Below are 144,179 nucleotides of genomic sequence, written 5' to 3'. Positions count from 1 at the left end.
CTGGTTCATCTAATTAATCAGCTAAGGGCGTCCCATTCCACCCTCATGGTTGCACTGTTAACCCGGGTGGTCACTCCATGAACAGGTCCTTACGGAGAGGTACTCAGGAAAATGGCCTGAGTCCCCTAAATTATCACAAGATCATCATCGGGATAACATCATCGTATCATAAATATTCACATCATGTTCATTGATTAAGTTAAAGCAATAGCGTAAGCTAACCATAGTAACCCAAAAGGTAATCAAGGAAAAGGTAAATACAAAGCTAGTCAATCCTTAGGTTTCGATTAAGTAATGCGGGACAGCGAATTATAAAGTAAGTATGACATAATAGGTCAGAGGACACTTGCCTTCACCAGGTTGTTGCTCAGGATGATCTTTGGCAACACACTCAGAAACCACGGGCTGCTCGTTGTCTAAATAAAGTGATCATACATTCAATACATTTGAATAACAACAAATGAACAATACACCAAACATAAGCAACCAAGTGGACACAAATTTGATAGGACATTATAAACTCAAAAGGTAAACCTAAGTGCTAGGGATCAATGTATTTTAGAAATTAATGATTCCCTGGACATTATGGATTACATAACTTAGATCTACTAATTTTAGTGACACACAAAAAATTATACCAGGGATCAATTCACACATGGCATATTATTAATCTCACAAAATTAAACATCAAAGTACCATTAGGGTTTCCTTTTTATTTATTTTATTAAACAAATAAATCATTACCTAAACTAACCTATAGTCTAGGTATAAACTTAAAGTGCACAGACTGTGGATGAACATAATTTATTTGAACTAAGAATATTCCTATGAACATTTTGCAATTTGAATCACTAAATTTGGAGTTCATATGAAAAAGATATGAAATAAACAAGTTTTGAAGTTTGAAATACAAAATTAAGTCCAAATATATGATTATTTAAAAGAGTAGGGGTCTGTTTATAATAGTCCAGGGGCCTGCGCGCAAAGCCTAGGGACGGCGGGTCCTATTACCCGAGAACTAAGGGTCCTTTTTACAAAACCGAAAACCAAAGGGGATCGGACAATCTTGACCGCTCGATCACAGATGAACGGCTAAGATTACATCTGCGGACGAGCGTGCGCGTGCGAACGAGCGAGCGCTAATAGGTGAGCCAGCGGTGTAAGCGACTGAGGAGGGAGGCGGGCTGACCAATCGGGCCCAGCACCATAGGGCGCAGGCGCTGACCGGTGGGGACCAGGGGCAGAGCGCGGTTGAGGGCGCGAATCCGAGCGGTCGGGTGCGAATCATACGGTTGGTATTAGATTAGGTTTGATTAGATCCGGGCCGCCTGATCTTAGACAGACGCCTGGGATCGAATCGGCCAGGTCCCTCGGCCGCCAGCGGTGGCACCACTCGCGTCCACAGTGGAGGCCCACCGGAGACGAGGGCGTGAGCGCGCTAGGGCCCGCTGGGACACCGGGAAGGGCTTGGGGAATTCAGGGGAGTGCGGCGAACTCGGCTCAGGGCATAGCACCGACACAATGGCGCTGGAGGGGGCGGTTCACAGCGAGGCGGCTCGGCGGTGGCGCAACACTACTCTGGCGAGCAATCGCGGATGACCGAGGGCAATCAAGGGGGAAATAGGGGCGGGGCTAGGTTGCTTACCTCGAGAGAAGACTCTGGGACCCTTGAATGGCGACAGGGACACGACAAGGGCTTGGGTCATCGTTGGCGGCTCTCCGGCTGCGCATGGGAAGCTCCAGCGAGCATGGGCAGAGGGAACCTGAGAGGGAGAGAGTAAATTGAGGCGCATCTCAAGTTGTGGGCACCGAGGCGAAAGGCATGATGAAGCCCACATGGTGACGGTGGAACGGGCGCGCGGGCACGGCGAGCGGTGGCGGTCTTCTGAGAGCTCTAAGAAGGAACGACATATGAGCGAAGGCGAGCTGGGGCGTATGCGAGTGGGGGAAATGGCAGAGCGAACGGAAGGGGGCTTGAGTAGGGGTTGGGCGCGTGGTGGTGGTCGGAATTCACGCGGACGTGGGCGCGGCCATGGCGGGTGCGCGGATTGGAAGTTAGAGGAGGGTGAGAGGGCTGACAAGCGGGGCCCGCCAGACAGTGGCTCAGGCACGCAGATGCGCGAAGGAACGCGCCGACAAGCGGGACCCAAGCGGCAGAGAGAGGGAGGGAGAGGGCGTGCGGGCGCGAAAACTACCGCTGACGGGTGGGCTCCACCGGTCAGACAGAGTGAACGCGCGCGTGAAGCTGGGCCGGCTTGGGCTAGCTGGGCTGAATTAGGATTTTCTATTTCCCTAGAATGTCTAATTGCTTTTCTATTTTATTTTCTCTAGGGTTTTCAATTCAAATTCAAACCAAGTTTCAAATTCAAACCAAGTCAAACATGTGCATCAATTCAAATAATATCTTGGACTCAACATGATGCATCAATTCATGACTTACATTGTTTTGACCAAATAAATAATTAACTCCTCTCTTAATTAACCTAATTCTAACCAAAAGGAAAAGAGAGAGAGAGAGACTAGAGAGATACAAGAGTAACATCTGAATTTGGTAGATATTTAGAAAGAAATTTTATACCCCCAAATCTAGGGGTTACACCATCCCCTTTCTCAAAAAAGTGTCGGCTCTTTTAACGGTGAAGCTAAAGCGTTTCAAATGAGTCAAACCAGCTTCTGATACCAATTAAAGGAAACAAGTGACGCCTAAGAGAGGGGGTGAATTAGGACTTCTAAAACTTTCACTAAACTAGGCCACAAATAAATCCCTAGAGAAAAAGCTATGCAAATAATCAAACTAAAATATGCAAACTAGATTTTGTCTAAGTGTTGCTATCTCTATCGCAATATCTAAATTCCAATCCTAAACAATATAAGTATAAAGACAAGATTGACACTTAAATGCTTAATATAAATGCGGAAGCTAAAGAGCAAGGTAGATATGCAAACTCTCGTGGATGACGTCGGTATTTTTACCTAGGTATCCAGAACCATGCAAGGTCCCGACTAATCCTTGTTGGTGCACCTACGCAAAGGGAAGCCCATGCGAGGGCCAAGCACCACGGTCGAGTAACTTCGTAGAGAGTCGTGGGACTTCTCCACGCACAAGTGGTGCTCCGCTTCCGGCTCCTCTTGGACGCTCCCTGTCGTCTCCACTATCGAGCTTCCGGCTGAAAACACCACGAGCCTCGTTCCCTCTGATACACGGTGGCAGCCGTGACACAAACGCGGTTGTCACGGTCTCGCAAGACTCTTGCCCCACTCAGTACAATTACAACGGCTCGTGCAAGAGCCGAGGGGTTGTGTGGTTTATCTAAACTCACTCAACTAACTAGGATTCACCTAGAGCAAGCGCTAAAGCGGTCTAACTAACCTAAGCACTTCGCAAAGCACCTACGCTAATCACCGAGTGATTCTATTAAGCACTTGGGTGTATAAGCACTTGGGAATGTCTACTATATGCCTTGGTATGTTGCTTCGGCTCCCACACCTTGAAATGGACGATTGGGTTGGTATTTATAGGCCCCAACCCTATTTCTAGCCGTTGGACAGAAAGCAGCAACTTTCTATCGACGGGCACACTGGACAGTCTGACGCCTGCCACGTCAGCCGACCGTTGGGTCTACAGCAGTCGACCGTTGGATCCAACTGTTGCCTGACTGTCCGGTGTACACCGGACAGTCCAGTGCTACAGCCCAAGGGCGCCTGTCTGCGGGCCCTTTTGCGCAGACTGTCCGGTTGTTCCATCGGACAGTTCGGTGCACACAGGATAGGCACTGTGCACTATCCGATGCGCCACCAGGCGTTGGCTGGCTGCCCTTTTCTTGGATTTCTTCGCTGATTCTTTTGTTCTTGAGTCTTGGACTTCTATGCTTCTTTTTATGTCTTCTTTTGAGGTGTTGCATCCTCATTGCCTTAGTCTAATCCTCTTCGCATCCTATAAACTACAAACATAAACACTAGCAAACACATTAGTCCACAGGTTGTGTTAATCATCAAACATCAAAACCTATTGAGCCAAATGGCCCAGGGTCCATTTTCCTTACACCATCCTTAATGCCAGGTCATCTTTCATTATAAAGCATGCTACGAGCAAATATAAATTTCTCATTTTCAAGTTCATGCTAGGCAATTTTAGCATCCAACTTAGCTATGTGATAATTTTGTTCTTTAATTAAAGCAATGTGATCACTAATGGCATCAACATCAATATCTCTACATCTAGTACAAATAGTAACATGCTCAACGGTAGATGTAGGGACATGGCAAGCATTCAATTCCTCAATCTTAGCAATTAATTTTAAATTCTCAGATTTAAGACAGGAAATTGAATCATTGCAAAATTTTAGCTCATTAGTCAAATTCTTCCATTTTTCCTTTTCATGAGCTAAGACCTTTTTAGCTTAACATATTTGTCATGTTCCTTAGTGAGCAACCCTTCTTGGCATTCTATGACATCATATTTTTTATTAATGGAGTTTAGTAATTCATTTATTTTCTTAATTAGGCTAGGGTTAAAGCCTTTGAAAAGCATAGACAAGTCTTCTTCATTATCACTAGAATCACCCTCATCATCGGAAGTAGTATATTTGGGGTGGTTCTAGGTTGTACCTTTCTTTTGCCCTCCTTGGCCATGAGACACTTGTGGCCGATGTTGGGGAAGAGAAGTCCCTTTTTGACGACAATGTTGGTGGCATATTTGTCGTTGTTGGATCTCTCATGGAGTCCCATTCTCTCACAACATGTGCCTCACCGCACTTCTTGTGATAGTACTTCTTCTTCTCCATCTTCTGCATTCCCTTCTTGTCCTCGTCCCTGTCACTATCACTTACATATAGACATTTAGCAATATAATGACCAAACTTACCACACTGATAGCAAACCCTATTGGAATAGGATTTTTGATCCTTTCCCTTTCTTTGCCGAAGGATTTGTCAGAAGCTTTTGATGATGAGGGTCATCTTCTCATTGTTGAGCTTGGAGGTGTCGATTTGAGGCTCTTTGCTTGGTGTGGTTTCCTCCTTCTTTTCTACCTTGCCTTGAATGCAACGAGTTGAGGCTCGGAGGTGGAGGTGGATCCTTGCTACAACTTTACAATGTGTTCGAAGTCTTTGACCATAAGCTCATAGCTCACAAACTTTCGAATCACCTCCTCGGGGGACATCTTTTTGTACCTTGGATTTTCACGGAATAGTTGCACTTGAGTAGGGTTACGAAAAACAAGTGACCTTAGGATAAGCTTGATGACTTCGTGGTCGTCCCACTTGGTGCTCCTAAGGTTGCGGACTTGGTTCACCATTGTCTTGAGTCGATTGTATATGGCTTGTGGCTCTTCTCCTTTTGTTGAGGGTGAACCGACCAAGTTCTTGCGGTAAATCGACCAGATTTATAAGAGATCAAGTATGCAAACCACCTGCCCCATAGTGATTATCTCACACTTAAGCCCATATAAACCCAGGGTATAGTGAAATCACGAAGGATCTCAAACTTTTCCTTCACAACCAAGATTGTAATGAATTGACATTCACTGCATGGAGTGTTACAACATTCCATAGAGTTTTCAACATAAATCGGAGTACGTAGAGTTATTACAATATAGGTGGCTCGTAGGCCCCAAATAACTCCAAGTAGCATTCACCGAAGTGATAAGTTTATCGGAAGCATTTATTTAACTAGCACCCACAACACCGGCGGTGTTTTGGAAATACTGTGCCAACATTAGGTATGTTAACCCACCAAAAGCATGAGACGAGAATGGGGAATCCCTGCCCTGGGCTTAGTCATCTCTCGTAGTCGGGTATAAGTAGTGCTCGCAGTACCTGTAGTACATCTGACCATCTGCAACAAATCATTGGGAATAGCACCCTGAGTACTGGAATGTACTCAGCTAGACTAACACGTCCAAAACTAGGAAATAAGAAAGTAAAAGACTTCAAGGTATATCTGGAGTTGGCTCTTTGATTTACAAGAGTAACAAGAGTTATGGAAGTTATTAACAACTTAAAGGGGATTATCGATTCATTACTCCATTTTAGCATGTCAGAATTAATACCTAATTTGCTGCAGACTAGGTTGTACCTGATTCTCTAAATATTCATTATCACATTTGTTGCATGTCTAATTATAGCTTTAGTGAAGAATCAAGTTAAGAGAGATTAATCAAAGTTATCACAACAAGCTCTCCCATCCCTTAAGCATAGTTTGGATTAACCCCATTTTATATCCTTATCATCAACTCATATGAAGTGTAGTTCTTACTACGATGAGATAACTCAAGTCAAGTGCTCACTATCCAGGAGCGATGGCGATTCAAATCGTTTACTAACCCGCTGGCGGGTACTCCTAACACAAATTCGTGAGATACAATCACCACTACACTCATTCTAGTAGCAGCCTTGCTGCACATCTCGGATTCCACAGGGGCCACCATACCCTGGAACCACCCGACTACCAGAGGGTTAGGGCATACCATCCACCATGGGTCATCTCGTCGTGTCCCCATCACTCCTCAACCACACCAGTAGGTGCACCGCAAGGTCGAATCTGGCTGGAATGGTGTTTTGGCTTCACGGTCGGAACGAATTATCCGGCCAGCTAAGTGTATAGGCATAAATTCAACATGACTCGAGGGACCACAACAGTACGGTCCTTAATAGACACAGGCGGGATCACTACGACCTACATGGCGCCCATAAGAGTCCGCCCGATCTCATCTTAAATCTTTATTTCCATCACGGATATTACCCAAAGATTTATCCCAATCAAGCATAAGAAATCACCTATATCTCGCAGGTGACAGGAAATCACCCGACTTCTACCGTCTAAGCAGGCCTAAGCATTTAAGTGTGCTTACTTTAAATAGGTGGCAAGGATAGGGTAAACAAGAATTCAAGGGTATATGCAGCAATTGGTTGCAATCAACTCCTATACCTAATGCAACAATATAGGTAGGCAGTGAATAAATTAAAGTATTGCTAATATAGGAAATTAGATGCCGGGGCTCGCCTTTCTCGAAGGAACTGGGTGGTGATTAGGACACTCCTGAGCTTTAGCTTCGGGTTCACCCTCTTCCACGAGAATTCCTGGCAGCTCCTCGATAATCCCCACTAGTTAGGGATGTTCCTAAAACATCCGACTTGTATCACAAATCTAATATTTTAGCGTAGATATACATAGAATTTAAAGTTAATTTCGGCAATATTATTAAGAATATTATGAAGTATATAAATAAATTTTTATATAATTTTTTATGTACATTATTTTCTCCCTACAACAAAAAAGGTGAAAAACATCTGAATCTGTATTCGGATAGACATCCAAATTTTATATGAATTATTTAAAAAGATATAGAATGAATTTAATGTTTATTTTTTGTGAAGTTTAATAGCCTCAAAGCTAAAAACAAGAATATAAATTTACATAGCAAATTCTATATGTTAGTTGTTGACAATCGAAGAAAGAAGACCAAAAAAATGACATCCGAATAAATATCCGGATCCATCCCTGCCACTGGTACTTCTTCATGCGATCCTGTATGATATATGGATACAGTATGAGGATACATGATGCTTCATGCAACAGGTGTATGATGCGTATGGGTGCATGTAATGTGTATGTATATTAAATTGATTTATTACATAAGGGTTTCTACAAGATAGTCTACATTATCCAAGAACATATAGTCTGTCTTTTAATGGTTGGTCCTGGCTATTACTTAAAGAATCCACACAACTTAATACAAGTTGTCTTATAATACATTTCGGATTACCTTACACCTGTAGGTGTAGACACACTAAGCAATATTCTTCATTTAGCCCCCCTTTTCTTTTTGAGGTTAGTTATTTCTTGATGAGAGGGATTTGTTCAAATTCTCACTATCTCAATAGTAATTAGCATCCTGAGTTATTTCAGACTAACTCACTATTGAACTAGAAGTTCGCGTAATTATTTAAACTTTTGCATACCATTTAGTTGGACTTATATTGAGACTACCACTCGATTACTTCAAAATTTATTACAAAAATTCTAGCATATAGTATTCCTCTACCATACTTTACCACAGAAATTTCAATGGTTTTGGACCAATGCTTTTGACTGCACAAAAATAACAAGAAATGGTGTAGAAATAATTTAAACTACTTTCCATTACTAAACCAGTCAAACAGTCAATGCCACATTTTTCCTATACCCTACTTGACCTAACATGTCATAAAAATTTAGACAGATATTTCCTCTATAAATCTTTTTCCATGGTTTTCTAAAGAAAGCAACATTTTCTGTATTTAATTCATTATCCAAAAATTTTCCACATGACTGCTGGTTCAATTTAATTACAGAGGTGATTGATGACACATAATTTGCTCACAAAAAGTTTCACAACAATATTATAGGTTTTGCTATTTATTTTCTAATTTCTAAGGAATGAGCAACTTAACCTTTTAATCCATAAACATAAGTTAATCAACTAAACATACCCCCAAATTATTTATCACAGGTAGACCATGATTAAGGGAACCTAATAAAAATTGTGCTCCTATTTTTCTAGCATCGGATTTATTTATTTTGTTACCTATAGAGAAACTCGGTTTTCATACTTAAATTCAAGCCGTGTACAAAAACATTCAAACCTTGACATGCAACATTTTTAAACTGTAGATCTCCCCCTGAGGAGTCCTACAAATATTACTTCACCATTTTTCGAGTTCAAAAACTCGAGTTATGGATTTTTCAAGGTTCTCTGCATTTTAAACCAAAAAGGAAAAAAGAAAACAGAAAAACCGCGTTGCATGTTAGCCCTCGGGTTCCAACTATCTGCAGACTGCTACCACAAGGTCCTCGGTCACCATGCACCGAGTCTATGATAGTTTACAGGAAAACCCTCAGGTTCTAGCCTATTCGAGCGCGAGGTCTGTCTTCTTCCTCAAAACAGAGAGAGAAAGGGAAGAACGCGCGGCTCAGATGATGGCTTACCGGCGGTGGAGATAGCTAGGCGAGGTGGCGAATAGGGGCGGTCAATGGTGCTTTCGGCTCGACGGTTCGTGGACGGAGGCGCTCGATCCATGCTCGTCACACAGGAACCGAAGCACGACAACGTCGACGGCGAAGCTCCGAAGTCCTTCGGCTAGGGAAAAGGCTATGAGGTTTGCGCACTTGATGACGAAGTGGTTGCGGCTTGGTTTGTGGACAACGGTGGTCAGTGGAGGCGTGGGCATGAGCTAGCTCGCGTTGGCCATGGCGGTCGACGTCGGGTGGAAGAAGATATGAGAGCGAGACAAGAGTAGAGGGAGGGAGTGAGAGCGCGATGGAGTGCCCGACCAAATGAAGCCAGGCGCGGCTGCTGCACTTGCCCACGCGCGAGGAGAAGGTGCGGCGTCCACGAGTCCACGCGAGCGACACATGGCAGTTGTTGTCTACTCGGTTTGCAGACGCAGTTGAGACAAAACGGGAGAATGAAATGTCGTCCAGCTCCACCAGTCTGCTCTCCTCTACCGGCTACAACTTTTCTATAGGTATTAGGGTGGTTTAGCTGCTAGATTTTGAATTACAAACCTCCAAACTTTGGTTTCTCAGCACTGCGCAAAACATTGGAAACTGACTGTCTAACTATGTCAAACTACTTCGAAAGTTTGCCAACTTTTTATAGGGTGTGCCCTAAGTAATTATCTAAAACTTTTGTAATTGGGGCAATGTGATTTGAAGATTATTTCTATTTGAACATGCTGGCGTTTGAAAAGAGGTACAAGATTAGAATTAGAAAAATCAAGGTTGTTCCCATTTCTTTAACCCATTTCCCAATCTTTCATTCTTGGTTAAGCTTCATTTATTTTGGGATTTGAATTCTTATAATTAATTTTTTTAGAAGTCAAATGCTTCCTAAGTTTTGGTTTTTAAGAGAATTTCATTTGTCAAGCACAACATTCACTAAATCACATCATCACATATAGTTTAAGAAATTATCATCATATGAACTCAAGAGTTGAAAGATCAACCATTACCAGTCTAAATTATCTAGGTGGATTTATTCACACACACTAACACTCCATAATAATCTATGGCTATGAAACCTAGGCCTCCTATTGGTTCAAGCAAGAGTTCACTTCACAACAATTAGTGACAGTTTAAGATTCTAATGTGGGTGGTGAAATGATTGATGATGCTTATGATAATGCTTTCATGATGCACATGTCATGTATGAGTATGCTAAACAACAGGGGTGTTACAGTTCTCCCTGGACTGTCTCCCTCTATGATCTTGGTGATGCGATCATCCACATGTGTTGTCTTGAGAACGTCCCAAATTTCCTTGGCGCTTTTCAACCCTTGCACCTTGTTGTATTACTTTCAACACATTGAAGTGAGAAGTATGGTTTCTTGTGAGTTGAAGCGCCGAATTTGGGTGGCTTCATTCGAATCATAGCCTTCTTCTCCAACCTGTGGACCTTGTGCACCAAACTCAACAATATCCCAAATACTTTCGTGGACTGATGTTAGATAGTTCCTCATTTTATCACTCCACATAGAATAGTCTTCAACATTAAAATGTGGTGGTTTGCCTAAGGGAACCAAAATGAGATTGACATGTCTAGAAATGAGAGGATAACGAAAAGTAATTTTGTTACTCTTTTTGCATTCTTGGTGCTTGGAGGAGGTTGACTCGGCGTCCGATGTCGATGGTGTGGAGGAGTCAGTCTCGTAGTAGACCACTTTCTTCATCCTCTTCTTCTTGTCATCTTTCTTCTTGTGCGACTTAGTGGAGCCGGCAAACTCTTCATTGTGCTCCTTGTGCTTGTCGCCGGATATCTTAATCTCCTTTGGCGACGTCTTGCCTTCGAGCGTTTCCCCGATAGGTATCTCCTCTTTATTGGCGTGTTCACTCGACATCACTTTGAGTTTTATACTCTAATGAAGTGCCAAGCTCTGATACCAATTGAAAGTCGCCTAGAGGGGGTGAATAGGTGAAACCTGAAAGTTATAAACTTGGAACACAAACTTCACCTGAGGTTAGCGTTAGAACGAGTAATAATGAAATCGGAGTGCGGAAGGGAAGTTCTTCTTGCTTAGAGTTGCCTAATTAATTGAGGATAACTTTGGGAGCCAACTCAAATTGATCGCATGAAAGAGAATTAGAGAGAGGGGAGAGGAAGAATCAAATCGCAAAGTAATGATCAACACAAATGAACACGAAGATTTGTTTCTTGAGGTTCGGTTTCTAAGAACCTACTCCATGTTGAGGAGGCCACGTAGGCTGGGTCTCTTTTAACCATTTCCCTCAAACTGTCACTTAGAACAGTTGAGTGCTTCTTAATTTCGAGGATCACTTAGACTCTACAAGGATCACCACACACTTAGGCCTCTCTTGCTAGCTTTACAAGTCAATGAAAGTTTAGAAGGAGGTGAAGAAAGCACGATCAAGAAACCAAGCAACAAAAAGCGACAAATGAAACATTAGCTCACACTCTCTAGAATCTCCAACAAGGAACTTAATCAATAATGAATACAATCACAATTGTTGCACTTGGAGGATCTTTGATGCTTGAGTGAGGCTTTGGAGTGAAGTCTAGCTCTTTGCAAAAATGTGGGAGTTGGAGTGCTTGGATGATTGAATGGAGTTGGTTGAGGTTGTATTTGAAAGGGAATTAGGCTTACACCTTTTTCCTAATTGATTTTGGTGGTTGAATTGCCCAGCACAAATAATTGGACTAACTAGTTTGCTCTAGTCTATAAGTTTTACAGGTGCCAAAGGTTCACAATAAGCCAATAAAAAGACCAAGAAAGAGTTCAAACAAAGAGAACAAAAGACAACCCAAAGGCACCCTGGTCTGGCGCACCGGACTGTCCGGTGTGCCACCGAACAGTGCCCGGTGCACCAGGGAACTCGACGCTGAACTTGCTACCTTCGGGAAAATGGGAGGCCGCTCCGCTACAATTCACCGGACTGTCCGGTGTGCCAGCGGAGCAACGGCTACTTCGCGCGCAACGGTCGAGTGCAACGCATTTAATGCGCGCCTGCGCGCGCAGAGGACACAGCACGCGCAGTTGGCGCATCGGACAGTCTACAGGACCTGTCCGGTGCACCACCGGACAGCCCAGAGGCCCCACCTGTCAGAGCTCCAACGGTCAGAACCCAACGACTGGCTGACGTGGCTGGCGCACCGGACTGTCCGGTGCGCCATGCGTCAACAGCCTTCCAACGGCCACATTTTGGTGGTTGGGGCTATAAATACCCCAACCACCCCACATTCAATGGCATCCAAGTTTTCCACCATCAACACATTACAAGAGCTATAGCATTCAATTCTAGACACAACCAAAGAGATCAAATCCTCTCCCAAGTCCGGAATCACTCCAAATCAAATAGTGACTAGAGAGAGCGACATTTGTGTTCATTTGAGCTCTTGCGCTTGGATTGCTTCTTTTCTTTCTCATTCTTCTTGTGATCAAACTCAATTGTAATCGAGGCAAGAGACACCAATTGTGTGGTGGTCCTTGCGGGAACTTTGTGTTCCGTTTGATTGAGAAGAGAAGCTCACTCGGTCTAAGTGACCGTTTGAGAGAGGGAAAGGGTTGAAAGAGATCCGGTCTTTGTGACCACCTCAACGGGGAGTAGGTTTGCAAGAACCGAACCTCGGTAAAACAAATCATCGTGTCTCATTCTTTATTTGCCCGCGATTTGTTTTCACCCTATCTCTCGGACTCGTTCATATTTCTAACGCTAACCCGGCTTGTAGTTGTGCTTAAGTTTATAAATTTCAGATTTGCCCTATTCACCCCCCCCCCCCCTCTAGGTGACTTTCAATTGGTATTAGAGCCCGATGCTTCATTAGAGCCTAACCGCTCGAAGTGATGTCGGGAGCATCCGCCAAGAGGGATCTCGGGACCGGCGACAAGTCCGCAAGCTCGGGGAGAACACACTCAAGGGAGTCCACCCACAAGCACAAGGAGGAATCCTCTTCCTCCATCAAGTCCCATCGAATGGGTTACAAGAAGAAGAAGATGAAGAAGGTGGTCTACTACGAGACCGACTCTTCGTCACCCTCCACCTCCGGCTCGGAATCGGCCTCCACTACTTCAAAGCGCCATGAGCGCAAGAAGTATAGTAAGATGCCCCTTCGCTATCCTCGCATTTCTAGACGCACTCCATTACTTTCTGTTCCATTAGGCAAACCACCTATGTTTGAAGGTGAAGATTATTCTATGTGGAGTGATAAAATGAGGCATCACCTAACCTCACTCCACAAAAGCATATGGGATATTGTTGAGTATGGAGTGCAGGTACCAAAGAAGGGAGATAAGGATTACGACTCGGAGGAGGTCGAACAAATCCATCACTTCAACTCCCAAGCCACAACTATACTCCTCGCCTCTCTAAGTCGAGAGGAGTATAATAAGGTGCAAGGGTTGAAGAGCGCAAAGGAGATTTGGGACGTGCTAAAGACCGCGCACGAAGGAGACGAGGTGACCAAGATCACCAAGCGGGAGACGATCGAGGGGGAGCTCGGTCGCTTCCGGCTTCGCCAAGGGGAGGAGCCACAAGAAATGTACAACCGGCTCAAGACCTTGGTAAACCAAGTGCGCAACCTCGGGAGCAAAAAATGGGATGACCATGAAATGGTTAAGGTTATTCTAAGATCACTCGTTTTCCTTAACCCTATGCAAGTTCAATTAATTCGTGGTAATCCTAGATATACACTAATGTCTCCCGAGGAAGTAATAGGAAACTTTGTGAGCTTTGAGTTGATGATCAAAGGCTCAAAGAAAATTATCGAGCACGACGGCACCTCCACGCCCGAAGCACAACCGGTCGCATTCAAGGCGACGGAGGAGAAGAAGGAGGAATCGACATCAAGTAGACTACCCATCGACGCCTCCAAGCTCGACAACGAGGAAATGGCGCTCATCATCAAGATCTTCCGCCAAATCCTCAAGCAAAGGAGGGGGAAGGATTACAAGCCCCGCTCCAAGAAAGTTTGCTACAAGTGTGGTAAGCCCGGTCATTTTATTGCAAAATGTCCACTATCTAGTGACAGTGACAGGGGCGACGACAAGAAGGGAAAGGGGAGAGAAAAGAAGAGGTACCACAAGAAGAGGGGCGGCGATGCTCATGTGTGCCGCGAGTGGAACTCCGACGAGAGCTCCTCCGACTCCTCCTCCGATGAGGACGCCGCCAACATCGCCGTCACCCAAGGGCTCCTCTTCCCCAATGTCGGCCACAAGTGCATCATGGCAAAGGACGGCAAAAGGAAGAAGGTAAAATCAAGATCCTCCACTAATATGCATCCTCTAGTGATGAAGACAATTCTAGTGAAAATGAGGAGGATAACTTGCGCACCCTTTTTGCCAATCTTAACATGCAACAAAAGGAAAAAATTAAATGAATTAATCAGTGCTATTCATGAGAAGGATGAACTCTTGGACACCCAAGAGGACTTCCTAATTAAGGAAAATAAGAAGCATGTTAAGGTTAAGAATGCTTATGCTCTAGAAGTAGAAAAATGTGAAAAATTATCTAGTGAGCTAAGCACTTGTAATGATATTATTGCCAACCTTAGAAATGAAAATGCTAAATTAATTGCTAAGGTTGATTCTAATGTTAGTGATGTTTCAATTCCCAATCTTAGAAATGATAATGTTAGTTTACTTGCTAAGATTGAAGAATTGAATATCTCTCTTGCTAGCCTTAGAAATGATAATGAAAAATTAATTGCTAAGGCTAAAGACTTAGATGTTTGCAATGCTTCCATTTCCAGTCTTAGAAGCGAAAATGACATTTTACATGCTAAGATTGTTGAACTAAAAACTTGCAAACCCTCTACATCTACCGTTGAGCATGTTTCCATTTGTACTAGATGTAGAGATATTAATGTTGATGCTATTCATGATCACCTAGCTTTAATTAAGAAACAAAATGATCACATAGCTCAACTTAATGCCAAAATTACTGAGCATGACTTAGAAAATGAAAATTTTAAATTTGCTAGAAGCATGCTCTATAGTGGGAGACGCCCTGGCATCAAGGATGGCATTGGCTTCCAAAAGGGAGACAATGTCAAACTTAATGCCCCTCCTAAAAGATTATCTAACTTTGTTAAGGGCAAGGCTCCCATGCCTCAGGATAACGAGGGTTACATTTTGTACCCTGCCGGTTATCCGGAGAGCAAAATTAGGAGAATTCATTCTAGGAAGTCTCACTCTAGCCCTAATCATGCTTTTATGTATAAGGGTGATACATCTAGTTCTAGGCAATCAACCCATGCTAGATTGCCTAAAAAGAAAACTCCTGCTGCATCAAATGATCATAACATTTCATTTAGAACTTTTGATGCATCTTATGTGCTAACCAACAAATCAGGCAAGGTAGTTGCCAAGTATGTTGGGGACAAACACAAGGGCACCAAGACTTGTGTTTGGGTACCCAAAGTTCTTGTATCTAATGTCAAAGGACCCAAAACCGTTTGGGTACATAAAATCAAGAACTAAATTTGTTTTGTAGGTTTATGCATCCGGGGGCTCAAGTTGGATCATCGATAGCGGGTGCACAAACCACATGACAGGGGAGAAGAAGATGTTCTCCTCCTACGAGAAAAATCAAGATCCCCAACGAGCTATCACATTCGGGGATGGAAATCAAGGTTTGGTCAAAGGATTGGGTAAAATTGCTATATCTCCTGACCACTCCATTTCCAATGTTTTTCTTGTAGATTCTTTAGATTATAACTTGCTTTCAGTTTCGCAATTATGTAAAATGGGCTACAACTATCTTTTTACAGATATAGGTGTTACTGTCTTTAGAAGAAGTGATGATTCAATAGCATTTAAAGGAGTGTTGGAGGGTCAGCTATACTTAGTAGATTTTGATAGAGCTGAACTCGGCACTTGCTTAATTGCTAAGACTAACATGGGCTGGCTCTGTCATCGCCGACTAGCACATGTTGGAATAAAGAATCTTCACAAGCTTCTAAAGGGAGAACACATTTTGGGACTAACAAATGTTCATTTTGAGAAAGACAGGGTTTGTAGCGCATGTCAGGCAGGGAAGCAAGTTGGTGTTCATCATCCACACAAGAACATCATGACGACCGATAGGCCACTCGAGCTCCTACACATGGACCTATTCGGCCTGATAGCTTACATAAGCATCGGCGGGAGTAAGTACTGTCTAGTTATTGTGGATGATTATTCTCGCTTCACTTGGGTGTTCTTTTTGCAGGAAAAATCTCATACCCAAGAAACCTTAAAGAGATTCTTGAGACGGGCTCAAAACAAGTTCGGCTTAAGGATCAAGAAAATTAGAAGCGACAACGGGACGGAGTTCAAGAACTATCAAATTGAAGGCTTCCTTGAGGAGGAGGGTATCAAGCATGAGTTCTCTTCTCCCTACACACCACAACAAAATGGTGTAGTGGAGAGGAAGAATCGAACTCTATTGGATATGGCAAGAACCATGCTTGATGAGTACAAGACTTCTGATCGATTTTGGGCCGAGGCGGTCAACACCGCTTGCTACGCCATCAACCGGTTATATCTACACCGAATCCTCAAGAAGACATCATACGGACTCCTAACCGGTAAAAAGCCCAATGTTTCATATTTTAGAGTCTTTGGTAGCAAATGCTTTATTCTTGTTAAAAGAGGTAGAAAATCCAAATTTGCTCCTAAGGCTGTAGAAGGCTTTTTACTAGGATATGATTCAAACACAAGGGCATATAGAGTCTTTAACAAGTCCTCTGGACTAGTTGAAGTTTCTTGTGACATTATGTTTGATGAGACTAACGGATCTCAAGTAGAGCAAGTTGATCTTGATGAGCTAGGTGATGAAGAGGCTCCATGTGTCGTGCTAAGGAACATGTCCATTGGGGATGTGTGTCCTAAGGAATCCGAAGAGCCTCCAAATGCACAAGATCAACCATCTTCCTCCATGCAAGCATCTCCACCAACTCAAGATGAGGATGAGGCTCAAAATGATGAAGGAGAAGATCAAGAAGTTGAGCCACCTCAAGAGGAGAGCAATGATCAAGGGGGAGATGCCTGTGATCAAGATGAGGAAGATGAACAAGTTCCAAGACCACCACACCCAAGAGTCCACCAAGCAATACAACGAGATCACCCCGTGAACACCATCCTCAGCGATATTCAAAAGGGGGTAACTACTCGATCTCGTGTTGCTCATTTTTGTGAACATTACTCTTTTGTTTCCTCTATTGAGCCACACAGGGTAGAGGAAGCACTTCAAGATTCAGATTGGGTGGTGGCGATGCAAGAGGAGCTCAACAACTTCACTAGGAATGAGGTATGGCATTTAGTTCCACGTCCTAACCAAAATGTTGTAGAAACCAAGTGGGTCTTCTGCAACAAACAAGATGAGCATGGTGTGGTGACAAGGAACAAAGCCCGACTTGTGGCCAAGGGGTATTCACAAGTCGAAGGTTTGGATTTCGGTGAAACCTATGCACCCGTAGCTAGGCTAGAATCAATTCGCATTTTACTTGCCTATGCTACTTACCATGGCTTTAAGCTTTACCAAATGGACGTGAAAAGTGCCTTCCTCAATGGACCAATCAAGGAGGAGGTCTATGTTGAGCAACCTCCCGGCTTTGAAGATAGTGAGTACCCTAATCATGTATATAAACTCTCTAAGGCGCTTTATGGGCTCAAGCAAGCTCCAAGAGCATGGTATGAATGCCTAAGAGATTTACTTATCACTAATGGCTTCAAAGTCGGAAAGGTCGATCCTACTTTATTTACTAAAACTCTTGACAATGATTTGTTTGTATGCCAAATTTATGTTGATGATATTATATTTGGGTCTACTAACGAATCTACATGTGAGGAATTTAGTAGGATCATGACACAAAAATTCGAGATGTCGATGATGGGGGAGTTGAAGTACTTCTTAGGATTTCAAGTGAAGCAACTCCAAGAGGGCACCTTCATTAGCCAAATGAAGTATATTCAAGACATTCTAAACAAGTTTGGGATAAAGGATGCCAAACCCATCAAGACACCCATGGGAACCAATGGGCATCTCGACCTCGACACGGGAGGTAAATCCGTCGATCAAAAGGTATATCGGTCGATGATAGGTTCTTTACTCTATTTATGTGCATCTCGACCGGATATTATGCTTTCCGTATGCATGTGTGCAAGATTCCAAGCCGACCCTAAGGAAGCTCAACTTACGGCCGTAAAACGAATCTTGAGATATTTAGTTTATACTCCTAAGTTTGGGCTTTGGTACCCTCGAGGATCCACATTTGATTTAATTGGTTATTCGGATGTCGATTGGGCAGGGTGTAAAATTAATAGAAAGAGCACATCGGGGACTTGCCAGGTCTTGGGAAGGTCTCTGGTGTCTTGGGCTTCAAAGAAGCAAAATTCTGTGGCTCTTTCTACCGCTGAAGCCGAGTATATTGCCACAGGCCATTGTTGCGCGCAATTACTTTGGATGCGGCAAACCCTTAGGGACTATGGTTACAAATTAACCAAAGTTCCTCTTCTATGTGATAATGAGAGTGCAATCTGCATGGCGGATAATCCCGTTGAGCACAGCCGCACTAAACACATAGCCATTCGGTATCATTTTCTAAGGGATCACCAACAAAAGGGGATATCGAGATTGCATATATTAACACTAAGGAACAATTAGCCGATATCTTTACCAAGCCACTGGATGAACAAACTTTTAACAAACTTAGGCATGAGCTAAATATTCTTGATTCTCGGAATTTCTTTTGATGTTTTGCACACATAGCTCTTTAATATACCTTTGATCATGTCTCTTTTATATGCTATGACTAATGTGTTTTCAAGTGTATTTCAAACCAAGTCATAGATTGAAAGGGAATTGGAGTCTTCGGCGAAGACAAAGGCTTCCACTCCACTCCATCAAATTACTCATCCTTCGCCGTCGCTCCGACAAACTCTCCAACTTTGGTATAATCTTCTCTCATATTTTGTTCGCCAAAGGGGGAGACAGTAGTTAAAAGGGCTTATATTTCACTCAAGTATCTGTTTTTGGCGATTCATGCCAAAGGGGGAGAAAGTATTAGCCCAAAGCAAAAGGACCGCACCACCACCAAATTTTCAAAATTTGAAGTTAAGAAAAGGTTTTGAAATGATGAATTTTTCAATTGGTATCCTATTTTTGATAGAATTTCAAATTGGTTCACCCTCTTCAAAAACTAACATCTAAAACCCTCTTGAACACTAAGAGGAGGATTTTATTGAGGGGGAGTTTTGTTTAGTCAAAGAAAAAGCATTTGAAACAGGGGGAGAAAATCTCAAATCTTGAAAATGCTTCTCAAAAATCTTATTCATTTACCTTTGACTATTTGCAAAAGGACCTTGAAAAGAATTTACAAAAGATTTTGCAAAAACAAAACATGTGGTGCAAGCATGGTCCAAAATGTTAAAAATAAAGAAACAATCCATGCATATCTTATGAAAATATTTATTGGTTCAATTCTAAGTAACCTTTGCACTTACATTATGCAAACTAGTTCAATTATGCACTTCCATACTTGCTTTGGTTTGTGTTGGCATCAATCACCAAAAAGGGGGAGATTGAAAGGGAATTAGGCTTACACCTTTTTCCCAATTGATTTTGGTGGTTGAATTGCCCAGCACAAATAATTGGACTAACTTGTTTGCTCTAGTCTATAAGTTTTACAGGTGCCAAAGGTTCACAATAAGCCAATAAAAAGACCAAAAAGGGTTCAAACAAAGAGAGAAAAAGACAACCCAAAGGCACCCTGGTCTAGCGCACCGGACAGTGTCCGGTGCACCACCGGACAGTGTCCGGTGCACCAGGGCACTCGACGCTGAACTTTCTTCCTTCGGGAAAATGGGAGGCCGCTCCGCTATAATTCACCAGACTGTCCGGTGTGCCAGCGGAGCAACGGCTACTTCGCGCGCAACAGTCGACTGCAACGCATTTAATGCGCGCCTGCGCGCGCAGAGGATAGAGCACGCGCAGTTGGCGCACCGGACAGTCTACAGGACCTATCCGGTGCACCACCGGACAGCCTAGAGGCCCCACCTGTCAGAGCTCCAACGGTCAGAACCCAACGGCTGGCTGACGTGGCTGGCGCACCGGACTGTCCGGTGCGCCATGCGTCAACAACCTTCCAGCGACCACATTTTGGTGGTTGGGGCTATAAATACCCCAACCACCCCACATTCAATGGCATCCAAGTTTTCCACCATCAACACATTACAAGAGCTATATCATTCAATTCTAGACACAACCAAAGAGATCAAATCCTCTCCCAAGTCCGGAATCACTCCAAATCAAATAGTGACTAGAGAGAGCGACATTTGTGTTCATTTGAGCTCTTGCGCTTGGATTGCTTCTTTTCTTTCTCATTCTTCTTGTGATCAAACTCAATTGTAATCGAGGCAAGAGACACCAATTATGTGGGGGTCCTTGCGGGAACTTTGTGTTCTGTTTGATTGAGAAGAGAAGTTCACTCGGTCTAAGTGACCGTTTGAGAGAGGGAAAGGGTTGAAAGAGACCCGGTCTTTGTGACCACCTCAACGGGGAGTAGGTTTGCAAGAACCGAACCTCGGTAAAACAAATCATCGTGTCTCATTCTTTATTTGCCCGCGATTTGTTTTCACCCTCTCTCTCGGACTCGTTCATATTTCTAACGCTAACCCGGCTTGTAGTTGTGCTTAAGTTTATAAATTTCAGATTCGCCCTATTCGCCCCCCTCTAGGCAACTTTCAGTATTTATAGCCACCAACCACTTCCTAGATTTTGCCATTCTTCTGCCAAGCGTGGACGGTCTGTGTCGTTCCACCAAACGGTCCACCCCTGTACATCAATGGTTGGATTTGCAATGGTCAGCAGTAACGACTATATCAACGACTATAAGCGCATTAAATGTGTCATCAGATGTCAAATAAACCTGTTGCGAACGGTGTGGTCATGCCCCCCGGACGGTCCACGTGGGCGCTATAAATCATTTACCGAACCCAGCACCTTCGGGTTTTCTTTCAACATGCGAACAATACGCGTCTGAGACTAGATGGTCCGCACATGGCGCCAAGCGGTGTTCATTTATCTTCCGGGCAGTCCGTAGTAGAAATGTGCATTTTGCACATTTCTTGTCTGAAGTCCATCGAGGTGTCGCAGACGGTCCACCGGAAGGGCCCGGGCAGTCCGAGAACATGTGTAATTTCCAAAAAGAGCTCCTATCAGGAATAATCTACGTTTTCCCAGATAGTCCGCTTAAGTGGCTTGGACGGTCCATGATGGGCTATTTTGAGGGTTGATTTTTCTTGAAGTATTTTTTGAGTTCCTGAAATCAACACTTAGCAAACTAGTTAGCTCAATTGGCTGTGATTTGTGTAAAGGACATATAAAATTACTCTGTTTTTGGTGCTTCATGCTAAAGGGGAGAAAGTATTAGGCCAAAGCAAAAGGACCACACCACCACCCTGTATAGAAAAAATAATCTTCCAAATTGGTACTATTGCATTTATAAAAAACTTCTTGACAACTAAGAGGAGCAAAACTTGTTTATGCCAAAGAGGAGAATTTATTCAGGGGGAGCTTTTATTGGCCAAAGCAAAAGCAATTGAAAAAGGGACATAATTCTTTAAAAACTTAGTATTGCTTTTGAAAATTTTATTCTTGTACTTTCAGCCAGATGCAAATGACGTTGAAATTATTTTATCAAACGTTTGCAAAAGTTAATGTATGTAAAAAAACTCATATTCAATTAGGACTTCTTTCATTTCAAAAACTTATGGACACTTCACCAATGGCAAACTAGTTACAATTTCATACTTTATATTTGCTTTGGTTAGTGTTGGCATCAATCACCAAACAAGGGGAAGATGGAAAGGGAAATGGCCTTAAACCATTTCTTGTAATGATTTTTGTGCTTGATGACCATCACAACCATTCAGACTAACTAGTTTGCCTAGTCTTTGATTCATAGGTTCATAAGTTCAACAATTTAAGTTTATAAGGCACAATCAGCTCAGATCCAACCAAATAGGGGTAAAACATGGAATAGATAAACTACCAATAATTCTACACTTTGGATAAGTTCTAAATTCCCCTAGGAAACCTTTGATACATCTAGAGAAGTTAGGAAGCTCAGAATCAACATCTCTCTATTTTGGAGCTTGTTTGAGCAAAAGAAGGAATACCAGTTAAAGAAATAAAATGTCCAAGATCCATTAGTTACACTAGTTGGAAAGCCACTAGATATATTTGTCTAAGTCATAGGATCTCTCTTAAAGTTCAAATCAAAGCAACTCGGAAAAGATAGTTCAAATATCAATGACAAGTCAGAAACTCAAGTTCTATAATCGCCAAGCACGGACCGTCTGAGGCCCTAGTGCGAACTGTCCAGGATAATGTAGATTATCCCAGACAGGAGCTCTTTTTGAAAATACCACTTGGCTTCGTACCATCTTGCCCCTTTCGACGGACCGTCCGCCACATCGCAATGACTTTGGATAGAAACTATAAACCATAGATTGTCCGGCTATAAATCGTGGACTGTCCGCCTATGTTAATTTCCTTCAACCTAAAGGTGACAAGTTGAGCAAAAGGATTTTTAGAGCTGGCGCGGACCGTTCAGGACCAAGGGCAGACCGTTGGTGTGTCATCACCGAGGGAAGACAGTCATTGATCTAGCTGTTCGGTTGTTATACATAACTGTTCTAGTGTTAGATCCGATTGTTGGAGGGTCGCAGACCATTTGGTCCCTAGTCGCAGACCGTCCGCGAGTGCACAGTTTGGAAGATGCGCCATAATGGCTATATGGATGGTTGCGGGCTATAAAAGCCACCCAACCATCCCATTCATATGATTCATTGATCCATATCATACACAAGAGTTGGGTATTCACTCCTATCTACTAGAGCAACACTTCTACACACATCAAAGCCTCACAAGTACCATAAAAGGGAGATCAAGCAAGAAAGCGCTACTCGTGTGTGTTTGGCAAAAGTGCCTTGTGATAATCATTGAGAGAAAGTACGTGCTACCTCTTGTGATCATTTTAGCGTGGAGTATTGACTCCCATTGATTTCTAAAGCTAGCAAGAGCCCCTTACCTTTGTGGTTGGTCTTGCAAAGACTTCGATCTTTTGTTGACAAAGAAGATGGAACACTCGTCGGTCTTGGTGATCGTCGGAGAGAGGGAAAGGGTTGAAAAGACCCATCCTTTGTGGACTCCTCAACGGGTATTAGGTTCTTGGTGAACAGAACCTTGGTAAAACAAATCACTCGTGCCTCTTGTGTTTATTGCTTGTGATTTGTTTGTCTTCTCCCTCTCTTAAGTTTCTTGTGCTATTCTTTGTTGATATTACATTGTGTTGCTTCAAGTTAAAGTTCTCATAAAGAAGCAATTCCTTGCAAGGAAGAAATGTGTGTTGATTTCCATCTTAACTACGTCTTTTTGCTTTATTCAACTTAGTACTATACTCCGATTATTGTTTATCTAGTTCTAACCGCTAACTGGGGATCAAGTGTTGTTTGAAGTTGACAATTTTAGGTTTCGCCTATTCACTCTCCCTCTATGCGACTATCAAATCTCATCTAATAACCTCTTGATGTATAAATTCGCCAAATGGTGTAACCTTTATTGAGCCATTGTTCATGTTGAATGGTTTTTTTGATAATTTTGGTACTAAAAACTTCTTTTGACAAATGCAACAATCATATACATAGTAAACAATATTGTATATGCAATGAAGACATTAGGTTAATAATCTACCTCTATGATTTGCTCGAAAATCTCAAATCAGAAAATACTCCATCCCGCAAAGTGAATTTTTAATCTTTAATTTTGAAATAAGATCGTTTACCTCAACATCAGATGAACCATCCTAAGAAAAAGTATCAGCAAATTTAATGCAACACTTTTCAAATTTATTATCATTTAATAACTTTAGGGTATTTAAGCTTAGTAAATGTAAAGGCCAAAAAATTGTATCAGCAAAAATATATAAAATAAATATAATTATTTTAGTGTTTTGGGCCTATGGAACCTTTGGAGATTATTTGATTTTCTTTCAATTGTGCATATTCAGTTAAGGGGATTATATTGGTCAAATAACAAATAAATAAATATAGAAATGTGCATTCCATGCTAGGCTCTTGTATTTCTGCATTTGTATTCAAATTTGTGAGACAAGTTTAAGTTTGAAAATTAGAATGTGAAAATAGAAAAGAAAAGAGAAGGGAAGGAAAAGAATATACACTATAGCAAGAAAAATAATATTAATGCAAATAGTAGAAGTTATACCCTCATTAGGGTTGTGTTTGATATTTAGAAATTTGAAGTTCAAACCAGAAATATAAACTTAGTTTGAATCCTTGAATTTGAAAATAAACTAGAAATAGAAAAAGCAAAAGAGAAAGGAAATCACTAGTATTGGGCCCCTAGAACCAAATTCAGCCCAACTTCGTATCAGCCCAGCGGCCTCACTCTCGCTGACCGGTGGGACCCGCAAGTCAGTTTCCTCGCGAGCGCCAGTCCCCTTTATCCCCCGCTGGCGCGTGGGACCCACCCTGGGCTACTGTTCCTCTTCCCCCAAACCCCCAAATACTTCGGCGCGGGCTGTTGCAGCCACCGCGGATCCAACTGGGGTTGTTGTCGCGCCCGTCCATAAAACCCTGGCCGCGGGATTGCCTCACCCTCCTACGCACCTCAACCAATCGGAAGCACCCTGGATTGGAGAGAAACCAAAGGGGGGACTGCCTAGATTATTGCCACCGCTTCGCGCACACATCCCGTCTGTGTCGTGCTCGGCCTTCGGGGGTCGTTGTGGGGGTTCGCCGGGGTACACCGGAGACAGTCGGGGCCTCTTCGCGCCGGGAACACCACTTGGGGCTTCGGAATTACTCGTCAAACCTCCGCTCCGCCGCAAGACCACCCTATGCCATAGACTGAGGTCTGCTCATCCCAAACCTCTGGTATGTTGTCTTTTCCGAATTCGCCTTTCTTGTGCCATTATCTAGCAACCGGTACAACGACGTTATGGGTTCTGAGGCGCTTGATCGAGGGACGCCGGCGATCCCCCACCGTGTAGGTACGAGCGCCGCTGCGCCTAGACATGCGGAGGTAGGTGACAGCGCGTGGGTCATGATCTGTGCGCGTACGACTGCGATTAGATGAGAGGATAACCTTTCGCGACAATGAATCATGACCGCAGATTGGTAGATCGGATGGTCCGGAATCGATACCGGTTCGATGAGTGGCTTGATGTAATCTGGGCCTTAGATCTGTGATCGGATGGCCCAGAGCTCACGCGCGTTGCCACCCGCGGCACTTTTTCGAAAGATACCCCGAGTTTTTGATAAATAAACCCGCCATCCCCTAGTATTGAAAGAGTATTAGACTATCTCCAGCAACGTCCCCTAAATTCTATCCCCTAAAAGAATATTTCTTGTCCTTTACAACACACTCTAAAAGATTTCGTTCTCTATATCTTCTCAGTCTCCAGCAACGTCCCATATATCTTATCCTCTATATTTTATAAACTATACTAATACAAATTATCAACTTCAAATATTGTATATTATATTAGCTAAGTGCAACGTTACCTCTAACAAGACGGTCATCGGATTCCAGCCAAGCAAATAAACTAGGCCGAGGGAGGAAATGGAATAAAAATCATCCGCCAGCAACAGCCGCTTGGGCGCCTCACTGCCACCATGGAATCGACTTCCTTCCTGTTTGCAGCAGCCGGCGTGGAGGAAGGGGCACCGTAGGACCAGTGGCCTCACCAACAGCGACAAGAAGCTGCCCGAAAGAGGGGCCAAGGTAGATAGCGGACGCACGAGAAGTCTCTAGGTTTAGCGTGTACGATCGTGGTCCTCTATTATATCGAATTATTTACCGAACGTTGCTGGACGCCGTAGCGGACGTATAAAGCGCTAAATATAGCGGACAACTCCATTTAGCGGACCTTGTTGAACATAGCCTTACACAGAGTCCCTGGAATTAACGAAAACAACCCTGACCTCTCTGGTAATTATGTAGGCAGTCCAGAATCATTGGGGAAATACAGAAATTAAATCAGAAAATGATTTTTAGTATAAAAATAATTACAGAAACTTGTTTAATTCATAAGTAATTCATTTTAACTCCTTTTTGATCCATTCCAGTTGCATTAATCTAACAATAATATTGTTTATCATCTAGTAACTTTGTATTACCATAAAATCTATGATTAAAATCTTGTACCTCCTTTGTTTTATAGTAACACCTAAACCTTTGGAAAATCATAACTTTATAGCCGTAACTCTGAATTTAGTGGTTCTTGGACCTAGGATCTCGATACGACGCGTAGAACATTATTATGCAGTTTGTTCTTATGTTTGGTGTGATATTAATTTTGCATATACCATGTTTGTTTGTATTGCTATGAGTATCATCGAGGTTACGAGTCACTTGAAGAGCAAGTTGGTACCTAGGAATCTCGAGCCTAAGGTAAGTTGTGCCCTTGATCACTTTTCTTTACATAATAATGTTCATGTTAATCACTGTGACATGCTCAGCTCAATTTGATGGGACCCAATAGGTTTCCCTAGCGTTGTTTATCCCTTACCTTGCAAACAGAAGCACCATTGGGTAGTTTTGCTATTGCTCTACTTGGTTTTGGTAAATTAATGTTATATTATGATCATGTTCCAGTTATACTGTTGTTTTAATTATTGTTTATGACAATATCATTATGTTAATTGGAACATGGAGCGACCACCCTGGAAAAAGAGTGCTACCACAAGGGTGGTATGGGACGCCCTTGGCTAACTAATTAGGAAAGCTAGTGGAAGACTACCTTACCTGAAAAGGCAACACAAAAAGGGGTTAAATGATAACACCCTTCGTCCTTCGAAGCATTATTTCCCTGAGGATATAACGATCTTCGGACGAAGGTCATGAAGGACATACCTTCATCATCACAACATGTATTAATGAAAGACGAAGCATATGAAACATGAGAAACAACATAGATAATTATATAACATCATCCATGTTGGGGGCCTTCGTCCTCCGAAGGTCCTCAAAAACATAATTTAACAATGTCTTCCAAGTATGGTTTATGGACAGGTATCTTCAGATTAATGATAAAAGCATACACGATGAGGAGCTTGGTCGTGACGAAGGTTGTCGTCGCTCCGAAGCTGTGCGAAAGGGAGCTTCGGCTAAATCACAGAAAAGGGAACCGACTTAAAAGGGAAAAGGTTGTTCAGTCCTCATAGATTTTTTTATAAGCCAATAGTAAATGTAAAGGGCATAATTGTAATTTCTCATAGGTTGTGTCTTGTGCCTATAAATAGATGAACAGTACCCCTGTACTGTTCATGCTGACTGGTACTTGCTTTTGCATCACGCTTGTACTTTTTGTCTTCTGTTAAGCCGAGGTACTTTTGTAATTCAATATTGTTTCTGTCTTTCCATGATAATATAATAAGAATGAATTAATAATGTTATATAATTGTTTATGTTGTCTCTTATATTTCATATGCTTCTTCTTGTATTAACTTATATTGCAATGATGAAGGTACGTCCTTCATGACCTTCGTCTGAAGATCATTATATCCTGAGGGGAATAATGCTTTGAAGGACGAAGGACATTAACATTTAATATCTTGTGTTGCCTTGTTCTTAATTCATAGTATTTGAGAACAAGTCCCCAACATTGGCGCCCACCTCCGGTGAACCCTTTTTCGACCACCTTCGGCAAGCACTGACCTTCGTCATGCCACCGAAGAAAGCTTCAGCGCCAGGGGCTGCCGCACTGCAGCCACTGGACCCGAACCAGGAGACCCTTTCTCTTCGACAGGCCCGAAGCCAGAAGAGGAAGGCCACTAGTCCAACACTCCAGGAGGAGGAGTTGGACCAAGAAATCAGAAACATGGAGATAATCCATCAGCAAGTGCAAAGGAAGAAGGAGAAGATGGCCCGACTGGCTGATCCTCAAAGGCAGATCGACGAAGCCACTGAAGAAGTACGCCATCTTGTTCAAGACGAATAAGATCGAAGGTCCCAACACAGGGAGCTTCATCAAGAAGGCTTGTTCAACGACGATGGATGGTATGATGATTTTAATCATGATACCTTTACTTTTGATGATGCTTCTCCCTTGGCAGCAGAACTGCAGGCTATTCCATGGCCCCCATCATACAAGCCACCTCAGCTTCCTATGTATGATGGGCATTCAGACCCGAAGCAGTTTTTGATGAGTTATGAAGCAACTATATCTTCATATGGAGGCAATGCAGCTGTCATGGCCAAGTCCTTCGTCATGGCAGTTCGGAATGTGACCCAAACATGGTATTCTTATCTTCGGCCAGGGACCATTACTTCATGGCAGAAGCTCAAGGATATGCTTTGACAAGTTTCCAAGGATTCCAGACGAAGCCAGTCACAGCTCAGGCCTTGTTTCAATGCACGCAAGATCATGAGGAGTACCTCCAGGCATATGTCCGAAGGTTCTTGCGTCTTAGAGCAAAAGCGCCTACAGTACCCAATGAAATTGTCATTGAAGCCATGATTAAGGGGCTTCGTCCAGGATCTACTGCTCAGTATTTCGCTAGAAAGCCCCCACAGACTCTGGAGAAGCATCTTCAGAAGATGGATGAGTACATCCGGGCTGACAATGACTTCCGCCAAAGAAGGGAGGAAGCATACAGGTTCTCTAAAATGACCAGGGGCTTCGGAGGAAGAATCCACCCGAGGCACGTCAGGTCAATTCACAACTCTACCCAGAGTGATGACAGAGGAAGTCAATAGCAGAGGCCGCAGTATTCTTCGCAAGCTTCGGGGCAGCAACAAAGCTCTTTTCGGCCGCCCGCTCCAAGAGGTAGAGGCGCCAGGGGCTTCGGAGGAAGATATGGGGACCAGCCCAGGAAGATCTACTGCCTATTTTGTGGTGAAGACAAGGGCCACAATACAAGAACGTGTCAAATCACCATCCAAAAGCAAAAAAAGATTGCAGAAGCCGAAGCATGGCAAAGTCAACCGAAGCAGGTTCTACACACTGCTTCGTGTCATTCACCCTACATACCAGAATATGTGGGTAATCATCCTGCAGCTTCTGTTGCTTTGGTTAGTCAGCCGCAAGTTTCTTGGCCACATCTTCCACCTCCGCCGCCACTACAGCCTGACTACTCACGAGGTCAGCAGCCAGAAGGGAGTCAACAGACCCATCAGCAGCGAGATTTCAGAGAGGGGTCCGAAGCTCGCACAGTTAATAGTACTGTGCCAGAATCGAAACACATATATTAAGAGATATCCTACCTTTGGCACAGTTTTACATTCGCTGTCGTTTTCTTTCTAATAAGGAACAATCAATGTAAACCTAGTTTGCTTGTTATTTTTTAATTTCCTGTACTAGCTTCGTTTATGTCAAAATGAAATATACCTTCATCACGGAATGCCGAAGCTACAAATAGATATTCCTTCAGGAATGCAGAGCTAAAAATCGCATGTGGTAGAGGAGTTGCGTATAGGGAGGTTCTCGGGTCGATCATGTTGTGATGGCTTTTTGGAAGAGGGATTCCTATATTGCCCTTCTCAGAAACCGTAGGGGGTTTTCGGAAGCTAGTGGAACTTTGTAAAGGCCTCGTAGTGGTACCCTGCCTCGTCTCCTCGGCAGAGATGAATGGGAAGTCGTGGTCCATTGGCAAATGGGTAAAACGACTTGTGAGTAAAGATGTGCAACCTCTGCAGAGTGTAAAACTGGTATATCAGCCGTGCTCACGGTCATGAGCACCTCGGACCCTCACATGAGTAATTTATGGAACTAAACTTAATTTGTCATATGCATTGCATTGTGGATGTTGATATTAATTTGATCTCTTACTTATTTGGGTTGGTATCTACTTATACTTAATAACTGCTAATAAAATTCTAACCAACTCTAAAAGCAATGCTCAGCTTTAATCATCTTCTTTGGTAAGCCTTACACTTCACATGAGCTCCCATCTTTGGTAAGTTCATGCACATTATTCCCCACAACTTGTTGAGCGGTGAACGTATGTGAGCTCACTCTTGCTGTACTCACATCCCCCCTCCCCGCAGATCAAGAACAGGTTCCACACGAGGAGGCACATGAAGGATGATGTGATGAGCTCGTGAGTGGTCTAGGCCGTCGTCTCCCAGTCAACTTTGGTTGCTGGATCGTTGTCTTCATATGATGTAATTATTTGTCTATTTTGTAGAGAACTCCGTTATGTATTATTGATGTGACATTCGTTTTTGTATCATGAGTCATCATATGTGTGAGACTTGATCCTAGCACACTTTGTGAAGTTCGCGGCTGGGTTTGGGACCCCTAAAATCCGAGTGTGACAGTAAAAATACAAATATACTATGTGTATAGTTGGGGTCTCATAGCTTCGGGGACCAGGGCGGTCACCCCTACCCCTCCTCTAGGGTCGGCCCTAATCAAGGAGCAGCGGGTAGCCAACATGCGACGACGTGCGGTGGTGGCCTTTTCTTTGACGTCGTTGGTGACAGCGATCAGGGCGACAAGCCGCTTCTTGAGGGTGTCAATGTCAGTGTTTAAAGGTGTGGAGGTTGGTGGCAAGGTGGTGCCCTTAGGAAGGTCAGTGACAGAAGGGGTGTGACAGCCCCTAGGTTTAGTGGAAGCGAGAAAAAAATTGGATCTAGGTTAATTACCGTGTTAGTGGGATTATTATCAAGGATTGATATATTTCATTGAACCTTATATAGAGTATATGACGTAGGAGATAAGACAACCACCATATACATATAACAGTCTAATGACACAACATATAGATTACCAAATATACTCTAACACATATGACAGTCTACAACTACATAATGTACTCTAATAATATTAGCAAATGAGTATGACTTTTAGCAATCTTATTGGATTGTGATGAGTATGATGATGTCCTCTCACATATAATTTTATGTTCCATGTAGAATTCGAGAAAAAAACCACTTGATGAATATTCTCCACCATGATTAAATCTTAATAATTTAGCCTCCATCTCGTGTTATTTTTCTACTTTCAACTTAATAGGTGTTAAAATAACACACCACTTTATTTTTTATTTTAATAAATACATGTAGCAATATCTAGTATAACCATCTATAATAATCATAATTTTTTTACTTCCTTTAATCAATTCATAGTTTATCTTGCATAAATTATAATGAACCAGTTGTAACAGCTCAAGTTCTATGCCTCCACAACCATGTGAAGTTTACGAGGTTCCTTAGATTGCACATATATGACACTTAAAATCTTTAACTAAATTAATTTTTAAGATTAAATTTATATTTACTAGCCACGATAAACAACTAGAATTAACATGATAAAGTTGTGAATGATAAATATTTGACTGATCCAAAATAACAACATCGTTCACTACCTTATTACACACATCATCATGCAAAGATAAGTGAAATAAGACTTTATAGTTGTAGCACTTTCTAATAAATATCATATATTTTAACAGCACATATTTATTTGATTCAAAAGTTAATTCTGTAACTATCTCTATGGAGTGGAGAGACGCTAACTAGATTCTTTTTATGAAGGAGACATGTTGTATGTTCTTCAATAACACTATCTTTTCTGAAGTGAACTTCAAGATGGCTATACTAACACTAAGAATATGTATATAGATCTGTTCCTCATCAACAATGCCCTAGTCTTATCGACCTGATAAAAAGAAAATAAGAAGCATCATCAGACATATTAATATTAGCCTTAGTGTGACAATGTATCCAACACTCATGTGAATAACATACTAAAGGAACATCAGTTAAACAATTACCATACTCAGATGCCCCTTCTTCAACCTCACAACAACCATGGTTGAAAACTTGTTGTCTTACTTAAATTTGCGGTTTGGACACACACCTTCCCAATGATCATCGCTCCCAAAAACAAATCAACCAACTTCTTTGTTCTCTTCTTTTTAAACATGATTGTTTACATAGGCTTTGGGTTATTCTCTTGCTTATTTCTTTTTCATCTTATCACTGTATGCAGTAGAGTTTTTCTTCTGCACCATATTGGCACTAGAAGACTCAAACTTCTTTTCCGTAGGTGCCTTTGCTCGGGTCCTCTCCTCAACAACAAGAGATCCAATAAACGCAACTATGCTAAACTCTTATCTCTTTTTATTTTAGAGAGAGAAAATTTTCGTCAAGAATGTGGCAACTTAGCGATAATACTACTAGCCATAAACTTATATAATTGGTCATACAACTACTTCATGATGTAGAACTCACTACGAGCATCAGAAATGTAGGAAACAATGACGCCTAAGAGGGGGTGAATTAGAACTCCTAAAAACTATCTCTAAACTAGGCCACAAATAAATCCCTAGAACAAAATGAAAGGGAAATGTGCCCTTGGGCCATTTTTAAGTGTTTTGGTGATTTAGTGTCCAACACAAGTGCCTAAGTGTCAAATGGTGGACAAAGTACAAATCAAGTAAAAAGGTATATTTCTCGGACTTAGTACATTGTTTTAGAGACTAATGTATTGTGTCTAAGTGCTGGAAACAGGAAAAGAACAATTGGAAATGTCTTGGCTCGAGCAGCCAAGACTCTGCTCAGTCTGGGAGCACCGGACTGTCCGGTGCGCCAGGCTGGCTCAGGCGAACTGGCCGCTCTCGGGAATAATTTAACGGCGTACGGCTATAATTCACTGGACTGTCTGGTGTGCACCGGACTGTCCGGTGAGCCAACGGTCGGCCGGGTCAATGGTCGGCTGCGTGATCCGCGCGAGACACATGGCCAAGCCAACGGTCGGGAGGGGGCACCGGACTGTCCGGTGTGCACCGGACAGTGTCCGGTGCGCCAACGGCTCCAAGGCGCCAATGGTCGACTTCGCCAGAGAAGGAAAGAAATCCGCACCGGATAGTGTCCGGTGGTGTACCGGACTGTCCGGTGCGCCAGGCGACAGAAGGCAAGAATTGCCTTCCCGAATTGCTCTCAACGGCTCCTAGCTGCCTTGGGGCTATAAAAGGGACCCCTAGGCGCATGAAGGAGTACACCAAGCATTCCTTGAGCACTCTTGATCACTCAGACTCCATTCTTGCGCACTTGTTCGACATTCTAGTGATTTGAGCTCTGTTCTAGTGTGCTAGTCTTTTGAGCTTAAGTCTGGGTCCTGTGTGTGCGTATTTGCTGTGATCTTTGTGTCTTGTGTGAGTTGCTAATTCCTCCCTTACTCCGTGCTTCTTTGTGAACATCTTTGTAAGGGCGAGAGGCTCCAAAGTGTGGAGATTCCTCGCAAGCGGGATATAGTAAAGCAAGCAAAACACCGTGGTATTCAAGTGGGTCTTTGGACCGCTTGAGAGGGGTTGATTGCAACCCTCGTCCATTGGGACGCCACAACGTGGAGTAGGCAAGCGTTGGTCTTGGCCGAACCACGGGATAAACCACTGTGCCATCTCTGTGATTGATCTCTTGTGGTTATTGTGTTTTGTTGAGACTCCTCTCTAAGCCACTTGGCATTATTGTGCTAACGCCTAATCAAGTTTTTGTGGATTAAGTTTCAAGTTTCACAGGATCACCTATTCACCCCCCCTCTAGGTGCTCTCGATTGGTATCAAGGCTGTTCTCTTCAAGAAAGGGACTAATCGCCCGAAGAGATGGATCCTAAGGGCAAGGGGATTGTGATCAATGACAAGGAGAAGGAGTCATTCGTCAACGAACCCAAGGATGACAAGCCTACCGACTCGGGCTCGGGCCACAAACGCAAAGATGGGAAGAAGAAGAAGACAAGACGCATCAAGGAGATCGTCTACTACGACGACAGCGATGAGTCCACTTCTTCCCACAAGGACAATGACGACAACGACTACGAGAGAAGGAAACCGGTTAATTCGAACTTTTCTTTCGACTACTCTCGTATTCCACAAAGTACAAATGCTCATTTGCTCTCCATTCCACTTGGCAAACCTCCTCACTTTGATGGAGAGGACTACAGATTTTGGAGCCACAAAATGTGTAGTCACCTGTTCTCTCTCCATCCGAGCATATGGGAGATTGTGGAAAGTGGAATGAAATTTGATAGCTCGGATAGTCCTATGTTTATCAATGAACAGATTCATAGAAATGCACAAGCTACTACTGTGTTGTTAGCCTCTTTGTGCAGGGACGAATATCATAAGGTGAGCGGCTTGGACAATGCCAAGCAGATCTGGGACACCCTCAGGATCTCACATGAGGGGAACGACGTCACCTTACTCACAAAAATGGAATTGGTGGGTGGCGAGCTTGGAAGATTCGCAATGATCAGGGGAGAGGAGCCAACCCAAACATACAACCGGCTCAAGACCCTCATCAACAAGATAAGGAGCTACGGAAGTACACGATGGACGGACCACGACGTTGTTCGTCTAATGCTAAGGTCCTTTACTGTACTTTATCCACATTTGGTGAACAATATCCGTGAAAATCCTAGGTACACCAAGATGTCGCCCGAAGAAGTTCTTGGGAAATTTGTAAGCGGACGAATGATGATCAAGGAGGCGAGATATGTCGACGACGCGTTGAACGGTCCAATTCATGGGCCTCAACCCATTGCTCTCAAGGCAACGAGAAGCAAGGAGGCGCTACCTAGCAAGGTGGCGCAAGTTGAGGCGGTCGGGCTCAATGATGAAGAAATGGCCCTTATCATCAAGCGCTTCAAGACGGTGCTAAAGGGTCGCAAGGGGCAGCCAAGCAAGACCAAGACCAAGGGGAAGCGCTCATGCTTCAAATGTGGTAAGGTTGGTCATTTTATCGCTAACTGCCCCGATAATGATAGTGACCAGGAACAGGGGAACAAGAGGGAGAAGAAGAAGAAGGCATACAAGAAGGCTAAGGGCGAGGCACACCTTGGCAAGGAATGGGACTCGGATTGTTCGCCATCCGACTCCGATAATGAAGGACTCGCCGCCACCGCCTTCAACAAATCATCCCTCTTCCCCAACGAGCGTCACACATGCCTTATGGCGAAGGAGAAGAAGGTATGTAATCAAAACAATGTCACTTATGATTCTTCTAGTGATGATGAGTCTAGTGATGAAGAAATAGATTACTCTAGTTTGTTCAAGGGATTGGATAGAACTAAAGTAGATAAGATTAATGAATTGATTGATGCCTTGAATGAAAAGGATAGACTCTTAGAAAAACAAGAGGACCTTTTATATGAAGAGCATGACAAATTTGTAGAGGCACAAAAATCTTATGCTTTAGAAGTTAAAAGAAATGAAATGCTTTCTTGTGAACATCTTCTTGCCATGAGACAATTTCTAGCTTAAGGAGCATGAATGATGGTTTGAATGCTAAGTTAGAAATAGCTAGTAAATCTAACTCTTGTGTAGAACATGTTATGATTTGCAAGAGGTGTAAAGATTTTGACATTGATGCTTGTAGTGAACACCTAGCTTCAATTTCCAAATTGAATGATGAATTGGCTAGTCTTAATGCCCAGCAAGAATGAATTTGACAAGCTAAAATTTGCAAGGGATGCCTACACGATTGGTAGACATCCCTCAATTAAGGATGGACTTGGCTTCAAGAGGGAAGCCAAGGACTTAACAAGCCATAAGGCTCCCATCTCCGCCAAGGAGAAAGGGAAGGCTCCTATGGCTAGTAATGCTAAAAAGAACCATGCGTTTAAGTACCATGATAGAAGACAGTCGTATAGGAGTTGTAATGATTATGATGCCTTTGACTCTCATGCCATGTTTGCTACTAGTTCTTCCTATATGCATGGTAGAGATATGTCTAGGAGATATTTTGTTCATAGGCCTAGGAGAAATGTTGTTAATGTTCCTAGGAAAGTTAATGAACCTTCTACAATATATCATGCTTTAAATGCCTCCTTTGCTATTTGTAGAAAGGATAGGAAGATAGTTGCTAGAAAATTAGGGGCAAAATACAAGGGAGACAAAACTTGCATTTGGGTCCCTAAGACAATTGTGACTAACCTTGTAGGACCCAACAAGAGTTGGGTACCTAAAACCCAAGCCTAAATTTGCCTTGCAGGTTTATGCATCCGGGGGTTCAAGCTGGATTATCGACAGCGGATGCACAAACCACATGACGGGGGAGAAGAAGATGTTTACCTCCTACGTCAAGAACAAGGATCCCCAAGATTCAATCATATTCGGTGATGGGAATCAAGGCAAGGTGAAAGGCTTAGGCAAAATTGCAATATCAAATGAGCACTCTATATCTAATGTGTTTTTAGTTGAGTCTCTTGGATATAATTTGTTATCTGTTAGTCAATTATGCAATATGGGATATAATTGTCTATTCACAAATGTAGATGTGTCTGTCTTTAGAAGAAGTGATGGTTCACTAGCTTTTAAGGGTGTATTAGACGACAAACTTTACTTAGTTGATTTTGCAAAAGAGGAGGCCGGTCTAGATGCATGCTTAATTGCTAAGACTAGCATGGGCTGGCTGTGGCATCGCCGCTTAGCACATGTGGGGATGAAGAACCTTCACAAGCTTCTAAAGGGAGAACACATGATAGGTTTAACTAATGTGCAATTCGAAAAAGATAGACCTTGTGCAGCTTGTCAAGCAGGCAAACAGGTGGGAAGCTCTCATCACACCAAAAATGTGATGACCACATCAAGACCTTTGGAGATGCTTCACATGGACCTCTTCGGACCCGTCGCCTATCTAAGTATAGGAGGAAGTAAGTATGGTCTTGTTATAGTTGATGACTTTTCCCGCTTCACTTGGGTATTCTTTTTGCAGGATAAATCTGAAACCCAAGGGACCCTCAAGCGCTTCCTAAGGAGAGCTCAAAACAAGTTTGAACTCAAGGTGAAAAAGATAAGGAGCGACAATGGGTCCGAGTTCAAGAACCTTCAAGTGGAGGAGTACCTTGAGGAGGAAGGGATCAAGCATGAGTTCTCCGCTCCCTACACACCACAGCAAAATGGTGTGGTAGAGAGGAAGAACAGGACGCTTATAGACATGGCGAGGACGATGCTTGGAGAGTTCAAGACCCCCAAGCGCTTTTGGTCGGAAGCCGTGAACACGGCTTGCCATGCCATCAACAGGGTCTACCTTCATCGCCTCCTTAAGAAGACGTCGTATGAGCTACTAACCGGTAACAAACCCAATGTTTCGTATTTTCGAGTTTTTGGGAGTAAATGCTACATTCTAGTGAAGAAGGGTAGGAATTCCAAATTTGCTCCCAAAGCCGTAGAAGGGTTTTTGTTAGGTTATGACTCAAATACAAAGGCGTATAGAGTCTTCAACAAATCATCGGGTTTGGTTGAAGTCTCTAGCGACATTGTATTTGATGAGACTAATGGCTCTCCAAGAGAGCAAGTTGTTGATTGTGATGATGTAGATGAAGAAGAAGTTCCAACGGCCGCAATACGCACCATGGCGATTGGAGATGTGTGGCCACAGGAACAAGATGAGCAAGATCAACCTTCTTCCTCAACAATGGTGCAACCCCCAACTCAAGATGATGAACAAGAGGCGTGAGATCAAGGGGGAGCACAAGATGATCATGTAATGGAGGAAGAAGCACAACCGGCACCTCTGAGAGCACCTAGAGGGGGGGTGAATAGGTGATCCTATAAAACTTTAAACTTAAGCCACAAAACTTGGTTAGACGTTAGCACAGTAATCGCCAAGTGGCTAGAGAGAAGTCTTAGCAAAACACAATAACCACAAGAGAACAATCACAGAGATGACATAGTGGTTTATCCCGTGGTTCGGCCAAGGCCAACGCTTGCCTACTCCACGTTGTGGCGTCCCAACGGACGAGGGTTGCAATCAACCCCTCTCAAGCGGTCCAAAGACCCACTTGAATACCACGATATTTTGCTTTGCTTTTCTTAATCCCGTTTGCGAGGAATCTCCACAACTTGGAGCCTCTCGCCCTTACACTTGAGGTTCATAAAGAAGCACGGAGCAAGGGAGGGATTAGCAACTCACACAAGTCACAAAGATCACAGCAAATACGCACACACAAGACCCAGACTTGAGCTCAAGAGACTAGCACACTAGAACGGAGCTCAAATCACTAGAATGTCGAACAAGTGCGCAGGAATGGAGTGTGAGTGATCAAGAGTGCTCAAAGGATGCTTGGTTATCTCCTCCATGCGCCTAGGGGTCCCTTTTATAGCCCCAAGGCAGCTAGGAGCCGTTGAGAGCAATCTGGGAAGGCAATTCTTGCCTTCTGTCGTCTGGCGCACCGGACAGTCCGGTGCACACCGGACAGTGTCCGGTGCCCGATTTCTTTCCTTAACCGGCGCAGCCGACCGTTGGCAGCCAGAGAGCCGTTGGCGCACCGGACAGTCCGGTGCCCCCTTCTAGCCGTTGGCTCGGCCACGTGTCCCGCGCAGATCGCGCGGCCGACCGTTGGCCCGGCCGACCGTTGGCTCACCGGACAGTCCGGTGCACACCGGACAGTCCGGTGAATTATAGCCGAACGTCGCCGGTGAATTCCCGAGAGCGGCCAGTTCGCTCGAGCCAGCCTGGCGCACCGGACACTGTCCGGTGCACCACCGGACAGTCCGGTGCTCCCAGACTGAGCAGACTTTGGCTGATCAAAGCCATCTCATTTCCAATTCGATTTTTCATGTTTCCAGCACTTAGACACAATACATTAGTCTCAAACAATGTACTAAGTCTGAGAAACATACCTTTATCCTTGATTTGTACTTTGTTCACCGTTTTATACTTAGGCACTTGTGTTGGACACTAAATCACCAAAATACTTAGAAATGGCCCAAGGGCACATTTCCCTTTCAATCTCCCCCTTTTTGGTGATTTATGCCAACACAATATAAAGCAAGTAGAACAAATACAAAATCAATTCAAATAAGAACTCAAATTGTTTTGATTCAAATTTGACATATATGGATCATTCTTTGCCACCACTTGGTTTGTTTTTGCAAATCAAACTCAAATTTCTATCTCTAAGTCAAACACACATGTTAAGACATAAAGAGAGTTATTCCAAGAGAAATTGATTCAAGATTTCAAAAACTCCCCTTTTTCCCATAATCAACACTTCTCCCCACAAGAAGCCAACTATTGACAAGAGAGACAATAAAAGAGTTTTGACAAACCAAAAGCTCTATTCTACTATTTTCAAAATCTCTCAAGTGGTAGCTGATCCATTTATTGCTTTGGCCTTTATTTTCTCCCCCTTTGGCATCAAGCACCAAAACGGGATTAATCTTGGCCCAGAACCCCATTGCCTCACCAAAATCTTCAATAAGAATACAAAGGCAATAAGAGTACATGAGATGAACTTGGAATAAGTTACCCTCTCATCGGAGTGCAGTGGAAGTCTTTCATGGTCCAAGTCCATCTTTTCCCTTTCAAACCTCCTTTGAGACTAAAACAAGCAAACTCACGCACATGGTTAGTATCAAAGGGTCAAGTTGTAGCACAGCTCCCCCTAAATATGTGCATCACTTGCAAAAAGGACTTGTGAGGTCCGGGGAGTGTTTGTACAACTTGAGCACCATAAGTAAGCAACGAAATGCATAAGGAACATGATCAAGGGCATAAACACATGTATACTATAAATCAATCCAAGTTCCGCGAATCTAAGACATTTAGCTCACTGCGCAACTTGCAAAAGGTCTGCTCATCTAGAGGCTTGGTAAAGATATCGGCTAGCTGGTTCTCGGAGCTAACATGAAACACTTCGATATCTCCCTTTTGCTGGTGATCTCTCAAAAAGTGATGTCGGATGTCTATGTGCTTTGTGCGGCTGTTTTCAACAGGATTTTCTGCCATGCGGATAGCACTCTCATTATCACATAGGAGTGGGACTTTGCTCAGATTGTAGCCAAAGTCCCTGAGAGTTTGCCTCATCCAAAGTAGTTGCGCGCAACACTGTCCTGCGGCAACATACTCGGCCTCAGCGGTGGATAGGGCAACGGAAGTTTGTTTCTTAGAACTCCATGACACCAGGGACCTTCCTAAGAATTGGCACGTCCCCGATGTACTCTTCCTATCGACCTTACATCCAGCATAGTCGGAGTCTGAATATCCAATCAAGTCAAAGGTAGACCCCTTTGGATACTAGATCCCGAAACAAGGCGTAGCAACTAAATATCTAAGGATTCGCTTCACTGCCACTAAGTGACACTCCTTAGGATCGGATTGAAATCTAGCACACATGCATACGCTAAGCATAATATCCGGTCTACTAGCACATAAGTAAAGTAATGACCCTATCATTGACCGGTATGCCTTTTGATCAACAGACTTACCTCCTTTGTTGAGGTCGGTTTGTCCGTCGGTCCCCATCGGAGTCTTTGCGGGCTTGGCATCCTTCATCCCAAACCTCTTTAGCAAGTCTTGCGTGTACTTTGTTTGGGAGATGAAGGTGCCGTCCTTGAGTTGCTTCACTTGGAACCCAAGGAAGTAGTTCAACTTGCCCATCATTGACATCTCGAATTTCTGCGTCATCACCCTGCTAAACTCTTCACAAGACTTTTGGTTAGTAGAGCCAAATATTATGTCATCGACATAAATTTGGCACACAAACAAATCACCATCACATGTCTTAGTGAAAAGAGTTGGATCGGCTTTCCCAACCTTGAAAGCATTAGCAATTAAGAAATCTCTTAGGCATTCATACCATGCTCTTGGGGCTTGCTTAAGTCCATAGAGCGCCTTAGAGAGCTTACACACGTGGTCGGGGTACCGTTCATCCTCGAAGCCAGGGGGTTGCTCCACGTACACCTCCTCCTTGATTGGCCCATTGAGGAAAGCGCTCTTCACATCCATTTGGAACAACCTGAAAGAATGGTGAGCGGCATATGCTAGCAATATACGAATGGAATCTAGCCTAGCTACAGGAGCAAAAGTCTCCTCAAAGTCCAAACCTGCGACTTGGGCATAACCTTTTGCCACAAGTCGAGCCTTGTTCCTTGTCACCACTCCGTGCTCGTCTTGTTTGTTGCGGAACACCCATTTGGTTCCCACAACATTTTGCTTAGGACGAGGCACCAGCGTCCAAACTTCATTCCTCTTGAAGTTGTTGAGCTCCTCTTGCATGGCCAACACCCAGTCCGGATCTAGCAAAGCCTCTTCTACCCTGAAAGGCTCAATAGAAGAGACAAAGGAGTAATGCTCACAAAAATTAACTAATCGAGATCGAGTAGTTACTCCCTTGCTAATATGTAACGCCCTGAATTTGGGGGTAGAATTTTTTCTTCTTTTCTCTCACCAAATTCGGGCGTTACTCTCTCTTCTCTTTCCCCGTTTGCTCCTTCTTCCCAATTTCAAACCAGTATAGCGGCAGGTGTCCGTGTCATGTATAAACCAAAACCTAAGTGTCATGGGTGTTGCATCATGCCGAAGCACATTTCTTTGTCTGATGTTGTGTGTTCGTCTCGTTCCGTTCCGGATTTCGGTTCGCGATTTAAGTCCGTTTTGTGGTCGCGCTCGTCGTGGGTTTTCGATCCGCGAAGTGGCCCGGCCCAGCCCAACCTAGTCCAGCCCGGCCCGCCCCGGCCTGCGCGCCCCTGGCGCCCAACCCCCCCCCATGCGCCCCCCCTCCTCTCCCTCTCTCTCATTTGGATCTCCCGCGCAACAACCTCTCCTCTCCCTCTTCCACCCCTCTCTCCCTGTGGTGCCCTAGGATTTGGAGACGGCGATCACCGGATTTTGGACCCCGAGGTGAGCTCCCCTCCCCTTCTCCTCTCTCTCTCCCTCTCCCTCCTCTTCTTCCCCCCGCGCGCGCCCTCCCTCTCCTCCTGCCCACGCGCGACCCCGTCTCCGCCCCTGCCCCGGCGGCGCGGCCCCCGCTCGGCCCCTCGGCGCGGCGGCGTGGCCCCCGCCCGGCCTCCTCGGCGCGGCGGCGTGGCCCCCGCCCGGCCTCCTCGGCGCGGCGGCGCGGCCCCCGCTCGGCCCCTCGGCGCGGCGGCGCGGCCCCTGCCCGCCCCTCCCCGCGGCGGCGCTCGGCCCTCCCCGCTCGGCCCCCCGCCCGGCCTCCCTCCCCGGCGGCGCTCGGCCCCCCCGCCCGGCCTCCCTCCCCGCGGCGGCGCTCGGCCTCCCCGCTCGGCCCTCCCCGCTCGGCCCCTCCCCCTCCCTCCCCGGCGGCGCTCGGCCCCGCCCCATCCTCCCCGGCGGCGCTCGGCCCCCGCTCCGGCCTCCCCGGCGGCGCTCGGCCCCCGCCCGGCCTCCCTCGCGGCGGCGCTCGGCCCCCGCCCGGCCTCCCCTCGCGGCGGCGCCCGCCCCTGCCCCGGCCCCTGCGCGTGGCGCTCGCCCGCCCCGCCCCTCGGCCCGGCCGGCCATGGTGGCTCGGCGCCCTCCCGCGGCGCGGCGAGCCCCGCTCGCCCGCGCGCCTCCGCCCCCGGCTTGGCGGCCCCTGGCCAGTTCAACCGCCCTGGCCCCAGCCCGGTCGCCCGTTCCCCCGTCCCGGCCTCGCCCGACCGTATCTTCGCTCGCCCGCGCTCGCGGTGATTATTCGTTAATTAGCGTGCTGCGTCGCGCGCTTCGCCGCGTGACGGATTTGTCTAAATTCAGATTCTATCTTGTGTTGCGTCGTGCGCTTCGTCGCGCGACGATCCATTTTTGTTTCAGGTTGTTTAAGGTGTAACGCCGCGTGTGTATTCACGCGACGTTCCACTTTGGACTCAGTTTAGTCGACGTATGTCGTCGTGCGCTTCGTCGCTCGACACTTAACGTCTCCTCGTAACTAAGGCGAAGTGTCTTGCTGCGTGCTCGGTCGCGCGACGAGTCGTTAACTTCTTAATTTGTTTTAGAGAGCTTTGTCGCGCGTCTCGCTGCGCGACCATCCTTTTATTTATCTCCACCTGCTTATAATAATTAGACATGAAACATGACTTTACTTTACGCTAAACATAGTGTCTACATTAAATTTCATTCCATTAAGCGAGTGGTTAATTTATAATCATGTAACGTGATCGTTTCTCGACTGTCTTTTCCTCTTTCTCTCTTAACCGTACTCGCGAGCCCGCGTGGAACGTCTGTTTACTTATTGCATTCTATTGTATGGTGTACTGTTCTTTTGTATTAAATGTGTGGATGTATGTATGTTTGCAATCGCATAGAGAACGATCCGGTTGAAGAGCCCGAGGAACTCGTAGGAGAAGCCCCTGAGCAGCAGTCGGTTGGTGGAGGCAAGTGTCCCTTGACCTATCTATGTCCTATTCATTATTTAATTCACCTCCCGCTTTACACATTTATGCCTAAGGTTTGACTAGCTTTTGTTATCCATGTCCTTGTTTACCTATCTGGGTTGGATTATTACTGTTTAGCTTTATGCTATTGCTTAACTCTAATCAATGAACATGATGAGAATATCTATGATACGCTGTTTTCCCTTCTCTTATTATGATGTTGTACTTGTGGTCACCAAGGGGGCTCGAGCGGTTTCTCGAGTGCCTCTCCGTAAGGACCTGTTCTATGGATGACCGCCCGGGAAAACAGTGCAACCATGAGGGTGGAATGGGATGCCCTTAGCTGAATAATTAGAGGATCCGGGGTGTAGTTCACTTAGCCGTCGTGCCGTCAATGGGGCTCGGTGTATGCGGCTCGCTCTGCCAAGGTTGATTTGTCCCTTGGGGAGGAGTGCGGTACATTTAGGAAACCTAACGGGTGGCTACAGCCCCGGGGAATCTTTGTAAAGGCTACGTAGTGATGCCCTGCTGGGTCACCTTGGTAGTGATCAATGGAGAGTCATGATCTCCGGGCAGAATGGGAATCACGGCTTGTGGGTAAAGTGCACAACCTCTGCAGAGTGTTTGAAAAACTGATATATCAGCCGTGCTCGCGGTTATGAGCGGCCAAGGGAGCTCCAGTGATTAGTGGTACTTGATCAGAGATACTTTGGTACATGTGGTTATGAGATTGATGGTTTTGGTTATGACTATGGTGCTGGTAAGTGGTATTCTTTCCGTTTGGAAAGGGTACATCGGGTTAATAACTTGGGTTAATGCTAAAACTTGGCTTTCTACTAGTAAATAATAATCTGACCAACTAAAAGCAACTGCTTGACTTATCCCCACATAAAGCTAGTCCACTACAGCCAAACAGGATACTTGCTGAGTATGTTGATGTGTACTCACCCTTGCTCTACACACCAAACCCCCCCAGGTTGTCAGCATTGCAACCACTGCTCAGGCGAAGATGAAGCTGTGGAAGGAGACTTCCAGGAGTTCCAAGGCTACGACGAGTTCTAGGTGTGGGTTAGCGGCAACCCCCAGTCGGCTGCCTGTGAAGGCCGCAGTTATCTACGTTTCTTTTCCGCACTTTGATTTATTGTAAGAACTATATGGACGTCTCAGACGTACGATGTAATCGACTATTATTTCCCTTTTAATACTATTTTGAGCACTGTGTGATGATGTCCATATTATGTAACTGCTGTGTACGTGAATAACTGATCCTGGCACGTACATGGTTCGCATTCGGTTTGCCTTCTAAAACCGGGTGTGACATAATATCACCCAGAATTTGATCGACGAGATGATCCCTTTGAATCATCGCTCGAACTTGGGTTGGAGGTGCCGGTTGCGCTTCTTCCTCCATCACATGATCATCTTGTGCTCCCCCTTGATCACATGCCTCCTGTTGATGAACCTGTTCATCGTCTTGAGTTGGGGAATGCACCATAGTTGAGGAAGAAGGTTGATCTCGCTCATTTTGTTCCTGTGGTCGTACATCACCAATCGCCATGGTTCGTATAGCGGCCGTCGGAATATCTTCTTCATCTACATCATCACAATCAACAACTTGCTCTCTTGGAGAGCCATTAGTCTCATCAAATACAACGTCGCTAGAGACTTCAACCAAACCCGATGATTTGTTGAAGACTCTATACGCCTTTGTATTTGAATCATAACCTAACAAAAACCCTTCTACAGCTTTGGGAGCAAACTTAGAATTTCTACCCTTCTTCACTAGAATGTAACATTTGCTCCCAAATACACGAAAGTACGATACATTGGGTTTGTTACCGGTTAGCAGCTCATACAACGTCTTCTTGAGGAGGCGATGAAGGTAGACCCTGTTGATGGCGTGGCAAGCCGTGTTTACGGCTTTCGACCAAAAGCACTCGGGGGTCTTGAACTCTCCAAGCATCGTCCTCGCCATATCGATGAGCGTCATGTTCTTCCTCTCTACCACACCATTTTGCTGTGGTGTGTAGGGAGCGGAGAACTCGTGCTTGATCCCTTCCTCCTCAAGGTACTCCTCCACTTGAAGGTTCTTAAACTCGGACCCATTGTCGCTCCTTATCTTTTTCACCTTTAGCTCAAACTCGTTTTGAGCTGTCCTTAGGAAGCGCTTGAGGGTCCCTTGGGTTTCAGATTTATCCTGCAAAAAGAATACCCAAGTGAAGCGAGAAAAGTCATCAACAATAACTAGTCCATACTTACTTCCTCCTATGCTTAGATAGGCGACGGGTCCGAAGAGGTCCATATGTAGCAGCTCCAGGGGTCTTGATGTGGTCATCACATTCTTGATGTGATGCGCTCCTCCCACTTGTTTACCTGCCTGACAAGCTGCACAAGGTCTATCTTTTTCGAATTGCACGTTAGTCAAACCTATCACGTGTTCTCCCTTTAGAAGCTTGTGAAGGTTTTTCATCCCTACATGTGCTAAGCGACGATGCCACAGCCAGCCCATGCTAGTCTTAGCTATTAAGCATGCATCTAGACCGGCCTCCTCTTTTGCAAAATCAACTAAATAAAGTTTGCCGTCTAATACACCCTTAAAAGCTAATGAACCATCACTTCTTCTAAAGACAGACACATCTACATTTGTAAATAGACAATTATATCCCATATTACATAGTTGACTAACAGATAGCAGATTATATCCAAGGGACTCAACTAAAAATACATTAGAGATAGAGTGCTCATTTGAAATTGCAATCTTGCCTAAACCTTTCACCTTGCCTTGATTCCCATCACCAAATATGATTGAATCTTAGGAATCCTTGTTCTTGACGTAGGAGGTGAACATCTTCTTCTCCCCCGTCATATGGTTTGTGCATTCGCTGTCGATAATCCAACTTGAACCTCCGGATGCATAAACCTGCAAGGCAAATTTAGGCTTGGGACTTAGGTACCCAACTCTTGTTGGGTCCTACAAGGTTAGTCAAAATTGTCTTAGGGACCCAAATGCAAGTTTTATCACCCTTGCATTTTGTCCCTAATTTCCTAGCAACTATTTTCCTATCCTTTCTACAAATAGCAAAGGAAGCATTTAACGCATGATAAATTGTAGAAGGATCATCCATAACTTTCCTAGAAACATGAACAGTATTCTTTCTAGGCACATGATGAACATATCTCCTAGACATATCTCTATCATGCATATAAGAAGAACTAGAAGCAAACATAGCATGTGAAACATAAGCATGTGAATCATAACTTCTATAGTCATTTCTAGCATGTCTCCTATTATGATATATAAAAGCATGGTTCTTTTTAGTACTACTTGCCATAGGAGCCTTCCCTTTCTCCTTGGCGGTGATGGGAACCTTATGGCTTGTTAAGTTCTTGGCTTCCCTCTTGAAACCAAGTCCATCCTTAATTGAGGGGTGTCTACCAATCGTGTAGGCATCCCTTGCAAATTTTAGCTTATCAAATTCACTTTTGCTAGTCTTAAGTTGAGCATTAAGACTGGCCAATTCATTATTAAGTTTGCAAAATTGAAACTAGGTGTTCACTACAAGCATCAATGTCAAAATCTTTACACCTATTACAAGTTGCAACAATTTCTACACAAGATGTTGATTTACTAGCTATTTCTAACTTAGCATTCAAATCATCATTAATACTCCTTAAGTTAGAAATTGTCTCATGGCAAGAAGATAATTCACAAGAAAGCATTTCATTTCTTTTAACTTCTAGAGCATGAGATTTTTGTGCTTCTACAAATTTGTCATGTTCTTCATACAACAAATCCTCTTGCTTTTCTAAAAGCCTATTCTTATCATTCAAGGCATCAATCAATTCATTAATTTTATCTACCTTGGTTCTATCTAGGCCCTTAAATAGACATGAATAATCTATTTCATCCTCATCACTAGATTCGTCCTCACTTGAAGAAGCATAAGTAGAGTTTCGAGTACATACCTTCTTCTCCCTTGCCATAAGGCATGTGTGACGCTCATTGGGGAAGAGGGATGACTTGTTGAAAGCGGTGGCGGCGAGTCCTTCATTGTCGGAGTCGGAAGAGGAGCAATCCGAATCCCACTCCTTGCCTAGATGCGCCTCGCCCTTTGCCTTGTTATAGTTCTTCTTCTTCTCCCTCTTGTTCCCTTGATCCTGATCACTATCATTGTCGGGACAGTTAGCAATAAAATGACCAAGCTTACCACATTTGAAGCATGAGCGCTTCCCCTTTGTCTTGGTCTTGCTTGGCTGCCCCTTGCGACCTTTTAGCGCCGTCTTGAATCTCTTGATGATGAGAGCCATCTCTTCATCATTAAGTCCGGCAGCCTCAATTTGTGCCACCTTGCTAGGTAGCGTCTCCTTGCTTCTTGTTGCCTTGAGAGCAAGAGGTTGAGGCTCATTGATTGGACCATTCAATGCGTCGTCCACGTATCTTGCTTCCTTGATCATCATTCGCCCGCTCACGAACTTTCCAAGTATCTCCTCGGGCGTCATCTTGGTGTACCTAGGATTCTCACGAATATTGTTTACAAGATGAGGATCAAGGACAGTAAAAGACCTTAGCATTAGGCGGACGACGTCATGGTCCGTCCATCGCGTGCTTCCATAGCTTCTTATCTTGTTGACAAGGGTCTTGAGCCGGTTGTACGTTTGGGTTGGCTCTTCTCCCCTTATCATAGCGAATCTCCCGAGTTCGCCTTCCACCAACTCCATCTTGGTGAGCATTGTGACATCATTCCCCTCATGAGAGATCTTGAGGGTGTCCCAAATTTGCTTGGCGTTATCCAAGCCGCTCACTTTGTGATATTCATTCCAGCACAATGAAGCTAGAAGAACAGTAGTAGCTTGTGCATTCTTATGAATTTGCTCATTAATGAACATGGGACTATCTGTACTATCAAAGTGCATTCCACTCTCTACAATCTCCCATATACTAGGATGGAGAGAGAACAAGTGACTACGCATTTTGTGACTCCAAAATCCGTAGTCCTCTCCATCAAAATGAGGAGGTTTACCAAGTGGAATAGATAGTAAGTGAGCATTTGTACTTTGAGGAATACGAGAGTAATCAAAAGAAAAGTTTGAATTGACCGTTTTCTTTTTCTCGTAGTCGTCGTCGTCCTTTTGGGAAGAGGAAGATTCGTCACTGTCATAGTAGACGATCTCCTTGATGCGCCTTGTCTTCTTCTTCTTCCCGTCTTTGCGCTTGTGGCTCGAGCCCGAGTCGGTAGGCTTGTCATCCTTCGGCTCGTTGAAGATAGACTCCTCGTTGTTGTTGACCACCATCCCCTTTCCCTTAGGATCCATCTCTTTGGGCAATTAGTCCCTTCTTGAAGAGAACGGCTCTGATACCAATTGAGAGCACCTAGAGGGGGGGTGAATAGGTGATCCTATAAAACTTTAAACTTAAGGCACAAAACTTGGTTAGACGTTAGCACAGTAATCGCCAAGTGGCTAGAGAGAAGTCTTAGCAAAACACAATAACCACAAGAGAACAATCACAGAGATGACACAGTGGTTTATCCCGTGGTTCGGCCAAGGCCAACGCTTGCCTACTCCACGTTGTGGCGTCCCAACGGACGAGGGTTGCAATCAACCCCTCTCAAGCGGTCCAAAGACCCACTTGAATACCACGGTATTTTGCTTTGCTTTTCTTAATCCCGTTTGCGAGGAATCTCCACAACTTGGAGCCTCTCGCCCTTACACTTGAGGTTCACAAAGAAGCACGGAGCAAGGGAGGGATTAGCAACTCACACAAGTCACAAAGATCACAGCAAATACGCACACACAAGACCCAGACTTGAGCTCAAGAGACTAGCACACTAGAACGGAGCTCAAATCACTAGAATGTCGAACAAGTGCGCAGGAATGGAGTGTGAGTGATCAAGAGTGCTCAAAGGATGCTTGGTTATCTCCTCCATGAGCCTAGGGGTCCCTTTTATAGCCCCAAGGCAGCTAGGAGCCGTTGAGAGCAATCTGGGAAGGCAATTCTTGCCTTCTGTTGTTTGGCGCATCGGACAGTCCGGTGCACACCGGACAGTGTCCGGTGCCTGATTTCTTTCCTTAACCGGCGCAGCTGACCGTTGGCAGCCAGAGAGCCGTTGGCGCATCGGACATGTCCGGTGCACACCGGACAGTCCGGTGCCCCCTTCTAGCCGTTGGCTCGGCCACGTGTCCCGCGCAGATCGCGCGGCCGACCGTTGGCCCGGCCGATCGTTGGCTCACCGGACAGTCCGGTGCACACCGGACAGTCCGGTGAATTATAGCCGAACGTCGCCGGTGAATTCCCGAGAGCGGCCAGTTCGCTCGAGCCAGCTTGGCGCACCGGACACTGTCCGGTGCACCACCGGACAGTCCGGTGCTCCCAGACTGAGCAGACTTTGGCTGATCAAAGCTATCTCATTTCCAATTCGATTTTTCCTGTTTCCAGCACTTAGACACAATAAATTAGTCTCTAAAACAATGTACTAAGTCTGAGAAACATACCTTTATCCTTGATTTGTACTTTGTTCACCATTTTATACTTAGGCACTTGTGTTGGACACTAAATCACCAAAATACTTAGAAATGGCCCAAGGGCACATTTCCCTTTCAACCTCCAACCCAAGTTCGAGCAATGATTCAAAGGGATCATCCCGTCGACCAAATTTTGGGTGATATTAGCAAGGGAGTAACTACTCGATCTCAATTAGTTAACTTTTGTGAGCATTACTCCTTTGTCTCTTCTATTGAGCCTTTCAGGGTAGAAGAGGCCTTGCTAGATCCGGGCTGGGTGTTGGCCATGCAGGAGGAGCTCAACAACTTCAAAAGAAATGAAGTTTGGACACTGGTGCCTCGTCCCAAACAAAATGTTGTGGGAACCAAGTGGGTGTTCCGCAACAAACAAGACGAGCACGGGGTGGTGACAAGGGACAAGGCACGACTTGTGGCAAAAGGTTATGCCCATATCGCAGGTTTGGACTTTGAGGAGACTTTTGCTCCTGTGGCTAGGCTAGAGTTCATTCGTATCTTGCTAGCATATGCCGCTCACCATTCTTTCAGGTTGTTCCAAATGGATGTGAAGAGCGCTTTCCTCAACGGGCCAATCAAGGAGGAGGTGTACGTAGAGCAACCCCCTGGCTTCGAGGATGAACGGTACCCCGACCACGTGTGTAAGCTCTCTAAGGCGCTCTATGGACTTAAGCAAGCCCCAAGAGCATGGTATGAATGCCTTAGAGACTTTTTAATTGCTAATGCTTTCAAGGTTGGGAAAGCCGATCCAACTCTTTTTACTAAGACTTGTGATGGTGATCATTTTGTGTGCCAAATTTATGTTGATGACATAATATTTGGTTCTACTAACCAAAAGTCTTGTGAAGAGTTTAGCAGGGTGATGACTCAGAAATTCGAGATGTCGATGATGGGCGAGTTAAGCTACTTCCTTGGGTTCTAAGTGAGGCAACTCAAGGATGGAACCTTCATCTCCCAAACAAAGTACACCCAAGATTTGATCAAGCGGTTTGGATGAAGGACGCCAAGCCCGCAAAGACTCCGATGGGAAACGACGGACACACCGACCTCAACAAAGGAGGTAAGTCCGTTGATCAAAAAGCATACCGGTCTATGATAGAGTCTTTACTTTATTTATGTGCTAGTAGACCGGATATTATGCTTAGCGTATGCATGTGTGCTAGATTTCAATCCGATCCTAAGGAGTGTCACTTAGTGGCTGTGAAGCGAATTCTTAGATATTTAGTCGCTACGCCTTGTTTTGGGATCTGGTATCCAAAGGGGTCTACCTTTGTCTTGATTGGATATTCAGACTCCGACTATGCTGGATGTAAGGTCGATAGGAAGAGTACATCGGGGATGTGCCAATTCTTAGGAAGGTCCCGGGTGTCATGGAGCTCTAAGAAACAAACTTCCGTTGCCCTATCCACTGCTGAGGCCGAGTACGTTGCCGCAGGACAGTGTTGCGCGCAACTACTTTGGATGAGGCAAACTCTCAGGGACTTTGGCTACAATTTGAGCAAAGTCCCACTCCTATGTGATAATGAGAGTGCTATCCGCATGGCGGATAATCCTGTTGAACACAGCCGCACAAAACACATAGACATCCGGCATCACTTTTTGAGAGACCACCAGCAAAAGGGAGATATCGAAGTGTTCCATGTTAGCTCCAAGAACCAGCTAGCCGATATCTTTACCAAGCCTTTAGATGAGCAGACCTTTTGCAAGTTGTGTAGTGAGCTAAATGTCTTAGATTCGCGGAACCTGGATTGAATTATAGCATACTTGTGTTTATGCCTTTGATCATGTTCCTTATGCATTTTGTTGCTTATTTATGGTGCTCAAGTTGTACTAACACTCCCCGGACCTCACAAGTCTGTTGCAAAGTGATGCACATATTTAGGGGGAGATGTGTTACAACTTGACCCTTTGAGACTAACCATGTGCTTGAGTTTGCTTGATTTAGTCTCGAAGGAGGATTGAAAGGGAAAAGGTGGACTTGGACCATGCAAGTCTTCCACTGCACTCCGATGAAAGAGTAATTTATTCCAAGTTCATCTTTGTACTCTTATTGCCTTTTTACTCTTAGTTGAAGATTTTGGTGAGGCAATGGGGTTACAGGGCCAAAATTGATCCTGTTTTGGTGCTTGATGCCAAAGGGGGAGAAAATAAGGCCAAAGCAATAAATGGATCAGCTACCACTTGTGAATTTTGAAAATAGTAGAGTTAGAGTTTTTGTTTGTCAAAATACTCTTATTGTCAAAAGTTGGTCTCTTGTGGGGAGAAGGTTTAATTATGGCAAAAAGGGGGAGTTTTTGAAATCGTTGATCAATTTCTCTGGGAACAACTCTTGCTATGTCTCAACAAGTGTTTTTGATTTAGAGATAGGAATTTGAGGTTGATTTGCAAAAACAAACCAAGTGGTGGCAAAGAATGATCCATATATGCCAAATTTGAGTTCTTATTTGAATTGATTTTGCACTTGATCTACTTGCTTTATGTTGTGTTGGCATAAATCACCAAAAAGGGGGAGATTGAAAGGGAAATGTGCCCTTGGGCCATTTCTAAGTGTTTTGGTGATTTAGTGTCCAACACAAGTGCCTAAGTGTCAAATGGTGGACAAAGTACAAATCAAGTAAAAAGGTATGTTTCTCGGACTTAGTACATTGTTTTAGAGACTAATGTATTGTGTCTAAGTGCTGTAAACAGGAAAAGAACAATTGGAAATGTCTTGGCTCGAGCAGCCAAGACTCTGCTCAGTCTGGGAGCACCGGACAGTCCGGTGGTGCACCGGACAGTGTCCGGTGCGCCAGGCTGGCTCAGGCGAACTGGTCGCTCTCGGGAAGAATTTAACAGCGTACGGCTATAATTCACCGGACTGTCCGGTGTGCACCGGACTGTCCGGTGAGCCAACGGTCGGCCGGGCCAACGGTCGGCTGCGCGATCCGCGCGAGACACGTGGCCAAGCCAACGGTCGGGAGGGGGCACCGGACTGTCCAGTGTGCACCGGACAGTGTCCGGTGCGCCAACGGCTCCAAGGCACCAACGGTCGGCTTCGCCAGAGAAGGAAAGAAATCCGCACCGGACAGTGTTCGGTGGTGCACCGGACTGTCTGGTGCGCCAGGCGACAGAAGGCAAGAATTGCCTTCCCGGATTGCTCTCAACGGCTCCTAGCTGCCTTGGGGCTATAAAAGGGACCCCTAGGCGCATGAAGTAGTACACCAAGCATTCCTTGAGCACTCTTGAGCACTCACACTCCATTCTTGCGCACTTGTTCGACATTCTAGTGATTTGAGCTCCGTTCTAGTGTGCTAGTCTTTTGAGCTTAAGTCTGGGTCCTGTGTGTGCGTATTTGCTGTGATCTTTGTGTCTTGTGTGAGTTGCTAATTCCTCCCTTACTCCGTGCTTCTTTGTGAACATCTTTGTAAGGGCGAGAGGCTCCAAAGTGTGGAGATTCCTCGCAAGCGGGATATAGTAAAGCAAGCAAAACACCGTGGTATTCAAGTGGGTCTTTGGACCGCTTGAGAGGGGTTGATTGCAACCCTCGTCTGTTGGGACGCCACAACGTGGAGTAGGCAAGCGTTGGTCTTGGCCGAACCACGAGATAAACCACTGTGCCATCTCTGTGATTGATCTCTTGTGGTTATTGTGTTTTGTTGAGACTCCTCTCTAAGCCACTTGGCATTATTGTGCTAACGCCTAATCAAGTTTTTGTGGATTAAGTTTCAAGTTTCACAGGATCACCTATTCACCCCCCCTCTAGGTGCTCTCACAAAACCTATGTAAACAAGCAATCTAGAATGTGCAAGCTAGGTTTTGTCTAAGTGTTGCTATCTCTACCGCAAAACCTAAGTTCCAATCCTAAATATTGTAACTAGAAAGGAGAGTTTGAAACTTAAGTACTTAATGTAAATGCGGAAGGTAAAGAGCAAGGGTAGAGATACAAACTCCCATGAATGACGCCGATATTTTTACTAAGGTATCTAGAACCACGCATGGTCCTGACTAATCCTTGTTGGTGCCCCTACATAAAGGGTAGCCCATGCGAGGGCCAAGCACCATGATCGAGTAACTACGTAGAAAGCCACAGGCCTTTTCCACGTGCAAGTGGTGCTCCGCTTCCGGCTCCTCTCGAACGCTCCCCGCCGTCTCCACTATCGAGCTTCCAGCCGAAAAGCCATGGGCCTCATTCCCTCCGGTATACGACAGCTGTCGTGACACAAACACGGTTGTCACGGTCTCGCAAGACTCTCGCCCCACTTGGTACAATTATAACGGCTCACACAAGAGCCGAGGGGTTTTATGGGTTTTCTAAACTCACTCAACTAACTAGGAATCACCTATAGCAAGCGCATAAGCAGTCTAACTAACCTAAGCACTTCGCAAAGCACCTACGCTAATCACCGAGTGATTCTATTAAGCACTTGGGTGTTTGAGCACATGGAAATGTCTATGACATGTGTTGGTATGTTGTTTGGGCTTCCACGCCTCCAAATGCCCGGTTGGAGGGGTATAAATAGCCTCCCCCTCAATTATAGCCATTGGACAGAAAGCAGTATGTTTCTATCGTCTGGTGCACCGGCAGTCCGGTGCACACCAGACATGTCCGGTACCCTGGCCACGTCAACCGATCGTTGAGGTCTGTAGCAGTCGACCATTGGTAAAGTTGTAGTTGACCGTTGGTCAGATTGTCCGGTGCACACTGGACAGTCCGCTGCTACAGCACCCGTGAGTCTAGTTTGCGGACCTCTTTACGCAGACTGTCCGGTGCGCCACCAGAGTGCTGGCTGACTGCCCACTTCTTGGATTTCTTCACTATTTTCTTTAGCTTCTTTTAATCTTGAGTCTTGGACTTCTATACATATTTTAGGTCTTCTTTTTAGATGTTGCATCCTTAGAGCCTGAGTCCAATCCTCTTCACATCATGTGAACTATAAACATAAACACTAGCAACTACATTAGTCCACAAGTTATGTTGATCATCAAACACCAAAATCATTTAGTCAAATGGGCCGAGGTCTATTTTCCTTATAATCTCCCCCTTTTGTGATTGATGACAACACAACCAAAGCAAGCAAATAAAACAAATATTTTGATGAATTTATGCAATCTACTTGCTAGGATGCATGAATGTCCCCACTATGTGAGATTATAGACTTAAGCCTCCCCCTAACTCCATAATCCACAAACTTCCTATTTTAGACCAAAAACACTTGAAGAACCAAACCACTTGTAAGTTCTAGATTTTAAAATTTTAAATTGGGTGGTGTTTGGTGTTTGATATATTTTGAATTGCTTTGGTCCCTAAAACTTCTCTCCCTTTAGAATCAAACACCAAAAACGAAGACATTAAAAGCATATAGGAAGCAACTAAAAGACTTGCCCTCTAAAAGATTTACCACTTGTAGCTCTAAAAGATTACCCCCCTAAAAGAGTGTTCTCCCCCTTTGAAAGAATATTCTCCCCCTTTCTATGAAGGAAGACATACTCCCCCTGTTGGATATCCTCTACTTAGGAAAAGCATATGAGAAAGAGAGGGACAGGACATGATTAAATATACTAACTCCCCCTATGCACATGTAAAAGATATATTTTAACAACATATGCATTTTATGGCAACATGGGAAGCATAACATATGAAATATAGTCTAATCAAAATTTAGAGAAGACATGTAAATGATACCGATAGTGGAATGACACCACTTGCGGAAATACTTGTAGATTTGCAGTGGAAGCTTATTGTCCTTCTCCTGGGGACTCCATTTTCCTTCAATGAGACTACTATACATAATAAACTTGAAAACCAGTATTAGTCTCAAAGACTTAGATTATGTAGTAACCTCCCCCTGAAAGTGTGCATACAAGTTTTGAATACTTGTAGGAGTCATGCACTTTGATTTTGAGATCAAGAGGGGCAAATTATCCATAATCCGAGCTTTGGCACATATCAAACAAGATGACACCACATGGAAAATAGATACACTTGTAGAATATAAACTTTTGAAGCAAAGCATTTATGTCATCTACTTAGGAATGTTAAATAAGCTATGTGCCATGCTTAGTTACCATTTTAAACCATGTAGGTTTGCTCAAGAATATGAATTGAAAATGAGCATTCCTACCATATGATTGATCTAGTATGCATGCAACTCTAATGAAAAGTAAATACAACATGTAAAACTAGGCATGTATGGTAAAACTAGATACAAGAAAATAGATACGCATATCTAAAAACAAGGAAATGCAACAAATCTAGTTACCTTAGTCATGGGTGGGGAATTTGGGTCCAGAATTTTCACTAACCCACTTGGAAATAAACTTGATTCGATGTGATGCATCCCATGATATACATCCCAATTTTGCCAAGTCTCCAAATTCCCCGCAGTTCTTCGAACTTCTCACTTCCCTCTTGGGATCTAAACCTTCTTAGTGCTTTTCATGGTTGAGATAATCTTATTTGGCACCCGGATGCGTTTGGTCCCCTTTCCTTTGTTGGCTTGCTTGTTGGCCTTGACTGCTATCACCTTTCCATTCTTTTTCTTCTTAATCAAATATGGTGTAGCAGCCCTTTTATCCACCTTGTTGATGTAGGTGTCGGAGATTTTGCTTGTTGGCTTTTTCTTTTGCTTTTCCCCGGTCTTCACCTTGCATTGGTAAGACTTGTGGCATTCCTTGTGGCATAGCCTACAAACCACAGTTTCTCCCTCTACAGGCTTGTTCACTCCCACAGTGGTGTTATCCTGTGGAGGTTGGCTTTGTTTGGCTTTGCCTTTCTTGTCATGCAAAGCCTTGCCTAGGCAAGCCACCTCTTGCCTTAATTGCTCATTCTCTATTGCAATCTCATCTGAACATGTTTCTATAACAACATTTCTAACAAGAACTTGATTGCAGGGATTAGAATCATCAATTAAATCAAAGCAAGAAGTAGAAGCATATTTCTTAATAGTTTTAGGAATTTAGCTAAAGATGCTCCTAGGGTGCTACCGATGCTCTCTAGCTTACTAGTTAGCTCATTATTATGTATGCTAAGAATTTTCATTTTCTCTAGCAAGTTTTTAATGGCTTCTTGAGAGCTAGCTAACTTAGCCTTAAGTTTTTCGTTCTTTTTGACAAGGCTATAATCGGTACTTGAGGATGGAGCATTAGACTCTAATTGCTCAATTTTAGTTGTTAGCTCACAATTCAAATTTGCTAATGTTTCAAAATTTTCTAGCAAACATTAACAATCATTTTGAGGGTTAATCAACTTATTCTTTAAAGTTTTAAGTTGAGCCTTTTTTAGTGCAAACATCCTCAAAAACTTAACGACATGTGTAAGTTCATCTATGGAGGGCTTTCCCTCGCCATCACACTATTATCACTATCATCGCTAGAGGATGGAATAGTCGTTTTACCTCTCGCCATAAGGCATTTGTGAGATGACCGTGAAGAGCGTGATGATGAGCGGTGGCTGCGAGTCCTTGGAAATTAGTTGATTAACCCATTAGATTAATCTTCGCTTGAATCATCCCAATTCTTGACACTTGTGAGTGCCTTGCCTTTGCTCCTCCTCTTTGTGGGTGCAACCATATTTGGACAGTTGTACGTGAAGTGGCCCTTCTCCCCTCATGTGAATCATCCTCTCTTCATTTGTCTTTTCCTATCAATGTTAAAGAGAAGATCCTCGACCCGTAGGGGCACACCCATTAGATTAATCTTGCGAATTATCCCCATTACCTTTCCGCCACGTCGGACTGTTTCTTCATCCTCGGAGGATGATATTGAGGCTTGATCATCTTCATCATCATCGTCATCATCTTCTTCTTCCTCCTCTTCTTCACTTGAGCTTGGAGCCTTCTTCTTGCCTCTCATTTTTTTGTTATCACATGTAAAAGCATATGCCTTTGAAGAAGTTGGCTCCTCTCCTTGACCCATTTCCCGTGACATCTCAAATGCCTCAATCTTTCGAATCACAATCGTCGGGTCATTTGGCTCAAGTCCTCAAGGTTGTGAAAGATGGTGATGATGCTTCCATACCTTTGTTGTGGTAGGAGGGAGATGATCTTCCTCACAATGTCGGCATCACCTAGCTTATTAATTCCACTAGAGTTGAGCTCATTAATCACAAGATTTAAGCAGGAATACATGTCTCTAACAAGCTCATTTTCTTTCATAGCAAAGGAATTATACTCATTTAAAACTAGGTAATGTTTTTGCTCACAGACATTAGATGTGCCATCATGGAGCTCATGCAATTTTAGCCAATCTCATTAGCAGTTTTCAAGGTAAATACTTGATTAAAAATTTCCATGCTAAGAGATTCATACAAGCAATTTTTTGGCTCTAGCATTTAAATGAATTTCTTTTTCGTCACTGTGGTGAGCTTATCGGGATTCTTCGGTGGTTTCATCCCATCGCGAGTGACTCTCCAAACACCTAGATCAACCGCTTCTAGGTAACAAGCCATTCTAGAACTATAATATAGGAAGTTAGTGCCGTCGAAGTGTGGTGGCCTATGGGTATCCATCCCCTTTCTCTAAAAAGCGTCGACTCGATTAGCAGTGAAGATAAACATTTCAAATAAGCCAAAGAAGGCTTTGATACTACTTGTAGGAAACAGTGACGCCTAAAAGGGAGCGGGGTGAATTAGGACTTCTAAAAACTATCTCTATACTAGGCCACAGAAAAATACCAAAAACAAAACCTATACAAATAAACAATCTAAAATGTGCAAATTAGGTTTCGTCTAAGTGTTGCTATGTCTACCGCAAAACCTAAGTTCCAATCCTAATCATTCTAACTAGAAAGGAGAGATTGAAACTTAAGTACTTAATGTAAATGTGGAAGGTAAAGAGTAAGGGTAGAGATGCAAACTCCCGTGGATGACGCTAGTATTTTTACCGAGGTATCCGGAACCACTCAAGGTCCTGACTAATCCTCGTTGGTGCCCCTACATAAAGGGTAGCCCACGCGAGGGCCAAGCACCACGATCGAGTAACTCCGTAGAGAGCCACGGGCCTTCTCCATGCGCAAGTGGTGCCCCGCCGTCTCCACTATCGAGCTTCCAGCCGAAACGTCGCGGGCCCCATTCCCTCCGGTACACGGTGGTGGTCGTGACACAAACATGGTTGTCACGGCCTCGCAAGACTCTCGCCCCACTCAATACAATTACAACAGCTCACACAAAAGCCAAGGAGTTTTGTGGGTTTTTCCAAACACACTTAACTAACTAGGAATCACCTAAAGCAAGTGCATAAGCGGTCTAACCAATCTAAGCACTTCGCAAAGCAGCTACGCTAATCACCAAGTGATTCTATTAAGCACTTGGGTGTTTGAGCACTTGAAAATGTCTATGACATGTGTTGATATGTTGCTTGGGCTCCCAGACCTTCAAATGGCCAGTTGGAGGGGTATAAATAACCTCCCCCTCAATTATAGCCGTTGGACAGAAAGCTGGTTGTTTCTGTCGTCGCGCACCGTACATGTCCGATGTCCTAGCCACGTCAGCCAACCATTGAGGTCATAGCAATCGACCGTTGATAAAGTTGTAGCCGATCGTTGGCCAGACTGTCCGATGCTACAGCACCCGAGAGTCCAGTTTGCAGACTTCTCTGCGCAGACTGTCCAGTGCACACCAGACATGTCTAGTGCGCCATCAAAGTGTTGGCTGACTACTCACTTCTTAGATTTCTTCACTATTTTTTGGTCTTGAGTCTTGGACTTCTACGCATCTTTTAGGTCTTCTTTTAAGGTGTTGCATCATCGGAGCCTCAGTCCAATTCTCTTCGCATCCTATGAACTATAAACATAAACACTTGCAACTACAATTAATCTATAGGTTATATTGATCATCTAACACCAAAATCATTTAGTCAAATAGACCAAGGTCCATTTTCATTACAAGAAACACCAAACTTTGCCTCAAGTGCATCACATCGTGTTTTGCTAGTTGTGTGGTGTATAGCATCTAAGTCCACATTTTTTAGCAAAAGCGTTAATCAGGCTGCCTCAAAATAGGTTACCAGCAACCTCAAGCGCTTTCCCCTCATGAGCATAAAAGCATTCGGGTTTTCCTTAAGGCTTGATAGCAGCTCATAGCCATCATCCACATGATCATCTTACCACTTTCTCATATTTTATCCCATCAAATGCACATGTTTTCAACGCATCAACAAAACCACTAATAGAAAATTGCATACCATGATGTTTTTTTGGATCGTCAAGAAATTAGGTATTTTTATGTTTAACTTGACCCAATCAATAGTGAATTTGTAACAACACATGTACACGTGTGAACTATAATTAATCGCTGCATTGACAACCATAATAAACATGCTGGCGGTTAAAACAAGAACACCTTATTGAATTTAGAAACAATAAAATTAGAGATATACCCAGTGGAGTGACTCATGATCAACACACCAACGGCTCCATACGTTTATCATAGCCATGCTATTTATCACTTTGCATGTAGAACAAGTATAATAAGATGATATAGATAGACTATGTGAAAGGGCCTCTAACCGAGTTTGTTATGTGAAAAGGCTCGTTGTGGACTATTAAACTTACTCTAAGCACGAGTCCATGTCAACGAAATGTAGGCAGGAAGTAGCATCTGCGGAATTACTGTCCCAGTGTTTCTGTACACCAAACGTGGGCCTGAAGGCGGTCAAAATTGATGCACAGCTCTATGCAGAGATCGGTTACGGCTCAAGAGCACTACCACACCTCGGTTCTTTGTACAACGTGCACGCCTATTTACCATGGTCCATGGTACGCCTTATTAGCAGGTGGCAGAAGGCGAGCCCTTTTATCACCTGTCCGGCTGCCCGCTTATTCGTTGCCCCTGTTTTCGATGAAGCTCAGTAGAAACCCGCTGACGATCCTCCGGGCTATGGGGTTGGGTATGTGCCGGCACAGCCGGCCATCTACATAGGCGACCATGCCCGAGACGGCAAACCTCCCGACAGTCCACAGCCTATTCCGCTTACACAGGACGCCACCAGATGCGGGCGAGTCGCCTTCGACCTCCTCTCCGGTCGGTTTCTTCACTCTCGACATGACTCCAGCGATGGCCTTGCTGGCTTCCCGGTGCAGCACACGCACAGCGAAGCTCACAAAAAGGTGCTCGCAGAGGGTGAGCACCGTTGGGGCAATCCTCCATTCCTGCAAGCAGTTATAAGATCGATTACACCCTCACAACACGAGGCACCTTAGTCAAGGTACCCGTCGTATAGCTAGCTCTGAAAACAGAACTTACAGGTTCATTTCGCAGATGGCGCATCGGTCGAACTGTGGAAGAATCGCCTTTCAACAGTGCCTTGCTCACAAGAAAGCTTTTGACGTTGTCCACGATTTCGTTTATCAGGGCGCTATTTGGTGGTAGATTCTTCAGTATAACCTGGAAGAGGAAGTGCGGTATCAGATTGTTCAGACAGCCACAGTATTTCTAGGTGAAAACATGCATTGAGGCCACATAAAGGAAAGCAAATTGATATGAGGAAGTTACCTGGTCATCAATCACCCTGACACGGAGGTATTCTTGCTTATACATGACATCCAACATAGCCTGCAGGTACCCTTCAATGTATAGCTGAACAATGGCACAGGGCATGTTATAGATTTGAAGCGGTAACATCATTCGGATAAAATTCGGAGTGAGTAAAAGATGGGGAGAACCTCATCAAGTCCAGGGCTATGATCAAGTTTGATCTTTCTGTCAGGACCTCCCTCCATTATAGCCTGCCCTAAGACAGATGGCTCCATCGCCAACCTCAACATGCCCTGGTGGAAACCAGTAACCTATATACAAAAAGAGGGGAAAATGCTTCATAATGTTTTAATGCAAAGAGGAAGTCATTTCACCTACACCTAGTCTAACTGCACGTGTATGTTTAAAATAAGGAAACCAAAAAAAAAAGGAAAAGTGGCATGAACTCATCAATTAAAACAGGAGTAATACCATGCCATTCAAACCATTTGTTTCCGCTCCTCTAACAACACTATCTGAAATTTCTGTGACAGCAGCAAAGAGAGCGTTCGAACTTGCAGTTTTAACCTACAGAAGACCCAGCATTATATTGACCCGTTGGAAGAAAATATTGATGGTATGTTTCGGAAGCTCACAGTTTTCCCGAGATCACCAAGGTACCGTTTTGTTCCAGAAAAACCACCCGACTTCATGTTCTTGCTTATAAATTTAAACATGCCTGCATAATCCAGAAATAAGTAAAACAAACAGTTCAAATCTATAACAGAGAAAAGAAGTCCCTATTTTTAGATGCAACCTGATAACCGATCATCCATAGCCATAATACCACAGTAGTTCAAATAACACAACATCAATGAACACACTAATAACTATTGTACAATTATCATAGTGAACATCTTCCAAACTACAAGACCAGAGCTCCAATGGAGTATTTTTCCTAACAGTCAATAACCATGGAGTATTCCTACAAATATTTGAACATATATTTATTGTTTACCTATGGTAAGGCCAGGGACGTTGAGCGATCCATCAGAAGGGTCGAAGAAGACATCAAGAACAGATGAAGCAGAGTCATCAAAAATTGAGGCAAAAGATGGAGGAAGCAATTTGCTTCCCTTTGTTACATAAATTGCCCTTAATACATACCTATTGATTACTTGAATGTTATTCATTAGTTTGGGATATCAAGATTCACCAGATGACAATGTAATAAATGGGAAAGGTGTACCATACCATGAGTAGTGCTGAGCGCATTTTAGAAGTAGCTCACGAAATGTAACTAAAGCATGATTTAGGAGAACCCCATTGAGCTCCACAGCTGAGTTGCTAATTTCAGGCACCTGAAAATGAAGAGGTAAGAGATGAAACTGTGATGTGAAGTAAAGAAAGAGGTCCTTTTATGATAAAAAAGGGTCCACTTTAATAATAGATGAAATATGCTTTTAAATATACCTTTATAACACTATGAAGTAGTGCCCTCAGAGCCTCTTGAGCAGAACTATATGTTGTGCGTCGGCCACCAGGCCGAAAGCTTGCTATGATCTTTACATTATTAAATTTCATAAAAAACCCAATCAGTATTTCAAACTTAACACTATATGAAATAATTACAAATGTGAAACAAAACGAGAGCAAGGAACCTTAATTGGATGTACTTCAAAACGTCTGAAATAAAATTGTGTGCTTGTCGTGCCTGAAGGTGCAAGAGATGCTCTCCAAAATGGTACTAGCTTCATTAACGTTTCCTCATCAATCTTAAGATCAACAGGCTGTTCATATCGTCATTAGATAATTTATTATTCTTGTGATATTGCACTAGTTAACAATGTCCAAACCAGCAAGCCTAAGAACATACTGTTGTAGATGTTAGCAAGGAGCAAGCACGCCATTTAAGTTACCTGTAGGATGATGGCACAATACTGTATTTGTTTGACACTGGAGTCAGTTGAATTCAGTACAAAGATCATACGAAGAATATTTTCATCGAGAGTAGCATCCTGAAGCTTGTTCCTCCTAAGAATTGTCCCAATTGAAGCCCCTTCCCATTTTTCATCCACATTCAATGACTGCAGTTGTTTTGGGGAAAAATGCTTCATTATTTACATACTACCAAAACTGCTCATGCATTGCAATGGCTTTCAACAGAGAAAACAATTACATGTACAAATGATTGAACATGTAAATAATTGTTAATGCATGCAAATTATATAAGACAGTAAGCAAGTTCCTAATAATCAGCCTCAGTGGTGGTGACGACATGGCAGCAGGTACACTGTCATCATGAACTCCAATGTGTAAATAAAAAATAAGTCCAAAACTGCAAATTTCGTTCCAGCCAATAATCTAGTTACATGCATTTTTGCACTGAAACACAAAATTGCAGAGGGACCAATACTTACATGAATTGCAACAGATACTTGCTTGAATCTATTTGTGACAACTGAATCAGAAGAAACATGCTGAAGTCTTGCTGCTAAAATTGTAGATGGCAATTGGACATTTTCCCCATTCTTCAACAAGGTGAACACGAAAAGAAAATGATATTTGAGACTGAATTTGACTTGCAAGTATGAATAGATTACTGGCACAATTCATTAAAAAACGGTCTCATGCTTAGGCCTGGTGGAAGTCAAAAGGAACAAACCTGGTCCTTGTCAAGAAGATGAATACACACATAAGAAATTCTGAACTGTATATTTGCTATTGGCCATTGAATTTTCTCAATTTTGGGATTATCTGCATGTTCACAAATTCGTAAAACTCTTGTTAAACCATCGGCATACACTTCGTAGCCAATTTTGAACACTCTCAAGCCAAATGATTCATCAAATCTCTGTTTTCTCGAATTGAGTCCACCACTGAATGAGAAATCCAGATTAAGCCTGCTATTTTGGCGCATCTTCAAAAATGGCTTCCATGGGCTGATTTTATCTATTTTAATTTCACGCAATGCAGGTGTATCTGGAGAAGATCAATCATAATATTATGTGTTAAAAACTATGATTAAAAAACCATAGCAAAGATGAAAAAGGACTAATGTGTTAGACAGGGACAGTGAAGTTGTTATGTACGGCCAGGCCTATAATAGGCGCAACAGGGCCTTAGGATAGGGCCCAAGGCCCATAGTTCATACTTATCTAGATAGCTTAGTTCATACTTATCTAGATAGCTAGCTTTCTTATAAATACTTGTAAGACACCTTGGGATTGTTCAAGCAGAAACAAGATTGTTTCCGGCTTCCTTTAGGGAGTCGGAATTTCCACCAGTTCTAGCCCTAGCCGCCACTCCTAGACCTAGCCGGCCGCCCCTGTGGGCTGCGCCGTCAACTACGGCGCCGGCTCGGCGTTCGTCGCGCTTCAAGCCTCGACCTCCAATCTCCCACCGCTATAACCTACAATCAGTAAGGTTAGAGGATTTGGTACATAACAGAAGTTAAGAGCAAATCTAGACCTAGCTAGAGCCTTGAATGTAGTTGGCTCTGCTTCCTAATGCTTAGGGCAGCTGTGGGGAGGGTAAGTCTAAGTGCTCTATAGACGGTTTTTTGTATTCTTGTTTTCTGACCTCCATGAGGTTCTTGTATCTGGGTCTTCTTTAGACCTTTGTTTTCTTCTTAATATATAATGAGGTGTAGTTCTCATGCGCTTTTCGAGAAAAAAAGTTAAGAGCAAAAGGTCATGTGAATAAGCAGGAGGCATCTCACCAAAAATATCTTCCTAACTATACACACAGCTTTTTTTTCTCGAACGCGCAGGAGAGCTGCGCATCATTATATTAAGAGAGAGAGAGGTCCGAAATGGACCACAATACAATGCCCAAACAAGGCAAAAAGAACACAGGAAAAAAAAGACTAGAACCCTAATACAAACAGGGAAAAAACTCTATTCTTATCTCATGCTATAATAGGATGACCTCAGCTGTCACAGCATTAAGCGCTAGAAATAGTCTTGACTCTAGAAAAGGCAGCTGGGAGACCAAAGCTTTCAAGTTGCTTTGCACCAGCCCTACTCAACACTCCACTTCGTCCATAAGCAGTCTTTGAATGGTGCTCAAGGAACTAAATCGGTTTGCACCAGCCCTAACTATACACACAACAACTGAATCGGTGTTGCAAACCACTGATGTGGCATGTGGCCAAATTAGTTTTTTTATAAAAGTTTACAACTTTAAATAGCGTGAGGGGTAGTTCAAGCTCACGTGTGAACTGTGAAGTACCCACTTATATTTCAAATTACCCCTCACTGTACCCCCTTTGTTCCAAATTACTCTAAGTGCATAGCAAAAAATATTATATCCAGAAAAGACAAAATGTCTTATAATTTGGAATAGAGGGAGTAGTTATTATCTAGACTCTAGAGTGGGCTGTTTTCTTCAATGTATATACACATGATTGTATACCTTTCTGATTTGGGGTATTGCAAGGGATTGACTTGCATGTTAGCGTATTGTGTGTCATCACTGTATATACCCAGCTATATCTTAATATATCTCCTACCCAATTAGGGTTAGGGTTTTCTCTCAAACCACTACTCTAACATGGTATCACGCTGGCCCCTCTCTCGGCCACGGCTGCCTGTACCTCTTAACCATCCCTAGCCCAGCCTCCCGCTCCTCCACCCCCATCCACGGCCAATCTCCCGGACGTTGACGCCGTCCAGCACCCCCCCCCGAAATGCACCGCGCTGCAAACGATGGCGCCCCTCCACCGCCGGCAGCCCTGCCTCCGTCCCCGCCGCTCCTGCCACAACCTCTGCCCCTGTAGCAGGCGACCGATACGCCCGAGGCCGAGGGCACTGGTGGCGAGCCCTACCGTGCTCGCGGTGCAACAGTCGGGAGATAAAGTTCTGCTACTTCAACAACTACAGCGAGCAGGCAGCCGCGCCACCTATGCCCACCCAGTCTGTTCTCGACCATCCCTGCGCTCGGTGTAATCCCCCACGCATATGCGCCCGTGGCCGGCGAACTCGCGCTCGACCCGCCTTTTGTCGCATGCGCCACTCAGTCGCGCGGCGACCTCCCGCTCGTCGGCACTTGCCCAGGCCCTGGCCGCGCCGCCTGTTGGACCCAAGCTCGTGAGCTTTTGCCCTTCATGGCCTCCGAACCAGTTTTTATTCCCACCGGCGGTTGCCACTACCGACACGCGCAGTGGCAGGTCGAGGCCCCCGCTTCCCACTGGTGCTCTACAGAATGTATCACTACTCGCCGACCCAAATGTCGAAGGCCTGCTATCCTAACCACCTCCATCACCACTCCCCACAAACTTGCGCCCTGATCCAGTCACAACCTTTTCCTCGAGTACCTCCTCTGATCACAACAAGTACCAGTGCCTCGATCTTCTCACCCACCGCATCATTATCTCTCATCATGTTGTTTTCAATGAGGATGTTTTCCCCCTTGCTGACCCTCTCCACCGCCCGACCTCAATTCCCTCCTTGATGTCAATCCCGTCGACATTCCTCCTCTTTCCCTACCCCCGATCCCGGCGCCCGTGCCACACGCGGCCGCGTCGCCTCCGACCATGCCACACGCAGCCGCGTCGCCTCCGACCGTGCCACGCGCGGCCCCGTCGCCGCCGATTGCGCCACATACTCTAACATTGCAAATCGTACAAACCATTCAAGCCAACAAATTAACCTCCAGCCAATAAAGCACATCCTGCCTAGCAAACAAATCAATATCGACTTTGATGATGAAGGAAATAGTAAATACCTAAGTTAGAGACATGTTAACAATATAATATTGAAAAGTAATGTTGTTTTGTCATGCTTTTCCAGTTTCATTGGTTTTGTAATTGGAATAAGTCTACATAACCCCCTAACCTTTAGTATGTGGTCTACTTCACCCGCTCACCTTTAAAACCGGTTGTTTAACCCCCCAGCTTTGCAAAAACAGACAAATAACCCCCTAGGCAGTTTTAGTTGGTGGTTTTGATGACGTAGCGCTAATTTAAGTGGCAACAATTTTATCTTTTCAGTTCTATCATCTAATAGTTATCAGCTTAATTACTCATGTGGTCATCATCAACCTTCACGCACTCAGTTCGAGGGAGTCCCGAGCGAGGACTTTCTGACCCCGCCGACGACTACGAATCCCCCGCACCCGACGCGTCGGACATCATCAACCTTCACGCTCAGGTGGTCGGACTCCCCAAGATCTGGTCCCTCGTCTCGGTCGTCCTTGCCCCCTGACTCGGCCCAGTACACCCGCTGACAAGACCAGGTCCTACTGACCCTTCACCGCTCTACGTCCTCGATGACCACGTCCTCACCGACGCTGCTGCGCCGACGCAGTCCTAGTGTCGGATGGACAACATGGTACTATCCTCGAACCTCAACACCCTCATTGTCGAGTTATAGGATGTCGTCCACGAGCGGGGGGGGCTTTTTCTCCAGGCCTAGGTTGCTATCGAGGCTCGGTTCCTCGACAATCATCAGGTCCAGATTCTACACTTGGACCCTGCTTTTCGCCAGCTCGTCCAGGGGGATCTCTCTGTCACGAAGTACTGTCGGCAGATGAAGACCATGGCGGACACTCTCCGTGACCTCGGCTCCCCGGTCACGGTCGAGACTCTCGTTGTCAACCTCCTCCTCAGCCCCAGCCCCTATTACGCACACCTACAGGCTATTCTCACGTGGGTCACCCTATTCCCTTCCTTCGCCAGGGTCAGCGATGATCTCCTGCTCGAGGAGCTCACCCCAACGCCGCGACATCCCTCTATAGTGGCCACTTGGGGGGGCACCCCCTCGTCCCCACCGTCCTTTGCGCTCCTTGCTAGCACCCGACTCCGGAGGTGGTCGCCACCGTCGCCAGGGCGGTCGTGGTCGCGGTGGTGGCCCAAGTGGTCCATCGTCGGCCCGGGGAGGTGGCTCGTGGCCTTCCTACTACAACCCAACGACCGACACCAGTTCCATGTGGATCGGGCCGTCAGCAGGTACTCTGTCGTCCCCTGCCACACCACTGCCGGCCTTCTACGCTGCCCCGCCTCCATCGGCGCTACCGCCACACTCGGCTCCACCTCAACACCAGTCGGGTCACCTGCTTCTCCTGGCCTCCCTGTTGCGTCCTCGTGGGGCCCTTGAGGTGCCGGGTGGGACTCTTGTTGGCTCAGCACGATGACACTGGTGCCGCCCACCTCGGTCACTGTCTGGGTGGCTGACTCTGGTGCCTCGTATCACACCACCCCTGACGTCGGTACCCTATCCTCCACCCATCCTCCCCACCCCTCCTTTATCATCATCGGCGATGGGTCGGTTCTCCCCGCCACCTCAGTGGGTGATGTCATTCCCCGACCCCTTCCGCCTCAAGAACGTCCTTGTTGCTCCCAATATTATTCAGAGTTTTTTTTTTCTGTTTATCAATTTATCATTGATAGCTCTTGTTTTATGGAGTTTGACCCCTTTGGTTTGACTATGAAGGATCTTGCTACCAGGACCCTTCTCGCTCGTTGTGGCAACTCTGGGCCGCTATACACGCTTTGCATGCCTGCCTCCTCTTTCACAACCTCCGCCCCACATGCCCTGACCGCTAATACCTCATCTATCACTCGGCACCGCCGCCTTGGCCACCCTAGGCTTGATGTGATGTCTAAGTTGTCTAGCAGTTCTGTCATCTCCTGTCTCAGTGCTCTTTTGAGCATCTTTGTCATGCTTGTCAGCTAGGTCGACATCTTAGGCTTCCTTTTCCCACATCTTCTAGAGCGGCAGACAATTTTGATTTAGTTCACTGTGATGTTTGGACATCCCCTGTTCTCAGCATTTCTGGCTATAAATATTACTTGCTCATTATGGATGATTTCTCTCATTTTTTGTGGACTTTTCCCTTACGGTTGAAGTTTGATACGTTTCCTATGCTCTCTCACATCTTCGCTTTGGTTTCCACTAAGTTTGATCGCATCATCCGGAGTGTCCAGTGTGACAACAGGCGAGAGTTTTGAGAATTCCACGTCCCATGACTTCTTTCTTTCTCAGGGCGTTCAGCTGAGGATGTCGTGCCCCTACACTTCTTAGAACGGTAGGGCGGGCTGAGAGCATGCTTCGCACCACGAACAGTGCCATGCGCTCCATGATGTTCCAGGCCTCCCTTCCCGCTTGCTAATGGGCTAGCCACTGCCACCTATTTGCTCAACTGCCTCCCTAACAAGGCGGTTCGTCACCCCTAGGGATGGCAATTTGACCCGTAGATTTGGATATCTGTTAGATATCCGACCTGACGAAGCCAAGTATGGATACACACGGATTAGGATATTACCTTCCACCCGCGGGTTATCCGTTAGATATCCAAAATCGACACATAGTGTAGTTCTTTGGTCTAGCTAATATTACATAGCAAAGAATAAACCCTAACACCATGAACCCCACGCCCAACGCTCCCAATTCCCCACTATTGGCCACCCCATCTAGCCTTGCTGGCTTGCTGCGTTGTGCCCCATGGCCCCTTCCAAGTCCCATAGGCAGCAGCATCGCTGGCGGCTGGCCCTTCAAAGCTCTAGTGCCCCTAACCACGGCCCGCGGGCCCATAATAATTATTTTTTTAATTGTGTATGATGGTGAATTGGGAAGAAATTTGATTAATTATGCTATTGAATTGTTGAAAAATGATTATGTCTGTCATATCCGATGGATATCCGATGGGCATGGGCATGGATATAAATTTCTACTCGTGGGTATGGTCACAGGCGGATATTAGTTGCAGTCGCGAATATGATTGCGGGCGGATATTTGCAATATCCGATCTGAATCCAATCCGTTGCCATCACCCACCCCCTTCTTTGCTCTCTTTGGCACCTCTCCCTACTAAGACCCCCTTCGAGTATTCGAGTGCGACTGCTATCCTAATCTCCATGCCACTGCCCCACAAGCTTGCGCCTTGCTCCACTCATGTCTTCCTTGGGTACTCTCCTAATCACAAGGGGTATCGATGCCTCGACCTCTCCACCCATAGTATTAGTCTTTTGTCACATCTCCATGCCAAGCAGAAGCTGAAGGCGGATGGTTCCTTAGACTAATACAAGGCTCGCTAGGTCCTACAAGGTTTCACCCATCGACCATCGGCCTAGGGTGGACTATAATGAGACCTTCAACCCCGTGGTGAAACCAGCCACTGTCCTGACTGATCTGACTCTAGCTCCCTCATGGGCGTGGCCGGTACACCAGCTCGACCTCAAGAATGCCTTTCTCCATGGGATTGACGGAGACAGTGTACTGCACTCAGTCAATCGGTTTTGTGGACCCGGCTCACCCCGACCTAATTTGCAAGCTCAATCGGTCCCTCTACGACCTCAAGCAGATGCCTCGAGCTTAGTACAGTCGCTTCGCCACCTTTTTTTGCTCACATAAGGTTTTGTCGAGGCCAAGGCGGACACCTCCCTTTTCCTCTTCTGCCGCGGCCTAGACACGACATACCTCCTCTACGTCGATGACATAGTTCTCACGACCTTCTTGCCCGATCTCCTATGGCGCATCATCTCCTCCCTTCAATCGAAGTTCGTGATGGACTAGGGTGAGCTACACCACTTCGTAGGGATCACCGTGAAAAGTCGTCCCTAGGGTATGTTTCTCCACCAGCGCCAATACACCATCGACATCCTCGAGCGCGCTGGCATGGCTGACTACAAGCCCTGCGTGACTCCGATGAACACTCTATGACAAAGCCACCTCCGACGATGGCCCCTCGTGGTCGATCCCACATGCTATCGAAGTATTGTCGGGGCCTTGCGGTACCTCGTCTTCACCCGGCCCGACATTGCATACGCCGTCCAGCAAGTGTGCCTCCATATGCACGACCCCCGGGAGCCGTACCTCACCGCTATGAAGCAAATCCTCAGTCCCTCTGGGGCACCCTCGACTTCGGCCTCCTTCATCGCTCTTCGACCATCGACCTCGCAGTCTACACTGACTGGGCTGGTTGCACCGACACGCGCCAGTCCACTTCTGGCTATGCTATGTTCCTGTGCGACAGTCTTGTCTCTTGGTCCTCGAAGCGGCAGCTGGTCATCTCCCGCTCCAGCGCCAAGACCGAGTATCGCTTCGTGGCTAACAGCGTGGCCGAGGCGGCGTGGCTCTGTCAGCTGCTTCAGGAGCTCCACAGTCTATTGACGCGGAGCACACTTGTCTACTGCGACAACATCAATGTTGTATACCTCTCCACTAGCTCTGTCCAGCACCAACACACTAAGCATGTTGAGATCGACCTCCACTTCGTGCATGAGTGTGTCGCCATTGGAGATGTGAGAGTTCTTCATGTCCCGACTACCTCTCAGTTCGTCGACATCTTCACCAAGGGCCTTATCACGCCGGTGTTTGAGGAGTTTCGGTCCAGTCTCAACATCTGTCGTGGCTAGAGTTTCGACTGCGGGGGGTGTTATATGTATTGCGTGTGTGTTGATGTATTGTGTGACTGTCATTGTATTGGGCCTAGGCCCACCTAACTCTATTATTAATACATCTCCCAACTTGTTTAGGCCGTGTTCGGTTATTTCAATTCCATGTGGATTGATGTGTATTGGGATGGATTGAGATATATTTTGACTTGCTATGGATTTAAACCGACTCAATACCACCCAATACACATGGATTAACGGCGAAACGAACAAGCCCTTAGGGGTTTGGGGTTTCCACTTCTATCAATAATAACCACCAAAATAATACATTAATCAATATAATAAATAAATATGTCATTAGGAGTCAAAAACTTGCCAACAATTCGGACAACCAGTTTGCGCGGTGAACTTAAATCATCCCAAGCATACTGTTCTGACTCTTGAGGGTGTAATACATCTGAATCAACTGAATCCTAGATCAAATTAATATATGTATCAGTAATATCATGACAATGATTGATTCCCTCATGGAATAGAATAACAAAGCTAAAAAAGGATCTGCACCTTCTGGAAATACAGGATAGATGATTCGCTCAAGTAATTTTCTATTCGATATGGGAGTGTAACCTTCGGTGGTTTAGTGAAGTGTAGCACAAAAGAAGTTGTCTCTTGAGCAACATCGACAGAAGCAAATAGTTTCAGCTTCCCAGCATTCAAAGGGTCTCTTTTAATACCATCTTCCAGCATTCCTTCTAATCTTCTAAATTTCAAGAAAAAACGACCAATTGATGAAACACAGATTGGTCCAGACCAACTGTATCCAGGTTCTTTTGGACAGAACTGGATAAAAATGTGAGAATCCTCAAAAACATTTCTGTGCTTCTTAACAAATAAATCAAAGTAATTTACTTCTCGTTTTTTCCCAGGTTTCCATGTCTGTAAAGCAGCCCGCTGTTTAGCTTCAACTGTCAATCCATCAATGCCGTGCTACATAATTGGTAACCACATCCACTAGTATCAGATGAGAGTAACTACAAATATATTATCTTGGATCTCAACATTCAACAAAACATGTTACAGCATAAGTGTCGCACCTCAACAAAACATTGACGAACAGCAATTGCAGCATCAGACTCATTTGAAAGAACATATCTTGGAGCTATTAGTACTACTTGTGATGGCACAGGCAAGTTATAAGAAACAGGTTGTAAAGACACTCCAAAAGCAGCAATACGATGGGGAAATATATTATCTTGGATCTCAAGAAAAAATTCAGTGAAGCCAGACAGTGCTTCTAAATCAATAATAACTTCTGATCCTTTCTCACTTTGTGGGCTTATTCGTAATTTGCTTGACCTGCCATGTATAAGTTACATAGTTATAAACAAGTTTTGAGAACTCCGCCAGGGAATCATATTGCTTTGCATTTACGTTTACAGTAACACCAAATATATCTAAAAATGAGGAAAATGGAACCAATCGATCATCATGGCTTCTCCCCCTGACCCAACCCCCCCCCCCCCCCGACCCCAACCCCTCCCCTTCCGCCAGCCACCACAGCCCCTCGACGGCTGCCACTCCGGCGTCGGCGACCACCCCTCAGTCTCGTCCTCTTGGCTTCCGCGCCTCTCAGGTTGGACGGTCCAAATTCCAGCGATGGGATGACACTGCTTCGGGTTCCTCCTCTGGCAGACCGTTGCACTCCTATAAGGAGGCCCTTCTATCTAGAACCGGCACCACCTCTCCTGCGTTAGATGTGAAGACCTTTAGCGCAGCGAGGCCGGTGTTCTGTGACAAGGAAGAGAGACAGTGCCGGCGTGATGCCTTGGCGCCGGTCGGCAAGGATGATGGCTGGCACGTGGTGAAGAGCAGAAAGCGGTTTCGTTGCGCTCCTCCGCGTAGAGGGAACACTGTGAACCTCCGCGGAAGGTGCTACAATTGGTTCTCTCCAAACCATTTTGTTGCTTCGTGTCGGTGCCCACCTCGCTGCTTTAGGTGTCTCAAGCTCGAGCATCAAGCTTCCCTCTGCCCTTCCATACAAGTCGGTCCTCAGGAGCAGAAGATCCCCGGTTGCTTGCGTGACCACCTGGACACCGATAGACCGTTCAGCCGAGAATCATATCGGGAGGGAAAGAAGTTTGTCTGGCAGCGTTTAGAAGAGCCCAGGGACCGCCTCTCGGTGTTCCGGAGATTATCATCTCAGAAGGTCTCATCCCTACAGAGCGGAGCTGGGAGTGTTGCTCCTCATCAGAAGAAGTCGGTTTGGGTGCGTATCTCTCCTACTCCCCAAACAACCGACCCAAAGACTGATCAGCTCATTCCAATGATGAACAACCTTGCTACGGTTGTTGATCAACGTTCCCTTCGCAACAAGAGAAAGAGAAGAAGGTCCAAGAGTAAGAAAGGAAAAGGTCCTGTAGAAGATGCGGGAGCTGGTGCAAGTGTGGACTCCCCGCCCTCTTCATCTGATAATACTAAAGCTCATTACACTCAGTCGAGGGTGGAAAGCCACAACATATATCTCCCAACAGCTGACGTCTCACGTGTTCTTACGTTCACTGATGAGATGGCAAGGGAGGAGATCAATTTACGAAAGGCCCTATTCGTCACCATTGCAGGAACCAGACCTGTAGTGCAGGGATCAGAGGTGTTGGATGAGGTGGCTCGCAGCTTTGGTGTAAGCATTGACAAAATGTCCATCCACCATTCCTCGCCGGAGGATTTCTTACTTTTCCTGCCGGATGAGGAAATGGCATCCAAGGTTTTCAATGATGGCAGATTGTTCACTGGACCTCGTTTCTGCATGTTGTTCAAAAGATGGTCTAGATTCTTGCATGCTTCTGTCTCGAATGGCCCACTTAGTGGATGTGCAGATCTGTGGGATCCCTGAACATGCATGGTTTCGGTCCACTGTGGAAGCTATCCTTGAGGACTCATGTCATATTGTAGAAGTTCATTCAGATACCCTGCTGAAGAAAGAACTCTCATCCTTTGTTGTGCAAGCGTGGTGTTTTGATTTTAAAAAGTTACAGGGGCAAATGACGCTACGCATTATTGAGAAAGGGCTACAGAGCAATAAAAGGGGTTGTCTATCATACAATGTCAGTGTCAGTGCAACTCTGGTCAATACTGCGGATGCGGACTTGGGGGGGGGGGGGGGGGGGGTCGCCTCCCTTGTCTCCGGCGGACGATCATCAGCCCGAGGATTCGATTATCATGAAAATGGAGACAGGAGGGATCCTCGTCCTCGACGTTCGGGCGCTCCCCCTGATGGCCGGTCCATCTCAGGTTGGGACCACAGCCGCCACAAGGGAGAGGATGAGTCTCGCATGCCACCAGGGAGTCAAACACGCTTCCCACTACCCCCTTGGAGACACAGCTAGGACATTCATTTACCTTGAAGGACGTGGAACATGCTGCTAAAGAAGAAATCTTGTGTGAAGATTTGAGGCAGCTGCAAATTCTCAAGGCAATCGGTCAGGACCCAAGGTGGAAGATGAACAATTCCCTAGACATGGACCCCACTGTCATTATGAGTGGGGCACGCGGGTCGCTGACCCCTCCCAAGACAATTTTGCCCCAGCCCCTGGTGACTGGGTCGCTGGAATTGGCTGGGTCGGGATCGCCCCTTGCGTTAGTCCCTTCTCAGGTCTCTGCTTTCCCCCCGGCTGGACCCGTCCTTGGGCCGCCTGAAACGACCTGCTTGTCTGATGTATCGCCCCACATGGTTGGGCCGCTTGAGACACATACTCTCAGACCAGTCTCGCCCCAGGACGTTGGGATGGGAAATGCTGGTTCTGGCTCTGGATTTGGGCTGCCTCAGACGGACTGTGCGCCTGTGGCCTCGACCCCTATTATTGGGTTGCCTGAGACACAGAGTATAATACCAGTCTCGCCCCATCTCCAGTTAAATGAACTGAACCACAGGGGGGGCAAGCAAATATATATGCGACCATGTTGAGCAGCACTCAAGTAAAACTCCGCTCAAGGTATACTCAAGAAGGAAGTGTGAAACAACACAGTTGATTGAAGTGACCACTGACCACCCGGGTGCTGAGGAACCCACCCAGAGCACGTCGGCTAGGATAAACAGCTTGTCCACTGGCACCTCAGAACCCCTGACAGATCCATCATCCTTCATCAACATGATCAGCACAAAGCCTTCACATCTCCTTCCTGCGCCCGAAACTAGACTGAAGAGGCAGAAAGATCTGACCGTGGCTATGCCTCGATGAAGTAGGCGTGTGGCTGGAATTGGCGTTGAGTTTTCCATGCAAGATTAGCGTAGCAAGGCTTCCAGTAAGGCTATGAGGGCCTTGCATATAATCAACGATTCTGATGAGATTAGTTCTGAAGCTATAATGGAGTATGCTTTGCTTTTCAAGCGCCCACTTATCCAGTCTCATGTTGATGCCTTAGCTGCTCTTTTTGGGTGGTCTACACCAGAACACTTAAAGTCCTAGGGCTTGTGTTCATCTGTTCAGTTGATTCCCTGTTATTTTATCCAATGGATCCTTCTAAAATACTTTTCTGGAATGTGAGAGGACTTAACTCTTCGGTCAGACAACATGTTGTGAGAGTTTTGGTCGATTCTGCTAAGATTGATGTCGTTTGTTGTAAAGAGACTAAAATGCAATTTATTTCTAGAAGAGATATGTTATCCATGCTTGGTGTTGAGTTCACAGAGTTTGTGTTCTTGCCTTCGATGGGAAACAGTGGTGGCATCCTTGTGGCTTGGAAGAGGAACATTGGCCATACTGGACTCCAGAGAATTGACAGTCATAGTGTCTCGGTCCAGTTCTGTAGACAGGATGGACAACCGTGGTGGTTAACTTGTGTTTATGGGCCCAGGGGAATGCTGATAAAATTATTTTTCTCCAAGAGCTGAGAGATGTCAAGGCAGCTTGTGTTGGACCTTGGGTGGTTGCTGGAGATTTTAATCTAATATATAAGACTAGTGATCCGTTTAGAACGCGGATCAATGATTTGGCTCTTAAAGAAATTCAGTTGCATGGAAGAAAATATACCTGGACCAATCAACAAGATAACCCAGTGCTTGTGAAGTTGGATAGAGTTCTATGTTCTGCCGATTGGGAATCCTACTTCCCAAATGTGCTTCTACTCAGTTCATCTTCACAAGATTCAGACCATTGCCCTCTGCTTCTTGGCCTAAAAGACAACACCGTTGGCAAGAAAATGTTCCATTTCGAATCTTTCTGGACCAGAATGGAGGGTTTTCAGGATGTGGTGCTGGAAGCTTGGAACTCTGTACAATCGGCCAGATGTCCTTTTCTTACTCTGGATAGGAAACTCAAGGAGACGGCCAAGAGATTACATATCTGGAGTGAAAAGCAGGTAGGGCATATTGTTTCTCAGCTTTGTCTGGCAAAGGAGCTGCTGCATAAACTTGAAATTGCTCAAGATCACAGACCCCTCAAGAAACAGTCCTTGTTGTTGGCCTCCTTCAAAAGAACAATGGCAAGATTAAGATCAAGAATAACATGGATAAAGGAGGGTGATGCAAACACTAAATATTTCCATATGCATGCTAGATATCGGAAAAGGAAAAAAATTGGTGACCTTGCTGAGAGATGGAGATAATATTGTCACTAGCCAGGCTGACAAAGCTAATCTGGTGGACCAGTTCTATTCCAATCTTATCGGTCAGTCTGTCTTCAGGGAAAGCACCATCGACCTAGAAGCCCTTGGTCTCCCAGCTCATAACCTCTCTACTCTGGACGCCCCTTTCACTAAGCAGGAGGTTTGGGAAGCTGTGTCGAATCTTCCTTCCGATAAGGCCCCTGGGCCAGATGGGTTCACAGAGAGGTTTAACAAGGTGCTCAATGCAATTTCAGCAGTATGGAGTAGGAACTTCATAAACTTGGACAAAGTAAATTCTGCATATATTGCTATGGTCCCAAAGATTGATGGGACCGATCAGGTGAAAGATTTCAGACCTATCAGTTTAGTGCACAGCTTTGCTAAATTGGTAACTAAGATCCTGGCCAATAGGCTTGCTAGCAAACTGAACGAGCTGGTATCTCCAAATCAGAGTGCCTTCATCAAAGGAAGATTCATTAAGGACAATTTTATGCAAGTTCAGCAAACTTCGAGATTTTTGCATCAACAAAATAGGGCATGTCTTCTTTTCAAACTTGACATCACAAAAGCCTTTGACTCGGTTTCATGGCCTTCTCTAATTGAGGTGCTGCAGGCATTGGGTTTTGGCCAGGTCTGGAGAGATATTATTTGTGGGTTCTTGGTTCCTCTACTACTCAAGTGTTGCTCAATGGTTGTCCTGGAAATAAAATCCACCATAGAAGGGGGCTTAGGCAAGGATGTTATTTTTTTTCTCGAACACGCAGGAGAACTGCGCATCATTATATTAAGTAGAGAAGGTCTAAAGAAGACCAAGAACAACAGCTATACAAAAAAAAGGATAAAAGGGGGAAAAATCAGAAAATAAAGGAGAAAAAGGAAGAAAAAGAAAGAACAAACAAAAAAAAAGGGGGGGAAGTGAACCAAGCCCCTAATTTAAGGCCACAACCTTCTCAGAGCCTTAGCACCTGCCATCTCCCAAAGCCTGGCATCCTCCTGGATCTGTTGCAGAACTGTATTCGAGTTTGGGGAGACACCATCAAAAACACAAGCATTTCTGTGCTTCCAGATCCACCAAGCCACGAGAATAACCAATGTGTTGAACCCTTTCCTGTGCAAAGATGGCACAAGACCTTCAGCCATACTCCACCAATCCTGGAAAATTGACGTCTTCAGCCCTGGTGCCACAAGCTACAGCCCCACTTTGCATAAGATCTGCCACCATAAATTCCTGGAGAAGACACAAGAGACCAAGATGTGCTGAATTGTCTCCTGCTGCTGATCACATAGAACGCATTTCACCGGGTGGTCAAGACCTCTATGAGCTAGACGGTCCGCTGTCCAGCATCTATTAAGGGAAGCAAGCCAAATGAAGAATTTGCACTTAGGGGGCGCCCAACTCTTCCATATCCTTTTACCTGGCTCAAATTCCATAGAACCAGCCAAGAAACGTTGGTAGGCTGTTTTAGCAGAGTACTCCCCTGAAGCACCTGGAAGCCAACGGAAAGCATCAGGTACTCCAGGTTGCAAATGAATATCCTGAGTTAAATCCCAAATTATTAAGAAATCAACAATCACTTCTGCCGGTAAGCTGCCAGAGATGTCACCAACCCAACTGTTGTCCCTGAGAGCTTGTTGAACTGTTTTCCTTTTTCTCAATCGAATTGGAACTCTATTTAACAGGGAAGGGGCAATTTCTGAGATACATTGGCCATTCTAGTCATGGACGTCCTTTGCCTTCTTTTTTCCAAGGTTGAAGAGGCTGGGTTACTGCAACAATTATCCAACAGAAAGAAACTTCATAGGGTTTCTATTTATGCTGATGATGTGGCCCTCTTCCTGCTCCCAACTCAGAATGACATATCCACTACTCTTGACATCCTTAAAATTTTTGGGAACGCCTCTGTTCTCCGCAACAATGTTCAGAAATCCAACATCTACCCTATCAGATGTTCGGAGCAGACCATCTTGGAGGTTCAAAATTGGTTACTATGTGGGGTGGCTTCCTTCCCTTGCAAATATTTGGGTCTCCCTCTTTCCCTTCATAAACTGACCAAGCAGCAGTTTCTGCCCATTATTGAGAAAAAGAAAATTGCAGATCTTCTCCCAAGCTGGAAGGCAGAGTTGTTGAACAAGGCTGGCAGAAGAATTCTAGTGCAGCATGTCCTCACTGGTATGACAATTTATACCGCAATGGCTATTGATTTCCCTAAATGGGCAATTGATAAAATTAGAAGAGGTTTCTTGGAAGCTCCAGAATCAAGAACCCAAGATGATGACAAAGCACCAGCAGATGAAGTAGCAGCAACCGCAACTGAGCCTCTAGGAGATGGTCTTTTGTACCACGACCACGAGTAGCACGACGGACACGAAAATCAGCCATCTACTCTGGAAACTTAGCAAAGCAGTTCTCAGACCGATGAGTGGTCTTTTTGCAATGTTCACAAGGCTGAAAAGAGGTGTTTCTGGACTACTGAGCAGCAGCCAACACACTGTGAGAACTCACACCAATAATAGAAGCCATAGACTTAAGACGAGTCTCTTCAGCAAGTAATTCAGACAATTCCTGAGCCATGGTGAGAGTGTCAGAACTGTGAAGCAGTCTTGCACGAAGAGAATCAAATTCAGATCGAACTCCCATGACAAATCTGTATGTAAAAAACTTGTCAATCAACTTGTGGGCTGGGCAAGGCACAGCCGTACAAGCAGGCACCATGGAGGTCAATGCACTTATAAGACTATCAAAGCCTGAATAGTATTCATCAATGGACATATCATGTTGCTCAATGACATGAGTCTGTTGCATAAGGGTATGCAGAAGAGCACCACTATCCTGAACAAACCGATCCTTCAGATGTGACCAGATAGCCTTAGCAGTGGTGAATTTGGACAGACTCATAATCATAGTTGGTTTAGTGCTATTGACCATTGCAGCCATTACCTTGCCATCATTGATCTGCCAAGTCTTGATTGCAGCAGCATTGCTTCTATCGGCTGCTAAGATTGGTGAATCTTCAGTCAAATGAAACAGTAAACCGTAACCTCTTAATGTAGTCTGAACACAAAAAGCCCATTCTGGATAATTCTGCCCATCAAGCACAATATTGACAACAATAGCGTTGGCCGACATATTGAAGACCAAGAGAACACTGAAGAATAACAGATCTGAGAAAGATTAGCTTAAGGGTACCAAAAAAACTTGGTAGGTGTCGCAGACGTGTAGGACGGAGATGGCCGACTTTCCCTGGTGGAGATCTAGACGGTCGGAGGTGCCCCTCTCTGGTGAAGATGATGCAGGAGGTCCCGGTGGTCGCCTCGACCAGAGATCTAGGCGACCGGAGGTGGAGCAGGGCTGCTAGTGGTCACCTCGATCAGCTGACCGGCGATGGAGGTGGCCGCGTCGTAGATCTGGGCAACCGAAGGTGGAGCAGCGTTGGGCGTCGACGGACGAAGAGGATGGCGCGGGGGTCCGCAACGGCAGCGAACGCAGCGGCGGACGAGGAAGCAGATGGTGGCGGGTGGAGCAGCGCTGGGTGTCGTAGCGCGGGGGGAAGCAGATGGCGCAGGGGTCGGCGGCGGACGAGGAATAGGAGTCAGCGGCGGACGAGCCACGACCCGAACAGTTGTGGACGGAGGAGAGGCCGCGGCGGCGGCTAAGGGAAGACCGGGCCGCGACGGCGGCCGGAGTAGAGGCCGCGATGGCGGCCGAGGGAGAGCTGTGACGGCGGCAGGGGGAGAGGCCACGACGGCGGCTGAGGGAGAGGCTGCGGCGGCTAAAAAATTTCATAAACCCTAAACGTAACCTGCTCTGTTACCATGTTACTAACCTTGGGATTAACAATTGATGATTAGTCCCTAAGGACTATATAATATATAAAGGCAGTAGACCTGGGCCTAATGGGCCTTAACAATGGAGAGGCAGAAAGGATGCTAAAGGAGGCCACTGTATGGTTGCTTGGGAAAAGGTCTGCAGGCCTCTCCATCTGGGAGGTATGGGGATTTCTAGCCTACCTAAGCTATGTTGGTCTCTTAGAATGAGATGGTTTAGCTGAAAAAAACCGATTCTTCCAGGCCACGGGTAGACCTCCCCATTTAGGTCCCAAGCAATGCCAGATCCTTCTTCTATGCAGTGTTGGTTTCGGTGGTTGGTAATGGTGCTAATACTCTTTTTTGGGTTGATAAATGGATCAATGGAAAGGTCGCTGATATCGCACCAAGGCTGATCTGCACCATACCTAAAAGAATTATCAACAAAAGAACAGTGCAAGAGGCTATGGTCAATAGAAGATGGATTGGTGATATTAGGGGTGCTCTATCAGCAGGGGCCTTGATTGATTATCTGCACCTCTGGGAAGCTTTATCAGATTCAACGTTGCATCCTGATATTGAAGGTAGGCACATTTTCTCCATAGTGACAGATGGTATTTACTCGGCTAAAACTGCTTATGTTGGTCTCTTCTAGGGTTCATGCTCCTTTCACCATCATAAAAGGATATGGAAATCTTGGATGCCACCCAAGTGCCATTTTTTCCTGTGGCTGGTGGCTCACAACAAATGCTGGACTGCTGATAGGCTAGCAAAAAGAGGCATGAACCACCCGGTTAGGTGCCCTCTATGTGACCAAGAACCTGAAAACATCAATCATCTGCTGGTCTCCTGTGTGTTCTCAAGAGTGTTTTGGTACAACCTCTTGAGAAAGTTTGGGTTGCACAGCTTATCCCCTTAGGAAGCGGAGGCTTCCTTCTTTGGTTGGTGAGAGAGATCTTCGGCTCAGGTCCTCAGTCTGGGAAAGAAAGGATTGGATTCTATTATTGCCTTAGGGGCCTGGATGATCTGGAATCATAGGAACAAGGTGGTGTTTGACGGCAGGACCCCTTGTATCTCCTTCCTCCTTTAGGAAGCTGGTGAGGAAAGGAAGAAATGGCAGATGGCTGGTGCCAAAGGTCTTTCCTTCTTGGCCGACCAAGCTTCCTAGCTCCTAGGGTTGTAGTTTTTTAGTTTTGATTCTTATGGATAGTTTTGTGTATGCCTGCTTCTGGCCTCCATAAGGAGTGCTTTGTATCTGGGTCCTCTCTGCCCCCACCCCCCCCCTTTTCCTCTCTACTTTAATATATGGGTGCGCAGTTCTCCTGCGCTCTTTTCGAAAAAAGGAAAATGGAACCACTTTCCTGACTTTATATTCTATATCATCAACAATCAAAATTATCTTAGCCAATGAAGAATGTTTCACAAACAAAATGTTAGCGTAAACGTTTAAACGGACTAAACAGTAACCTATCGTTTAGCTGTTTATAAAGGCTAAATGGCCATTTAAACAGACTAAACGGCGATTAAACAGGATAAGTGGCTGGTTAAACAAACACGACAAGCCATTGTGTAGCATTTACACAGCGTGTAAACAGGCTAAACAGCCATGTAGAGGAACAGATATGAATTATATGGTCCTCACCTTGAATAAGACCAAAAGTTAAGAAAAAATGTGTGCTTGTAAGTTGTAACATGGAACAGACGATGCACGTTGCTGTTTATGAAGAACTTTCTGGCAGGAACCATTAAACCAGCCATATGATTATGATACCACATCAGGTGGGCAATTGGCCATATTTCTAACATAATCTATAGTACTGAAATAACTGTGTTATGATCAGGCAAGTCTATCATTGGGCTAGGGCTAGAGCAAACAAACCTGCTGAGGCTTAGGTGAGGAACAAAGTGTTCATAACCATACCAGATTGACTATTTGCAAAAGCAAACTCTACAATACAAGATATAGAGGCTTAATGAAATTTTGTGCAAAATAGCTATCTCCGCTGTGTTGAATCAAGAACCATTTTTTTCAATCAGCAGAGAACAAAACTAATGTGACTGCTTACTTTATAAACCAGGAGCTCATTGACATTGAGGGCAAAATACAACCATGTTGTGGAGGAAGAATGATACTGTTCATTCCAGATTCCAACCTGCAAGATTTCAGCATTTTATGAGCAATCATGTAAGATTGCTTACCTAGTACACAAATTTACATACACAGGTAGTGATTTTTTATGTGAAGCTGTGCACTGCAGCATGTAGTCACTGGTATTGTGTAATGTGTATCTTGTGAATACAGCAACCTGCACAATCAAGAGACTGGATATCAGATAGATCATTTGATATCTTCAAACTTTTAAATTTCTCGAAGTCAAGCGGTTTCATCAGATGTCAATGGGAAATTAAGAAGCAACAACATCAAAATCGCCATTCTACCTCCAACAAGCCTTTCTCTTGACGTAGTAATCTCAAATTAGAATGAAACTTCCCAGGAACAAATTCTAATTGCATGTCAAGAAACTGAGCTTTACTAGTCTGCTTTTGCATTCTCTTAACCCAATCACTACTATTAACTGTCTTAGACTTTGAACCATATGAAATCAGTGTGACTGAGAAATTAAACATTGTAGGATTCACATAGAAATAAGCACTTGAACCACTTATGATTGTTGTCTGCTTGCCAATACCGCCAAAGCCATCTTCTATGACGTTTCCTGTATTATAGTATACAAAAGAATTAAGTAAAACATATCTTTTTATTGTTTGCTTCCTTCAACAGGAACATCCACTTCCCCAAAACTAAATGCTCGTACATAAGAGTTTACCCTGTTGGCAATCTGTCAGAAGCACGTGTATGTCTGTTTGCAAGAAATTATACACTTGCACAGTTGGATATATGAAAATTTGTCTCTGGAACTGTAAAGCAACTGGTGCACTTCTTTCAGCAACTCGAGATCCATTTGTAGGCTGCACAGGCACATCTCTACCAAGAATATGAATTAAAAAGTGAAGATCTGTAACATGATGCCCATTGGAAAAAACAGGGCAACTTAGAGAGCTGAAAGAAGACTTCATGGAATCAACATTGAAGGCCTTCCTTAGGTTATAGTTAAGTTTTTCAATAATCCCAGATATTCGGATGGTTTTTTCACCAATGATGTCCTCGGACCACTTCACTGAAGCTAACCGGCTAATATTTTCAGAATGTTCCGAAATATCAGGTCTAATTGATAACATAAAATTTCCTGAAATGGATTGGACAACTGTTAAATAAGTGTCGTATAATAACTACTGCCTCTGACCTGAATACTTGACATTTTAGGCTCATGCACCTGGATGCTTAAATCCTTAATAAAAAGTTGCAACCACAAGGAGAATGTACAACACATAACACATGATAATGTATATAGAATGATAATATTTGAACTTAGTTTATGATTGGGATTTCATTTTTATCAATATTCGAATATTAGAGCACTACCTGGCTATTTAATTGATAACAATAGCACTACATGCAAAAAGAAGAGAAAAATACATGAACACATGGGTTATGAAACACAAAATTTACAATTTCAGAGAAATCATGAATTCAAGTAAACTTCACAATTGTTCATGTAATCAGGTGCAAGGTAAGTAGTGCCTAATAGATTACCCATGAAAGGCATCTGAAAACACAAGAATAATTGTCTTTAATAGTGCACAACAAAGCATCTAGGTAGTACTGCAAGAAGTAGCTACTGAGAGGGGCCTTCAGCCAGGTGAAAGGAATGCTATGTGTTAGACTGTGTGTGTGAGTGTGTGTGGGCCGGCACCACTGTTGGGCTGCCGGCCCATTAGGGTTAGGGTTGAGTCTATATATTGTAACTCCTTCTCTATGCAATAGAACATCCACTTCACTTCATCCTACATGGTATCAGATTAGGGTTTCCTTCCTCCCACATCCCAGCCGCCACCTCCTCAACCCACAGCCGCCACCCACCCCACAGCCGCCACCCACCCCCAACAGCAGCCGCCAGAGCCGCCGGACACCGCCAACGCTGCCCCCCGGGAGGCTCAACCTTCACTGCCGGGGGTGGCCACACCCCAGCCACCGCTCCCCAGCAGCCGCCGCCTCCTCCCCTCTCTCTCTCCAGTCGCCACATGGCCACTACCTCCTCGTCGCTCCGCTTCCTCAGCCTGCTCAAGCAACCCGACGACACCATCTCCCAGTCCCACGGCGTCCAGGAGCTGGAGCTCGACGAGTGCGACGTCGGCTGGTCCTCCAGCACGACCTCCTCGTCCCCTCCCCGCGGCCACCTCTTAACTGCAGCCCGGCGTCATGGCCGCCCCTCCCTTCATGCCGGCCAAGCGGCCATGCTCGCCCCTCTCGGCCAGCCCCTCCCCTTCCCTAGTTGCACGCCCGCCACCTCACTGGCCACGCCACCACCGGATTCGCGCGCCCCTGCGTCTGCGTCGCTAGATCTGCAAGCATGAGGGCGTGGGCCGCCGTCGCGTGTGCAGGCCTGCGAAGTCGCCGCCTCCTCCTCCCCAATCATGGCTGGCGGCCGTCTCCCCCCCCCCCCCCCGATCTGCTGCTGCTCTGGCGGCTGATGCTGCCCCTCTGGCTTCGGCTCCCGGCTCGATCTAAGGCCGTCGGGGCACTCAATGTCTCTCGTTCCTGCAGCGACGACTGTGGCCTCTCTGACGGCCTACTTTCCCGCTGCGCACATCTCAACCTCTGCTGCCTCTCTGGCTATGGGGGCCTCCTTCCCCTCGACCGCTCTCGCCCCTGTGTGTCGTCCTCACCAGTGCCGGCCACCTCTTCCCCGGCACGGATACCTTGCGCGCCTCTCCCCTGTGTCGGCATCTCTGCCCGTGCAGCCCCTTGTCATCGCGCTAGCCACCTCCTAATTGCTCGCGCTGACGCCCCAGCAGCGCCTCCACTTCGAGCTTCTCCCGTCACCGATGCCGTCAACACCCCTTGCCAGGTCCGGCGCATGCCCCTGCCCGGCTGGACCCACCCCGCCGCCCACCCCCCTTCATCGCCTTTGTTGGATCCGTCGTTATCGCGGCCTTCCCGACCGGATCCCCGTTGTTGCGACCTTCCCGGCCCGCGTCATCCCTTTGGCTGGATCGCGTCTTCCCGGCTGGATCCGTCGCTGTCGTGGCCTTCCCGGCCGGATCTGTCGTTTCCCCTTCTATTTTGCCGCGGGCGCGGACACCATGATCGGCGCAGACGTGTGCGCTGTTGTCGGCCTCCCTAGCGGGGTTCCTTGACGCCCGGACGATCGAAGAGGTAGGAAGGTCGGCCTGCCGGTGCTCTTTTGTTGTGTCGCCCTGCCGATCGTTGACGCTCGAACATCGACCCCTCCCGAAGATCAGGCTTCTGCTGCGTGTCTCCCGACTGCGACCACATCAACTTCGGCTACCTCGGCATCTCGAGGCTATCATCTTGGAGCACACACCGGTCTCTTCTCCAGCCGCAACATTCGCACCATCACGACGCTGCGACTGCGTGGGATCTCAACCCGTCGGCTCCTACCTTCGACCTCTACTCCAGTCTCATCGTGTGTGGTGCCCCCGTTGCGACTGCGGGGGGATGTTAGACTGTGTGTGTGTGAGTGTGTGTGGGCCGGCACCAGTGTTGGGCTGCCGGCCCATTAGGGTTAGGGTTGAGTCTATATATTGTAACCCCTTCTCTATGCAATAGAACATCCACTTCACTTCATCCTACACTATGGAATGGTGGAGAAGGGCGAGTGAGCAGGTGCAAGGCATAGCAGAAAAGGGGCTTAATTCCTTAATCATCCTTGGGTTTTGGACCATGGAAACATAGGTGTTAGAGTGCCCGTTAGGGTTGGGGCTCCCTCTATCCTTGCATAAGCTTTCTAGGCCTTTGTAGAAAGAATTGCAGATGAACTCCCCAACTGGAAAGCTGACTTGATGACCAGAGCAGGAAGGAGAATTCAAGTGCAACATGTTCTCACAGGCATGACGGATTATTTAGCAATGGCAATTGACATTCCCCAATGGGCCTTAGATGCAATTGATAAGATAAGAAAAGGTTTTCTATGGAGAGGTAGAAAGAAAGCAAGGGGAGGGCATTGTTTGGTGGCCTAGGGAAAAGTGTGTCTATTAGGCATATATGTATAGCCGGTTGTCTTACCTTGTATAGGTGACTAACCTTCCTAGTTTAGCCATACCTTGTATAGGTGATAACCTTCCTAGTTTAGGAGATTGTATCCCTGTACACCAGACCACTTGGCTATATATATGAGAAGTCACCCCCCTGATTGGGTGTGTGTGCTCTCCCCCTAAACCAACTCTCTACATGGTATCGGAGAACCAGGATCAATTCGATCCAGGCCTTCCTTCCGCTGCCCTCTGCTTCCTCTCACGCCGCTGGCGCCTCTCCTCCATGTCTGGGATGCCATCTGAGCCGACCTTAGGCACCAGCGCCGACCTTGGCGCCATCCAGCAGCTCATGGTGCCCTCATATGCCACCGTCTCGGTTCAATCTCATGTACCGACCAGGCTGGAGATGAAGGCCTCCAACTACTCCCGGTGGGCATCCTTCTTCAAATCGATGTGCGCCAAGTTCCTCCTTCGCCACCACATCGACGGCTCTGCTCCACCACGCCCGCAAGACCTGATCTGGGATCAAGCGGACTGCTGCGTTCGCAGCTGGATCTTCGGCTCCGTCGACGACTCCATCCTCAGCCTCGCCGTCGACGGCGACAACCAGACCGCCCGCAACCTTTGGGTCGCCATCGAGGGTCTGTTCCGCGCCAACAAGGCCCCGCGGGCTATTCTCCACCTCCACGACTTCCATTCCATGACCCAAGGCGACTCCTCCATCGACGAGTACGCCGAGATCATGAAGCGGAAGGCCGCCGATCTCCGGGACGTCGGCCATCCCGTCGAGGATTCGCAGCTCATCCTCAATCTTCTCCGCAGCGTCAATCCCCGCTTCAGCAACACCGCAAACGACATCGCCAACTCCACCGTCCTCCCCGACTTCGCCGCTGCTCTTGATCTCCTGAAACTCAAGGAGCTCCGCCTCGCCAACGAGGTCAAGACGGCGGCTGCCGCTCCTCTGCTGCTCCCCATCAGACACCGGCAGGCGGCGGAGGTTATGGCAAAGGCGGCGGCGGACACGGCGACGGCGGCAAGAAGGGCGGCGGCTATGGCAAGCAATTCGGTGCCTCTACTCACCAGCAGTCGGGCCGCCAGCCATCGGGCCCCTGGTTCTGCTTCTCCCCATATGGCGCGCCGCAGGGAGGCCCAAGCGGACAGGGCGGGTGGCGTGCTCCTGGCGCAGGAGTCCTGGGCGTCGCTCCCCAACCTCAGGCGCATACCGCTTTCGCCCCGCTCTAGATGCCGCCCCCCACGCCGAACTAGGATCAATCCGGCCTCATCGCCGCCTTGAACCAGCTCGCCCTTCAGAGACAGGGCAGCTGGGTGATGGACTCCGGCGCCTCCAGCCACATGACGTCTACGGATGGTATACTCCTCTCCCGTCTTCCACCCTCCTATACTTCCATCACTGTCGGCAATGGTCACAACCTTCCTATCACCTACCGCGGCTCCTCTGTCCTTCCAACTAGTTCATCCACTTTTACTCTTAGTGATGTCCTAGTGGTTCCCTCCCTCGTTCGTAACCTCCTCTCGGTACGTCAATTTACTCGTGACAACAATTGTTCGATTGAATTTGACGCTCTTGGTTTTTCTGTTAAGGATATTGAAAAGGAAATGTGCCCTTGGGCCATTTCTAAATATTATGGTGATTGAGTGCCAACACAAGTGGACTTATGCAAAGTGATGGACAAAGTGCAAATCAAGTAAAAAGGTATGTTTCTAAGACTTAGTACATTGTTTTGGAGACTAATGTATTGTGTCTAAGTGCTGGAAACAGGAGAAATCAAGTTGGAAAAGAGATGGCTTTGTTCAGCCAAAGACAGCTCGGTCTGGGTGCACCGGACTGTCCGGTGGTGCACCGGACAGTGTCCGGTGCGCCAGGACGACGTCTGTCAACTGGCTGCTCTCGGGAAGCAATTAACGGCGTACGGCTATAAATCACCGGACTGTCTGGTGGTGCACCGGACTATCCGGTGAGCCAACAGTCGGCCGGGCCAACGGTCGGCCGCATAATCCGCGCGCGACGCGTGGCAAGAGCTAACGGTCAAAAGGGGCACCGGACTGTCCGGTGTGCCAACGGCTCCAAAGCGCCAACGGTCGGCTTCGCCAGGCGACAGAAGGCAAGAATTGCCTTCTTGAAATGCTCTCAACGGCTCCTAGCTGCCTTGGGGCTATAAAAGGGACCCCTAGGCGCATGGAGGAGTACACCAAGCATTCCTTGAGCATTGTTGATCACTCACACTTAATTCTTGCGCACTTGTTCGACATTCTTAGTGATTTGAGCTCCGTTCTAGTGAGAACCTTGAGATATTGTCTTGAGCTCAAGTCTTGGTCTTGTGTGTGCGTATTTGCTGTGGATTTTAGTGTGCTGCTTCCCTCCCTTACTCTAGTGCTTCATTGTGATTCTTATTGTAAGGGCGAGAGACTCCAAGTTGTGGAGATTCCTCGCAAACGGGAAAAAGTAAAGTAAAGAAGAACACCGTGGTATTCAAGTTGATCATTGGATCATTTGAGAGGAGTTGAGTGCAACTCTCGTCCGTTGGGACGCCACAACGTGGAGTAGGCAAGTTTTGTACTTGGCCGAACCACGGGATAAATCCTCGTGTCTCTTGTGCTTGTCCTTATTGTGTCTATTGTGCTTCACAAGAGCTCTCCTCTCTACTCGATTTCATTGTTCTAACTCTTAATCAAGTTTGTGGTGTTAAGCTTTAAGTTTTACAGGATCACCTATTCACCCCCCCCCCTCTAGGTGCTCTCAATTGGTATCGGAGCCGTTCTCTTTAAGAAAGGGACTAATCGCCCGAAGAGATGGATCCTAGGGGCAAGGGGACGGTGGTCAATGATAAGGAGAAGGAGTCCTTCGTCAATGATCCAAAGGATGACAAGTCTACTCACTCAGGCTCAGGCCACAAAAGAAAAGATGGGAGGAAGAAGAAAACAAGGCGCATCAAGGAGATAGTCTACTACGACAGCGACGAATCTTCCTCTTCCCAAAAGGACGACGATAACGACTACGAGAAAAAGAAAACGGTCAATTCAAACTTTTCTTTTGATTATTCTCGTATTCCGCAAAGTACAAATGCTCATTTACTCTCCATTCCACTTGGTAAACCTCCTCACTTTGATGGAGAGGACTACGGATTTTGGAGGCACAAAATGCGTAGTCACTTGTTCTCTCTCCATCCAAGCATATGGGAGATAGTAGAGAGTGGAATGCAATTTGATAGTACTGATAGTCCTATGTTTATCAATGAGCAAATTCACAAAAATGCACAAGCTACTACTGTTCTTCTAGCATCATTGTGCAGGGATGAATACCATAAGGTGAGCGGCTTGGATAACGCCAAACAGATCTGGAACACCCTCAAGATCTCGCATGAGGGAAACGACGTCACCATGCTCACCAAGATGGAGTTGGTGGAGGGCGAACTTGGGAGATTCGCAATGATCAGGGGCGAGGAGCCAACCCAAACATACAACCGGCTAAAGACCCTCGTCAACAAAATAAGGAGCTATGGAAGCACGCGATGGACGGACCACGACGTCGTCCGCCTAATGCTAAGGTCTTTTACTGTCCTTGATCCACATCTTGTGAACAATATTCGTGAGAATCCTAGGTACACCAAGATGACGCCCGAGGAGATACTTGGAAAGTTCGTAAGCGGGCGGATGATGATCAAGGAGGCTAGATACGTTGATGATGCGTTGAATGGCCCAATCCAAGAGCCTCAAACCATTGCTCTCAAAGCAACGAGGAGCAAGGAGGCGCTACCTAGCAAGGCGGCACAAACTGAGGCGGCCGGGCTTAATGATGAAGCGATGACCCTCATCATCAAGCGTTTCAAAACGGCGCTAAGGGGTCGCAAGGAGCATCCTAACAAGACCAAAACAAAGGGGAAGCGATCATGCTTCAAATGTGGTAAGATTGGTCATTTTATCGCTAATTGTCCCGATAATGATTGTGATCAGGAACAAGGGAACAAGAGGGAAAAGAAGAAGGCTTACAAGAAGGCTAAGGGCGAGGCACACCTTGGAAAGGAGTGGGACTCGGATTGTTCGTCGTCCGACTCCGACAATGAAGGACTCGCCGCCACCGCCTTCAACAAGTCGGCCCTCTTCCCTAACGAGCATCACACATGCCTCATGGCAAGGGAAAAGAAGGTAAGCACTCGTGATACTAGTACTTACGCTTCCTCAAGTGATGAAGAATCTAGCGATGATGAAATAGACTATTCATGTTTATTCAAGGGCCTAGATAGAACTAAGGTAGATAAGATTAATGAATTAATTGATGCCTTGAATGATAAAAATAGATTCTTAGAAAAGCAAGAGAATCTTTTGTATGAAGAACATGATAAGTTTGTAGAGGCACAAAAATCCCTTGCTTTAGAAATTAAAAGGAATGAAATGCTTTCTTGTGAATTGTCTACATGTCATGACTCTATTTCTAGCTTAAAGAGCATAAATGATGATTTTAGTGCTAAGTTAGAAATAGCTAATAAATCAACATCTTGTGTAGAACATGTTGTAGTTTGCACTAGGTGTAAAGATTTTAATATTGATGCTTGTAGTGAACACCTAGTTTCAATTTCTAAATTGAATGATGAAGTGGCTAGTCTTAATGCCCAACTTAAGACTAGCAAGAGTGAATTTGACAAACTAAAATTTGCAAGGGATGCCTACACGATTGTTAGACACCCCTCAATTAATGATGGTCTTGGCTTCAAGAGGGAAGTCGAGAACTTAACAAGCCATAAGGCTTCCATCTCCGCCAAGGAGAAAGGGAATACCCCTATGGCTAGTAGTGCTCAAAAGAACCATGCTTTCATGTATCATGATAGGAGACATTCTAAGAATGTTTATAGAAGTTATGATGCTTTTGATTCTCATGCCATGATTGCTTCTAGTTCTTCTATTATGCATGATAGAAATGTGGCTAGGAAAAATGTTGTTCATCATATGCCTAGAAGAAATATTGTTCATGTTCCTAGGAAAGTAATGAATGAACCTTCTACAATTTATAATGCTTTAAATGCTTCCTTTTCTATTTATAGAAAGGATAAGAAGGTGGTTGCTAGAAAATTAGGGGCAAAATGCAAGGGAGATAAAACTTGCATTTGGGTCCCTAAGGCTATTTGTACTAACCTTGTAGGACCCAACATGAGTTGGGTACCTAAGACCCAAGCCTAAATTTGCCTTGCAGGTTTATGCATCCGGGGGCTCAAGCTGGATTATCGACAGCGGATGCACAAACCACATGACGGGGGAAAAGAGGATGTTCTCTTCCTACGTCAAGAACAAGGATCCCCAAGATTCAATAATTTTCGGTGATGGGAACCAAGGCAAGGTGAAAGGGTTAGGAAAAATTGCTATTTCATCCGAGCACTCTATTTCTAATGTGTTCTTAGTTGAGTCGCTTGGATATAACTTGTTGTCTGTGAGTCAACTTTGTAATATGGGATATAACTGTTTATTCACAAATATAGATGTGTCTGTCTTTAGAAGAAGTGATGGTTCATTAGCTTTTAAGGGTGTACTAGACGGCAAACTTTATTTAGTTGATTTTGCAAAAGAGGAGGCCGGTCTAGATGCATGCTTAATTGCTAAGACTAGCATGGGCTAGTTGTGGCATCGCCGTTTAACTCATGTGGGGATGAAGAACCTTCACAAGCTTCTAAAGGGAGAACACGTGATAGGTCTAACTAATGTAACTTTCGAAAAAGATAGACCTTGTGCAGCTTGTCAAGCAGGTAAACAGGTGGGAAGCTCTCATCATGCCAAAAATGTGATGACAACATCAAGACCCCTGGAGTTACTTCATATGGACCTCTTCGGACCCGTCGTCTATCTAAGCATAGAAGGAAGTATGGTCTTGTTATAGTTGATGATTTTTCCCGCTTCACTTGGGTATTCTTTTTGCAGGATAAATATGAAACCCAAGGGACCCTCAAGCGCTTCCTAAGGAGAGCCCAAAACGAGTTTGAGCTCAAAGTGAAGAAGATAAGGAGCGACAATGGGTCCGAGTTCAAGAACCTTCAAGTGGAGGAGTATCTTGAGGAGGAAGGAATCAAGCACGAGTTCTCCGCTCCCTACACACCACAGCAAAATGGTGTGGTAGAGAGGAAGAACAGGACACTATTAGACATGGCGAGGACGATGCTTGGTGAATTCAAGACGCCCGAACGGTTTTGGACGGAAGCCGTGAGCACGGCTTGCCACGCCATAAACCGGGTCTACCTTCATCGCCTCCTCAAGAAGACGTCATATGAGCTTCTAACCGGTAACAAACCCAATGTGTCTTACTTTCGTGTATTTGGGAGCAAATGTTACATTCTAGTGAAGAAAGGTAGGAATTCTAAGTTTGCTCCCAAAGTTGTAGAAGGGTTTTTGTTAGGTTATGACTCAAATACAAAGGCGTATAGGGTCTTCAACAAATCATCGGGTTTGGTTGAAGTCTCTAGCGACGTTGTATTTGATGAGACTAATGGCTCTCCAAGAGAGCAAGTTGTTGATCTTGATGTAGATGAAGAAGACGTTCCAACGGCCGCAATGCGCACCATGGCGATTGGAGATGTGAGGCCACTGGAACAAAAGGAGCAAGATCAACCTTCTTCCTCAACAATGGTGCATCCCCTAACTCAAGACGATGAACAGGTTCATCAAGAAGAGGCGTGTGATCAAGGGGGAGCACAAGATGTTCATGTGATAGAGGAAGAAGCGCAACCGGCACCTCCAACCCAAGTTCGAGCGACGATTCAAAGAAATCATCCCGTCGACCAAATATTGGGTGACATAAGCAAGGGAGTAACTACTCGTTCTAGATTGGTTTATTTTTGTGAGCATTACTCCTTTGTCTCTTCTATTGAGCCTTTAAGGGTAGAAGAGGCCTTGCTAGATCCGGACTGTGTGTTGGCCATGCAAGAGGAGCTCAACAACTTCAAGAGAAATGAAGTTTGGACACTGGTGCCTCGTCCCGAGCAAAATGTTGTGGGAATCAAGTGGGTGTTCTGCAACAAACAAGACGAGCACGGGGTGGTGACAAGGAACAAGGCACGACTTGTAGCAAAAGGTTATGCCCAAGTCGCAGGTTTGGACTTTGAGGAGACTTTTGCTCCTGTGGCTAGGCTAGAGTCAATTCGCATATTGTTAGCCTATGCTATTCACCATTCTTTCAGGTTGTTCCAAATGGATGTGAAGAGCGCTTTTCTCAACGGGCCAATCAAGGAGGAGGTGTACGTGGAGCAACCCCCTGGCTTCGAGGATGAACGGTACCCCGACCACGTATGTAAGCTCTCTAAGGCGCTCTATGGACTTAAGCAAGCTCCAAGAGCATGGTATGAATGCCTTAGAGACTTTTTAATTGCTAATGCTTTCAAGGTTGGGAAAGTCGATGCAACTCTCTTTACTAAGACTTGTGATGGTGATCTTTTTGTGTGCCAAATTTATGTCGATGACATAATATTTGGTTCTACTAACCAAAAGTCTTGTGAAGAGTTTAGCAGGGTGATGATTCAAAAGTTTGAGATGTCGATGATGGGCGAGTTAAGCTATTTCCTTGGGTTCCAAGTAAAGCAACTCAAGGATGGGACCTTCATCTCTCAAACGAAGTACACGCAAGACTTGATCAAGCGGTTTGGGATGAAGGACGCCAAGCCCGCAAAGACTCCAATGGGAACCGACGGACACACCGATCTCAACAAAGGAGGTAAGTCTGTTGATCAAAAGGCATACCGGTCTATGATAGGGTCTTTACTTTATTTATGTGCTAGTAGACCGAATATTATGCTTAGCGTATGCATGTGTGCTAGATTTCAATCCGATCCAAGGGAGTGTCACTTAGTGGCTGTGAAGCGAATTCTTAGATATTTAGTCGCTACGCCTTGCTTCGGGATCTGGTATCCAAAGGGGTCTACCTTTGACTTAATTGGATATTCAGACTCCGATTATGCTGGATGTAAGGTCGATAGGAAGAGTACATCGGGGACGTGCCAATTCTTAGGAAGGTCCCTGGTGTCGTGGAGTTCTAAGAAACAAACTTCTGTTGCCCTATCCACCGCTGAGGCCGAGTATGTTGCCGCAGGACAGTGTTGCGCGCAACTACTTTGGATGAGGCAAACCCTCAGGGACTTTGGCTACAATCTGAGCAAAGTCCCACTCCTATGTGATAATGAGAGTGCTATCCGCATGGCGGATAATCCTGTTGAACACAGCCGCACAAAGCACATTGACATCCGACATCACTTTTTGAGAGACCACCAGCAAAAGGGAGATATCGAAGTGTTTCATGTTAGCACCGAGAACCAACTAGCTGATATCTTTACCAAGCCTCTAGATGAGTCGACCTTTTGCAAGCTGCGTAGTGAGCTCAATGTCTTAGATTCGCGGAACCTGGATTGATTTATAGCATACATGTGTTTTATGCCTTGATCATGTTCCTTAATGCATTTTGTTGTTTATTTATGGTGCTCAAGTTGTACAAGCACTCCCCGGACCTCAAAAGTCCATTTGCAAGTGATGCACATATTTAGGGGGAGATGTGCTACAACTTGACCCTTTGAGACTAACTGTGTGCTTGAGTTTGCTTAATTTAGTCTCAAAGGTGGTTTGAAAGGGAAAAGGTGGACTTGGACCATGCAAGACTTCCACTGCACTCCGATGAAAGAGTAACTGATTCCAAGTTCATCTTTGTACTCTTATTGCCTTTTTACTCTTAGTTGAAGATTTTGGTGAGGCAATGGGGTTAAAGGGCCAAAATTGATCCCGTTTTGGTGCTTGATGCCAAAGGGGGAGAAAATAAGGCCAAAATAGTAGAGTTAGAGTTTTTGTTTGTCAAAATACTTTTGTTTGTCTCTCATTCTCAAACCATTGGTCTCTTGTGGGGAGAAGGCTTGATTATGGGAAAAAATGGGAGTTTTTGAATCTTTGATCAATTTCTCTTGAAATATCTCTATGTCTCAACAAGTGTGTTTGACTTAGAGATAGGAAATTGAGGTTGATTTGCAAAAACAAACCAAGTGGTGGCAAAGAATGATCCATATATGCCAAATTTGAATCAAAACAATTTTGAGTTCTCATTTGTATTGATGTTGCACTTTCTTTAGTTGGTTTTATTGTGTTGGCATAAAACACCAAAAAGGGGGAGATTGAAAGGGAAATGTGCCCTTGGGCCATTTCTAAGTATTATGGTGATTGAGTGCCAACACAAGTGGACTTATGCAAAGTGATGGACAAAGTGCAAATCAAGTAAAAAGGTATGTTTCTAAGACTTAGTACATTGTTTTGGAGACTAATGTATTGTGTCTAAGTGCTGGAAACAGGAGAAATCAAGTTGGAAAAGAGATGGCTTTGTTCAGCCAAAGACAGCTCGGTCTGGGTGCACCGGACTGTCCGGTGCGCCAGGACGGCGTCTGTCAACTGGCTGCTCTCGGGAAGCAATTAACGACGTAGGCTATAAATCATCGGACTGTCCGGTGGTGCACCGGACTGTCCGGTGAGCCAACAGTCGGCCGGGCCAACGGTCGGCCGCATAATCCGCGCGCGACGCGTGGCAAGAGCCAACGGTCAGAAGGGGCACCGGACAGTGTCCGGTGCGCCAACGGCTCCAAAGCGCCAACGGTCGGCTTCGCCAAATAAGGAAAGGAATCCGCACCGGACAGTGTCCAGTGGTGCACCGGACTATCCGGTGCGCCAGGCGACAGAAGGCAAGAATTGCCTTCTTGAAATGCTCTCAACGGCTCCTAGCTGCCTTGGGGCTATAAAAGGGACTCCTAGGCGCATGGAGGAGTACACCAAGCATTCCTTGAGTATTGTTGATCACTCACACTTAATTCTTGCGCACTTGTTCGACATTCTTAGTGATTTGAGCTTCGTTCTAGTGAGAACCTTGAGATATGGTCTTGAGCTCAAGTCTTGGTCTTGTGTGTGCGTATTTGCTGTGGATTTGAGTGTGTTGCTTCCCTCCCTTACTCTAGTGCTTCATTGTGATTCTTATTGTAAGGGCGAGAGACTCCAAGTTGTGGAGATTCCTCGCAAACGGGAAAAAGTAAAGTAAAGAAGAACACCGTGGTATTTTAAGTTGATCATTGGATCACTTGAGAGGAGTTGAGTGCAACTCTCGTTCGTTGGGACGCCACAACGTGGAGTAGGCAAGTTTTGTACTTGGTCGAACCACGGGATAAATCCTCGTGTCTCTTGTGCTTGTCCTTATTGTGTCTATTGTGCTTCACAAGAGCTCTCCTATCTACTCACTTGATTTCATTGTTCTAACTCTTAATCAAGTTTGTGGTGTTAAGCTTTAAGTTTTACAGGATCACCTATTCACTCCCCCCCTCTAGGAGCTCTCAGATATGGCGAGTCGTCGCGTGATGCTTCGCTGCGATAGTGATGGGGACCTCTACACCATTCCAGCTGCCACCCACACCTTGCCGCACGCCTCCATTGCCATCACCACCTCCCTGTGGCACTCTCGGCTCGGTCATCCGTCTTCTACTGCAATCAATACTCTTAGAAATACTTTTGCCATTCCTTGTAATAAAGTAGAACCATCTCTATGTCATTCTTGTCAGCTTGGCAAACATGTGAGACTACCTTTTACTCATTCTCAAACACGCAGTTCTGCACCCTTTGATTTGATTCATTGTGATGTTTGGACATCTCCCGTGGCCAGCATATCAGGGTGCCAGTACTATTTGGTTTTGTTAGACGATTACTCTCATTTTTGCTGGACTTTTCCACTTATTCGCAAATCTGAAGTAGCCTCTCACATCACTGATTTTTGCGCCTTTGTGTGCAAACCCAATTTGGCTTTACAATAAAAACTTTCCAGACTGACAATGGCACTGAATTTGCTAACCACACCCTCACCTCTCTATTTTCATCTCGTGGCATTCTTTTCCGATTTTCCTGCCCTTACACATCCCAGCAAAACGGCAAGGCATAGCGGATCCTTCGCACGCTGAATAACATCAGCCGCACTCTCCTCATACATGCCCACATGCCGCCACCTTACTGGGCTGAGGCGCTCGTCACCGCCACCTACCTCCTCAATCGTCGGCCCTGTTCCTCTGTGAACAACGTCGTTCCCTACACCATACTATATAACAAGACCCCCGACTACAGTCACCTTCGTGTTTTCGGGTGTCTCTGCTATCCAAACCTCTCTGCCACAACACCACATAAGCTAGCTCCGCGCTCGGCAGCCTGTGTCTTCTTGGGATATCCTTCTTCCCATAAAGGCTATCGTTGCCTCAACCTCACCACCAGGCGCGTCATTATCTCTCGTCACGTCGTGTTCAACGAGACAGCCTTTCCCTTCTACGCCACACCCCTCCCTATGACGGATATGGATTTTTTGATTGCCTCTAACCCTGCAGCAGTTGTTCCCGTGGCAGCTCCGTCACCGCGTGACGTCGAGCGACCACGGCCGTCGCCTGTCGTGCATGAGGAAGACCCTGCTATCCTCATGCGCGGCCCCGTCCTCCAGGAGCTCGCCTCTACGACATTTCCTTCGTCAGCTGCGCCACCGCCTCCGCGGACTACACTTCCGGACGCACCACGCGAACGTCCGCGCGTGTACGCTCGACGCCCGCGGACTACACCAGCTCTGCCCGAGTACGTGGCTGAGCCAGCCCTCCCCGTCGTCGAAGACCCCACCTCGTCTTCACCGGCTCCACCTCCGCCGCCTCCCGAGCCCCGTCGGGTCACCCGTACCCAGTCTGGCGCCATCCCACCGGTGCGGTACGTGGGTCTTTCGGCGACTGCGACGACGCCTGCCTCTCCGATACCCGGCAACTACCGCAGCGGTTTGGCTGATCCAAACTGGCGCGCGGCCATGGCTGAGGAATACCAGGCGCTCATCGACAACGGCACCTGGCGCCTCGTTCCTCGACCCCCCGGCGCCAACGTTGTCTCCGGGAAATGGATCTTCAAGCAAAAGTACCACTCTGATGGCACTCTTGCTCGTCACAAGGCACGCTGGGTGGTGCGCGGTTTCTCTCAGCAGCATGGCATCGACTACGACGAGACGTTCAGCCCGGTGGTCAAACACCCGACCATCCGGACTGTCCTCAGCATCGCCGCCTCTCGTTCGTGGTACATTCGCCAGCTGGACGTGAAGAACGCTTTTCTTCATGGCCACCTCGAGGAGACCGTCTACTGCCAGCAGCCGCCCGGCTTCATCGACCTCGCTGCTCCTGACCATGTTTGTCTTCTGCAGCGCTCTCTTTATGGCTTAAAGCAGGCTCCCAGGGCATGGTACCAGCGGTTCGCCACGTACATCCGCCAGCTCGGGTTCACCGCCTCCTCCGACGTCTCCCTCTTTGTCTACAAAGAGGGTGAGAGTCTCGCCTACCTACTCCTCTACGTCGACGACATCATCCTCACCGCCTCTTCGACGGATCTTCTTCAGCGCTTCATCATCCTTCTTCACTCGGAATTCGCCATGACAGACCTTGGGGACCTCCATCACTTCCTCAACATCTCCGTCACGTGCTCCTCCGACGAGATCTTCCTGTCTCAGCGACAGTACACCGTCGAGCTTCTCCAGCGCGCTGGCATGGCTGAGTGTCACTCTACATCGACCCTTGTCGACACTCACGCCAAGCTCTCCGCCACTGATGGTGCCCCCATTGCTGATCCATCCATGTACAGGAGCATCGCCGACGCTCTCCAGTACATCACCCTGACCCGCCCAGACTTGGCCTACGCCGTTCAGCAGGGGTGTCTCTTCATGCACGACTCGCGCGAGCCCCACCTGGCGCTGCTCAAGCGGATCCTGCGCTATTTGAAGGGCACTCTCTCCTCCGGCCTCCACCTTGGAGTCGGCCCTGTCCAGTCCCTCACCGCGTATTCCGATGCGGATTGGGCTGGCTGCCCCGACTCTCGACGTTCAGCGTTTGGCTGGGGCAGCAGTCCAGGATTTGCTTCTAAGGACACTTACACTGCAATCTAGTTGTGTTAAGTGAGTTGCCAGTCCCTCACCGCGTATTCCGATGCGGATTGGGCTGGCTGCCCCGACTCTCGACGTTCAGCGCTTGGCTGGGGCAGCAGTCCAGGATTTGCTTCTAAGGACACTTACACTGCAATCTAGTTGTGTTAAGTGAGTTGGTCGCTATACCCTGTTTGTTTGAGCTGCAGCTTTTGGCTCAAAAGTTAGTTTTCTTGCTTTTGGCTTCTAGCTTCTGGTCGTTGCCTTTTTGCTATTGACTTTTGTAATAATTTTTTCTATTGACTTTTGTAATAGATTTTTAGCTTCTCAGCACACCAAAAGCCAGAAAAATCTCCTCTCGTAGTTTATTTCCTCAAAATTCACCTCAACAGTTGGTCTGTAATCTGTTTGTTTCAGCTTTTGACAAGCAGGCCCCAAGTCTGGCGAGCGTTCTTAGCTTTACCCTAGGATGTAGGTGGGTGGGTGTCTTTGGGGCAGAGATGGGATTTAATTCCTAACCTTCCTTTTTTTTACTTATTTCTTCTTAATGAAACGACACACAGCTATTGAACATGTTCTAGAAAACCCATGAAAGCATTGAACATGGAAATTCTTTCTCACACAAGCTACATAGTCTGTTGAATAAATGCAAAGTATACAAAGAATGGTATGCAGAATTAACACTACAATTAAAATCATTTCTAAGTACTACCATTTTCCAAAGGAAACTAAGTTTATGTACAGTGTGGTCCTATGGAGAACCTTTACTATCCCTTTTCTCCAATAGTTTTCAATCGATCATCATGCAATAACTTAGCAGCTAATAAGATCTATTTTGTGTCATGCAAAATGGGAACCAACATCATGCCAAGATAATGTATAGTTACTTGCCAAGAGCTAGAGACATCAATGCTCTTTTTGGTCCACCAGACAAATCCATGGCGTCAAATACTCCAGTAGATTCATCGACCATATCTCCACTTCTAACTGTGACAAATGCAGCCTCTTCACTAGCTTTGTTTGGCCTCTGAAACCGGAGTTCAAGAGGAAAGTCACTCTTATTATGGATCCTAACCAAAGGTTGAACTGAAAGAGATAAGCCTTCCTGCATTTAGTTAGCATTAACTATGAGAAGACAAAATTAGAATACAATAATCAATATGCATGGAAAAGTACAAAAGCATTTGCTTTCCTACCTCAGAACTATGAGACACCTTGACCACAATAAATGGTCCAGAAAAGGTTGTCAGGTCTACAAAGGTAATGGAAAATAGTTCAACCCAAAAGATACTTTAAAGCAAGCAGATTCGGAACAACTTTGGAAACATATATCTAAAAACTGCTGAAATTTCTATGAATGAATATTCTCTGAAAGAAATACCTTTGACTGGTGACACACGGGTTCTCCATGCAAAAATACCAGACTCGTGGAGAGAAATGCTGATTGGAATAGTTGAAAATACACCTTCCTTGAGTAAGCAAATAGAAACCATTTGATCATGTGAAATATTATCATCAAATGTTAAGTGGCTGGAGGATGTGTAAACATGGAGTGTCAGACAAAACAGGAATAGAATACAAAGTGTGAGGGAAGAATCAACATCCAGCGGACTAAGTCACAATGCATTGTCCAACTATGACAATGTGCAAAGTATTAAACATATCCCTTGCTAAGATGACAAGAATTGTCTGAGTAACCAACAAAGCAAACAGACCTCAAGAAAACTGAAGTTGACTGTTGCCCAGGAATTAGTGCATCCCCATTATCTTTAAAATGACACACAAGTGCCAGCCTTGAGCTGTTCTCTATCTGCAGAAGCAATGGTTCGCATGATCATACCTCAAGAAAGAGGCAGTAGGGAAGGAGAGAGAGAACTGAAGTATATTGTATATATGCAATACCCTACTAAAAAAACTCGGCCAGGGAGGGAATGACCGCCCTCCCGGTATTAATGCCTAGGGTCGGCACTCTCAAGGCCCGACATTGCACACCCCGCGGGAGCCCCATCTCACCGCTCTCAAGCGGATCCTACGCCAGCTCCGTGGCTCCATCGACTATAGCCTTCTCCTTCGACCCTCCCCGACATCAGAGCTCGTGGTCTACAACCGACACTGACTGGGTTGGCTACCCCGACACGCGTCGGTCCACTTTCGGTTACGCCGTGTTCCTGGGCGCCAACCTCGTCTCCTGGGCCACCAAGCGGCAGCCCGTCGTCTCTCGCTCTAACGCTGAGGCCGAGTACCGCGCTGTGGCCAACGGAGTGGCCGAGGCCTCCTGGCTGCGGCAGCTTCTCCAAGAGCTCCATAGCCCCCTATAGCGCGCCACCCTCGTCTACTGCGACAACGTCAACACGGTCTAGCTCTCCACGAATCTCGTGCACTATCAGCGCACAAAGCACGTGGAGATCGACCTGCACTTCGTCTGCGAGCGTGTCGCCGCGGGTGACGTTCGGGTTCTCAGCGTCCGGACCACGCTGCAGTTCGTCGACATCTTCACCAAGGGACTGTCGTCGAGTGTTTCACCAATTTTTGATCCGGTCTCAACATCTGTACAGGATAGAGTTGAGACTGCAGGGGGTGTTAGAACCATAGTTGTTAAGGCGTCGTTTAAGCGGTAAGGCGAGGTTTAGGGGCAAGGCATCCGCCTCGCCTTGCGTCCATGACTAAGGCGTCCACCTTAGACAATAAGGTGTCGCCTTAGCGCCGTGAGTGTCGCCTTAGCGATGCTTTGCGGACACCTTGGATGGCTGTTCTCCCTCAGTGTGCTCTCTTCCCTCTCTGATCTCCCCCAGTGCACTATCTTCCCTTCCCTCTCTCTAATATCTCCCGTCTGTGCTTTCTTTGTTCTCTCCCTCTCTGCTCTCTCTCTGTTTCAATTAACTCAGTTTCAGTTAACTGCCAGTGTTCTTAGTTAATCAACTCAGTTTTAGTTCTCTAAATCTGGATATGAATGTGAGTGATAGTGATGAGGCGAACGAGGTGGAAGATCATGAAGAGAATCCTCCTACATTTCATGATGAGTTTGATGATGGCTATTGAGAGATGAGGGTGTTATCTACTACTATCTATTACTTCAGTTGGACTAGTCTATTATGTTGATTTATGTTGAACTTGTACTCCTATTTGCTACTATAATACTATTATCCCTATCTATTTGAGACTATATTCCTATATATTCAATTTTTATTGTCTGTTTTTGTATATTACTAAGGTGTCGTCTCGCCTTACGCCTTATCGCATAAAAGGTAAAAGGGGGTCGGTCGCCTTACCTCGCCTTGCCGCTTTAACAACTATGGTTAGAACCACGTTACGGCTTTAGGCCTAGTCCCCTTGTAATTACCTACATACCCCTATGTGCAATGGGCTTGGCCCAGCTACTTGCCTATATTAATGCACTCCCAACCCAAATTAGGGTTAGGGTTTCCCACACACAGAACCCACTGATGGCTAAGAAGAGACCGAAACATTGGTCCCAGCCGAGAAAAAACCCAAACCTTGGCCCTCTATCACTAACGGGTCGGCGTCAACCGTCCACTCTGCAACGGCCCAAACGAAGGGTGGCTCATAGGGCATTGTAACCCGAGAGCGGATGAGGCACAGCGAGGGGATTTTTTTAACCAACCCTAAAAATTCGCCCTGAGGGGAATCGAACCCGAGACTTGGAGGTGCTACTCGAAAACCTTTAACCACTAGGCTAGAGGCCCTTTCGCTATGCAATGCCCTACTAGGATTGTGCATGGATGGGGTTACATGGTTTTGGATGAGTTTTTGACCCAATCATTTATGGATCAATATAGATGGATGATGTAGAGATTTAGGGAAACACCACTCCCATTGTGTGTGAGTTGGGGTGACATTTCATTATATAGGTTGTATGGCTTGACGTACAAGTAAAGTGAGCACAAAGATGTGCATATGTCAGGGCCTAAGGAGGCCCACGGAGGGGCTGCGGTAGCAGCAGCCATGGGCCCTCCAAGGGGGATTAGATAAGGATAGTTAGAGATAAGATTAGAAGATTAGTTGAGATTATTTTGGAGATTAATTGAGATTATCTAGGAAGGTTATCAGTTAGTAGTTTGTTGAGAGTTTTTAGGAGAGTCTTAAGGAGATAAGGATCTCTAGCTAGATAGAGGCAGCCAGCTGGCCTCTTTATGTAATCAATGGATGAGAAATAAAGTAGGCAAGAATTAGAAGGGAGAAATCCTCCTCTTGCTCGGCCGTGGGCAGAGGCTCCCGGCCGACGTTCCTGCCCATCGATACACCTCTCCCCAATCCCTCACCGATCTAGCGACCATAACAGCATACCTATACGGCTATAGATATCTCTAACATCCGTCCGCAGTCATAACGGAAGGATCCCAGACGCAAAGACTGGACCTAAACTCAGTGAACAAATGAGTAGGCAAGCCCTTGGTCATGACATTCGCGTACTGGTGTGAAGATGTGCCAAAGGCACCTTCTCATGGACAAAGTGTATGTCAATCTCGATGTGCTTGGCACGCCTATGATGTACCGGATCGGTTGTCATGTAGACAGCACGGGGGTCGTAACAAGAAAAATTTAGTCCTTGTCGGGTTCGCAGGGATGGGGAACCATCGCCCATCCCCGTTCCTTGCGTATCCACCCCGCGAACATCTCTTGATCTAAATTAGTTCGTTGATATGTTAAAATTATATTAAAAACTCAATGCATAGCATATTATAAAATACCAAACTAAACTCTAAAATTGATGTCTTTTGTAATTTTAAATCGTGTTTGTTCAATTTATATTAATTTGATATAAACAATTTGATTTTGCCTCTAAATATTATGTTTTCTAACAGGGGTGGATTCCCCGAGGATAAATTCCTTGATGTGGACGGGGATGGGAGAAAATCTCCCCTATGAGCGTTCGTGGGGATGGGGACGGGGATAGGGAGCCATTCCTCGACGGGGAATTGACATCCCTACTCCTGGCCGAGGATGTCCTGGAGGTTTGATAGACATGTGGCGTGCCTGGATCCCAGATAGTCTAGAGGCCTTCAGAGCCTAAGAGTCTAGGGCTCCCGAGTCCCACTCAATACTTGATGGAGTTGGAGTCCGTAGTGGTGAATATCGTAAGGGTCCGAAGCCCTCCCTGAGTGATCGGGGGGGATGCGAACCCTTAGGGACACGTGGTATTTACGGACCTCGTAGTGGGTAGGGAGTTGTCTTGGCCACATGTTGCTGCTCTCGCCGATCAGCTAATCGGCAAGAGCCATTGCGAATGGGTACACTTTTGAAGATCTTGAGCGGCAAGGGGCCCCTTGCGTCACCGCGTGGCAGGAGTCCTAGCCGTGTATGCCCCTGTCTCTTCAGATGAGTCTTGTCGCCTTAATTCCACCTCGAAGGTGGGACTCGTAGCTTGTCTTCCCCATGTAGGCCTAGTTTGCCTATAGCGCATAGGGTACCCATACTCGGGGGCGCTGACAGCTTAGGCATTAAATGTAGGTGGCGAACCGCTAGTACCACACGTGAGGTGCCTGCTTCAGACCAGAGAGACTTCTCTAAAGGACAAACATGGTCAGGAGCGATGGGGTGGACGAAGCCAGGAGGCTACTGATAGTACATGTTCTCGTCCAGGCGACCGTGAAGAAAGGTGTTATTCGCGTCCAGCTAGTGAATTGACTGGGCACGCGAGACCACAATGCTGAGAATGACGCAAATCGTGGTCTGCTTGGCCACCAGACTCAAGGTCTCATCGCAGTCAATGTTGTGCTTCTAGGAGAAGCCACGAACCAAGCGCGCTTTGTGACAAGCAAGGGAGTCGTCCACGTGGAGCTTATGCTTGAAGATTCACTTGCCCATCACTACATTGGTGCTTGGTGGATGAGGGATGAGGCGCTAGGTGTTGTTGGCGTGGAGAACCTCATATACTTGTCAACTATCACGACACACCAGTTGTCGTCGATGAAGGCGTTGCAATAGTTGGGCATGATGGGTGAAGCAATCGTCGAGGCACTCGACAAGAAGGCAAGGTGGAGCTCGAGTGTGGTCCCCATGGCGGCAGCTCGGCCATGAGTCACCATGGGATGTGGCGAAGACAGCAGAGGGTCAGGTATGCTTGGAGACACCAGGTCATAGTCTATTTGGGACCCTGCATAGGGCATGGAGGAGATGCCTAAGCTTGGAGCTATCTGTTGAATGTTGGGAAAAACCCTAACCCTAGATGGGGTTGGGAGATGTATTTATAATAAGAGTAGTTGGTCCTAGGCCCATTACAGAGGGATGAGAGGGTAAATGTACAGGGAAGACCCCTAAACCCTAATACAGTTCTAACACCCCCCGGAGTCACAACTCTATCATGTACAGACGTTGAGACTGGATCGAAAGTCTAGGAAGACACTGGATGGCAGGCCCTTGGTGAAGATGTCGGTGAACTGCAGCGTTGTGGGGACGCTGAGAATTCGAACGTCGCCTGCTGCGACACGCTCCCGGACGAAGTGTAGGACGATCTCCACATGCTTCGTGCACTGATGTTGTATGGGGTTGGTGGAGAGGTAGGCGCGGCGGTTTAGGAGGGTGGGTCAGCGGTCGAGGCGCAAGGTACCGGGCGGCCGGGCCGGCGGTCGAGGGGAGGGGAGGAAGCGGCGGCTGGGCCAGGAGGGGGCGGCCAGCGGCGGCTGGAGGGAGGAGAGGGAGCCGGCGATGCCTAGGGTGGCGGCGGCGGCTGGTGGGAGGGGGGAGGGAGGTAGAAAAAAACTATTGTGGCTCTAGTACCATGTTGAATATTGGGGAAAAACCCCTAACCCTAGCTGGGGTTGGGAGATGTATTTATAATAAGAGTAGTTGGGCCTAGGCCCATTACAGAAGGACGAGAGGGTAAATGTACAGGGAAGACCCCCTAAACCCTAATACAGTTCTAACACTATCCAACAGTCCCGGAGAACCGCGAGGGCTAGGGATTATGAACCGTTGCGGGGCATGGACAACTTAAACAATGCTAAAGCGCCCTGGAGGTGGACTAGACTGGTTGGGTTGGAAGAGGCCAATGTTGGTACACCCAGACCAAACCGACCATCACCTAGCTTAACGGCCACAAGAAGTCCAGTAGTCGCAAGAGATCCAGCAGGCCTGGACAAAGCGGTAGGTTTGTCCATACAACGATGGTCGGTCATCCCACTGCAGCGCGACGCACAATAGGGCCACGCGGCACAATGGCCAGGTCGTCGAACGTCGGGTGGACCTGCGGCTGCTCTACACTTCAAGATGGAGCGGCCGAGGGATGATCATCCTGCAAGAGAAAGGCAAAAGCCGAAGTGGGAGAGGTTGCGATGGTGTCCGAAGGGGAAGGAGGACTCATCAAACACAATGTGTCTAGAGATGGTAACACACCTACAAGTTAGATCAAGGCACCAATAGCCCTTATGATAGGTAGGGTAATCGATAAAAACACAAGTCGTGGAAGGAGACGCCAACTTATGAAATATGGTGGTTGTAAGGTTTGGATTGCATAGGCAACTAAACATGGGGAGGGAGCTATAGTTAGGGGAACGATGAAAGAGGCGCTCAAATGTAATGGAGTTGCCGATGGCCGAAAATGGTGCCTATTGAAGAGATAGGCGGCAGTGAGGATAGCCTCAGTCCAGTATGGGGGTGGGACGTGAGCGTGGATCAGGAGGGTACGACAGACGTTGTGCAAGGTCCAAATGTCATGTTCTGCCTTATCGTTCTGTTGTGATGTATAGGTATAGGAAAAGCAAAGAAAGATGTTTGAGGAATCTAGAATGGAGCCGAGGGCATCGTTGATGAACTCGCGCCCATTATCAACCTAAATGGCTTTGACAGGAAGCTAGAATTTGTTCTTAGTGTAAGCAAGAAAGCTGACTAGGTGGTGGCGCGGTTTGCTTTTAAGTGGAAAGAGTCAACAATAGTGTGAAAAGTCATCGATGAGCATCAAATAGTAGCGACAACACAACCGGAAATACTAAGAACGAGTGATGTCCAAACATCACAATGTAACAACCCAAAGAGAGCGGAGGTATGCAATGACAAGCTAGTGAATGGCAGACATGCATGTTTCTTAGCTAACAAGCATGACAGAGGGAAGATGACTCTACTTTATTACATGAAACATGTTGTCGGGTACCAGGAATGGGGTACCCAAGGCAAGGCCCATAAGCCTCTCTCCGGCCCATTTACCGACCAAGTCCCCACCGAGCAAGTCTGCGAGGCGGGACGAACGACCAAGTCCCCGCCGAGTAAGTCTGCGAGACGGGGCGGACGACCAAGTCCCCACCAAGCTGATCCGCAAGAAGGGAACACAGGTCGACGCTGCCAGCCCGCGGCGACCGCAATAAGACGCAACATCGTCAAGCCATGTTTGAATCGTACATACGGCACCCAAAGGTCTCTGGCTGACGCAATGGAACACCCCCGCATGCGCCCACGGAAATACCCACACTGACTCATGGAGCCAGTCAACCTCGGTCAAAAGGGCCTCAGCGCCAAAGTCTCTACAGTGACCTACATACCCGAAAGAACGCCAGGGGTGTATGCCTACACACGCCAGGGGGTGACGTAGGCCCATAACGACAGGCAGAACCGCGCCACGCACGACCGCTCCGTGGGAGTAGGGGTGAAAACGAGCGGATACGGACGGATAGTAGCTCATCCTGTATCCTACCCTAATGTATTTAAAACGGATTCGGGATCAGATACGAATAGTTAGAAACGGGAGCATCCGCCGCCGCCGCACGTGCAGCATCCGCCGCCTCCACTGCTTCTACTTCCGCTCTCGCTGCTGCCAGTTCCGCCACCGCCAGTTGTGCTGCCCTCGTCGTTGTCGCTGCAGCCGCTGCTGCTGCTCGCTCGCGTTCTTGTGCCACGGCGACCTCGGCCTCCTGCTAGCGCCGCGCACTCAAAGTGACCGAGCGTAGGGACATGGTGTGTTAGTAAGGGGTTGCTGCGTGTGGAAAAGATTGTCTCAGACGAAAGGCTGCTCGTCCGAGTTGGAGAGGAAGGAACAATTGGAGCTCTTGCTGCCGATTGAGTATGGGGAGAGGCGCGAGAAGGAGATAAGCAAGAGATGTTTAGGCTGCAGGATAGTTTGGCTCCGATACCAATTGTAAGTAACGAGACTCTTACTCCCATCGAGATGATTACAATACGAGTTAGGGCAATTTTCGTTTTATTTCTCACACACTACTCAAATGTCATACACATCTAAGGGTTGGGATACATATTTATATTTATAGCCCAAGGGCTGCAGCATATGCTTACTAGAGATGTGAATATGTTGTCATACAAACTGCACTACACCAAGTTGTTGTCCTCTAGTCAAAAGAACTACAGCAATGCACTGTTGTACTCTACCCAAGCTGTTGTCCTTAAAGCAGCCAAAACTGCAGTAGGAAAAGGTGCTGCCCTGCCTGCTGTCCTACGCCTTCACAGCAACTAGTTTTGATTGATGTCATACGCCTCCACAAAGGCATATGCTGTCCTACGCCTCCACAAAGCAGATGTTGTCCTAAAGTAAAGACAAACAAGGATTGTTGTTGTCCTTCCCACAAACCACGAAACTTATTCCAACAAACATAGGGGTGGACGATCACCATCGGTTGCTCCTAGTTGATGGAGGGGGCGTCCTCTGTCGTGGACGTGGTACTGTAGTCACTAGAGTGTGGTGGTGCCATCAAAACAAGGGTGACAGCGACCAAGAGGAGGAGCGATGATCAGTACCTAGGAGAGGAGACCAGTGGTGCCCTAGGGAAGGGTCAGCGACTAGGGGGTGGGTGGGGAAGTGGAGGGGAGGAGCCAGGGTTAGGCCTAGAGACCAGTCCCATTGTGGGTGTGACCCTTCATTATATTTGTATGGCTTGGTGTACAACTAAGGCTGTATGGCTTGGTGTACTAGGTGAGTACAAATATATACACGCTTATACATATCTCTAACAGATTGGATAGGATTGGATTGGGCGGGTTACATGGTTTTCTACATACTGAAGAGTGATGGACGAAATTGAAAGCAGATGAACTGCTGAATATTGATTGATGATATGAGGGTTAAAGGTTACATATATATAGGGAGGAGATCTGTGTGGTTTATGGAAACAGAACCAATCATGATCTCCTCACATCTCTAGCTATAGAAACATAACCAATCAGGATCCCCTCATATCTCTACATATCTCTAGCTGTCCTAATCAGAACCAATCAGCAGATGGCTGTCCTTATGTGGCTGATAGGGACAGAGATGGCACCAGCCTGTAGGGACTGCCTGCATGGCGCAGTCAAGACTGCTAACACCCCCCCGCAGTCGGAGCGTCGAAAGCCTGGACGTTCAGACTGGACCGGAACTCAGTGAACAATGAAGATGGCAGGCCTTTGGTGAAGATGTCGGCGTACTGGGAAGTGGTAGGGACGTGAAGAACACGAATAGTACCAAGAGCAACCCGCTCGCGGACAAAGTGAAGATCAATCTCAATGTGCTTCGTGCGCTGATGCTGAACCGGATTAGAGGACATGTAGACAGTGCTGATGTTGTCACAGTAAACCAATGCAGCGCGCTGCAGAGGAGCATGCAGCTCTAGAAGAAGCTGGCGCAACCAGGTAGCTTCGGCAACAGCGTTAGCGACAGCACGATATTCAGCCTCGGCACTGGAGCGGGAGACAGTGTTCTGTCGCTTGGAAGACCAGGAGATAAGACTGTCTCCTAGGAACACAGCGTAGCCCGAGGTAGACCTGCGTGTATCTGGACAACCAGCCCAATCAGCATCAGAGTAGACCACCAACTCAGTTTGCGCAGAGGGGCGAAGTAACAATTCGAGGTGGAGAGTGCCACGAACATAACGAAGAATCCGTTTCAGAGCAGCGAGGTGGGGCTCGCGGGGATCATGCATATGAAGGCAGACCTGCTGAACAGCATAAGCAATATCTGGTCGAGTGAAAGTCAGGTACTGGAGAGCCCCTGCCAAACTGCGAAAATCCGTAGGATCAGTGACTGGAGTACCATCTGTGCCTGAGAGCTTGGGATTTACATCGACAGGAGTGGAGCAAGGCTTGCATTCGGCCATGCCAGCGCGAGTCAGAATGTCAACCATGTACTGCCGCTGAGAGAGGAACAGGCCACTCGGAGTGCGCTGAACCTGCATCCCCAAAAAGTGATGAAGCTCGCCGAGATCCTTCATGGAAAACTCCTGCTGAAGAGTTCCAATGATGCGCCGTAGGAGGGCTGTGGATGAGGCTGTGAGCACAATGTCATCAACATAGAGCAGGAGATACACCAAGTCAGTGCCGCGACAGTAGACAAACAGAGATGTGTCAGATTTAGCCTCCACAAAACCAAGTGAGAGCAGAAACGAGGCAAACCAGCTGTACCAGGCGCGGGGCGCCTGTTTGAGACCATATAAAGAACGATTCAACCGGCAGACGAAGTCGGGGTGAGCTGAATCTGTAAAACCAGAAGGCTGGGAGCAATATACTGTTTCTGACAGAGTGCCATGAAGAAATGCATTCTTGACGTCGAGCTGATGAACAGGCCAGTTGCGAGACAGTGCAAGAGTCAACACAGTGCGCACTGTAGCAGGCTTCACAACCGGACTGAAGGTCTCGTCAAAATCAATGCCATGACGCTGTGAGAAACCTCAAAGAACCCAACGAGCCTTGTACCTCTCAAGAGAACCATCAGCATGGAACTTGTGCTTGAAAACCCACTTGCCGGAGACAATATTGGCAGCCGGAGGACGAGGAACAAGATCCCAAGTGTTGTTCCCCAAGAGAGCCGAGAACTCCTCTTCCATGGCCTGGCGCCAGTGAGGATCAGCAAGAGCAGCTCGATAGGTCCGTGGCACAGGTGAGAGTTGTGCTGCGTGAAATAGAGCTGGCTGTCGAAACCCCAGTTTTGCTCGAGTAGTCATGCGGTGATGGTTGACGACCGGGGGAACAGGAACAGCGCCGGGTGGGAGCTGAGATGCGGCTGCTGAAGGCGAAGAAGCAGCAACAGGCGTCGGTGCAGCGGGTGCAGCAACGGGCGTTGTTGCAGCGGGCGCCTGCGGTGAAGGAGTAGCATCAGCAGTCGGAGCTGGCGCAGAACGACGAGTGTAGACGAATCCGTCGAAGCGTCGAGGGCCGGGACCCGGCTGGGTATCCGGGGCGCGGTCGGCAACGACTGCAGGTGCAGCGTCGTTTGTCCGGGCGGAGCCAGGATCAGGTGTAGGTGCGGCGGTAGGCAGGGGCAGCAGTTGGTCGTTGGAGCACGGACTGCTGACTGCTGCTACAGGGGCCGCACGTGGCTGTGCGGGAGCGTCTGTTATACCTGCAGGAAGGAGACAGAAACGTGCTGATCCAATAGGAGCAGGCACGGCAGGGTGAGAATCTAAGAGAAACTCGAAATCCTCGGCAGTGGGTGTGGATGACTGTTCGGCAAAGGGAAAAGAAGTCTCATCAAAGACTACGTGCCGAGATATGATGATCTTGTTGGAGTGAATATCGAGGCATCGATATCCTTTGTGATGATCAGAATAACCAAGGAAGACACACAAAACAGAACGAGGAGCAAGTTTGTGGGGGGAAGTGGCTAACAAGTTAGGATAGCATTTGCAACCAAAGACACGAAGATGATTATAGACTGGAGCTGTACCGAAGAGGGCTTGGTGAGGGGTGGAAAAACGAAGTGTCTTGGTTGGCAAAATGTTGAGAAGACGAGTAGTGGTGTTGAGTGCCTCAGCCCAGTAAGACGGGGGAATGCTGGCCTGAAAAAGAAGGGAGCGAACAACGTCATTAATGGTGCGAATGATGCGTTCGGCTTTGCCGTTCTGAGGCGAAGTATAGGGGCATGACATCCGGAGATGGACACCATTGGTGAGGAAGAAAGCGCGGGTACTAGAGTTGTCAAACTCACGACCGTTATCGCACTGAACACCTTGAATGGGGACGCCAAACTGAGTATGCACATAGGAGAAGAAATGAGTAAGAGTGGCAAATGTGTCAGACTTAAGGCGTAGGGGGAAAGTCCATAGGTAATGTGAGTAATCATCAAGTATAACCAGATAATATTTGAAACCAGAAATACTCAACACAGGAGAAGTCCATAGGTCACAGTGAATTAACTGGAAAATTTTAGTGGCACGGGATGATGACACACTAAAAGGAAGACAAGTATGACGACCTAACTGACATGCATGACACAAAGTATCAGTAGTAGCATTCTTATTACAAGAAATCCCCGAAATGTGTGCTAGTTTGGACATGACTTCGCGACCTGGATGCCCAAGACGTTGATGCCAGAGCGATGGTGAAACAGCAGCATGAAAGGTGGATGTTGAAAGCCGCAGCGGGTAGAGAGGACCGGAGCTGTCACAGCGGACGATCTCTTTCTGAGAGAGAAGATCCTTCACAGAGCAGCCAAAAGGGTCAAATTCAACTGAGCAATTATTGTCAGAAGTGAACTGGCGCACAGAAATAAGATTCTTAATGAGATTAGGTGCAACAAGAACATTGTTAAGACGAAGGGAATTGGAAAGAGCAGCATGACCAGCAGAAATAACAGGAATGGAATGACCATTGCGGACAATAATAGAGCAAGGAAGCTGCGTAGGAGTGGACTGGGAGAGAGTACCAGCATCAGAGGACATGTGAGTGGTGGCGCCCGAGTCGAAGTACCACTCACGCTGCTGAGGGGGCTGCAGTGTCATGGTGCTGAAGTCGGAGAGGAGCGTCTGCTGATCCCAGGAAGGGAGAGGAGCGCCCGAGCTGTAGAAGCCAGGCGGTGGAGCTTGCCACTGCTGCTGGGTAGTCAATGGCGGCGGTTGCTGGCTCCCAGGCCATGGTGGAAGTGGCTGCTGGATCCCAGACCACTGCCCCTGGGCACCGGCGAGTAGGGACTGGGGCAGCGGGGGTGGCTGCTGCTGAGCATCGTGGCGAGGAGTCGAAGGAGCGCCTGGAGCCCGCGGGCCGGGCCACATGTGGATGGACCCGGACCACGGATTGTGGGGGGACGGCCACTGTCCACGGACAGGGGACGGCCACTGTCCACCAACAGAGGGGCCGGAGAAGAAGCCACCGGGAGCTGCGCCGTTTGGCTGCGAACGCCCGCCCTTCTTCCCAGCACGTTTGCCCCGTGACTGCTGGTGCGGCTGCTGCTTCGGCTTGGAGTTGTTCGGCGACGCCTTAGGTGGTCCGGAGGCGAGCAGAGCGGTGGCCGATGTCGAGGAGTGATGTGCCAAGGTAAGTTACTCGAGGAGAAGATCGTTTTGTACCTCCAAGAAGGTAGGAAGAGGCCGCCCGCGTCGAAGATGAAGACCGATGCTGCTGAAACGTTCGTTGAGGCCGCGGATGACGTTGAGGACGAGAGTGCGGTCGGGAACGGGCTCACCAAGATCACCGAGGGCATCGGCCATCCCTTTGAACTTGCGACAGTAGTCGGTGATGGAGAGATCGCCTTGGCGGAAGTTGCGAAACTCCGCGTCGAGGAAGAGAGCTCGAGTCTCCCGGTTCCCGAGGAACTGGGATTCTATGGCGAGCCACGCGGCGCGGGCGGAGACGTCGCGAATGAGAACGGCGTCGGCTAGCTCGGTGGTGATGGTGCCGACGATCCAAGACTTGACGACGCAATCCATCCGCACCCAATCTGGAGAGAAGGGTGCGTAGTCGTCGGTGAGAACGTGGCCTTCCAGGGAGTACTTGCCGACGGCGAGCAGGAAGGCGTCGCGCCACCGGGTGTAGAGGGTGGACGACACGTCGAGGAGGACGGGAATGATAGCCCTGATGTTCTGAACTGCAACCGCCTGAGCGTGCAGATTGATGAGCGCAGCGGCTTCATGAAGGAGAAGAGCTTCACGCGTGCGAGCGTCAGGAGCGTCGTCACGAATGGTGGAGGCGTCGTCGTTGTTGACCTCCTCGTCCAAAGGATCAGCAGAGGCGCGGGCCTGGGCGGCCCGGGCAAGAGCGTCGCGGATGCGGGCGGCGGCCGCGTCGCGCTCCTTGGTGGCCTCAGCCGCCTCGCGTTCAGCATCGCGGGCACGCGCAAGGGCGAGCTCGCGAGTTTGAAGACGAGCAGCCCTCTCCTGCTGCGCGCGCAGAGCAGCCTCTGCCGCAGCAGCGTCGTCGACTCTGGGAGAAGGGGGCTGGTGGCTAGCCATGGACGGCGCGCAGGAGCAGCAGCCGTAGCAGCGTCGGGTGAGCGCGCTAGACAGCGGAAGGTGAGTAGAAATGAACCTAGACTCGTGATACCATGAAAGCAGATGAACTGCTGAATATTGATTGATGATATGAGGGTTAAAGGTTACATATATATAGGGAGGAGATCTGTGTGGTTTATGGAAACAGAACCAATCATGATCTCCTCACATCTCTAGCTATAGAAACATAACCAATCAGGATCCCCTCATATCTCTACATATCTCTAGCTGTCCTAATCAGAACCAATCAGCAGATGGCTGTCCTTATGTGGCTGATAGGGACAGAGATGGCGCCAGCCTGTAGGGACTGCCTGCATGGCGCAGTCAAGACTGCTAACAGAAATCATATTCTCTTCTCCGTCAAATCCACTAATTTGCTTCTGTCACCGCCTCCTTACGACGAAAGAAATCACCCCAGCGAGCCCACATAACTGCTGCCTACCAATCCTGACAGCAACTACTCGAAGGAACGAACATACATGCATGTGTCCATGCACATTCATTCGCTTGCCTGCCAATACTATTGAGTTATAACCGCCGCTTCTAAGTTAGCATACAATCACGCGATTGTGGAGGAGCAGGAGCATGCGCCTCCTAAGCTCTTCCTGTCGGGCTACAATGGCAGCATGCCAACCCATGGGTCTTATGGGTCCAATCCATATATTATTACTTTTCATAGATTGAGTGGATTAGGTAACGCATGCACATGGTTATACAATACTAAGAACTAATGTGTAGAATGCAAGTAGCGGAACTCTTACTCTAATCGAGAGGATGACACTAAAAGTTGGGGCAATTTTCTGGTTTAAGTCTTACTCAATGCCAACCCAACCTCAGGGGTTGGGGTAACATACTTATAGCAGCCAAGGGTAGCCAAGCATATGCTAAGATGCTAGTCTAAGATGTCCTAGAGATGTTGTCCTCTAAGATTCCTAGAGATGCTGTCCTAAAAATATTGTCCTCCACAAAAGAACCACAAAGACCACAAAGACTTATTACATCATAGAATATAACAAAATATGATTGTAGAGTTGTCGGTCATATCATTGTGGTTCACATTCATGCATACAAAATGAAATTCAACTCTGGTTGTCTTGAATGATATAAACATAAGTTTTAGTTTATACCTTGCAGGAGTTAGGAAAGATAGCCGAGCTTTTGACAGCATATGGACCCATCAAGTTTAACTTTCCAACCAAATATAGAAGGATGTCAAATGAAAGCTCATTAATAAATACATCCACCTGCAAGAACGAAGATGAACCTTCTGTCAAAAGAAAAGAATGAAGGTGAGAATTGAGATTAACTAACTGGCAGCTAAACAATTCTGTGTAGTTGAAACAAGCATATTATTAAAGTATCACACCTGCTTTAATTGAAAGAAGAAACGCATGGCCGTCTTTCCATACTTAGTAACTGGATCTGGGGTAAAAAACTTAAATCGAAAGAATGTATAGGAGGTGATAGGAGAGATGAGTTCTTCCCTGTGTGTCAAATAGCAAGAACTCAATTCCAAATCTCCTTGCAAGTTTGGAAGAAACCAGCAAAATGCAATTAGACAGGAAAACAAATATAGATATTAGCACAAGACTGACCACAGATTTCTTCGTGCAATGAAATACTGCGCTGAGACTTTGAATGAACTTAGAATCCTGATTTTAGATGGAAATATTTGCGTAACAACACGGATATCACTTATGCAGGTTTGGACAAGTGGGAAAAAAATATCAGTATCAGAGACTTCATGAGTGATGGTAAAAACAATCTTGTCAACATTGATGATTACATGTTGAGAACTTGCACCACTTGCCAATCTATCCCTCACAGAAAAAGGCACATCATCGTCCACATCCAAGTAAGTATAATTGTCCCATTTCATATGGTTAACAGTAAGTCTTGAAGCATCAGAAAAAATAGATTCATCAAAAACCTGCACTTTAAATGGATTTCCCGGCTTTTTCACAAACTCTAGCAAGCCATCAACAAATGCAATGCCATAGTTGTTTTTCTTGTTGACAAGATGGTACGAACTTCTTGGTATAACCTTGTAAGGTTTTCCATCATCACTGTCATCCTCAGAACTATCAACCCTTAGAGAAACTGTGCTCCAAATTGAACACAGCTTGTCAACATCAGAAGAAATTTCAACGAAATCTGATCCTTGAGAAAAACTAAGGGCCAACTCTTTGCCTTCATTGTTCTTTGCACATAAAGACAAAAGAGAAATACATTGTGTGTTGGATCTCCAGCTCTTATGGTGTTTCACCTGGAGAAAAAAAAAGGTGATAGTCTTTCCAACAACCACATAGGTGCAGCATCCCTTGTAGATAACTATGATTAATAGCAAGAATCAATTCCAGTATATGGGATTATAGGTATCAAGCGATAACCTTAAAAAGGGCAAACCTAGTGTCACAGGCTCCCACATGAGTGGGGTCTGGTGAAGGGATAAACGAGGCAAGCCTTCCCTCGAAAATGCGGAGATACTACTTCGAACCCGCGACCTAGTGGCTCAGTGAGACAGCTCTCACCAGTGGCGAACCTAGGATTTTTATATAGGGTGTGCCGTAACAAAATTTCCATATACAATTCTATGTAAGGCATATATAATTTTAAAGTAAATTTGGTAAACAATTCGATAAATAGATATAAAGTTTAACATTCAACAATTAAGCATGAAAGTTGCATACATTAGGTCTCGATGATGCTTTGCGACGGTGGCTGACGCTAGGGCCAAGGGCGGCGGTGGCTGGTGGGCACTATGGCCAAGGCGCGACCGCGCGAGGCAGCGGCGTGGCGGTCGTGCTCATGGATTGCCGGTCCCCTGTCTCCTAATCATGGAGATGGAAGACAAAGGAACACCAAAGGCCCAAAGTTGCGACTGTGATCTACGATCCGTTCGTCCTCGTGTCGTGGAGATGGAAGCCAAAGCCAAATGCTGGAAGCTAGAAACTGACTAACAGGGCTGGGTGGGATCTTGATGGGCCGGGCTTAAAGTGTGTCGCGGCCCACCTGGACCCACCATTAGGTCCGCCTCTGGCTCTCACCACTAGACCAGGCATGACCTTCTCTATCAAGAGATAACCTTAAATAGAAAAAATAATTCTAGTGTAAGGTATCAAGTAATAACCTTAAACAATGCGTATTCACCAGCAAGGGAATAATGGTATGCACCAATCACTTGGTATGTACTTCCAGTGTTTTTGACTGATACATACATATGTTGATTAAGATCCCTTATAGCAACAATAGCTCCTGTTATGGCAATAATACATGGATTAGCAGTGTTATTTAGGTCTATAAGATGCAGGTCTGTCGTTAAGCAGAATTACCATCAGGTATAGTATAATCCATGGGATCTAGCTGTGCCTGGTGACTGGTGCCACCAGACAGTATTTTCTTCTGAGTTGAACCAGAACTTATTATCCCATAAACAGGAGCAAGTAGCGACGAGATCATCTGCAGAGAAAAGCTATACTCATTGGATAATTCATAATTTCATAGAACATAATGTGTAGTTGAACTGCACCAAATCTGACTTGGATAGCCATGACCAAATGTTTTATACTCATAAACTGCAACGAATGCATTTCCATATTCTTGATGAGATATTTTTCTCAGTTTGTCTCCAAAACATAGAAACATAGGAATGCTTGCGTGTTTGATGGGGCACCCCCGAGTATCCGCAAGATCGTGCAAGAGAATGTTAACCTTTGGGGAAGGCGGGAGCAAAGGATATTAGACAGCTGTGGCCATAATTTGGATGGTGTGGGGGCTGCTGCCCCCCCCCCCCTCTTTCCCTCTTTTTTTTAATTGTAACTTATTTTTTGTCCCCTCTCTTCCTGCCTTCAAGGGCAGTTTGTTCTTTGGTCTATCTTAGAACGTCCTTATTCTTCTTAATATAATGATGCACAATTCTCTTGCGTGTTCGAGAAAAAAAGTTTGTCTCCAAAACTGAGTGCTTGTCAGTTGTCACAGAAGTGGATGCAAATAGCACATGTTGCCAAAAAGATATATATTTTTATGACAACTTTTGCAAGGAACCAGGGTTAATGGGGGGGGAGGGGGGAGTGCGCATAGCTGAAAAGAAGGGTGTTAGTATATGACAGTATCCATGGAACTAATGATGAAAATAGACATGATATATGCAGTCATAAATGTGCCAAATAAGCTCCAATTCTGAACATGGAGACGAAAGAACAATTCAAACCATTTGGTCTAGAATGTAAAGCAGGGTGTCAATTATGATAGTTCTCCTAATTTTTCTCGTAGTCTCTATTTGTTTTTCTAGAACTAGTCACCCATAAATTACAGACAAAACATAGTAAGTCAGAGAGAGATAGAGAGAGAGAGAGATCACCTCAACGTTTGAGAGTGACATTGCAACCTCCAATCCAGAAAGAGACCCACTTCCAGACCAATCACCACACAAACGTTCAAAACCGGAGTGACCATCCAAATTTTTTCTCTCGATCTTGAGATAAGCAGAGAAATGCTTCAGTATCTGATTTTCACGTGATGAAAAATCTAGTGATATGTTGCCTGTTACACTTCCAGGTACAGAACTTGAGCTTGAAGGAGCTTCGTGATCATAACTACGCATATTGTCTGCTTCTACAAATGGGAGATATTCTTGAATTTCAGACTGAGGTGAAAGATCAACAGACTTGCTGGATCGAAAATGAGGTCCTGGTACATCTCTTAATTGTTCACGGGAATTCTTGCAGATATTACTGACAGTGGAGATCGAAAGGCGCTTCACTTCAAACAAAAACTCCATGCCAAGCTTCATTTGTTGAAGACTCGCATCGACTTCAAAAGTTAATCCCTGATGTGTACCTAAATGCAGGAAAAGATATATAATTTATTGGCGGCACAATTGAACTAAGGATAGGCATATAAAACAATTACCTGATTTGTCCAAGACAACAAGAGTCAGAGATATCCAAGTTAACTCAATATCAAAGCATTTGATGACACTCAATTGGGATTCCATACTTTGAACATGAGCACCTAAAGGCACTGTTGTTGCCCCTCTCTCAGTATACTTGTTGGTAACACCTCCTGCAGAAATTGGAGCTACCGTATCTTTGACTAAGTTTGATGTTGCCCGCAGTGAGAGATCCACAAGCAGCCCTAAGTGAACTTTGCAACACAGAACAAGCTTAGCTAATGAAATTGTTTCCAGAAAGATCAAGCCACCCTGCCAATAGCAGTTATATAGTATACCTTAGAAGCAAAGCAAGACAACAAAAAACGGGGTGCCAATTAGGAACAACTCAGAAATAAACTAAATGCTTCATAGCTGGACATTTTCACAATAAGAACATGCAAAACAATGTCAATATACCTGAAACCATGTTAGCAGAATCAGCAGAAAAGACTTCAAGAGGAGTGGTGTACCTGGATTTTGCATTTGACAACCTGAAGACCATCATGGATCAACAGCGAGGTTTTATGTTTGCTGTGCTGCCTCAAATCGGATAGGTAACTGTGTATTCTGTAGTCTCCAACAAAAACCTCTGAAAATTCAATTTTAATTGAATACAAATTTCCTAGAGAAGCAGATATGCGACGACTACTAGATTCATGTTGCAGTTTCTTGTCAGTCAAGTTGATATTGGAATCAACACTAATATGAAAGACACATTCTGATATAAGGAGCTGGTTCTTGCTATGCAGTAAGCCACTAGATATGTATTCATGCTGGAGTATATCATTATAAGTTCTCATTTGAGATTGATTCTCGAACATCACACACTGAATTCCAGATAGGCTAACGATTAAGTCTGTGCATTCTCCATTAAGGAGAAGTTTCACAGAAGAACTTTTCAAGCAGAACCCAACATCTAGAGCTAATACATCAAGTAATTCCTGTGCTGCTATGTTGTCAAATACAGGTGAGCTGCTGATGCAGTTTATAAAACTATTGATAAACACAGTAGGATTTATCCGAAGTCCACCACGTGAAGCACTAAAGATGATGTCTGATGACTCCAAATCAAGTTGCAGTTCAACACTGAGTTCTACATGAGGATCCGATGTGTCTTCCTCCGCAATATGTTCAACAAGCTCCATTGTGCTCCCCTTCATATCTTTTTTATAAAACGATGCTAGTCTTCCAATAAAATCTCTGGAATATTTGAAGTTTCCAGGATCAGACTTCAATGCATCCAAATGCATGCTTTCGATAAGCTGCAGAGTGTTGATAACCACCACGATAGAGTAAAAAAATAGTGAGTTAAAGCAGACATTACAAGGAGTAGAATACTTGGTTCATAAATATAAGCCATGAAATGATTTAGGGAAAAATATATTTGTAGTTCTTAATTCTATTTCTCGCGTGTACGCAAATCTAAGTCATGCATTTTTAGTCTCTTGAAAAAAAAACTCACAAAGCATAGATAAATATAAATCAACAAACGATTTAATAATGTCAAAAAACTGATATAATATGTTGTGCATGTTAAGGCCCATGTGGCCCATATTAGTTGTGCCTATATATTCTACCAAGTCCTAAGGACTAATTGTACTTGCTCTAATCCAAGGTTAGTAACATGGTACCAAAGCAGGTTAGGGCCTATTCTTCTTTTTTTAGCCGCCATCGCCACCATCTCCCTGCTGCCGTCGCAGCCTTCTCCTTTGGTGCGTCGGCCGCTGTCGCGGCTTCACGACCTTCTCCTCAGGCGAGTCGGCCGCCGTTGCACCTTCACCTCCGGCACCGCCATCGCGACTCTGCTCGGATCCACCGCCGCCTGGCCTAGATCTGCCATCGCTGTCGTCCCAGATCTGGTCGTCTTCCCCGCCGTCCGACCCTCCTCCACTCGGATTCCTTCACGCCCGTCGTCGCCAAGCCCGCCTGGTCACGCTTGGCCTAGATCCTACGTCACCATGCCACCGTCTGGGCCCTCCGCCGCGCACTGGGCCGCGTACAGACTGGCGCTAGGCCCGCCTGGTCGCGCCTGGCCTTGATCCGCCGCCGTCAGGCCGTCGTCTAGGCCCTCCGCCAACTGGGTCGCGTCCAGACTGCATCCAGGCCGATGCAAGGCCACAATCTACGTGCACAGAGGTGTGGTGTCCCTCACCAGGATCTGGTTGGAACAGAGTGTAACACCCTGAATTTGAGGGTATAAAATTTCTTTTTTAATATCCACCAAATTCAGGTGTTACCCTCTCCTTCCTTCCTTTTCTTCTCTTTTTCCTAAATAATGGAGAGTCATTTTGTTATATATTGGCGTAAGCCTACTGAAGTGAGCCCTAGAGGTGCTTTGGTGGTTGCATTCATGTCGTTGCATAGTGTTTCTAAGTGTAAAAGGTGTTTGAAACATGTTAATATACCTTGTAGAAGCTTTCGATAAATTTTCATATTTTTCGGAATATTTTTCTATTTTCTGGAAACCAAAATCTAATTATTTGAGGTACTTAAAAACATTTTCAAAAACTCTAAATATGTTTTTTGAGTTCGTTGGGTGTCAAATCATGTCTAGGAATTTTCCTAGAATTTTTGGAGTCTTCATGATATTTTTCAGACATTAAATACGATTTAAGCCATTTTCTGGAATTATTTTAATCCTAAAAATTGATTTATTTCGAAAATTAAAATATCTTTAAACCCTAGCAATATATATATGGTTGGAGTCCTTTCGTCGAGCCCGTTCCGAATATCAGATCCATTTCGCGAGTCGAGAACCACAGCGCCGTCAGTTCCTCGCCGAAGTTCGGGGCGGTTCCAACTCCAACGAGCAATTACTTTCAATTCTGGCGTCGTTGGTGAAATCCGAGGATACCGTTGTGTTTGTATCGTCGAGGGCTTCATCTTGGTTCTTTCGGTTCGTCGATCGGACCTCCGACTCGACTCCGGCGAGGGTCTTCTCCGGTGAGCAAACTCCATTGTTCTTTTTTCGTCCTCGTTTTTCACTGTTAAAATTGCAGCCCTCAACCGGCACGGTCGACCCTCGCCCCCTCTATCTTCCCCTCCCCCCCCCCCCTCTCCCCTCCCCCCACCTCCCGTGGTGCTGCTACTGCGGCAAGCAGTAGGGCAGGCGAGCTCGCCCTACCCCCTGCCCGCGCTACCTCCTCCCCTGGTCGACCACAAGTGCCCATGGCAGTTCCTGTGTGTGCACATGAGGGAGAGAGGAAGAAGAAGACGGTTTTGTAAATAAGACCCTCAAGAATATGTGTAAATAAACAATAATTTCTGAGCTTGGTAATTTTATTTGCTAGCCCTCGCAGGCTATGGTTAACTACGTGTAGACCCCAGTAATTTTAAACGTCCATACCTTCCATGTTTTAAATCCGTTTTGAGCCGTTCAAGTTGCGTTAGGTTCATATTAACGATGTCCATGCGTTAAAAATAGTGTTTCATCATTTCACATGATTTAAATAATTTCTTAAATATTTGTTTAACTGATGTTTTAAATTTAGCTTTCCAGTTGAAAACAAATTTATAGTTTTAACTTACGCTTTATAAATATCTGTTAATGTGATCAATGTCAACTCACATGTCTTGAATTAATACCAATTTAGTGTAAACGTGACATCTATTTAGTAGTTTTTGTGTGTCGTTAGTGCGATGTACGTTGATTTGCTGAGTACGTTGATTTATACTCACCCTTGCTTTCACAAAACACCAGGTTGACTTTGGTGCAACCTATGCTCAGGTAAAGAAGAAGAAGGCGTCGAGACGGATTTCCAGGAGTTCTAGGACTTCGACGAGTTCGAGGATTACGCTAGTGACCTCCCCGAGCCAGCTGCTTGTGGTGGGTTTATTTACGTTGGCTACGTTTCTATTCTGTGTACTTTGATATATATTATGTAAATGACTCTAGTCTGTAATATTAGTATTTACTCTTTATTATTAATCAAAGCATTATGTATGATGAGTCATATGTAATCGTTGTGTATGTGAGGATCCTGGCACGTACATGGTTCACATTCGGTTTGCCTTCCAAAATCGGGTGTGACACAGAGGCTCAGGTTCATTGTGTCTATTCTTGCTGCGTGATTGATTATTTACATCTTTTGTCAGTCACGCATCAATTGATCATCATGTCAGTCAATGCAATCGTGGTATACATCATTCTTGATGGCCAGAATTATCCAAAGTGGGCCTTTTGTGTTCAGACTGCACTGTGTGGTCATGGTTTACTTTTTCATTGGACTGATGATCGTCTCTTGCGCGTTAAAAAAATGACTGATGATCCACCTGCTCTACGTAAGGATCGTAGTAATGCTGCGGATATCAAAACTTGGCAGATTAATGATGGCAATGTGATGGTGGCTATGGTTCATAGCACTAAACCATCCATGATTATGAGTCTGTCCAAGTTCACCAATGCTAAAGCTATTTAGTCTCATCTGAAATGTCATTTTGTTCAGGACAGTGGTGCTCTTTTACACACTCTGATGCAACATACAGTCATACACATATTATTGAGCAGAATGATATGACTATTGATGAGTATTATTCTGCTTTTGATCGTTTGATGAGTTCTTTGCTATCCATGTTGCCAACCTGTGCAACCAATCCATGTCCAGCTTATCAGTTTATTGAGAAGTTCTTCACATTTGTCATGGGAGTTCGGGCTGAATATGGCACTCTTTGTGCTCGTCTACTCCACACTTCTGATTCTATTACTATGGCAAAGGCTTTGTCTGACCTTCTTGATGAAGAGACTCGTCTCAAGTCAATGTCTTCTGCTACTGGTTCTGGCTCTCATAGTGTATTGGCTGCTGCTCACAAGTCCTATGCACCTAGGAGTTCCTTTTGGTTCCTTCTGAGCATTTCAAGAAGAATACCATCGGTCTGAACATTTTTTTGCTAAATTCTCAAAGAAGTTGGCTAATTTTCGTGCACAGCGTGCAGCTCGTGGTCGTAGTACTGGTTCTACACCTAGAGGTTTCGTTGCTATTGCTTCTACTTCACCTGCTACAGCCTCGTCCTTGACTTGGGCTCTTGATTCTGGAGCCTCCTTTCATGTGACTTCTGATCAGTCCCAGTTAGTTTCTTCCACACCTGTCACAGAAGACGCTTCTGTTCAGACTGCTGATGGTACCTTAAGTCATATAACCCACAAGGGTTCTCTTTGCACTCCACACTTTACTGTCCCTAATATATTTTTTGTACCTGAGTTGTCTATGAATTTTCTCTCAGTCAGGCAAATTACTGATCACAATTGTTTGTTGGATTTGATGAGTCATCTTGTTTTGTATAGGATCGTCGCATAGGGGTTGTGATTGGGACTGGCCGTCGCCGTAGGACTAGTCCTCGCCTCTACATCCTCAACACCTTGCGCCTTCCTCCACCCACTATATCATCGGCACGTGTGCTCTCCGCAACTTCGATTCTCTCAGCCTCTTTTGCCCAATGGCATCACTGTCTTGGTCATTTGTGTGGATCTCGTCTGTCCACTTTAATAAAATCGGGTTGTTTAGGTCGTACATTTTTTTAGTCTACTTTTCATTGTAAGCTGTCATATTGGAAAACAAATAGAAGTTCCTTAGTTTACTAGTGATTCTCATTATGCTAGACCTTTTGATCTTGTTCACTCTGATGTTTGGGGCCCAGCTCCTTTTGTTTCAAAAGGTGGTAATAAATACTATGTCATTTTTGTTGATGATCATTCTCGATATACTTGGATTTATTTCATGAAACGCCGTTCTGAGTTGCTCTCTATCTATAAGTCTTTTGCTCGCATGATTCACACCCAGTTCACTACTATTAAAAAAATTCGCTCTGATTCTGGTGGTGAATATTTATTCGATACTTTTCGAGAATTCCTAACTTCAGAGGCTACTCTTCCTCAGCTTTCTTGCCCTAGCGCTCATGTTCAAAACGGGGTTGTTGAACGCAAGCACCGTCATGTCATAGAAACTGCTCGCACTCTCTTGATTTCTTCGTTTGTTCCCTCGCATTTTTGGTGTGAAACAGTATCTACTGTTGTCTATCTCATCAATAGACAACCATTATCAAAACTATCTGGCATAACTCCTGGTGAAGTTCTTTTTGGAACTCCTACACGCTATGACCATCTTAGAGTTTTTGGATGTACATGCTACGTTTTGTTAGCACCTCGTGAATGGACTAAATTGAGCGCTCAATCTGTTGAGTGTGTTTTTCTTAGATACATTCCAAAGCATAAAGGCTATCAATGTTATGATCCTTTAGCCCGACGCATTCGTATTTCACATGATGTGAGTTTTAATGAAAATCGACCTTTCTTTTATAACTCCCTCACGCATTCTTCTTTTTCTACAGAGTCCACCTCTTTCATGTGGCTGCCTCCCATCCATGCTCCTTCATCTGGGTCTTCATCTTCCACTACACCATCAAATCCAACATCCCCACCTAATGTTCTCATTCCCATTACAAATCCTTCTACTTCAGCACCCACTTCAAACTTCGCATCTAAACCACCAATTACCAAAACCTACATTCGTCATCCTCGCACTAGTCCCACAGCCGATCCTGATGAACCTATTGTTGATGTTTGTACTAACAATGATGACTCTCCAGTTGTTTCTGATTATCTACAGATAAATGATGGGTCACAGCCTGCTGATTCATTACCAAATCACCGGGGATATCATCTTCGTGATCATACTACTGTAGAGATTATATGGCTAAGATGGTTATTAGCTAATCTGGGTGTCTCTTGTGATACTCCTACACCTCTTATGTGTGATAACACTAGTGCCATACAGATTGCAAATGATCCTGTGAAGCATGAGCTTACCAAGCATATTGGTGTTGATGTTTTCTTTACTCGGTCTCATTGTCAACAGAAAATTGTTATTCTTCAACATGTGCCCTCAGAAATGCAAGTTGCAAACTTCTTCACAAAAGCACAAACAAGAGAACAGAATCGACTCAACTTGATCAAACTCAATGCTTCAGATCCTCCACTTCCACCTTGAGTTTGAAGGGGGGTGTTAAGGCCCATGTGGCCCATATTAGTTGTGCCTATATATTCTACCAAGTCCTAAGGACTGATTGTACTCCCTCTAATCCAAGGTTAGTAACAGTGCATACCTGGCAAACCATGAAGAGTTCATCCATGCAGAAGAAAGCTAGGAAACCAATGATCTTTCCTTCTAAGTTAGTTGAGATGACGTTTCTCACCCCGAAGAAGGAATAGACATAGTTCCTGCAAGGAAAAATAAAAGAATTAAATGCAGTTGAAACATGCAACCTGATTCCACAACAAATGGTACAATAAACAATTTTGATTGTCCAATGTCCATCATAGCTATTGTATTACATGCTAATATTATAACAGTCTCACAAGACAACCTTTCAGACTCAACTTGTCATGCCAAATACCAGACCAAAAATATAGTTTAGGTAACATAATGAAAATCTTGAGTCACACGTCCGCAAAAATGAAAGGTCAACAAATGTTACCTGCTAGCTGAAATCAGGAAACTGCATGACAGCGGTCCGCAAATGTGAGACTGCTGGTTTGCATCTAGATTATCTATCAGAAGAGTTAAACCAGCAAAGATGAAGCGAGCATCAAGCATAACATGCCCTGGATAAACATTCCTTGCACTACTTTCTATTTGTAGCTGATGATGTTCTTGGGGCTCCTTCGCACTAACAAATGTTTTATGTGATTCTTTGGTATGAAAATTTGCTATTGGAGGAGTTGAAGAAAGCGATGCTGGCCAAAGAGCACATTCCACATATGCTAGACTGAAAACTATGCAGGACCGGCTATTCATCTGAGAAAGCAAGGGCTTGTATACGTCTTTGCTATTTTGCAACATATTATATTTATCAAAAAATAACCGTATACTTGGACCAGTAACCAGTGCTACAATACGAAGAGTGTTTTCTGGAATCACATCCAACATTGCAACCTTTATTCTATGATTTGATGATCTCAATTTGTCAGCAACTCCACTTGTAGAGTCTAGATGGGTATCATCATTGTTCGAAAAATCAGCTGATCTTTCAGTTGGTTCTTTTGCCTGTTTGTGGTGCATGAACTGTCTGTACAGCAGATAAGTTGATGAAACACATAAATAATCCAAATCAAGGTTTAGTCTCCCAATTGTGAATCTACATTGTTGGTAACCACTTATACTTATGTAAGGATCAATCAGAAAAGATTTGAATTCAAAAATAATAGAAGGTTTTTCATGATGAATCACACCCGATTCATTGTATGCATTGCTAATTATCATCCAATTTGACCATAACTCATCCATATCACTCTTTATAAGGGCAGTGGACAAATCATCATTGAAGTAAAGAGATCTGTCGGCTTGTTGTCGGGAGAATGGACTCATACTAGCTGAGTCACACCAGAGGATTATCCTAGAGTCAGTGTCCTTGATGAACTCTGATGTTCCAAAAGATGAACTCCTCCTTGGACTGTTGTTACTATCTGCTTGTACCAACTTTGGGACACTGGAAAGGCATGTCTTCAGTTCCCCGAGAACTAGATAAAATGATTGTGTGGTGCAACCAGCTGAGTAAAGTAAACATGATGACTTCATTACAAGATGCACTGAAGCTAACTCATTCTGAGTGTTTCTTCTGTCTGATCCTTTCATATCAGTGAAACAATCAACGAACGGTAACAAGGTTACAGACAGTTCCCCAAGGTGTACGCTGACATGAAGCTCCATGTCAACATCATAAGTAGAACCAGGAAAAAAATATGCATATGATGCCTTGTTTCTAGGGCCCATCATCGCCCACACTGGCCTCCATATGAACACAAGAAACCTCCATAAACATAAGAAGGGCATAAGAATTTTCAACAAGAAAGAAACCAGAACTGCTTTTGATGATTCCTGCTTTTTCAGTTGCTGTGATACAATCAGTTTTGAACGTGCAGCACGCCGTGCTCTAGCAATAGCTTCTACAGGAATCTTATCCTCCAGATCAACAACAGTTTTCCATTGATGTCTAATAGTACCCAAAAATTTCTTGTTCCTTGATACCCTGCCACAGTTCCTTACTACAATCTTGTCTGAGGGATACCCTGCTAATGTCAGCAACAATACATAAGCATGGACATAGCTCCGCCAGAAAGCAGCACAGCTTACGGCTTTTCTTAAAGAAAACCTTTGGCACACTACTGAATTGTCAACCTTTTGTGCAGCAGCTTTCCAAAGCTCTCTGCCGTTCCTAACTGCATAATCTTCCTTTTGGTTTGCAATATCCAATATCACCAGCAAAGAAGGAGCAAACTTTGGTGAAATTTTCCAGCAAGTTTTGGGAACATGAATGCCAAAGGCAGAAAGTTGCAAATTATCCAATCTGACTGAAGCAGATACGCCAGTGAAAGATGCACTGCAATCTACAGAATCATTCTCCTTCATCAGGAATTCAAATTCAGCGCATTTAACAGACAATTTATTCTTCTTTCTGGATGGAATTAAAGACCCAACTAGTCCTCTGAACAGAGTGCTGCGGAAAACAGGCTCAGGGCCGAACCGTAAGTCGGTTGTCCTCAGTACAAAAAAATGGGAGTCATCAAGGTATCGAATTTGTATCATGACATCGTCAAACCGCACCTGACCACAGTTCAGAAGGAGAGTCGAAAACACTGAAGTGAACTTATCTTCCAGGGAGTGAACTACACTTTCGATCATCTCATGCAACATCTCACCCTAACAAGTAGAACAGGTGGACAGTTTGTCGGTTTTTAAGCAAAGCATTGAAATAACTTGACTACAAATACAAGCGTCAACTGATGCAAGTTAAGTACCTGAGGGTCCAATGATGCAAGCACTCGCTTCTTCTCCTCAGATACCCACTCCTTATAGTCTGGCCGCTGCTTCCTCGGCGCAGGCTCCCTTCAGAATGAAAAACAAACGTTAAGAGATACTCCATTGTAACACAATGGTTCGGCGCAACAGCCGCGACCACTGCCCCCACCAGTATGGGCGGACGGGGCGGTGCGAACGCAGGGGTCGCCAGTAGTACCTGAGGGTGAGCGCGACGTCCACGCCGCGCACGACGGCGTCGATCGCGGGGGCGGCCCATGGCGAGGCGGCGAGCTCGACCTCGGCGGCGGCCGCGCGGTCGAACGTGGCAGGCCAGGACGGGGACTCCCCCGCCCCGGCGGCGGCGTTGAGCGCGGCGACGTCGAGCTTTAGCCCGCGCGCGACGACGCGGGCGCGAGCGAAGAGGCCTGGCTCCACACGCAGGTCCGCGGGGTCCACCGCCAGCCACGGCCGCAACGCGGCCAGCAGCCGCGCGCGCAGGGCCTCCACGAGAACCATCGAGACGTGGGGCACACGCCGCTAGGGCTCCATTGGGGGTCTTCGCCAGCGGCGAGCTGCGAGGGCGAGGAGGAGACCGGGTTGCGGCGGTTGCGCTTTGAGGGGATTGGGGCAGGACGGCGCGGGGGGGATGGGGATGCTTCGCGTGCGTTAGGGCAGAGTAGAGACTAGACAGAATGGTCGGCAACGGCAAGACGCTGCCTGTTTGGTTAATGGCGACAAACGGGGATAACGATAGTGACGACGCGAGGAGCTAGAGCTTTCCATAAACGAAGAGTAATGACCAATCAGCTGCTGCCATATTCCATTACTTTTTTCTCAATTTCTTTTTTCTATTTAATGCTGCAACTACATTTAAAAGGTTTAAAAATCTCATGCATTTTTAACATTTTAACTTAAATTTTGTCTTGAAATTTTGGCATTTAGACAAACAATGAGCGCAAAACAACATAATTAATTGAAAGCAGCAATATCACGGTTATAGGTGTACATTCGGGCCGCCCGGCCCGGCCCGGCTGTCGGTGTTTTGGGTCCGCCCGCACACCCGGGGTTGCCCCTCAAGGTGCTTTTAGGAGTAGGACGGTGTCGACGACTGTAGCAAAATGGTTCGTGCCGATCGCACGAGGGACAACGGACAAGGTTTGCAGGTTCGGGCCGCTTAGAAGTGCGTAACACCCTACGTCCTGGTGAGTATATGAGCGTGGTTACAAGAGGATTCTCTGGATAGAAGGCACAGAGAATGTTTGTGGGTGGCTAAGTAGAATAGGGTCGATCGATCTGAAGGGGTGCCCCCTAGGCCTTATATACTCGGCCGTGGAGCATTACATGTGATACGATAACAACAAGTAGCTGAAAGATAGTAAACCTCTTGAGTTTATCTTTTCGTAACCTCCGCCGACTTATCCTCGCATGGCTCCGTTGCATGGGGGCTTCAGCGCGGGAAAGTCGGGTCTCTGTTTGTGATTCATTCGTTTGACGTTGTGGGCCGCCTGTGTTTGCACTAGTCAGTCCCACGTCTTCTTTATTGGTTGTCTTTCCCTAGGCCCACGAAAGAATGACCTTACGAACTATTTGGGCCCTTGGGCTTTTCGTGAGGCCTTTTACTTCTTTAGTGGACCCAGGGGATATCTATCCCCCACAAGCCCCCGATCTTTGAGTTAATTTAGAGGTAATCAACTCAAAGATCCAAGGTCCGGAAAATGACTTCCTGCTGTCTTCTCTGGCTCTGATCACTCGTTCGACCAAAGTTTGGTTTTGTGCTTGTGCCTTAGAGGTCGGCATTTTGGGTTGTAAGACTCTAGACTTCATTGGGTGCACCGGAGGTGCACCCAATGGGTGTAGCCCCCGACCTTTGAGTAGATTTTACAAGATAATCTACTCAAAGGTCTTCTCCAAAGATTATCTCCATTCGCGTTCCTGTATCTCAGTTGAGGATTGACCTTTCCAATCTTGTTCTACGCCTTAGAGGTCGGCACTATATTGATTTAGAATGATAATCCATGGGGTGCACCGAAGGTGCACCCAATGGGTGTAGCCCCCGACCTTCAAGTGGATTTTTGAGGATAATCCACTCGAAGGTCTTCCTTCTGTGTCCTTTTGCTGAGAATTATCTTTTCTGCTTGTAAAAAATTGGCATGATGTCATCCGCGCTATGTCATCAGTTTTTATGCTTCAGAGGTCAGCATGTTTTCTGTCTTTTGCAGCCGAGTTCGCAATCCATCCATATCTCGCTAGGTAGTGTAATTTATTTGCTCTGTGACTGATTGGACATTTGATGGACGTTCTCTGTCTAGTCTTCAAGTCATTTCTGTCGACCATATTTTGCACTCCACTGGCTATATTTGGCTTCCCTCTAACTCTTGTTGATATCTCATTTTTGTCTTGAGGTATTCACTGCACGCCCTGCACGGATGTGACCGTTTGAAAAATATACTGATAATTCCTGGGCGTCCCCCCCCCCAATGGGTGTGGGCAAGAGATGGCTTGGTACGCTGAGTGTTTTAGCCTGGTTGCCTCTGAGTAGTAATGCGATGGGACGGCTAGTGTAATCATATCCTTTGCGCTGTTGACTGGAGTCCCAATGGGTGTAGTGTTGCATGAAACGGCGTCCGCCGCCTGACGTGTCTTCGGGTGGGTGGAAGTGCTTATTGAATGCCTTGCGACTGTTCAGTGACCGCGGTTAGAAGTGAGCGGTTGCCTTTCCCTTCTATAAATAACCCTTTTGCTTCTCTGGTTTCTTCGCATCTCTTCGTTGCTTCTTACTGCCTCTTCTCCTTCTTCTCTCCCAAAGCTCTCAACCATGGGCAAGAACAACAAGCGTAAGCGTGAGCCGACTCCTCCATCAGAGGAGTTTGGCGACTCGGAGTACTCGGAGGAGGAGTTCTCCTCCGAGCCCGAGGGGTCTCCGGCTCCCGTCTCTCCCCCGGCGTCGTCCGATGACTCGGACGACTCCCAGGGAATAGCCGCGGAGGTCTGGACATACATCCGGGCCGTCGAGCGCGCCGGGCTCGAAGGCTCGGATGAGTCGGAGTACTCCTCGGATGAGGAGGACTCGGACGGCGGCGAGGAGGGTGAAGACGACGACGACGACGACGACGACGATGACGACGACGGCGGCAGCAATGGCGGGGGCGACGGCGACGGCAGAGGCGGCACCAAGGGCGGCAGCGGCGGCAGCGGAGACAGCACCAGGGGCAGCAGCAGGGGCAGCACCCGGGGCGGCGGCGGCGGCAGGGGCAGGGCCAGTGGCTAGGTGCCACTGGTCTTTTTAGATTTTAGTATAGTTTAGTATATAATGTAGTAGTAATTAGTGTAATTTAGTAGTAGTAGTAGTATAATGTAGTTTAGTAGTAGTAGTAGTGTAGAGTAGAATTAGGGAAGTATCAACTCATAAAGAGTTGGTTTGTAACTTGCTGACTTCCCTTCGATGAAAGTTGTCGTTTATTTCCTCTTTTTGATGACTCTTCACTGGTTTTGCTAAATGTTGAATCGATTCTTTTGATGTAGTAGAAATAACGCCGAGCAGTTGTGAAGATTGACATCAGCGTTTTAGAAGTAACACTGAGCAATCGAACACAAGACCAGCATTTTAGAAATAACGCCGAGTGATAGAATACCGGCATCAGCATTTTAGAAGTAATGCTAGGCGTGTGAACACGTGGTCGGCGTTTTAGAGGCAGCGCCGAGTGATTGAAGGTCGGTGTCGGCATTTTAGAAGCAATGCCGAGCGATTGAACACATGGTCGGCGTTTTAGAGACAGCGCCGAGTGGTTGAAAGTCGGCGTCGGCATTTTAGAAGTAATGCCGAGCGATTGAACACGTGGTCGGCGTTTTAGAGGCAGCGCCGAGTGATAGCAAGTCGGCGTCGGCATTTTAGAAGTAATGCCGAGCGATTGAACACGTGGTCGGCGTTTTAGAGGCAACGCCGAGTGATAGCAAGTCGGCGTCGGCATTTTAGAAGTAATGCCGAGTGATTGAACCCATGGTCGGCGTTTTAGAGGCAACGCCGAGTGATAGCCAGCTTCTTCAAGTTTCTTTGAGGAAAATGGCCGAGTGATGAGGTGGCACATCGGCTTTCTTGGAAATAACTGTTAGATATCCACGTGGTGTGCTGAGATTTCGGAGATGACCGCTGGGTGATGACCGGGCACTTTTTCAAAAGGTATCTGGCTCAAGAATATCCCTTAAGTGTCGCGCTTTCAGCCGCCTTTGCTTTCCGTGCCCTAGTTCTTGCATTTCCGCATCTGAATCTTCTCTGCCACTCGCCTCCCACTCTGTTTCGCTAGCGAGAAGCAAGAATGGCGCCCAAGAGGAAAACCGCGAACTCGTCTGCTGCAGTGATCCCCGCCATCGATCCCAACAGTCAGTTACCCTTCGCAGGTAACCATATGTCTGTGATTTCTGAAGTTGAGCTTCTCCGCCTTGTTTCCGTCGGGGTTCTCCCTCCACGGGAACTCTGTTCTTGGCGTTCTTGCCATGGGACTACTGTCCCAACCGAAGATACCCACGAGTCAGTGGTCTATACCCCTTTCCTTCTTCGCGGCCTCGGCCTTCCCATATCTCCTTTTTTCCGTGGCATCCTTGATTTTTATCATATCAACCTGACTCACCTGAACCCTAACTCCATTCTCCAAATCTCTATTTTCGTTCACCTTTGCGAAGCTTTTCTTGGCGTGCTGCCGCATTTTGGCTTGTGGAAATATTTGTATCACTGCCGTCCTGGGATGGCCGGGGGGCAACATCAATTGGTCGGAGGTGCCAGTTTAGAGATGCGCCGGGGGCGGAAGACCGAGTATCTCGAGATACCCCTCAAGGATAGCATTAAAGGCTGGCGTCTGGAGTGGTTTATAATGGACAATTATGGAAACTCTCTTCCTCCTCGTTCAGGGAGACAGGCAGACGTTCGCACTCCGAGTTGGACTGAATCTCCCACGGACCAAGAAGTAGCCGAGGCGGGCGTGTTGCTTACTGAGGTTGGATTACTGAAAGAGAGAGGTCTGACTGCCGAAGCTGTGGTCACAGATTTTGTTTTCAAAAACATTCAGCCGCTGAAGGACAGGGCCTATCCAGCATATCTCTACCGAGGGCTGGCCGACCCAACTCGAGTTACTAATAGGAGAATTCCTTCTGTTGATTTGGTGAGCCGACTCGAGATGATCCTCAGGGGTAAGGTTTCAAACGTTGGAGCTCCAGTGGCATACTCGGCTTGGAATCTGCCTTCTCCCAAAGATTTCACTCTTTTTGTGTCCAATCCGCCCGTGACAGATAGCAATTTGGGTCTTAGAGTTCGACCTTCTGCTGAAGATGTCCGTTCCTTAGTTGCTTCGCTCGGGGAGATACCTGATGATGAACGACAGATTTATTTTGAAGTGCCCCTGAACCCTAGTGACGCAGACATAAATGACATGCTCGATCTGCTAGCTGAGGATTCGTCTGATACTGTTCCTGATGGTACACTGGCAGTGGTGCCGCCTCCAGAGGTTGTTACGACCTTGGATGTCTCGAAACCTGCCAATATTCGCCCGAGGCGTCCTAGCCGAACCAGTCAGCCCGAGCCTTCTGCTGATGATCAGAAAAGGAAAAGAAGACGCCTCCGGCGAGTGTCTAGCTTTGATGAGGACGCCAGCACCTCAGCTCCTACTGCTGAAGAAATGACTGCGACTGGTCTAGCTGACGTTGATCCCAATGGGTGTGCTCCGCCTGTTGCTGACCCTAATGAGGATGCTGTCTGCGCTGCTGCTGTGGAAGATGAGGAGGAAGAGAATGAAACTCCATTAATTCGGAAAAACAGTCGGCAGCTCGTCGCTAGCGGTGGTAGTAGTGGGGTTCCTTCTCCTGCCTTGTCTGCTCTTATTGGTCTGCAAGAACTGTCCATGACCAATTTTGATCAAGCTTTAGAGGATATGGTCCCTGAGAACTTGCTGTTGGAACCTGCAGACGTTGATGCAACAGAAATTTGCGCAGCCGTGCCAGATGCAGGGTTGAGGTCGTCCCGTGCCTCGTCGACCTTAGAGCGCGATCTTGAGGGCCGGGATAATGACTTGGACCGTCCTGATCCTGTGGAAACAGCTGAAGGCCCATCGACCTTAGAGGTGGTCACGGCAGAGAGCTTGGATCCTTTGAACAGTGCTGACATGTGCCCAGCCCCCGAGGGTGTCGCCGGGGAGGACTCCACTCAGGTGAGGAGTGTAGGCCACTTCCCAGCCCCCGAGGGTGTTGCCGGGGGTGACCCGGCTCAAGTGGGCAGTGCCAACCTTGACCCAGCCCCCGAGGGTGTCCGAGTGGGGTCTCCCTCCTGCACTTCTATGGATGTTCATGTGGGTTCACCTCCACATTATGGCGGCATGACGGTGGCTCGGACTTCGGATCAGGGGGTCGCTTTGGAGGGCAGCATCCCCACTGGTCTAAAGTTGAACTCTGCTGAATGTACTGAGCTTGTTCCTGCTGGCCTACTACGAGCTGCTTCGGGTGGTGGTCTGATACCTGATTACCAGCTGATTTCTCCTGACCTGGGGATTTCTTCGTTCTTTTCCAACCTCCAGGTGCTGTGCCGTGCTTTAATTTGATCTCTATGTTGCATGAATTGCTGTCATTATACTCATCTGTTCTTCTCGTCAGGCTTTGGTGAATGGATTGGTCAGTCAACTGAAATCACAGGGTGCTTCTACCCCAGAAGTGGCATCATCTCTCGAGTGTTGGAATCCAGTGTTGCTTCGCCGTCGTGTGTCTGAGTTGGAGGCCATCAATGCTGGTCAGTGTCCTTTCTTCTTCTTCTTTGCTCTTGTCCGTAGGTTGTTTTACCTTCTGATCTCGTTTTGTTTGAATACTTCTTGATAGGGATGACTCGGCAGATCATAGTTCTTGAAGAAAAACATTCTCAAGATCAAGCCGAGATGACTCAACGATGTGCTGACTTCGAGGAGAAGTATTCTCAAAGTCAGATCGAGTTGAGTCAGGTCTCTGCGGCTTTGGATGACGCTAACGCTCTGAGCTCTTCTCTTCATGTTCAGCTTAACTCTGAGAAGGTAGCTTACGAACCTGTGCTTCGCCTTATCACGATCTTGGATTCTGAATGAGCTTGATTTTTGCTTGTAGGAAGAGAAACGTAGCCTTGCTGCTTCTCGCGACAACTTGGACAGACTGTACCGGGATTCCAGTAATTCGCTGACCATCTTGGAGAGGAGCCACCGCTTTACGATGGAGGAACTTGACAATCAGCGCCGTCAACTGCAAGAATCTTCGGACGAAGTGGCCCGCCTTACACAGTTGCTATCAGCAAAGGATGCCTCCATCAAGGAACTCCGAGCTTCCAAGAAAACCATTGCCCGGGAGTTGGAAACTGCTCAGCAGGCTGTTAAAGTTGCTGAAGAGGCTGCTGTCACTTTCAAAACTCAGCGCGATAAGGCCCTAGACAAGGCCATTCGGGCGGGACGAATTTTGATGAGAAGACCTGGCGTGGTTGTCCCCGAGGATATAAGAGCCGATGTGGTTGCTGCCCCTGATTCCTCGAATCGCCCTTCTTCGTCAGTCGTTCCTGAAAGAGACATTGGAAGATAAAGAAACAGTTCGCGTGCTCTGAGCGCGCAGTTAGCATGAGCGAGTATTTATTTAGAGGACATCAGCTTATCACTCGAATGTTATGATTTCTTTCTTATCGTATCAGAATTTATTAGTTTGCAAATTTGTGGTATGCTACATGATAATTATGAAGTCTGTTTGTGGGATATGGAGATCATCCCTTGAACTGCATAAGCGTGAGTATGCTATACTGGTTTAAAACCATCAATTACTTTTAGCCGGTAGCTTCCGTTAGTAGGGCATAGTGGTCACCCCTGAGTTAAATAAGCGTGAGCATGTTGCACCGCCTTAAGTCGTTGCCGACTTAAGCCGATTGCTCCGTTTGTAGGGCATAGTGGTCACCCCGAGTTAAGTAAGCGTGAGCATGTTGCACCGCCTTAAATCGTTGCCGACTTAAGCCGATTGCTCCGTTTGTAGGGCATAGTGGTCACCCTGAGTTAAGTAAGCGTGAGCATGTTGCACCGCCTTAAGTCGTTGCCGACTTAAGCCGATTGCTCCGTTTGTAGGGCATAGTGGTCACCCCGAGTTAAGTAAGCGTGAGCATGTTGCACCGCCTTAAGTCGTTGCCGACTTAAGCCGATTGCTCCGTTTGTAGGGCATAGTGGTCACCCCGAGTTAAGTGAGCGTGAGCATGTTGCACCGCCTTAAGTCGTTGCCGACTTAAGCCGATTGCTCCGTTTGTAGGGCATAGTGGTCACCCCGAGTTAAGTGAGCGTGAGCATGTTGCACCGCCTTAAGTCGTTGCCGACTTAAGCCGATTGCTCCGTTTGTAGGGCATAGTGGTCACCCCGAGTTAAGTAAGAATGCAGGTCAATCATAAATGAATCAAGTATCTTTGAAATTTCTCTTTATTGATGACATATTTCCACTTTACAGAGTACATGGCCGCCCCGGCTGTTTTGAAGTACAGCTAGGGGTAAAACTTTCTGAGGTGTTCTATGTTCCAAGAGTTCCCGACTTCTGTACCATCCATCTGGGTGAGGCGATACGATCCGGGTCGAGTGACCTCTGCCACTATGAAGGGTCCTTCCCATAAGGGTGATAGCTTGTGTCGTCCCTCCCCCGTTAGAATTCGGCGGAGGACGAGGTCCCCTACTGAAAAGAACCTTTGCCGCACAGCCTTATCGTGATAGCGCCTTAGAGTCTGCTGGTATCGCGCTGACTGTATTACTGCATTCAGTCGTTCTTCCTCAAGTATATCAATATCTTCCAGCCTGGTGGCCTCAGCTTCCGCTATGCTTTCAAAAATCAATCTTGGCGCCCCAAACTTGAGATCAGCGGGTAGCACTGCTTCTGATCCATAGACCATGAAAAAAGGAGTGTTTCCATGCAGGGCCCGGCTAGGTTGAGTTCTCAAGCTCCAAACAACATAAGGCAATTCTCTTATCCATTTTCCTGCGAATTTTTCATTTTTATCAAAGACCCTCTTTCTGAGTGCCTCCAATATCATTCCGTTGGCTCGCTCAACCTGCCCATTGGCTCTCGGATGGGCTACAGATGCATACTTGATCTGAATGCTTCTCTGCTCGCAGAAGTCAAAGAATTCTGAGCTGGTAAAGTTGGATCCCAAGTCAGTGATGATACTGTTTGGTATCCCAAATCTGAATATTATGCTTTGTATGAATTCCACGGCTTTAGCAGAGGTTAAAGAGGCAATGGGCTGAAACTCTATCCATTTAGTGAACTTGTCAATTGCCACCAATACATGGGTGTATCCTCCTTGAGCTTTCTTGAAAGGTCCAATCATATCCAATCCCCAGCATGCAAAAGGCCAAGTTACTGGTATGGTTTGTAGTTGCTGTGCTGGCAGGTGCTGTTGTTTTGACAGGTACTGGCAAGCTTCGCATCTCTGAACTAGCTCGGCTGCATCATTCTTTGCTGTCGGCCAATAGAATCCCGACCTGAAAACCTTCCCAACTAATGTTCTGGATGCTGCATGTATTCCGCACTGCCCTGCATGGACTTCCTCCAGAAGTTGCTTCCCGGTGGACGGGAGAACGCACTTCATGAGGACGCCTGACGCGCCCCTCCGATATAATACCTCCCCAATGAGTGTGTAGTGAGCTGATTGTCTGGCAATGCGCTCTGCTGAGTTCTTGTCATCTGGCTCTTCTTCATTCTTTATATACTTAATAATCGGTTGCCTCCAGTCATCAGAGTCTGGCTCGGGTTGGTCTATGATGTTGCACTCTTCCCTTTGATCCATCGAGATGCTTGGCTGAAGGATTTCTTGCACGAAGACCCCGGGCGGGACTTGAGTTCGACCAGATCCGAGCTTTGACAGTATATCAGCCGCCGTGTTCCGATCTCTTTCTATATGATGAAACTCCAGACCTTCGAATTTATCTTCTAGCTTTCGGACGGCGGCGCAGTATCTCCCCATTGAATCATTTGAACAATCCCATTCTTTGTTTATCTGACTGATGACTACCAGAGAATCCCCATATACCATCAGTCTCTTGACACCCAGTGATATGGCGATGTTTAACCCGTGTATCAAAGCTTCATACTCGGCTGCGTTGTTAGAGGCCGGGAATAGCAATTGGAGAGCGTACTTGAGGTGTTCGCCTCCCGGTGCAGTGAAGAGAATTCCTGCTCCTGCTCCCTGCAGCTTCAGCGAGCCATCAAAATACATTCGCCATACTTCTGCGGTTTCTGGATTATCCGGCACTTGCTGTTCTGTCCATTCTGATACGAAGTCGACCAGTGCTTGAGTTTTGATGGCAGTGCGAGGTCGGAACTCGATATCATGGGACCCCAACTCGCAAGCCCACTTGGCTATTCGGCCAATGGCTTCCTTGTTGTGAAGAATGTCCCCTATTGGAAAACCAGTAACTACTATGACTTTGTGGTCGTCAAAGTAGTGACGCAACTTGCGGGCAGTTAGAAGTACTGCATATAATAGCTTCTGAACTTGAGGATACTTTTTCTTCGATGGGCCTAGAACTTCACTGATGAAATAGACGGGGTGTTGAACCGGGTAGGCATGCCCTTCTTCCACTCGCTCGACTACCAACGCGGTGCTTACCACGTGAGTCGTGCAAGAGATATATAATAGCAGATCTTCAGCCGGCTGAGTCGGCATAGCTCGCCGGGGCGGTTTCAATACTGGCGGTGTTGTCAGGAATTTCTTCAGTGCGTCTAGAGCTTTTTGTGCCTCTGAAGTCCATTGAAACTTATCCACCTTTTTCAGCAGTTTATAAAATGGCAGACCTTTTTCTCCCAGTCTGGATATGAATCTGCTCAGGGCTGCCATACATCCGGTGAGTCGCTGAACTTTCTTCTGTGACCGAGGAGCTTCCATCTTCATGATAGCTTCGATCTTATCTGGATTAGCTTCAATTCCCCGGTGGCTGACAATAAATCCGAGTAACTTCCCTGCTGGTACCCCGAAGACACATTTTTCAGGATTGAGCTTCCATCTATATCTTCTCAAACTGTTGAAAACCAGCTGTAAGTCTTCGATGAAGTTTTCTGGATTCTCCGTTTTGATCACCACATCGTCCACGTAAGCTTCCACACGCTTGCCCCAGTGATCGGCTAAGCATGTCTGAATAGCTCTCTGATAAGTCGCTCCAGCGTTTTTGAGGCCAAACGGCATGGAGGTATAACAGAAAGCACCAAATGGGGTGATAAATGCCGTTTTTTCCTCGTCTTCTTTTGCCAAACTAATCTGATGATACCCGGAATAGCAATCTAAGAAAGACAGCATCGAACATCCAGCGGTGGAATCCACCACTTGATCTATCCTTGGGAGCCCGAAGGGATCCTTCGGACAGTGTTTGTTGAGATCGGTATAGTCGACGCACATGCGCCAATCCACTTTATTCTTTTTGAGTACAAGAACAGGGTTGGCTAACCACTCGGGGTGTAATACTTCTCTAATAAATCCGGCCGTGACCAAGCGAGCTAACTCGGCACGAATGGCCTCTCTCTTGTCGGGCGTGAAACGACGCAGCTTTTGCCGGATTGGCCTCGCCTGGGGATAGACCTTCAATTTGTGCTCGGCCAGTTCTCTTGGGACTCCCGGCATATCCGCAGGTTGCCATGCGAATACGTCTCGGTTATCTTGCAGGAACTGGACGAGCGCGCTTTCCTATTTGTCACTCAAACTGGAGCTGATGATGGCCGTCTTGCGCTCATCAGCAAAACCCAGGTTGATCCGCTTGGTGTCTTCAGTCGGCCGCATAGAGGTCGCGGCCTGAGCTTCGTTTGCCGGCACGGCGAGGTCTTCGTCAGGCTTAGAGTTCGCCGGTGTAGAAGAAATCCCTGATGGCTTGGTGGTGAGGGCCGCCTGGATGGCCACTCGGAAACACTCTGCGGCGCCTTGGAAGTCGGCGCGTACAATTATGATTCCTCGTGGTCCTGACATCTTCAGTATCATGTACGTGTAGTGTGGAATGGCCATGAACTTGGCCAGCCCTGGCCTTCCGACGATGGCGTTGTACCCGCAGTCGAAGTTCGCCACCTCGAACCTCAGGAACTCGGTTCTGTAATTATCCGGAGTCCCGAAGGTGACCGGCATGTAGATGTGGCCCAGCGGATACTCCCCTTCCGTCGGCACGATGCCGAAGAAAGGAGTGTCTGACTCGTGGAGCTCTTTGAGGTGAACTCCCAAGCCTTGAAGTGTGCGGGGGAAGGTGACGTTGATGCTGCTCCCCCCGTCCACTAGCACCTTCTTCACCCGGCTCTCTCGGATCACCGGATCGACGAGGAGCGGGTATTTGCCTGGGTGGTCGAAGTTGAGCCATTGATCCTCCCGAGTGAACGTGATTGGGTGCTCCGACCACCGGTACGGGGCGGGAGGGCCGGTGGTCGCCACCAGTATCTGGCGGTCGTTGAGCTTTTGTTGTCTCTTGCTCTCCTGCGACCCATGCCCGCCGAAGATGACGTTGACCTCCCTGTCAACGCGCGGGAAAGCTCCGCCTCCCCCTTCCTCCGGCTGATGGGGTTGTCGTGGTTCGTCTGGTCCCCCCCTCGGAGGAGGAGGTGGTAGAGGTTGGAAGGGTCGGCCATGCCCGACGGAGTGCTTGAAGTCCCGGCAGTTGCGGAGAGTGTGGCGCATATCCTTGTGGTACGGGCACTGGGCGTCGAGGATGTCGTCCAGCGTGCGTTCGCCTCCACGAGGTCCTCCTCGGGCGCGAGAGGCGGGTGGTCCGGCGGCGTGTACCTCTTCGCGAGGCCTCTTCTCCCAGCGCTTGTCGGACGGCTGGTTCGCGTCGCGTCGTGGTGCCGCTGGTACGGGTTTTGTTCCTCCGATGAGGTCCTGGGCCCGCTCGTCAGCGGTGATGTAGAGGTCGGCTTCCCGGAACAGCTCCTCGGAGGTGGTTGGCGCCTTTTGTAGTATGGTTCGGACGAAAGCCGAGTCATTAGATCCTCTGTAGAAGTCCTCGATCACGGCCGCCTCCGTGACCTCGGGGATGCGGTTTCTCATGGTCTGGAACCTTTTAAGGTATGACCGGAGAGTCTCATCTCCCCGGCGCTTGATGGATTTGAGGTCCCATGGTTGCGCCGGCTTGTCGGAGAGAGACTGGAAGTTGGCGGTGAAACGTCGGCTGAAGTCTCCCCAGTCGTCGATGCAGTGTCGGGGTAGATGCCGCAGCCACTGCAGTGCGTCTTGCCCGAGGACGATGGGCAGATACGCAGTCATGACGTCCTCAGATGCCCCGGCAGCCCGAGCGGCGGTGGTGTAGACGGCTAACCAGCCCCCTGGGTCCTGCTTAGGTTCATATTTGTCGACGTTGGATACCTTGAAGTTTGGAGGCCATTGGATGGCCCTAAGGCGCGGAGTAAGAGCAGATACTCCGCACGTGTCCTCCTGTCGTCGAGGATGGCGCCTGTCCCGGGGAGGGGAGTGGCGGTGGTGGTTCCTCGACCGTTCCCGGGAGGTTCCACCGGTTGAAGCCGTTGCTGACTCAGTTCGGGTGGCCTGGCTTTGAGTCGGGAAGCCATGATCTCGGTCATACTCCTCCCGACGGCGAATTTCGTTCTCGTGCCGCCGTTCGCGCGAAGCATTGATAGAGCTTCGCGCGTCTCGGCGACTGTTGATGGCGTGTCGCAGATCGTTCGGCGGATGGGCGAGCGGTAGAAGATGATTGGCTGCCTGAGTGAACAGGCGCCGGTATCCCTCGGCGTCGGGGGTCCGAGGAAGTCCGTCGGCTATCCGGGCCAGAACGCCTCCGACTTCGCTCGGCGTATTCATAGTTCGGGCGAAGTCGGGGTTCAGGTTGCGCCCGAAGAGCGGATTCTCGCGTCGTTGCCTTGCATCTTGCTCGGCTTGCTCCTGAGTCCGACGGCGATCTCGTCGTCGGGAGTTCCTTCGTTCCCTGAAGACGCGTTCTTCTGGAGTTTCTCCCATCTCTAAGACCTCGTCTCGCGAGACAGGCTGTTCCGGATCCCGTTCTCCAGCTGCGTGATGTCGTCGGATGTTCCTGCGTCGGTTCCTTCGTCGGCGGGACTCTCGCTGAGGCGGTTCTTCTCCGGGTGCAGTCGGTTCATCGTCGGAGACGGCGAGCGATTCTGCCCTCCCAATGAAGAGGATGTCGGGGTAGAACGGCATTGTTGCCGCGGCGGATTTCTTTCCGTTCTCCTTTGAGGTCGGAGGAACGGGAAGAATGACTGGCCTCCCTCTGATCTCCTTCTTCCTCATGACTTGTGTCCATTCTTTCGTTGGGGAAGTAGACAGCGGAGTCTTCCGGGTCAGCGAGCTTCTAGCTCCAGCCTCCCCGGAGGCGATCTTGTTCCGAAGAGCCGGAGGTAGTGTTTTTCCAGCATCCTCGGAGTTTGTTGGAGGAGACTTCTGTTCCGGTAGATCCGCGAGGCGGTGTAGAATTCCTTCTTCGTCCGCCACGGATGAGATTGTTCCGAAGCAGAATGTGGATCCGGGGCGCATGGTAATCTT

The 144,179-nt window shown here is 46.5% G+C and overlaps 2 protein-coding genes and 1 long non-coding RNA gene across 5 annotated transcripts; 1 reads left to right on the top strand and 2 right to left on the bottom strand.

Annotated features, from left to right (window-relative positions):
- The first annotated feature begins 24,556 nt into the window (after window positions 1-24,556).
- LOC100217084 (uncharacterized) lies at window positions 24,557-27,416 on the top strand. Its single transcript, NR_147035.1, has 2 exons — window positions 24,557-24,932; window positions 26,401-27,416. It is a non-coding gene; the product is annotated as an uncharacterized lncRNA (long non-coding RNA).
- Window positions 27,417-59,910: 32,494 nt separating this feature from the next.
- Window positions 59,911-130,418, bottom strand: LOC103640525 (uncharacterized). Of its 3 annotated transcripts, XM_020546517.3 has the most exons (36): window positions 129,903-130,418; window positions 129,685-129,772; window positions 127,365-129,586; window positions 126,993-127,107; window positions 120,365-121,156; window positions 119,873-120,164; window positions 119,322-119,800; window positions 118,294-118,420; window positions 118,092-118,216; window positions 116,557-117,227; window positions 116,328-116,445; window positions 116,089-116,205; window positions 101,540-101,634; window positions 101,206-101,354; window positions 101,021-101,076; window positions 100,716-100,929; window positions 83,608-84,027; window positions 83,219-83,496; window positions 83,000-83,085; window positions 82,846-82,932; window positions 72,469-72,730; window positions 71,939-72,361; window positions 71,751-71,847; window positions 63,704-64,020; window positions 63,459-63,569; window positions 62,958-63,125; window positions 62,700-62,828; window positions 62,512-62,601; window positions 62,293-62,399; window positions 62,057-62,205; window positions 61,695-61,777; window positions 61,531-61,626; window positions 61,248-61,370; window positions 61,078-61,161; window positions 60,829-60,969; window positions 59,911-60,734 (listed from the first exon to the last, which is right to left on the bottom strand). In XM_020546517.3, exons 1-36 carry the CDS (start codon window positions 130,199-130,201, stop codon window positions 60,402-60,404), a joined length of 9,543 nt encoding a protein of 3,180 aa, XP_020402106.1. In that variant the 5' UTR covers window positions 130,202-130,418; the 3' UTR covers window positions 59,911-60,401. The 3 variants fall into 3 exon arrangements, 2 of the variants coding, with proteins under 2 accessions (XP_020402106.1, XP_020402107.1); XR_002266247.3 differs by lacking the exon at window positions 62,057-62,205 and having other exon boundaries at window positions 60,040-60,734; window positions 129,903-130,380; XM_020546518.3 differs by lacking the exons at window positions 126,993-127,107; window positions 127,365-129,586; window positions 129,685-129,772; window positions 129,903-130,418 and adding an exon at window positions 126,697-126,843.
- Window positions 109,805-116,045, bottom strand: LOC118476073 (uncharacterized). Its single transcript, XM_035964132.1, has one exon. It carries the CDS (start codon window positions 114,920-114,922, stop codon window positions 114,014-114,016), a length of 909 nt encoding a protein of 302 aa, XP_035820025.1. The 5' UTR covers window positions 114,923-116,045; the 3' UTR covers window positions 109,805-114,013.
- Window positions 130,419-144,179: the final 13,761 nt, after the last annotated feature.

This window comes from Zea mays, chromosome 1 (genome assembly GCF_902167145.1).
Source record: "Zea mays cultivar B73 chromosome 1, Zm-B73-REFERENCE-NAM-5.0, whole genome shotgun sequence".
In the NCBI taxonomy this organism is placed as follows: Eukaryota; Viridiplantae; Streptophyta; class Magnoliopsida; order Poales; family Poaceae; genus Zea; species Zea mays.
This window is presented reverse-complemented; position numbering and strand designations above follow the sequence as displayed.

Bases quoted from the DNA above. Each gene is read 5' to 3' on its own strand.
- LOC118476073 (XM_035964132.1), bottom strand. From the start codon at position 114,922: ATGGCTAGCCACCAGCCCCCTTCTCCCAGAGTCGACGACGCTGCTGCG.
- LOC103640525 (XM_020546517.3), bottom strand. From the start codon at position 130,201: ATGGTTCTCGTGGAGGCCCTGCGCGCGCGGCTGCTGGCCGCGTTGCGG. The intron at 83,086-83,218 runs GTAGAATGGCGA...TTGATTGTGCAG, and splicing joins AAGAGAAAGGCTTGTTGGAG to GTTGCTGTATTCACAAGATA. The intron at 62,829-62,957 runs GTAACTTAAATG...CGATATGAACAG, and splicing joins ATTGTGCCATCATCCTACAG to CCTGTTGATCTTAAGATTGA.